Here is a 128,903-nt window from a genome sequence, read left to right as displayed (position 1 = left end):
CTGTGTATTGGCATGTACAAGGAAAACAAAAATGTAAATCTAGCTTCAACAAATCAATGAAAAAAGGAATACAAATGAAACAAGTAATTACTAAAAACAAACATAGCAAACAAACAACTCCTTAAGGTTAAACGATATTTTCTTATAGGTGTAACTGATTCAGTCGTTTTCAAAGGGAGAAAACACTTACCCGCAATGACGTTGCATAAATTCCACCATGTCATGGCAAAGTCAATCCAAAATCGAAGTTTTCTCACTTTTACATCCATCTTTTCCATAAGTGAAATCAAATCGAGAGAGAAACGAGAGAGCTTATATTTCGTAATGGTACATATTCGGTACCTGGGGAATACTTCCTCTGCCGACCAGCTCAGTCTTTTACTCAAGATAGGTATGGTAACGATCTAATGGATACTAGGTTCGTGATAACGCACCTGTTTAAACGACCAATTAAAATAGATGTTGAGAGCAACGCAAATCAATATTTTCTTTAAGTGTTATAGTATAATACATATTTATGAACATGCAGAAGCGGAGATCAGTTTGCAACGTAAATATTCTAATTAGACTAATAATCTAATATAGGTTTTTCGTCTCGGGGGCAAATCTGTGAACCTGTGAAGCAATATGATTGTATGTCTCGTGGTAGTTATGGAAATGAACACATATGTTCCAATATTTCATTTCAAACAATCGATTTTACGAATTACTTCAATAACCTAATACAGAGCCCTGTTGAATTGATTATATTATTTTCAATATTTTCACACTAAATGAGATAAACTGCGTTCTTTTCCCAGCCGATTTCTGACTAGCAAGGAGAAGCTCATTAAGCTAGTATACCTGCATTGTACAGGAGGTGCAGTATGCCTAAATTATCTAAGATGAAGTCGTATGATATACATATCAAGGGTCTGTCAACTGCCTATCAGTATTCTGAATCGATATGTGACTAGCAATCGTACTGAAGATCAGTTATAGCACATTCCGACCAACTTCGGCTATGTCATATTTCATTGGACTCCAGGAACCTTCGCCTGCCGCTTCCTCGCTGTCACTTGGCCTCACGTCTTCCGAATTTGCTGCACCGCCGTTCAATCTAGGCTCAAACTGATATGGAAGTACTTCCATGTGCCTGGGGATTTCTTCGAAGTCTAAGTCTTCCCCGCGAATAATTCCGAAAGCTGATATGCGTTACCTCAATTGTTTTGCTTTTGTTTACACTTTCGGCATGCTGGTTTTGCTAGTCTGACGTCACGAAGTCACGTGAAAAGGTAAATTCATTATAGACCGACAACCGCGCGCATTCCAACGAAACTAAACAAATAAAAAGAAACATTCACGCCGCTGAAAATATTTTTATTTGTTTCATAATGTTTTTATATAACATTTGAAAACAATTAAGTAGAAAGAGCACGTTATAAGATATTGATAAAAGTCCGTTAAAGTCATTTCTAGATCAGGTTCACGAAAGTGATTTTCAGCACTACAGTTACTATATGCCCGTGCTCACAAATACGGACATCCGGATAAGCGGATTCCCATAGGGAAACTCACTTTTTATACTACTTTTTGACATGTCAAAGATCCCATTGAAGTATTTATTGAGGTAACAGTGGGTTAAGTTTTTATTGCTTATCATAGGAATAATCAAGAAACTGCATACGAGTTATAAGGTTAGTGCCAATAGATGATTTTTATATGTATGAGTCATGCTATAATATCATACTTAATGAACTACTAAGCATCACGGTATGACGTCAGTTCCGGTTAAATATACTTGCACCAGACAATCCCTGTTATACAATTGTTTCTCAAAGCTGTACACCAGGCAAGATATATCAAGTGAATTATTGATAACTTCCATTTGTAGCTGACTGAGAACAAAAAATGTTCACGGCCTTCATCTCATGTTTTATACATACATAATATTTCTGCACCATGAAGCATTTGTAATAAACACTATTGACTAATAAGTTAATAAATGAGGTCGATAAGTACACATAATTAATTGGGCGAATGCTGACAATATACAAGAGTCAGGGTGATGGAGAAGTAAAGGTTGTTTATAGTAAATGTAGTATCAACTCTATATCTTCCACCTCTGAGGGCCAGGTGACGTAAAATAGTTTAAGATTTAGCGATACGCTATCTCTCCTGGATAGGAAGAGAACAGTTGTACGCTACGTTATTGTCACTGGCATCAACTCTCGTGGAGAGGAAAGGAGACATTAGACAGGTTATACATCAGGTTGATGTCATTGATATCAGTTTGACTCTCCTGGACAGGAAGGGATATATTAAACAAGTTATACGTAAGGTTGATGTGGTTGACATCAGTGTATCTCTCCTGGACAGGAAAGGAGACATGAAACAAGTTATACGTAAGGTTGATGTGGTTGACATCAGTTTATCTCTCCTGGACAGGAAGGGAGACATTAGACAGGTTATACATCAGGTTGATGTCATTGATATCAGTTTGACTCTCCTGGACAGGAAGGGGTACAATAGACAGGTTATACACCATGTTAATGTTATTGACATCAGTTAACTCTCTCTATTTATATACACATTTTGGTTCTGATACAGAAATATCGACATTATTGAGGTAAGGCAACTTAAACCTTAGTTCACAACCCAGAAGAATTCTGTTTTATTAGTTAACATGACTTGTGATTTTGTGGTAGTCTCCAATTTTACTTCACCAGCTCATATAGACTTACTTATCTCCATAATTAGGGGAACGATTTTTCTCTGAGATTATATCAGTTCATGCTGACATTGTACCTATGTCTAGCGTGTTGGTGAGCAATGTCTCAAGCGTACTTAAGGACAATTAAAATACCAAGGCAGTAGTCGATATGTAGTAGTCATTGCGCTGTTGTATATGAAATTTCACAAACAAAAATTTTCAATCTGCTGTAAACAACACATGTTTGCTTGATTGTCTTGCACCATTTGAAATTGTCATATCTGGATATACTGTATTTACCATACCCTCGCTATAATATACTAAAAGGATAAAGAAACGCAGGGTGAACTTTAAACCAGAAATTAAGTATGATATCGGGCTTCATTCAAAACGAATTTTTGTATACTTATAGATAAATTAAAGCTTAAAATTTTCCAAAGTCTGTATTTTGCATCTGACAATTGGTTTAGAGGTACTAACGATTAAATTTAATGGACCCATAGGATCACGGCCCTTATTCTTCTGGTCATAGAGTTCATGAGAGCGTTAATCCGTCTTATGGGGATGTTGTCCCACTCTTCAATCAGAGCTCTGGTCAACTGCTCTCGAGTAGCAGGGGGTGGCTGGCGCTTTCGAACCTGTCTATCCAACTGGTCCCAAAGATGCTCGATCGGAGACAAATCAGGGCTATATGGCGGCCAATCAAGTGGTTGAATGTTGTTGTTGGCCAGAAAGACTTGGCAAATCCTTGCTACATGGGGCCTAGCATTATCCTGCTGGAGGGTTAGATTATGCTGCTGTAAGAAAGGGATAACATGGGGTCGGAGGATCTCATCTCTATACTTAGCTGCTGTTAAATTGCCATCAATAACAACCAATTGTGATTTTAACCCGTGTGAGATTCCTCCCCACACCATTACTGAACCGCCCCCAAACCTATCCCTCTCTACAACGCAAGCGTCCGTAAAACGTTCGCCACGACGTCGGTAGACACGTTGACGACCGTCAGATCGATAAAGACAGAATCGAGCCTCGTCCGTGAAGAAAACTTGTCTCCACTGCCTCCGTGGAAACCGTCGTGGAGCATGTTGCAGCGACCCAGGCCATACGAAGCCGACGTCGAGCAGGGGTAAGGTGTGGACCTACGTAGGGGCGACGTCCTCTTACACCAACTTCTCGTAATCGATTCCTTACAGTTTTTGAACTTATAGGACGCCCATGATTTCCACGAACATTAAGTGCACTCTCAACGACAGTAAGGCGCCGATTACGCACATGAGAGACGACGATATAGCGATCCTGACGTCGTGACGTTACGCGCGGATGTCCTGACCTAGGTCGATCGGCCAATCGCCCAGTTTCCCGAAGACGTCTTACAGGACGTTCTATGGTGGAAACATTAACACCAAAGTGCCTAGCAACCTGATTTTGCAGCTGTCCTTGCATCAGCATCTGAATGGCCTGACCCCTCTGAACTTCTGTGAGTCCTGCCATTCTTAAAACGAATCAAATTCTCAATTAATTTTAGGGAAGCAGTTGGTCTGTATAAAGACTAACGAAGAGTGACTTGACCAACGCTGCATGAGACCAGAACAACACGGTGCACGAGATTCTTGTTTTTCCCTTCCTCCATTTACCAGAGCTGCACACTGTACCGTGACTAAATTTTCGATACATGACAAGGTGTAATATGACCTCATTACTCAATCCACAAAGTTTCACTTTATTTGGAGAACGCGTTTTCATAATATCGGAATAAATATTACCCCGCGTTTCTTTATCCTTTCAGTATATGTACACCAACGACTTATCGAGCTTATTTGTAAGGTCATTTTATCACTATTACATTCCTTAATGAAGTAATGTGAAACAAAATTCGATTGTTTGAAATGAAATATTGAAATATATGTGTTCCTATTCCATAACTACCACCAAGCATACAATCATATTGCTTCAGAGACGAAAAACTTATATCAGATTATTTGTCTAATTTTTAAAATGCAAAGTGGTCTGCGTTATTCAAAATTTTCACCACAAATAACAATATTGATAATACAGAAAGGTCCGTGTTTCTGTACGTTTAAATATAGTCTATTATTACCAATGGCATGTGCTCTTTCAGATCATCACCATCAAATAGAATATTTTCGTTGCAGAATGATCTCCGCTTCTGCATGTTCTCCCTTTGAAAACGACTGAATCAGTTACACCTATAAGAAAATATCGTTTAACCTTAAGGAGTTGCTTGTTTGCTATGTTTGTTTTTAGTAATTACTTGTTTCATTTGTATTCCTTTTTTCATTGATTTGTTGAAGTTAGATTTACATTTTTGTTTTCCTTGTACATGCCAATACACAGTCTTTGCCTAGAAATCTCTATTGTTGTGAATGTTAAGATTGTGCCATCATGACGGTTGCGATTTTCATAGCAGTTTTAAAATATTCTTTATAAAGGATTATCAATGCCAAAACGCCCTTTCAGTAATTGGAAAAAATGCCAATATGACATATGTCCATCCTGTGTGAACCGCTATGCAATGTCTGTAGGTAGAATATGTTTATTAAGTGGAATACAACTTAAATACGACAAATTTCCATTAATATCTTCCTTTATTTCTGATGATGATGAGTGACCATAACTGGTATGTGTTTTTATGATATCAAACACACCATAATAGTTTTATTTTTATTCTGAGCTGGTAACATGCGATAAAAGAGTGGTCTAGGGAACTGCTGTTTGGATATTGATTTATAAGTAGTCTAGAATTATTTCCAAAGCCTATACAGGGCATTTAAAAACTTTTGTATCTTTGGGTGTTTTGGTATAGATAAAACAACAGATTTGACTATCTGATCAGTTGAGAATATCCATTGAACCAAGCGACTTGGCGTTCTCCGATTCTTAAAAGAGCAATGAATGCATAAATTTTAAAAGTTAAAGTTGCCGCTTTTTAAAATCTCATTATGGTTCAACTCGAGAGACCTCTTATATTCTTAAACACGATACTCATATTCTATCATACCGTTAGAGTATATATTTTTATCTCACATTGCCCGGAGGGCAGAGTGAGCTTGTGGCATACCGTGGCGTAATGGATATTGCCAAAATTCGGAATGATGCATTTTAGGAGAACTGGAATCAATTGCCTATAATAGTTGTTCTGGAGCCTTGGGATCGCGTGGAACTTTGTCTAATAATGGAAATAGATCAGTTTCCTTTAAATCGTAATCCTCCTGTAACAATCATTTGATTCATTTTCCAAATTCGGTCTGAAGCATATTTAGCTGAGTGAAATAAATTTTGTTTAAACCTTGGACCTAGGCTCCCTGGTGCAGGCCTAACAGGGGAAATAGAGCTAATTCTATGACATTTTACTCTTCTTGTAAGAATGATTGAATTTTGCCCAATTTTGTTTAAAGTATTCTCAGATAAAGGAAAATCGCCTTTTTATCTACGGTAGCTCTCGGATCACTGAGGCAGGAGGGGCAGGGTCCTACAGGGGAAATTGAACAATTTTTTTTAAAAAAATAAAAACTATTTGTCCTTTTTTTCCCATTTCTATAACATAAACAAGAAGTCGAATGTTTTGGTGTTAAAGTATGATTGGTTTCGATTTTATCTCAAAACATTTTGAAACATGGAGTCATTTCACACAAAAACGTAATTAAAAAAAACCAAACCAAATTTCCATCGCTGCTGCCATCAACTATATGAAACACACCAATAAGATGTGTTTCTTATGACTATGAAAGCTAAATAATCCATGTTCTGTTAGGTATTATGGTCAATGATAGATTCGGTGAGTACTCGGTGAGGATGAAATCAATTCAGATGATGATATACCTTTGAACATTAAACACTAACGCTGGATATGTATCTATCACTTCGGATCACAGTTGATACACACACATCCGAAACGAGTACAGCGGCTGACGGAGCCGCATCACTGGACCGTTAACACCGACATAGAGCAGAGAAAATCATAGCCATGAACGGGATGTGTTTTTAACGACTAAATTGTATCTATATATAGTGAAAATATGGTAAATTCTCCATGTCCAGAAAACATAAAAACTTCAAAAACCGGAAAACACGATGAGCTGTAAAACATAAGCGCTTTCAAATCTTCTTCAGATGTTTTACATTGTGTACATAGATAAAATTCTGACGTCATGAACAATGCCGTTTAATAGTGACGTCATATTTATATGGGAGATAATAAATGTACAATGAGATAAGTCTAGGTTAAGCTATTTAGTTTGTGATTAGATGTTTTGATGAAATATTTTTTCTTCTCTTTTCTAACAATATGACTCTTTGACCAAACTTTATAAAATGGAAATATAAGAAAGTTCTTCTTTCCCCATATGTCCAAATGTTTGCTTAATTTAATCTGGCGATACTGTGGTACATTTATATGTTGTTTATGTACACGGACTCGAGCTTGTAATTTATTACTAGTTTCTCCGATGTAAAATTCCTTGCAGCCTGGGCATGTTATCACATAAATAACATTTTTTGTATAACATGTCATATCACAAGTTACGGTGAACTCTTTTGTTCCAAAACTATATGATTTTCCTTCCATCATGTAATCGCCTGTACCACTGCGTGGATTTTTACACTTTGTGATTTTAAATTCCTATTGTTCATCTGTGTGCCAAGATTTATATAATCCCGCTGAAATATTTTAAACTAAATTATAAAATTCTGAGCAATCCTGAACAACACTGTTTAAATGTCATCAACTACAAGTAAAAATGTAGTTAGGCCTTCCCAATCTAATTTGCAAACAATTAACTATCTATTTTTGCTTGAAAAATAACTCCAATAATGCTCTTTCTAACGGCGACAGCATAAAACTTGTTTGTTAAGCATATTTTTACTGACGTTTTCGGTGTCTCCGCAAATTTGTTGGCAATACATCTTTAAACATATATATATATATATACTATACATAAAATATTATATATATAGAGATATATTTAAATGATTAATGAATCATACACAACTATGATATCATCACCAAATCAAGGCAGTTATGACAAAGTAAATATAAATTTATATAGATTTATTGAATATACACGTATACTGAAAAACAGAGAATTAGTAAAGTAGTTATCAATCTGCGATGTCACTTGATACGTAGCGATTAAATCTGCAGCGCCATGATACTGTTATCCCCCTCTGTGGCCCAGTTCATGAAGCACAAGGTTTCAAAATTATTCGTTTTTCTATCGAGATTCATCTTTTGTCATGTATATAAAAATTCCTTGTATCCATAGAAAATGTGCAGTTATGGCATTTGAATGATGTCGATACATAGAACGACACTGAATGTGAAACTATTGATGAAACACATTCCTGAATATTTTACAAGACACAAGTGTATAATACTTTTATACAAAATTTTTGTTCGTAAGACCAGGTAAATGTTAAGTTGAGGAACTTCAACCTAGATGGGTCGGCAATCAAACGTTGATTTTATACACTCTTATGAAGTTTGGGAATCCATTAAAAACAAGAAAGGTCTGTACCCGTATCATTATTTGTAAGTATAACTGAATGTAAATAGAATAAAAATTATGAGGAAGTTTTTTGGTCGCCATAGTGATCTGATTGAGAACTACTCTATTTCTGTGTGTGACATGAAGGTGGACGTATTTGAAGCTCGTTAGGTTGGTTATTGGTTCCGTTGATATATACCTTTTTCTCATTTGAGAACGTGACATTATTTGCTTGGATTGATGACGGCTTACACAATAGGTGTCGTCACTGTAGCAGAAGACGCTTACTCTTTCAGAACATCTGGTATTATTATCCTTGTACTAGTTTTATTGAATTTGAGTTTGAAGTATGATAATGTTGCCAAGTTGATATTTTCTTGATGTTCAATGAATCCTGATTTTCCAGTTTTTTCTTTGTTAATATTGAATAGTGAACGGGTATAGATTCCGCCATCATTGAGCCTTGTTATTTCTATTTGCAGGAAGTACAAAAATGACAATCAAGGATCAAATAATTAGATATCTTGTGTGTCGGAACAATCACAAAGGTGTTATGTAAATCTTGATGTATTATTTCAACACCAGGATCCTGGAGAACAAACTTGAGTTTATCTTTCAAGCTGCCTATTCTTTTAAGAATGATATACTGTTTATATTTTTTCATCAACGCTCGGTTTACATTTACACATCATCATCATCAGTTTACACTTAAACATCATCATCAACTTGCTTACATGTAAACACCATCATCATCATCTTCATCATCATCATCATCATCATCATCATCATCATCATCGTCATCATCATCAGTTTACATGTACACACTATTCAGGGGATTAGTTGCAGGGAACAGTTTATTTGTATTTCATTTTGAACGGTTCTGTTTGAGATATACAAGTGTAGCAGTTTGGTTATGAAAATACATCCTTACATGCATATATATTTATAAACTACATAACAATTACATTGATAGTAAAGAGATAAAAATTGTTTAAATTTCTGACATGTGATTGTCATTGTTACCACCTCAACACATGCTACTAATTTCAACCTGACGCTACAGCTACAAATATATAGCAGAAATGGTTTTCTGAAGACCTGTTTTAAAATCAACAACATCGTCATGGCAACAAACTACTTACATTTCAGCAAATTTCAACTCGGAAATCCTCCATAACATGACCACGTGTAAACACTATGAACATTTCACTTCCTCTAAAGCTAGCTTTTGGTGTGTAGACGTAGTTTCGAGACTGCTCTTATAGTAATATCCAACACAATGGAAAAATATTATTCTGATAAAAATACGAAGCCCCGCAGTGTCCACTTCAACATGACATGAACAATTTTAGCAAGGATTTATTTTTTCAAATTTTAATTTAACCTTTATAATGGTATAATCTAATGAACAAATATATCACCCCTGGCCACACCGAAAAACTGTACTGCTACCAAGAGTGTTTACTATGTCTATATATTGGTACATTATCACATTCATCAGCATATTCATCAACTGGCATATATACACATTATTACCATTACCATCATTTATACATAAACATACTCCTCTCTCTCTCTCTCTCTCTCTCTCTCTCTCTCTCTCTCTCTCACACACACACACACACACACACACACACACCATAACAAATACATAAACACACAAATGAATACCAAATAGCGAAATATAGGGAAACAGAGAGTGTAGACTAGAAATGAAAAGCAAAGTTGCATGTGCAAGTTATATTGAACCAAAGGTCCACGGTGATAAGTAATAACGTAAGTCTTAAATAACGCAATAGTTTAAATATGTAATACCATTTAACTGAATTTATCAGAACATATGGAGTTAAGATCTTAGCCGTTCTCTTTTTTATGTAAGACTTAATCATGATCAAAATTTCATTGTGTAAGCGATAACTTGTAAGATTCTCATTATTTACAAATATTTACACAAATCCGTCAATTTTGTCACAAGTGTTTTGTTGGGGTCAATACCATCTAGCTACGGAAGAAATGGTATGGTGAGCGTTTTGTTGATCTGAAAAAAGGTCAGGAGGCAAAATCCACATATTACCAATCTATCATCGAAAGTAACCTAAACAATCCTAGTAAATTATGAAAATTCGTAAGGGATCTTGTCCCAAAGCATGACTATTACTCAGGGATCTATATTGGGACCTCTTTTATTTTTAACTTTTATAAATGATCTTCCCTTAGAAATACAGTGTAAAACTGATATGTACGTTGATGACACAACTCTATCAGCTTCTGATTCTTCTATTTTAAATGTCAAAAAATAATTACAATGTGACCTAAATGCAGTCGAAAACTGGTGTACAGAAAATAGAATGATTATTAGTGCTGACAAAACAAACTGTATGGTTATAACCACTAAGCGGAAACATAGTAGAAATGATTATATCTTAGATCTGTCTTTAAACAATACAGAGCATGACCAGGTACAGTCTGCTAAAATACTGGATGTAAAAATTGATAAGTGTTTATGCTGGGAAGATCATGTCAAATATGTATTAGGAAAAATGTGTGTGTGTCTGTTGAGAAGAATTAAGGGAATACCTGCTAAGGAACGCTAGAATCAAATATTTTAATGTATGCGTTTTCCCCCACTTCCTGTATTGTTCAATAGTCTGGAGCGTAGGTTTAAAAGAAATTGTCACAAACGCTTTACAAAGCTCAAAAGCAGGCAGCAAGAGTGATTTTAGATGTACCATATGACACTCCATCTGCTGATTTGTCTTGTGTTTAAAACTGGTTGTCATTAGCTGATTTTTATCGTTACAGGATAGGTTCAATGGTATACAAATATGTTCATCATCTTGTTCCTGAATATTTATGTAGTTTGTTTGACTAAAAGTCTGATATTCATACCAGATGTACAAGATCAAGCCATAGCAATATTTTACATATTCCTAAACATCGTACCAAGTTTTATGGGAATAATTTTGTAGTTGCAGGAAGCCAACTCTGAAACAATATGCCTAATTAGGTAAGGACAGCAACACGTTTTACTTTCTTTAAACGTTCCCTCAGTAATCACCTCATGGAGCATGGATGAACAGATTTCATAATAAAATTGTATAAAGAACTTTTTAAAGTGTATTCAATATTTTAGCATATTATTATCCTACTGTCTTACCTATCAAATTTTAACCCATAATTAACTGTTTATCATCCAGAGTATGTCTTGTGTCAACATTGCAAACACACATTATTATATTTATGCCAATCTAAATTGTTATCTGTGATATCTTGCTTTCTTACTACAGGTTCACTATGTATATACCATATGTAACTTTTAACTAGCACATATATAATGTATTTTACTAACAAGAGGACCATATAGAAGATTAACCATTGGCTAAATATGTAATTCCCAGAAAATAAAGTTTATTGTTATTATCTAAACGACAGCAAATCGACACTTACCGCACGTCGCGTTCATGAAGCCCACGTATATAGCATAGTGTTATACCGTTTCCACTCGCTTTCTTCATGTGTTTGTATTGTACTTTACTAATCATAATCTCACTATAATATGTATACCAATGAATTACAGTTTATTTGTAAGTTTGTTGTCACCTTTACATCCCTTGATGAAGTCATGTTCCATAAAAATATCGATAGTTTGAAATGAAATATTGAAATATATTTGTATCTTTCCATCACTACTTAGAGGAATAGAATCAGGTTACTTCATGGGATCATCGGCGGATATTTCCCCCGAGAAGAAAACTCTATATCAGAATATTAATCCTTAAAATTCTGATTAATCTGCGTTCATGCTTGTTCATTGAGAATAGCTATACTATAACAATTATAAAAAAAAATATTTATTTGCGTAGATTTCATCATTTATTTTACGTGCATCGTTTAAATAGGTGCGTTATCACGAACCTAGTATCCATTAGATCGTTACCATACCTATCTTGAGTAAAAGACTGAGCTGGCCGGTAGAGGTAGTATTCCCCAGATACCGAATATGTACCATTACGAAATATAAGACCACGTTTGACACGATTTGATTTCACTTATGGAAAAGATGGATGTAAAGGTGAGAAAACTTCGATTTTGGATTGACTTTGCGATGACATGGTGGAATTTATGTCACGTCATTGCGGGTAAGTGTTTTCTCCCTTTGAATAACGACTGAATCAGTTACAGCTATAAGAAATTATCGTTCAACCTTAAGGCGTTTTCCAGTTTGTTATGTTTATTTTAGTAATTACTTGTTTCATCTGTTTTCCTTTCTTCATTGTTTTGTTGAAACTAGATTTACATTTTTATTTTTCCGTTTACATGCCAATACACAGTCTTTGTCTGGAAATTTCTATTTTTGTAAATGTTAAGATTGTGATATGACGGTTTTAATTGATATAAATGACTTATACTAATTTATCTACAGTAAATGTTTGCTAAACCCTTTCGTCCGTCTAATGTGCGCATGACTAGTTATCTTATATGTTCCTATATTTATCCTACATACAGTTATAGATAAATTGCAGATTCTCCATATCAAGAAATGCAATTCAAATTCCTTCTGATCAGATCCTATATTTGTTTCATGTTACTCTTTACAGTATATATTTTTTTGTACATCCAATATTTTTTTCTGTTACACTGGACATGCAACTGTTAACATACAACACAAACACAACAGCAAAAATGACATTTGATGAAAAAAGGTTCAAGGAACGAACGTTACACTGCTTGAGATATCTTACAATGGAACAATGTTTTCCGGCACAATAAAACGCCAGCGCTTGCTTTGGGAATTATATTTTCTTGTATTTTCTCTTTGCTCTGTTCTAGACCAGACAGTCTGTTCGGAATACCTTGTGTCAGGACTCTATGGCTTGGATGATTCGGCTTTAGATGCATCATCTTTAAAGCCTTCAAGTTTCGGCGGTATTCTCAGTCCACAAAATGCCAGGCTTTATACTAATGGAAAGCACTGCTTGGTATTCGAAAAACGAGGATACTTGACAGTATATACAGGTATGTTTTTTTATGTGAAAAGGCCAAGCCTGAAAAGGCATTGCATTTACCAGCTTAGTACACATGTATTCGTAATTACTACAACAGCGGTATCGGACTGAAATAACTCATAGGTATCTGTAACAATATGAGGAAACAAAAAAAGAAAGCTGATGTCATGTAGCGAATAGGCTCGAGAAACATAGGACCAGGTATCGCCAAAAGTAAAAGACTTCTTTATCGGTATGACGTCATAATTAAGTAATGATAGGTTAACAACAACATAATAATCATACATAAAGACTTTGATTAGGGTATTATATTAGGATTGTTGAATATTATGAATAAGTTTTTAAGGTATTTTCATAATGACTATAGTTTCAAAGGTATTAATACGAAGATTTATATACTTGGCAAACTATTGAAAAATAAATATTTGTATCAAAGGGTAAAAATATTTTAGATATGAACACCGGAGAGAAGCTTAACAAAAACAACACAATTCTGACCCACTTTTTATCAGTATCATTCATGTGTGTCGTGCATGATTTCAGAAAAGGTTCATAACCCTCTAAAACAAAGTGAAAGGCCCACTGACGCTGAAAATTCAATGGATTCAGCGACGTTATGAATAATGAGTGTGTTATCGATTGGCCGCAATAATTGCACGAAATTGGTTTGGCATGTTGCGAATCAGGAACCGTATAGTTGTTTGTGGAATCCATGAAAATTTATGACGAATATCAACAGCAAGCTCTTGTATGTTGACATGAAGTCGTGGACGATCGTTAATGCGTTGCTGTAACATGTCCCACATTTGCCAGATCAGTTAAGGTCGGATGGAGATTAGGCCAGTCCATAAGCGCGATATATGTCGTCGATCACAAACACACACGTTCATGTGATAAATAGTTAGTTCCTAACATCATGTCATCCACATGACCACTTCGGCATTGATTTGAGTTACATTGAGGGAAACCACTAGCTCCACCTCCCTCATAGGAGACTGGTCTTTTGATGATGTAGGTGGGGGAGTCGGAGAACTTGACCGACTTGGAAATTTTCCATTAGGTTCAGGGAGCATGAAACGAAATCTCCCTGTTTATGGAACTCTGATCTTTCAGATACAGTGGTATGGACGGTGATATCCGCTACCTACATGTATACGTGACATGACTTTCTTAACTATTTCGCTACTTGTTGAAGTGCTTTTTATTGTTTCTTTTTCATTATGACAATATAAAACTGAATGGGTGTCGGACTCGAGATTCAAACAACGCTCAGTGGTTAGCTACCGATGCATACACTCCTTTGAAGCACTCTACTGATTCATACTGACTTCGTTCACTTTATACATGAACCGTCCGTGTTGAATTTGACGGTAACCAAGAGACGTATATTTACCTTAAAGTTGAAAAAAGAGCTACAGGGCTATACAATCTAAATCATTGTCCCGTAACTGTATGATTAAAAGTTCAAAACAACCTAACCTTTTATTGATATAAGTGGATTTTTTCCACTTGGAATTTCGACCTGGTGTGATATTTATCAACAAGGTATCGTCTGAGCTAATGATAAATTACTTTGATGATAATGGATAATTTCATGAACTGAAGAAATTGGCTGAAATACTACTTACAGATCAGGAAGTTGTGTTATGTTAGTGGATTAAATGAATTTTGTATTGGAGAAACTCGCTGTTTGAATATTGGGAAAACAGCAACGATATCGTGCATAATTCAGTGCATGTGTTTGCAAGGTTGAAAGACAACTGCAGTGTTTGGCATTACTATAAACTATGGCTATAAATTCAAAAGACAGTGAAGTTGCTGACGTTCATCAATTCTCTAAAAGCTATAAGGTTTAATCATTTAACTTAACAATATTACTGCTGCTAAGATGAAATAGTTTACGATTGCAAGAATTAGCGTTATATCCCAACCACCTCATGACTACCGCAGTCCTCTAACATTGTTACATGGATATCATAGAAGATATTGAAAACTACTTAAACCCCGACATCTCTTCACCATTATTACATGAAAATAACATTTGCAATTTAATACATAAAAGTGGAATAGTTTGTTAAAAGGTAAGATCGATTCTCAGTAATGCACATACCTGATTTTTGTACATTTGTGGTGATTTATGAAGAATTATGTTCAATCATATATAGCTTACCTTTGTTGAAAAAAAATGGCGTCATTTCGGCAGAAAATGTTGTGGATGTTGTATGCATTAAGGAGAACATACTACATTTTTTCTGGATGATGTCAAAGTTGAAGAAACGACATTCCTTTCCATGTGGCATAGTTTACCACACGCTGGAAGATTTTTTGACTGTGTCTCAAGCAAAACATGCTGTTCATATTCTATAGGTGGTAAAATTTGCACTCTGTTGAATTCTGAGTATCGCTCTGGAATAAAGGACTATAATTTTAAAATAAACAAGTTAATTTCTTCTGCATGGATATTAAAGGGAAAGATAATAGAATAATTGACAATATTACTTTATTTTCACATATAAGAGATTTAAACCTGTTGCCATCTGATAATGACAGATTTATATACTTAAAAAAATATCCTAATATTTTTTGAGAAAGTTATTGAAATCGCAATTTATATATAAAAAAAGTATTTAATTTCTTTTCAGTTTTCAAGTTACAAAGGTCCAAAGGATGAGTTTTTCGTGTTGGTGGTACGTTATCATATACAAATCATGTATATAGGTGCTTCCCTGTCCTGTATTGTGAAAGGAAAAAAAATTAATAGCGATGTTTTTACATACCTGTTTCTTCAACATTGTAGCAACCGCTAAGGTCAAATCGAAGATAAATGTGTCGATGTATGCTTTGGGGTAAGATTCGAATGTACCGCGCAGTGATGTTTGGAACAAGGGTTGATTTCACCAAGGTATTGCTATCATAGTTTCCGGTAAATATCTACCGTTTTACATGAAAACAAAAATAGTAAACTAAAATACTGATATATGTACCCGACGCAGAACACATGCTTATAGAATGTAATATGATGTTTGATAATATTCCAACAAATCAAGAATGTACTCCTACGGTTTATTTGAACAAATACATTTTAGAAAGGTTACTGCAGTGTAGCCGTCAGAATATGTGTAACAGGAAAAAAATATGTTTTATTTTTAAGAATATATTTCCGTCTTTTATTGTATGGTATTAAAATTTTAAGGAGCAGATATTGTTAAAATGTTATTTTTTCATTTGATTCAATATGCTCGATACAGTATAGATTTTGCCAAAAAGAGTGGTTATCTTATTTTTTTGACATTTTCACTCCTTCTCAAGATCAAGAAACAAGCTGAAATATTTATTTTGTGTGATAAGATTCTAGAAAAGTCGGAGTTTGAAATTTGCGTGGTGATAAATCAAATAAAATCTATTTGACAACTACACAATACCTTAGCAAACAGAAAGCGTTGAAATTAACCGGATCAAGTCATCAAAACGAAGTCCATAAGCGAAATTTCTTTAAAACGTCATTTAAATCGCCCCTTTTCAGTTTACAAGTACACTGATTGATACAAACAATACACAAAGTGTATGCGAACACGAAAGTGTAACATATTATGTAGGAATTAATTGCATATCGATATATGTCAAACATGTAATCCTTCAAATACATTTCGAAAAAGAAACAGAATACCGAATTCATCAAGCGAATTTTAAAAAAATGATATATCATGAGCCTTACCTATATAGACATATCAAATTATTTGTGAAGTTAAATATTAAATCGACACGAATATAAGATTTTGTTAAATAGATACATAAAAATCTTCTTAAAAACAAACGAAAATTCTCAAATTAATTATACTAAAAGACAAATTTATTTCGACCCAAACGGTACGTATTCATCAAGACCTAACTTGTTTATGACGTCACATCGATGTTATTAGACACATGTTTTGCTTGGACATATGACATAACATAACAGGCCAGTTATGTGATTAAATCAATTTGGTCATCATTTTGTAGATTACGACTTATTCAAAACAAGCGTTTTATAACCTAGAATAGGACATTTTCCATAACTGCAAACTAAAGCTAATGTGCATAAGTAGTATTTATATGAAGTTATATTAAATTAAAGTAATTGCAAATTATATCCTGGGTGCTGAAATAAGCTAAGGTGAACAAAATGTATCATGATAAAGCAACTCAATCATCAAGGACAAACTTACCTATGATTGTTATATAGTATATAAGAAAATACTTATATTTCATGATATTTGGTATCAATCTGTGAAAAAAATATACTCTTAACACTAATCCCTTGTGTTCACTGCTGAAGTCAAGCGTACCTTCGATTGGTTGTTTTGTGAAGTCGCTAAAGTCCATGAGTTGCCATTCATGCTGTACCAAACGATATATGTCTTGACCCAATACCACATGTCTCCTCGGCCCAGTAATATCACAGTGTTAAACACTGTCTCTCTCGGAAAACGAACCTAAAACATGCCGATATATCAGTCATTACTTATTGATTGCTGCTTGGCTATTCAAGATTGGTTTGAAGAATTTAATTGGAAAGTATGCCTTTAAAACTTCTATGGGGAATGCTTGTTTTCTCTTTCATTGATGAAATGTTATTTGTGAAATATATCTCTACTTTGACCAATCGGAATACCGTGTTTTCATTTCTGTATTGGACAGCTGATATCCCCCACATTATCAGATCCTAGACAAAATAATAGTGAAAACCGGGGAAAATTACCTCCCCTGGTTGTAACTACTGACAAAGTGAAATGGACAACGCAAGATCAAGCGTGTTTGTTTAGATTTTATTTTTTATTACAATTAGTCGTAGGTAGTTCGGAACAAACCTTGCGCTGCTCAAACGTTTTTTGTAGGGTTAGCATTAGGGTCTTCCAGCTGTTATCAGAAATAGGCATGGATATATAGCAGGGTTGGCTACCAGGACGTGCTGTTGCAGGCATTAAAATAGTGCCTGAAATCAACTAACACTGATGATGTGGCAAACCCAGGAACTGTGACATGGACAACGATCACTAATATCAATATGATATCAATATGTGTACACTCAGAGTTTTTTACACCACGTTTGTATTTATTGGATAACACGACTATTGCTACTAAGGTATAGAAATCAACAACTTTATCACACTGTGAGGAAGTTGGTAACTGTTTTCGATCCTTGCTACAAGCCATGCCGAGGGACGGCAGGTATGTGAGGGAACAAAATACACATGTTTCAACATTATCAGGTGCTGAACATAAGGCTAGTAAATCAGGATTTAAATATGAATCAGACCCTTGTGATTCACAGGAGAGTGTCAACTCAGGAGTCAGTCGGTTAAGAACCTGAAGCACAGGGGTAAAGTTTCCAGGTTGGTAATTTAGCTCCAGGCACTATTCTACTCGTGGATAGGGACACACCCTAAGATACTAGGTACAACCAGGCCTACATCCACTCACAGACCACAATCTGTTATCAGATGATAAGAATACATGGGGCCCAGGTACATATACAAGAGGTGATCAAACCTAGATTATCCACTCTGCTAGCGTGCATTAACTCTCTGTAGATTGAACCCTGCCTTCCATGCCCAATAGGGGTATAGGCGTTATAGACCGAGAATGAATGTTGACTATCATAAGTCCAAGATTGATATAGGCGTTGAAAGTGGGTGTTGACTATCATGGTTCGCGACACAGTTTTAAGGTTCATGTCGTTCATGTGACCTATATCAAACTTTTAGAGGCAAACGGATACAAGTCCCTCAAATAGTAACCCTCATACGATTTCTCAACTTAGGGGGAGGGGAGTAGTTACGTAATGTAGGAGTAGTGACAGCCCTGACATTGGACGGATTGGTGATCATCGTTGTCACAGACGCAGATATGGCCATATAGTCAGGGAAGGGAAGATGGAACCAATGTGCCCTCAAGTTTGGGTGTATATTTTAGGAAAACGCATGGTACTTTGTTTACTGTTAAGTTGGTGATGTGATCCTTTCGAATATTGAAACAGAAAATAAAAGAGATTTAGTAATAAAGATGTCCCTGTAGTGACCCGCCGAGAAATCTAATGTGATCAACAGTAAGTATTTTAAGGCATCGGTAGCTAACCACTGAAATCTTTGAATCTCGAGTCCGACACCCAGTCAGTTAAAAAGAATTTTTAAAAAACCACTTCAACAAGTAGCGAAATAGTTAAGAAAGTCACGTATACATGCAGGTACCGGATATCACCGTCCATAGTTACTACCACTATATCTGAAAGAGCAGAGTTCCATAACACATGGATAGTATTAGTATATAACTTTTCGTATTGATACCTTTTAATCTATAGTCATAATGAAAATACCTTCAAAACTTATTTATACTATTCAATACTCCTAATATCATACCCTAATCAAAGTTTTTTATACATGGTCATTATGTTGTTGTTAACCCATCATTACTTAAACATGACGTCATACCGATAGATAAGTCTTTTACTTTTGGCGATACCTGGTCATTTGTTTCTCGAGCCTTTTCGCTACATGACACCTACTTTTTGTTTTCTCATTTTGTTACAGATACCTAATGAGTTATTTCATTCCGATACCGCTGTTGTAGTAATTATGAATACATGTGTAATAAGCTGGTAAATATCATCATATCAAAAGCGATACCTGTATATACGGTCGAGAATCCCCGTGTTTCGCACACCAAGCAGAGAGGCTGCCATTATTATAAAGCCTGGCATTTTGTGGACTGTGAACACTGCCGTACTCTGACATCCTTGAAGATGATGCATCTAAAGCCGAATCATCCAAGCCATAGAGTCCTGACACAAGGTATTCTGAGCAGACTGTCTGGTCTAGAACAAAGCAAAGAGAAAATAGGAAAATATAATGCCCAATGCAAGCGCAGGCGTTTTATTGTGGCGGAAAACATTGTTCCATTATAAGATATCTCAAGAAGTGTAACATTCGTTCCTTGAACATTTTTTTCATCAAATGTCAGTTTTTCTGTTGTATTTGTGTTGTATGTTGACAGTTGCATGTCCAGTATAATAGAAAAAAATATTGGATGTACAAAATAAAACATATTGTAAAGAGTAACATGAAAAATATAGGATCTGATCAGAAGGAATTTGAATTGCATTTCTTCATATGAAGAATCTGAAATTTATTTATAAATGTATGTAGGATAAATATAGGAACATATAAGATAACTCGTCCTGCTCACATTAGACAGACGAAATGGTTTAGCAAACATTTACTGTAGATAAATTAGTATAAGTCATTTATATCAATTAAAACCGTCATATCACAATCTTATCATTGACAACAATAGAGATTTCTAGACAAAGACTGTGTTTTGGCATGTAAGCGGAAAATAAAAATGTAAATCTAGTTTAAAAAAAAAATGAAAAAAGGAAAACAGATGAAACAAATAATACTAAAAACAAGCATAACAACCTGGAAAACGCCTTAAACGATATTTTCTTATAGTTGTAACTGATTCAGTCATCATTCAAAGGGAGAAAAGGACCTACCCGCGATAACGTGACATAAATTCCACCATGTCAACGCAAAGTCAATCCTAAATCTCACTTTTACATCCATATTTTCCATAAGTGAAATCAAATTGTGTTAAACCTGGTCTTATATTTTGTAATAATAATATAGTAATATCCCGACCAGCTCAGTCGATTACTCAAGATAAGTAGGACAAAGATATAATGGATACCAGGTTTGTGATAACTCATTTGTTTTTAATAAAGCACGTAAATAACTGATGACAGCTACGCAAATAAATAATTTCTTTAATTGTTATAGTATAACTAATTTATATGACCAAGCATCAACGCAGATCATTCAGCATTTTAAAGATTAATATTCTGATATAGAGTTTTCGTCTCGGGGGAAATATCCGCCGATTATCCCATGAAGTAGTATGATTCTATTCCTCTCAGTGGTGATGGGAAGATACATATATATTTCAATATTTCATTTCAAATTATCGATTTTTTTATGGAACATGACTTCATCAAGGGATGTAAAGGTGACAACAAACTTATAAATAAACTATAATTCATTGGTATACATATTATAGTGAGATTATGATTAGTACAGTACAATATTAACACACGAAGAAGGCGAGAGGAGACGGTATAACACTATGCTATATACGTGAGCTTCATGAACGCGGCGTGCGGTAAGCGTCGTTTAACTGTCGTTTAGATAATAACAATAAACTTTATTTTCTGGGAATTACATATTTAGCCAACGGTTAATCTTCTATGTGCTCCTCTTGTTAGTAAAATACATTATATATGTGTTAGTTAAAAATTACATATTGTGTATACACAGTAAACATGAAGAAGAAAAGCAAGATATCACAGATAACAATTTGGATTGGAATATCACAGGATGCATCAATATCATACATAATATTAAATCAATTAAAACAGCTCTAGACTTATACATATATATAATAGTGTAGCAAAGAAAAATAAAAATGACATAAGAAAATACTAATAATATAAAAACGTGTGTTTACAATGTTAACACAAGAAATGCTCTGGATGATAAACAGTTAATTATGGGTTAAACATTTTATAGGTAAGACAATAGGATAATAATCTGCTAAAATATTGAACACACTTAAAACGGTTCTTTAGATATTTTTATTATGAAATCTGTTCATCTATGCTCCATGAGGTGATTGCTGAAGGAACGTTTAAAGGAGGCAAAACGTGTTGTCGTCCTTAACTCATTCGGCAAATTGTTCCAGAGTTGGCTTCCTGCAACTACAAAATTACTCCCATAAAACTTTATACGATGTGTAGGAATATGTAAAATATTGCTATGGCTTGTACATCTGGTATGAATATCAGACTTTAAATTAAACAAACTACATAGATATTCTGGAACAAGATGATGGACACATTTGTATACCATTGAACCAATCCTGTAACGATAAAAATCAGCTAAAGGCAGCCAGTTTAAAACACAAGACAAATCAGCAGATGGAGTGTCACATGGTATATCTAAAATCACCCTTGCTGCCTGTTTTTGAGCTTTGTAAAGCTTTTGTGACCGATTTTTTTTAAACATCCGCTCCAGACTGTTGAACAATACAGGAAGTGGGGGAAAACGTATACATTAAACTAGTTGATTCTAGCGTTCCTTGGAAGGTATTTCCTAATTCTTCTCAACAGACACACACCTTGATTTATTTTTCTTAATACATAATCGACATGATCGTCCCATAAACACTTATCAATTTTTTCACCCAGTATTTTAGCAGACTGTACCTGGTAAAGCTCTGTATTGTTTACAGACAGATCTGAGATATAATCACTTCTACTATGTTTCTGCTTAATGGTCATAACCATACAGTTTTTTTTGTCAGCATTAATAATCATTCTATTTTCAGTACACCAGATTTCGACTGCATTTAGGTCACATTGTAATAATGTTTGGACATTTAAAATAGAAAGAAGAACCTAATAGAGTTGGGTCATCAGCGTTCATATCAGTTTCATACTGTTTTTTTTAAGGGAAGATCATTTATAAAAGTTAAAAATAAAAGAGGTCTCAATATAGATCCCTGAATAATAGTAATGCTTTGGGGCAATTCACCTGAAATACTTACTCTTTTGTAGTTTATTCGTGAGATAGGATTTAAACCAGCTCACCACTAAATCATTGCACTGGTAGAGTTTCTTTTGGATTAAAACTGATCTACGAAGTCAAACGCTTTTCTTAAGTCTAAAAATTCAACACATTTATATTACCTTGATCTACTTCCTGTGTCCACGAGTTAACAATATTCAATAAGGCAGTTGCACAGGAGTGATCTTTTCTAAAAACAGATTGAGGGGACACCGACAGGTTATTTGCACATAGATATTTGTAAAATTCACAATGTACATGCCTCTCAAGAATCTTAGATAATGCATTTAAGACAGATATGGGTCTAAAATTGGACACATCTGATTTAGATCCACTTTTATGAATTGGTAAAACGTTTTGCAAGTTTCCAATCACTAGGGAACTTACAGAGGCCTAGAAACATGGTCATATCATAATTTACGTACTTTTAAATTAATTCCATCCAGATCAACGGATTTATGCTCGTCAAGACCTCTAAGAAAGTTTTGGACAAATTTATCGGTAATTAAGTGGGATAGAAAGTTTTTCTTTCACAAACTCAGTAAGTTTTACAAAGTTTGACGAAACTTTAGACAGGTATTCTGTTAATTTACTAGCAATAGTAGATAAATAATGGTTAAAAGTTTCAGCTTTTTCTCATTTGTAAAATGTTTCTTAATTTCCGTTTAGGACCATGCAAGGTGTTGAAATATTTTTTTTGTGGAGCAGGATCCCTTACAAATTTCCATAGTTTACTAGGATTGCCTAGGTTACTTTCGGTGACCGATTGGTAATATATAGAGTTTGCCTCCTGAATCATAGATGTAACCCTGTTACGTTGAACACGGTAGTTTGCTATGTCAAGAGCGTCCTTTAAACCGTATACCTTGGGTTATTTCATCAGACATCCATTCGGGTTCGGTAGATGATGGGGTTGGATTGATAATTTCATGTGAAGCACGACAACTAAGCAAACATGTGTCATTTACAATGTGAAAAACTTTTGTTAAATTTCATACACGATAGAATCCTGGCTACTACATACTGGCTACTGCCTTGGGCATTTTAATTGGTCTTAAGGACGCTTGAGACATTGCTCACCAACACGCTAGACATAGGTAAAATGTCAGCATGAACTGACTTCATCTTAGAGAAAAATCGTTTCCCTAATTATGGATATAAGTAAGTCTATATGAGCCGGTGAAGTAAAATTAGAGACTACCATAAAAAGCACAAGTCATGTTAACTAATAAAACAGAGTTCCTCCTTGGTTTTTAACAAATGTTTAATTGCCTTACCTCAATAATGTCGATATTTCTGTATCAGAACCAAAATGTGTATATAAAGAGAGAGTTAACTGATGTCAATAACATTAACATGGTGTATAACCTGTCTATTGTCTCACTTCCTATACAAGAGATTTGATGCCAGTGACAATAACGTAGTGTACAACTTTCTCTCCCTATCCAGGAGAGACAGCTTATCACTAAATATTAAACCATTTTACGTTACCTGGCCCTCAGGGGTGGAAGATATAGAGTTAATACTACATTTTTATTAACAACCTCTACTTCTCCTTCATCCTGACTCTTGTACATTGTCACCATTCGCCTAATTAATCATGTGTATCTATCGACCTCATTTGTAAATTATTGATCAATAGTGTTTATTACAAATGCTTTATGGTGCAGAAACATTATATATGTATAAAACGTACCAATAGATTTTTTTATATGTATGGGTCATGCTATAATATACTAAATTATGGCCGATGAAGGCCGTGAACTTGGTTCTCAGTCAGTTACAAAATGAAGTTATCAATAATTCACTTGATATATCTTGCCTGTTGTTCAGCTTTGAGCAACAATTGTAACAGGGGTTGTCTGGTGCAAGTATATTTAACCGGAACTGACGTCATACTGTGATACTTAGTAGTTAATTTAGTATATTATAGCATGACCCATACATATAAAAATCATCTATTGGAACTAACCTTATAACTCGTATGCAGTTTCTTGATTATACCCATGATAGGCAATAAAAACTTAATCCACTCAATAAATACTTCAATGGGATCTTTGACATGTCAGAAAGTAGTATAAAAAGTGAGTTTCCTATAAGAATCCGCTTATCCGGATGTCCGTATTTGTCAGCACGGACATGAAGTAACTGTAGGGCTGAAAATCACATTCATGATTCTGATCTAGAAATGACTTTAAAGGATTTTTATCAATATAACATATCACATAAACGTGCTCTTTCTACTTAATTGTGTTCAAATTTTATATAAAACATTATGAAACTAATAAAAATATTTTCAGTGGAGTGAATGTGAATCCGCATTCCGGAATTGTAAACAAAAGCGAAACAATTGAGGTAAAGCATATCAGCTTTCGAAATGATTCGCGTGGACGACTTAGACCTCGAAGAAATCCCTAGGCACATGGATGTACTTCTGTATCAGTTTGAGCCTAGATTGAACGGCGGTGCAGCAAATTCGGAAGACGTGAGACCATGTGACCGCGAGGAAGCGACAGGCGATGGTTCCTGGAGTCCAATGGAAGATGACATAGCCGAAGCTGGTCGTCTCCAAAAAACAAACTGGTAAGAATGAGCTATAACTGATCTTCCGTACGACTGCTCGTCACTTATCAATTTAGAATATTGATAGGAAGTTGACAGACCCTAGACATGTAAACTATACGACTTCATCTTAGATACATTAGGCATACTGCACCTGCTGAACAAAGCAGGTAAACTAGCTTAATGAGCTTGCCCTTGCTAGTCAGAAATCGGCGGGGAAAAGAACGTAGTTGATCTCATATAGTGTGAAAATATTGAAAATAATTGGATGAATTCAACAGGGCTCTGTATTAGGTTACTGACGTTTGTTTGTTGGAGAGGTACCGTTTGAGACGTGAACCCTGAAGTTTAAGCTTATAAGAATTTGGTTATACTTCTCTGTCAAGTTTTTCTTTATAAATTACGATCTGTTACAAAGCTAGTTTTGTGTGAATGTGAAGAATGCGATCTGATGAAGTCTGAAGAGTGTTTGTGCTGTGTTGAATTCGGTATTATCCATTAAACAAATGAGAATTCATGCCTGGAGTGCATTGCGCAGCATCAGACAATCATAGACAGCTGCCTAAACAGGAACGTCCTGGAAGTTAGCTTGTATGAATTTGTACAGCATGATGGACCGCTGGATAACAATCAACCAATTCATGAGTGAGTTTTATATTGATATGTTGTAGATCACATGACTATTTCAGTTCATTTAGTAAACAAGTTAAAAATTTTAAATTGCACATCTGACTTTGTTTTTTAGAAAGTTTGTTGAAAATTTGAACAACATTTGAAACATACATACCACAATAATCTCTTTTGAAAGGTTTTAACATAATGTAATTCGTTTTTGTATAGACATGTGCATTGTAAAACAATGGTAACAGAACTATAGAACAAGAAAAACTAGTACAATGTTATTGCTATTGCCTATTTATTTTCAGGGATTAGCGTCACAAAGCATACAGTAGGTTTGTTTTCTGCATATGGCAACGTCTAAGTCGGGAAAATAGAACAATTATTTAAGCTTGCGTTATGATTGAAATAAGACATACTTTGCCTTCGGAGCAATACACAGGATTTAAATATGCCAAACCAAAATAAGGCCATATCTAAAACAAAACAAAAATAAACAGCAATGATTCTGCTTTCCTCCTATGATGTCTTCTTTACTTCTTGATCAATATAATGATATGTCAAGTTTCACCTGACAAGGCATCTTACTCTCTCATAGTTTAAAGTAATCTCTGTGTTGGATAGGGAAAGATCAATCTGTCTTTATTGGGGTAGATAAGACATATGAAAAACACTGGGATGAGCCTAAGTAATTGGATGATGTCATCACTTCTTGTAGTGTAAACACGCCACCAATCAATGGTGTCAATTTCATGGCATTTTCGTGGACCATATAGGAGAGATCCTCTAAAGCATGGGAGAAAAATATCACCCCTGTATTTTGAATACAAGGATATCTCAACTCCTTGAGTAATTTTCTAGCTCTATAAACTTTAAAAAAAAAATAACACCTCGAGTTGAGATATCCCAGTCTACAAAACATAGGGGTGAAATTACATTGAAATATCCTTTTATTAGTGTCGAATATTAAATTAACTCTTTGACAACTGGAAGATCTAAATTTTTGGGTTCAAAACAGACAACTGAATTTGATGATTAACGTTACCACAATGTAGAGATGGAAGGAAACTACTCCTATATGTCTAAGCAAAATGATGACATGTCGAAATCAACTGTGATGCCATGGCTCCATTATTTTGGACGTTAGCAATAGTTGACCGACGCTGTAAAATCCATGTTATTTTGTCAACATTTTGAAAAGAACTAGTCACTACTGGAGGTTTATATCCAAGGAAGGTGTTGTCTTCCCTAATGGCTTCCTGGTAGCATGGAAACAGTGGTCTCATTTCCATCAATGGCTGCCTCAGAAGATCAATACAATCTGAAAGGGAAAAAAACTGATTGTAAAGACTTATCTTTCCTTCATTTTTGTCAAAACATTACAAGTATAACAGTGTGCTGGTAAAATATTCTCCACATAGAAAAATATGTATTTTGTTGAAAATCGGGATGCATTTTCTCTTTACCATAGGTGACAGCTGTTCTGTTTGGTTTCACTACAACCGTTTCTCCCTTTTTCCCTTTGGGATAGCTTACTCCCCAGTAAAGCTGTCCATCCAGAGTAGTTGCCTGGTGTCGCTTCCCATTTTCATTGAGATGAAGTGCAGCAATACCGAGTCTATAACAATGAAGTAGAGAATCTAAACAACAACGAAATACATTCTAAAGGCTTTCATATACTTGTTCTTGATAGTTTTTATTATAAGGATCCAATAATTTCCAAAGAGTATACCACACAAAGGCTTAAAAAAAATTGCTAAAAGTAGATTAGGTATCAAATCAATTTTGAGAATTACCAAATGTTAACGAGAAAAAATACTGCCGTGTGACACTTCTTGAGTATTTTTCCTAACTTTACCTGACCACCTTAGCGGGGTAATAGAAGTGAGTGCTTTTTGGTGCAAAGCTGTCGACTACGCTGTGAAATACCTCCAGTCCATAGGTCTGATGCACTGGAGAAAGCTTTAGTATGTAACGTAGAAGAAATTTGCTTTCCACCACCTCTCGGAGCATTTTGTGTGGTCTAGAACCTGGTCATATGATAAAAGACAGGAAATAATACATTACAAATTCAAGCCTTCAATTTTCACTTAACCTTGTTTATATTCGAGATAATTTTGGTAGCATTCATCTGCAAAAAAAAAAGAAAGATTTAATTTTAGAGGTTAATAAAATTGAATGATAAATTAATAATAGGTTAACTTTCTATATTAGTTATAGTCAAAAATGATTATCGAAGACAACAACTATCATAACAATGATATATAATTGTAAACTAACCATCTCCGAAAAATAATACTAAAACAATACCTTCTTTCAACCACATTCTCTCTTCTGTGATAGGTCCATGATGACAGGCAACATATTTCCAGTCTTAGTCATGGTGGTTGGTCACATGTTTCGAGACAGATTTCCAGAGCCCAAGTTTCATATCAACATTGTATCCACAGAAAGCAGACACCCAGTAGCAATGGATAACATCGCTTTTTATCCAAGGGCGGATACTCTCACAATCTTTTTTTCGCTGCTGTCTCCAACGTTTTTGATGCACCTGATAATTTAAGAAAATGTAAAATCAATAATGTAAACCATTGAATTGTAGAATTGTAATCCAGAAACATTTTAGGTTTCCCACTAATACAAAAAGGAAGAAAAACCAAATAGAGATTGAGAGATAAAGATATAAATAGTCTAGTGCTCATGAAGAAAGATACTGCTTGGTAATAACTTTATACCTTCAGCAACATGCCAGACATTAAAGTAGAGGCTGATTTCAGGCCATGTGGTTAGCATATACCACTTCACCATCTGATGCCGGTCAGTAACAAGATCTTGTTCCTGGATGTTAGACTGATGAAGAAAGGTTAGGCCCACTTTTAGTCCTTCCTTCTCCATATCCATGTGGGGTAATCCCTTCACTTCATTACTCTGTTGACATATAAATAAAAACATATAGTCACTTCTACATATTCTGTAGTATTTTACAACATATTGGATTATAAATTTCTATATTCTGTGTACTTTATTTTGATATAATTTAATATAACTTAACATCCTATTAACAGCCTAATCATTTAATGTCATAAAGTGACTGTATACAATTTAAAATCAACAACAAATTAGACTGAATTTCTAAATTCTGATACGATTTGAAATAAGAATTTGATTTTTTACAGCTAACAATAACAAGGTCAATATATCATCCTAAACTATTACAGTTTTTAAACTTGACAAATAAGATTTTAACTCCATACCTGTAATAACTGTACATCCAGTATCTTCTTGATCTCCTTGTCCATCAGTGTGTAAGAACCATATTTGGCACTGTAACCTGGCGAGTCACATCCTGCATCAACACTAACGGAGAGAGTTCTTCCTTGAAAATTCTCCAGGAGTTCCTGCTGACTAAACTCCCAGGATCGAATAGCAGCTGGCACAATGTATGCTGGTTGTAAACGAGCATATGTTTAAGCAGACATCATTTGAAGATTCATATGTTTGAACAATTTTAAAGTCTTTGAAATATTATTTCCACTATAAAGAATAGCCCCTGCAACGATGAGATTTGATACTGGCATACCACGATGAGTTTTCCGATTTTCAAACATTTCTGCGTGTCCATATACACATTTCATTATAGCTGAAATAAGAGTCCCTTATAAATTTAATTAAAGTCTCACTTTTTACAGATAAAAGTTTGTGTAACTGTGTTTCTGATACCAAGAACTGTCTCTCATCTTCAGGATCAACATCATTTCTGATAACAACTGCCTCCCCAGTCTCGCCATCTTCATATAAATCACTTTCATCACAAACCATCTTATCAAAATCTTCAGGATCAAAATCTGGGTCATCATCTGGTGGTTCACTAACTTGGTCTTGAGAGGTTCTCATGGGCTGAAAATCAAGTGGATTACCATCACACTCTGAGATATCATCGTCAGTAGTACCATGAGTTGTCTCTTGTAGGACTTGCTTTATTACCCGTAAAAAATCATCAAAACAATACAGATATTATCAATAAACAATAGAAATCAAATTTTACAAAACAGAACTTCCCACAATATATTTGTATTTCAAAGAATAAGGCTTTATTTGTTTTAATCTTTTATTCTAATTATTTTGAGGGGTAGGGAGGGGGGGTACCAGTACTCTGCAGGATTATGATAACACATTATATATACATATAGAATTGCATTATAACCAACAACTTAACTTACGCTTGGTATTGAATATGACATAATGGGCATTTCAATGACACTGAATGATTATCTATAAATAGCAGGGACGTATAACAACTCGTGTGCACTGGCCCAGTACTAGTTGACCTAATGTATAACTCGTTACACTGTAAAATGTAATTGCATCATGGTTTTATTTATCATAATCAATAAGCTTCATTTTAATATCTTAGTTTTTAATTGATAGCAACTAAATGGGAAATACCACAATGTGTGAAATGTGTTCAGGGGAGTCGTATAAATGTAATACCTACATTTAATATCACTTGTACTGAAACTGTTACAGTCATATATTTTGACACACCTGCCGCCAGCCTCCTGAATCGGATGTACAGATATCAACGTGTCTGAATCTATGAGCTGGTAATTAAACTACTGTAATCTTAAACGTAATCTTCCAACCTCCTCAACACCGAGAGAGCGGTTGATTATTACGTAATAGGTAAACTATACGAGACCGTGACACAATCGCAGGGTTATGCATGTTTACAAACAGTCGATGATTTTTAATTATTACAAAAAAGTGTTTGACTATTACAACTTTAAAGCAATAATTACCTTAATATTACCGGTAAATCACAAAACTTCCAGATACATGCATTCTGTTAAGGCTAAGCTCTCTTATCTCAGCCCTCTGACGTTTAACAAACGCCCCTCGACATGGAGCGTTGACAGGTGATCTCGACCTATTTAAGTCGGAATTGCAATTGTACGTCAGGTCTACAGTAGTGAATCCACGATTTTCGTCGTCCATCGTTTGGAAAGACGAAAAAACTTATTGCAGCCGAATGTGGCACAATACGTCATCATGCTGCTCTCGGAAAAGTCATTTAATTGCTAATGATTGAGTTATCGCTCAACAATTTATATCTTATTAACGATAAAAACAACTCTATTAACCAGCGGTTGATTGATTAGTCTGTCCTGCTAGTCTGACGTTAATAATTTTAGAGCCTCCTTTTCGATCAACATATATGATAAATGTCATTTCGTGAAAAAATCGTTTTTATAACATTTTATTTTTAAAAATAATTCACCGAAACTTATATGACAATTACATCAGAAATAACATATAGTAATACTATAAAAAATACATGACTTTTTGTAAAATTTGATAGTCCTTTTTATTCGCAAATGACAAGCTATCTGAGACCAGAACTCTTCAAGACTTCGATATTGGTGACCAAGAAAGAAATAAGAAGCAGGCAGATAGTATAGGAAATGATGCAATGAGGGAAACATATCTCTTCTGGTTCCTTCAATGTCCCTTTAGCAGAAGACCTTTTCATTTTGTCGTCTCCTACAAACACACAGTAGAGAGCAACAGACCATATTCCTGTGCTTTGATATCTTCAGAAAGATGGTCTTCAATTGAAAACGAATGCCAATAATTAGTAGCCACTTCCAATATGGAGCAATATAATGTTGGTAAAAATAATAAATATATATGTATTCGTAAAAAATAAAAGAGACGGTGAAGAGACTATCAAATTACATTAAAACAGAGAATATCAACTTGTAAACAACAGTAAATCAACAGGAGTTAGGGGGATATCACCACTGCTGAAGCTTCACACTATTGATAATTTTGATGATATTTATTGAATCGTGATGTTTAACTTATCTTGTTCTAGTTAGATTGTCATTAAGTTGATATATTGGTTAATTTACATTGGCAAATAAACAACTTACAATACACATCAGTAAATTATAGGAAGTCTTATGTTACAATGCACGAAAATAATCTTAAAATTATTTCTCTTTTTCATTAATAAAGTTGAACACCTTCAAAATGACTGTGCTGTTTGACTGTAACTTCTTCATTGCTCTAATTCATGCAAAACAAAAATTCAAATAAATACACTGCACGTGATAAACGTATTGTTTATTGATGCATTAAGACAAATAACGGTGTTCAAGTGTGACTTAATTAGTAATTAGAGCACTTAATTACCGTGATCTACTTTTCAACAATGGCATATTTTTTGGTCATTTTTTCTAATGAAGGTTTTGAAATATATCATCAAATGACATTTAAGAGAAGAAAAACTAACAAAATATTTTCGTTTTATAATTATTGCAATAATTATTAATTTGATCCCCCACTCGTCCCCCCTATAACGACTGAATAGCCTTGAGCTGACCATAGATTAATGTCATGTCATTACCGCCTGACCTCAAGTTTTTAATAGACAAAAAATAAAAAGTATTCATCATGGCCACTAGAAGGCCAAAACTGGCACTCCTCCTTGTTCGAAGAAATGAGGATAAATATTAGCAACTGTATAAAAATATTTTTTTTTTTTTTACATTTTTACACTGTGTATAATGTCAACAATTCTAGATTTATATATTGTGTTTTATATTCATCTATTGCAACATAAATGTGTTAAATGTGTTTATTAATGATTAACTAAACAAACAGTGAAATAAGTAGAAATAAACAACCATTGTTCAGCTTAAATAAACCAGACATCTAAACAAGATTATGCTCTCTGTAGCCCTGGAACCATCCACAATACTCCAGGGGTTACACTCACTATCTCCCTCTACACACCTGAAACCATCCACAATACTCCAGGGGTTACACTCACTATTGCTCTCTGTACCCCTGGAACCATCCACAATACTCCAGGGGTTACACTCACTATTGCTCTCTGTACCCCTGGAACTATCCACAATACTCCAGGGGTTACACTCGCTTTCTACCTCTACACCCATGGAACCATCCACAATACTCCAGGGGTTACACTCGCTATCTCCCTCTACACCCCTGGAACCATCCACAATACTCCAGGGGTTACACTCGCTATCTCCCTCTACACCCCTGGAACCATCCACAATACTCCAGGGATTACACTCACTATTGCTATCTGTAGCCCTGGAACCATCCACAATACTCCAGGGGTTACACTCACTGTTGCTCTCTGTACCCCTGGAACCATCCACAATACTCCAGGGGTTACACTCACTATCTCCCTCTACACCCCTGGAACCATCCACAATACTCCAGGGGTTACACTCGCTATCTCCCTCTACACCCCTGGAACCATCCACAATACTCCTGGGGTTACACTCGCTATCTCCCTCTACACCCCTGGAACCATCCACAATACTCCAGGGATTACACTCACTATTGCTATCTGTACCCCTGGAACCATTCACAATACTCCAGGGGTTACACTCACTATTGCTCTCTGCACCCCTGGAATCCTCCAATAAAATCTATGCTCCAGAGGTTACAATACCTATCACTCTCTACAACCCTGGGACCATCCTCGATACTCTAGGGGTTACACTCACTATCACTCTCTACAACCCTGGGACCATCCACAATACTCCAGGGGTTACACTCACTATCACTCTCTACAACCTTGGGACCATCCTCGATACTCCAGGGGTTACACTACCTATCACTCTCTACACCCCTAGAACCATCCTATAAACTCAATACTCCCCAACAACCATCATCAGGTCTTCAGGTGTTATGCTCACCATCACTCTCTGTACCCCTAAGTTCATCCATGATACTTCAGGAGTTATTCTCATTATCGTTGGCTACACCCTTGCAATCCTCCTTGATACTTCACGGGTTATGCTTACTATTACTCTCTACACCTGTTGAACCACCCTTGATAATACAATGGTTACACTCAGTATTGCTCTTTACATCTCTTGAACATTTCACAGCAAAATTGAAGTTCCATGTGTGACACCTTGTGGATAGGATTAAATTAAATTGATCCTTTGATGCAGGGTACAAATATATGTTGTACTGGTTTTGATGTTGTGTGTCACTCCTTTGTATTCTTCAATCAGTGTTTGATTGGTCAGTTCTGTTTAATTTTTGTCCAATCAAATAACTTTGCTTAGGACTCTAATGCTCTAGGGGTGCAGAGAGTGAAATTAATGGTAACTTCTAGAGCATCAAGGATGAGTGACACAATGAACAAAATCTGGACCATTACAAACACACAAAATATTAAATTGTATCAAAGGATTTAAAAATATCTAAGTACGGAAATATATATCACAGAATGCTTGTAATAAGAAGCTTAATATATGGCAGTATGCATAGTAGTAGAATGCAAAGGAGTTTTTTTTCCAAAACATTATTGGTTAAAGAATATTAGAAATGTATCTTCCTTCAACATTGTGTAAATGTAGGTACTATAATGAAGATATATATGACAAAACATGGAGCATCAAAGGTTTAAGTGCAAGACTGATAAGAATAATATTAAAAATATATAAAAGATAAAAGGCTTTTTTTTAAATGTTTAAACAGAATCATACATCCATACATAGATCCATACATAATAGAAATTTCCTGTCTGTCAGACTTTTCTTGTTTAATCTTGGAATTCCCTTTCTTTCTGAAGGAGGGAAATGATATATAATTATAGGTCAGCAACATGTCCTTTGTTGACGCTCAAAAAAGTTGTAATCAATTAGAAAGCTAGCACCTAGTAACAGAATTTTATCCTGAAGATGGATGTCTCTCTCCAAATCTGTAAACACAAAAAGTTTGATTACAGGTATTTTGATATGATGCCCATTATCATTAACTTGACAAAGTAATGGAGAGTTCTTCAAATAAAACAAGAGTAACAACAATTTCCAAAGTATCAAATGAACATTCCGCACAAGCTAAGATTTCATAAGTTGCTTTTAAAGATAATCCTTTATTAACACTGTGTACGAAAATTCTACACCTCAAATTTACCATTTACGCAAACAAACAATATTCAATTTGCACAAATTCCTTATAGACCTAGTTAGATAAAATTCCAAACGTTCAGGTACCCTGATTGCAGCAAAACATGTTTGCTTAGTAATAAGTAAATATTTGTGAACATTATAAAATTAGCAGAAAATAAACCTAATGATGTATCAAATTGTAATCACTGTAGGGAAAGCTTTACTGACATACTTATCATTTACCCAATACGCCACATAAAATCTGAGATCCAGTGACCTTTTAGTTCCAGAAGGAGAGATATTCTAATGCTAATAATAGTTTTATAAGTCATTAGAGTTGTTAAAAGGTACAGAACATCCATTTTTTTTAAGCTGACACAGTATATCCCTTTATCAAGTTTATACATATTAGTTGTATCAATCAAGCCTAAAAAAATATTTCCAGACATGACTTACAAGATGTACAAACTCTAAAATACTGATAGTAAATAACAGATTCACCATATGGTATTATCAAGCTCACTAGGAAAGAATCCATTACTTGTAATAGAGAAATATTATTGCCAGAAGCATAATTACATTACTGTATGTTTTGAAGACCTATATGCCATCCCTAGACAGGATAATTTGACACTACATGACCAATTTCAGTTTTTTCCCTTTACAAATCTATTTTAAGAAGTATATTTTTCATTATCAAAGATTCTGGATAAATTAAAGTCCAGAGTGCTAACATGATAACTCACAGTGAAGAATGTAGTTGTTCTCAGTGCCACAACAGTCTTTCTTGTTACCACGACACGCTTTACTTATCTCCGCAACTGGTTCCTCACCAAATCGACCACCGAATATCTGTTAGAAAATAACAGGTATTAACAGAGCAAGATGAAATAAGATTATGAATTACTCACAATTTGCTTTATTACATATAATCATGCATCTCTTATGTTTATTTTGCATAGATGACATTGACCTTTGACCTACAGACATTGACATTTTGACTTGCTATATGTACAGGTGATCCTCTGCTTCCATATGTTTACACATAAACTGAGTTTCTGTACATCAGAATGGACATGTGCAAAATTTTGTAAACAAAACACTCTATATTATGGATAAATGTGAATATGACTTGTTATCTGTACCTCATGTGTCTAACCTAGAGATAAATGCCTTAGATAGGATATATACTCAACAAAAAAAGAAATGTTTCCTTGGCGAACACCTGTAAATGAGTGAAAACAAAATGACGTTTGTGCAATATTATTAAATGGTAATGTTTTACATTACAAAATCCAAGGGGGTTACCAAAATCATTCAAGCGTGAAAGTCTGTATTAGCAAAATAGCTGCACGAGGGTTTCTGCAACTAACTTGTATCTTCACTTGAATTTCATAAACATCCAAATTGACAACTGTTCCTTAGATCCTTAGGACTTAGAAATCACTGAATCTTGCTATCTATCAACTTTATCATTATGCCCCAGCTGTCACAAGTACAGAGAGAAAGGGCTGTAGGCATGATCCAGGCTGGGGAGTCTCGCCGTCGAGTTGCACGGCATTTTGGTTGCAGTGTTAAGACAATTTGCCAGTTGGTAAGTCATTTAAACCATTGATACACTTGCAAAATCGATTCGTAACTGCAGTAGAGACTACAAGGACATTGTTTGGGCATCGTGTGTCTCCCTAAACAGTCTGCAACAGGTTGAGGGCCTACCAATTGAAAGCGCGGCATCCCTACACTGGACCCAATTTGTTGCAACATCACCGTAATAATCGGCGTAACTGGACCCGTGTTCACCGTTGTTGGGCCTTACATTAATGTTTTCAGACGAGTCCAGGTCTTGTCTGTAACACAGTGACGGAAGACGCAGAGCGTGGAGGCAACGAGGGGAGCGTTTTGCAAATTGCTGTTTACTTCGCAAACGGTGGTCATACCCGTTACTAATGGTGTTACCTTTGAAATTGACCCCAACGTCATTTACAGTCGAATAAAATCAACTGAACGCAAAGATTTATAATGAACCATGACTGCAGTTTTATCAGAATTGATCAATTACTTTATTCGTACATGATTGGTAAGGATTTATGAAGGGGTTAATTAATTAATCACAGAATAAAGTAGTGTTACCTTTCTTTTTTTGTTTAGTGTATACTTTGATGTACCCTTATATATTCAGAAAATAAATAACCCATATCCCACAATAATCCATAAGTCATTTTAAAATTTACATCAACTTGGACAGAATCACACATTTTGTGATAAAACAGCACAAAATGATCAAAGATGTGCAAAAGCTAATTATGGCCAGTTTTCCTATCAAATACACATTATGCATGCATAGTATAATGTTGTGCAATCCCACAACAGTAACTAATATACATTGTGTTTTTTATACTGTAATTTAAAGAATATCACTGACATTCAATTGCTGAACTAAACTATCATTACTGTATGTTATTGACAGAGGTAAAAAAAAGAACCGTCTGCTGTATCGATCAAGTGCACAGCTATAGTTGATTGTACAGAACCTTAGAACACATACGTACCTGTACAGAACCTTAGAACACATACTTACCTGTATAGAATCTTAGAACACATATGTACCTGTACAGAACCTTAGAACACATATGTACCTGTACAGAACCTTAGAACACATACATACCTGTACAGAACCTTAGAACACATACTTACCTGTACAGGACCTTAGAACACATACATACCTGTATAGAACCTTAGAACACATACGTACCTGTACAGAATCTTAGAACACATATGTACCTGTACAGAACCTTAGAACACATATGTACCTGTACAGAACCTTAGAACACATACTTACCTGTACAGAACCTTAGAACACATACTTACCTGTACAGAACCTTAGAACACATATGTACCTGTATAGAACCTTAGAACACATACGTACCTGTACAGAACTTAGAACACATATACCTGTACAGAACACATACTTACCTGTACAGAACCTTAGAACACATACATACCTGTACAGAACCTTAGAACACATACATACCTGTATAGAACCTTAGAACACATACTTACCTGTACAGAACCTTAGAACACATATGTACCTGTACAGAACCTTAGAACACATACATACCTGTACAGAACCTTAGAACACATACATACCTGTACAGAACCTTAGAACACATATGTACCTGTACAGAACCTTACAACACATACGTACCTGTACAGAACCTTAGAACACATACTTACCTGTACAGAACCTTAGAACACATATGTACCTGTACAGAACCTTAGAACACATACATACCTGTATAGAACCTTAGAACACATACATACCTGTATAGAACCTTAGAACACATACATACCTGTATAGAACCTTAGAACACATACGTACCTGTACAGAACCTTAGAACACATACATACCTGTATAGAACCTTAGAACACATACATACCTGTATAGAACCTTAGAACACATACATACCTGTATAGAACCTTAGAACACATACATACCTGTATAGACACATCAGCACATAGTTTACATAAACAACAGGAGAATTCTACATTGAAGACAACATTGTCGCCATCATCTAAAATCAGGTATCTTGGACAGCAACAGGCTCGACTGAAAAAATAGAGAAAAGATTTACAAATTAAAACATTTAAGTATCTTGTAGTTTCTTTTTATTCACTTTATAAAAAAAAAAAAAACAAATAATTATGAAGACTTCTAGAATCTTACATAAATCATGTCTGTTGAAAGGATACCCCAACTCCAGGGTGATTGTACAGGTTTGGCTGGTCAGCATGAAACACGTTTGATCATATTTCTTAAATACTTCTAAAATAGTTATACATTATAAGTTGTGAAACATTTTCATCCCACCATCATCTATATCCATGAAATGAACATAGAAAATGATGACTTTACCAATTTGTGATATGGTTAAACAACATAAAATGATGCAATCCTATCATAAGAAAGGTCAAAGTGCATAGCAGCTGTCTTTCTCTTCCCTGTGTGAGGTAAGAGTCATCCTCTCTGTAGCAACGATGGCATCAGTAAGTAAGGATGTAAGAACACAACTGTTTATGTGTTCAATCTCCAAACAGTAATTTGCAATCTTCATTGCAATAAAAACCTGACAGAGTTTGAAGTATCCTAACTTTTATAACAGCTATATTGTACACACAGTAACATAGGAGAAGTAAGACTAGGAACCCCTATATGGATATATGTTCAAGTTAAGGAGTTTGAAAATGTATAATGTCATAATAGCAGATATACTATTTTTAGCAGATATGGAGCTGCATTTTATGTACCTTTGGGAAGTGAAGTAGAAAATTTTGTGCTGATGAAGCCAGGGACGGTGAAACCGGTCGACAAGTACTTTAATTTTAAACATACCCACTTCCTTGGCTGTCGTGATTGATATCCTTACCCAGTAACAAAAATTATCAATCCTTCCAGACTTACACTGTAGTCGAGGCGAACAAAACATTGATCAAGGTTAATAAATCTAAACTATAAAAATGTGGGAAACAGATCCAGTTGCCAAACAAATACATCACAAACATTCGCATTCCAAATGCTCATTTTTTTTTCAAAAATTCTTTCTTATGTAAATAAAACTCACTTACTCTTCTACTATACGTCCAATTGGATTTCCTGGTGGACTCTCGATCGAGAGTTCCTGAACACAGCAACACCACCACCAACAGATTCCACATGGACACCGTAGAGGGCGCTGTAGTTTCATCACATCCTGCATCTCTGCATTACTGAATTTCATAACAAAACCTCGCACTGCTCCCAAACACTGGCGTAAATAACATTCTGAAACTGAATTGTAAAAAAATGTTTTTTTAACATTGAAAATATTGACCATATCCAATACCATTAACTAACCATTAATTCCTGTGTTAAATATCTCACACCATGTACTGGGCCAAGTTATCAAATATTTTACAGTATGGTGTACACTGGTACTAAGGAAAATCAAAGTGGATCACTAGAGTTTGGCATTTTTATATCAGGAGGAATTCTGACAACTGACCTTGACAAAAATATATCACAGCTAGATAGGCAGATCCCTTGGGACTTGATACACTGGTAATTTGAGCACATATTGTTCAAATATCTGTAGTCTGGTTCACAGGATCTTAAAAAAATCCCAAAACCACAGTCCACATATGTGTTATGGTATAATTCATATGTGGATTACAGGTTGGAAATTTGTACCTAGTCCATATGATCTGGTGTAGGGATCATAAGTAACTCAGACTACACTGGCATTGTAAACATTGTATGGTCAAATGTCTACTGTCAGGTGTTAGGAGGCTACACTGGTATTGTAAACATTGTATGCTCAAATGCCTACTGTCAGGTGTTAGGAGGCTACACTGGTATTGTAAACATTGTATGCTCAAATGTCTACTGTCAGGTGTTAGGGTCACTGGTATTGTAAACATTGTATGCTCAAATGTCTACTGTCAGGTGTTAGGAGGCTAGGCTACACTGGTATTGTAAACATTGTATGGTCAAATGTCTACTGTCAGGTGTTAGGAGGCTACACTGGTATTGTAAACATTGTATGGTCAAATGTCTACTGTCAGGTGTTAGGGTCAGAGGAAACTCAGGCTACACTGGTATTGTAAACATTGTATGGTCAAATGTCTACTGTCAGGTGTTAGGAGGCTACACTGGTATTGTAAACATTGTATGGTCAAATGTCTACTGTCAGGTGTTAGGGTCAGAGGAAACATTGTATGGTCAAATGTCTACTGTCTGTTACACTGGTATTGTAAACATTGTATGGTCAAATGTCTACTGTCAGGTGTTAGGAGGCTACACTGGTATTGTAAACATTGTATGCTCAAATGTCTAAACACTGGTATTGTAAAGTATGGTCAAATGTCTACTGTCAGGTGTTAGGAGGCTACACTGGTATTGTAAACATTGTATGCTCAAATGTCTACTGTCAGGTGTTAGGAGGCTACACTGGTATTGTAAACATTGTATGCTCAAATGTCTACTGTCAGGTGTTAGGAGGCTACACTGGTAACTTGTAAACATTGTATGCTCAAATGTCTACTGTCAGGTGTTAGGAGGCTACACTGGTATTGTAAACATTGTATGCTCAAATGTCTACTGTCAGGTGTTAGGGTCAGGCTACACTGGTATTGTAAACATTGTATGCTCAAATGTCTACTGTCAGGTGTTAGGAGGCTACACTGGTATTGTAAACATTGTATGCTCAAATGTCTACTGTCAGGTGTTAGGGTCAGAGGAAACTCAGGCTACACTGGTATTGTAAACATTGTATGGTCAAATGTCTACTGTCAGGTGTTAGGAGGCTACACTGGTATTGTAAACATTGTATGCTCAAATGTCTACTGTCAGGTGTTAGGGTCAGAGGAAACTCAGACGACACTGGTATTGTAAACATTGTATACTCAAATGTCTACTGTCAGGTGTTAGGAGGCTACACTGGTATTGTAAACATTGTATGCTCAAATTTATACTGTCAGGTGTTAGGAGGCTGGTATTGTAAACATTGTATGGTCAAATGTCTACTGTCAGGTGTTAGGGTCAGAGGAAACTCAGGCTACACTGGTATTGTAAACATTGTATGCTCAAATGTCTACTGTCAGGTGTTAGGAGGCTACACTGGTATTGTAAACATTGTATGCTCAAATGTCTACTGTCTCAAATGTCTACTGTCAGGTGTTAGGAGGCTACACTGGTATTGTAAACATTGTATGCTCAAATGTCTACTGTCAGGTGCTAGGGTCAGAGGAAACTCAGACTACACTGGTATTGTAAACATTGTATACTCAAATGTCTACTGTCAGGTGTTAGGAGGCTACACTGGTATTGTAAACATTGTATGCTCAAATGTCTACTGTCAGGTGTTAGGGTCAGAGGATGCTCAAATGTCTACTGTCAGGTGTTAGGAGGCTACACTGGTATTGTAAACATTGTATGCTCAAATGTCTACTGTCAGGTGTTAGGAGGCTACACTGGTATTGTAAACATTGTATGCTCAAATGTCTACTGTCAGGTGTTAGGGTCAGAGGAAACTCAGACTACACTGGTATTGTAAACATTGTATGCTCAAATGTCTACTGTCAGGTGTTAGGAGGCTACACTGGTATTGTAAACATTGTATGCTCAAATGTCTACTGTCAGGTGTTAGGAGGCTACACTGGTATTGTAAACATTGTCAAATGTCTACTGTCAGGTGTTAGGAGGCTACACTCAAATGTCTACTGTCAGGTGTTAGGAGGCTACACACTGGTATTGTAAACATTGTATGCTCAAATGTCTACTGTCAGGTGTTAGGAGGCTACACTGGTATTGTAAACATTGTATGCTCAAATGTCTACTGTCAGGTGTTAGGGTCAGAGGAAACTCAGACTACACTGGTATTGTAAACATTGTATGCTCAAATGTCTACTGTCAGGTGTTAGGAGGCTACACTGGTATTGTAAACATTGTATGCTCAAATGTCTACTGTCAGGTGTTAGGGTCAGAGGAAACTCAGACTACACTGGTATTGTAAACATTGTATGCTCAAATGTCTACTGTCAGGTGTTAGGAGGCTACACTGGTATTGTAAACATTGTATGCTCAAATGTCTACTGTCAGGTGTTAGGGTCAGAGGAAACTCAGGCTACACTGGTATTGTAAACATTGTATGCTCAAATGTCTACTGTCAGGTGTTAGGAGGCTACACTGGTATTGTAAACATTGTATGCTCAAATGTCTACTGTCAGGTGTTAGGAGGCTACACTGGTATTGTAAACATTGTATGCTCAAATGTCTACTGTCAGGTGTTAGGGTCAGGTATTGTAAACATTGTATGAAATGTCTCAGACTGGGAAACTCAGGCTACACTGGTATTGTAAACATTGTATGCTCAAATGTCTACTGTCAGGTGTTAGGAGGCTACACTGGTATTGTAAACATTGTATGCTCAAATGTCTACTGTCAGGTGTTAGGGTCAGAGGAAACTCAGACTACACTGGTATTGTAAACATACTGTAAACATTGTATGCTCAAATGTCTACTGGGTGTTAGGGTAGGAAACTACACACTGGTATTGTAAACATTGTATGCTCAAATGTCTACTGTCAGGTGTTAGGAGGCTACACTGGTATTGTAAACATTGTATGCTCAAATGTCTACTGTCAGGTGTTAGGGTCAGAGGAAACTCAGACAACACTGGTATTGTAAACATTGTATACTCAAATGTCTACTGTCAGGTGTTAGGAGGCTACACTGGTATTGTAAACATTGTATGCTCAAATGTCTACTGTCAGGTGTTAGGAGGCTACACTGGTATTGTAAACATTGTATGGTCAAATGTCTACTGTCAGGTGTTAGGAGGCTACACTGGTATTGTAAACATTGTATGCTCAAATGTCTACTGTCAGGTGTTAGGGTCAGAGGTATTGTAAACATTGTATGCAAATGTCTACTGTCAGGTGTTACACTGGTATTGTAAACATTGTATGCTCAAATGTCTACTGTCAGGTGTTAGGTATTGTAAACAGGCTACTACACTGGTATTGTAAACATTGTATGCTCAAATGTCTACTGTCAGGTGTTAGGAGGCTACACTGTATGCTCAAATGTCTACAGGTGTTAGGAGGCTACACTGGTATTGTAAACATTGTATGCTCAAATGTCTACTGTCAGGTGTTAGGAGGCTACACTGGTATTGTAAACATTGTATGCTCAAATGTCTACTGTCAGGTGTTAGGGTCAGAGGAAACTCAGCTACACTGGTATTGTAAACATTGGTATTGTAAACATTGTATGCTCAAATGTCTACTGTCAGGTGTTAGGAGGCTACTGTCACTGGTATTGTAAACATTGTATGCTCAAATGTCTACTGTCAGGTGTTAGGGTCAGAGGAAACTCAGGCTACACTGGTATTGTAAACATTGTATGCTCAAATGTCTACTGTCAGGTGTTAGGAGGCTACACTGGTATTGTAAACATTGTATGCTCAAATGTCTACTGTCAGGTGCTAGGGTCAACAGTATGGAAATGTCTACAGACTACACTGGTATTGTACATTGTATGGTCAAATGTCTGGTATTGTAAACATTGTATGCTCAAATGTCTACTGTCAGGTGTTAGGAGGCTATTGTATGCTCAAATGTCTACTGTCAGGTGTTAGGGTAGGTGTTACACTGGTATTGTAAACATTGTATGCTCAAATGTCTACTGTCAGGTGTTAGGGTCACAGGCTACACTGGTATTGTAAACATTGTATGCTCAAATGTCTACTGTCAGGTGTTAGGAGGCTACACTGGTATTGTAAACATTGTATGCTCAAATGTCTACTGTCAGGTGTTAGGAGGCTACACTGGTATTGTAAACATTGTATGCTCAAATGTCTACTGTCAGGTGTTAGGAGGCTACACTGGTATTGTAAACATTGTATGGTCAAATGTCTACTGTCAGGTGTTACACTGGTATTGTAAACATTGTATGGTCAAATGTCTACTGTCAGGTGTTAGGAGGCTACACTGGTATTGTAAACATTGTATGCTCAAATGTCTACTGTCAGGTGTTAGGAGGCTACACTGGTATTGTAAACATTGTATGCAAATGTCAAATGTCTACTGTCAGGTGTTAGGAGGCTACACTGGTATTGTAAACATTGTATGCTCAAATGTCTACTGTCAGGTGTTAGGAGGCTACACTGGTATTGTAAACATTGTATGGTCAAATGTCTACTGTCAGGTGCTAGGGTCAGAGGAAACTCAGACTACACTGGTATTGTAAACATTGTATGCTCAAATGTCTACTGTCAGGTGTTAGGAGGCTACACTGGTATTGTAAACATTGTATGCTCAAATGTCTACTGTCAGGTGTTAGGGTCAGAGGAAACTCAGGCTACACTGGTATTGTAAACATTGTATGCTCAAATGTCTACTGTCAGGTGTTAGGAGGCTACACTGGTATTGTAAACATTGTATGCTCAAATGTCTACTGTCAGGTGTTAGGAGGCTACACTGGTATTGTAAACATTGTATGCTCAAATGTCTACTGTCAGGTGTTAGGAGGCTACACTGGTATTGTAAACATTGTATGGTCAAATGTCTACTGTCAGGTGTTAGGGTCAGAGGAAACTCAGACTACACTGGTATTGTAAACATTGTATGGTCAAATGTCTACTGTCAGGTGTTAGGAGGCTACACTGGTATTGTAAACATTGTATGGTCAAATGTCTACTGTCAGGTGTTAGGGTCAGAGGAAACTCAGGCTACACTGTTATTGTAAACATTGTATGGTCAAATGTCTACTGTCAGGTGTTAGGGTCAGAGGAAACTCAGACTCAGAAACTATACCATTAGATAGTGCTTACTTTCCCTGTTTTCAAATGTCCATCTACCTGTCAAATATCTTACAACTTGTATTGGGCCAAGTAAATTAATATGTTCATAGTCTGGCATTTTGGTAAAAAGAAGGACATTTATTTGTCCAATGCCAATGTCTATTAATGTAATGCTGGAAAATGAAAACAACACCAAGCAATTTTCAGTCAATATGTCTATAGTCTAGTTCTGGCCTCAAGTATGAAATTCAGGGCCATAGTAAATATCTGTACATAAAATGCTTTCCTTGTGAAGGCAACAATTTTCTTTTCAAACTTTGCTGATGAAAATTACACATACAAAAACCTCAATGAATCACCAAATTCAGTCTTGCTTTTTTTAATGATTTATATGTACTTCTGTGTGACAGTTTATCAGCAACAGATATTTAGACTTTTTTGGTCTTTTTCAATAATCCAATGAAGCATCATGTAAGTGTGCCAGTATTGAAATTCCAGTACAGTTTAGTTACCCTCTTGTGCATAAAGAAAATGGTCTTCATCCTCCTCTGATGTGTACAGGCTGTATCTACATGGACGCTGCCAACAAAGGACAGCTGAAAAACATATTTTGTAAAGTTATTAATGAAGCAAATTGTGATTAAAATATTTCAGTCGAAGAAATAAAAAAATACAAGATCCTTTATGATCTCTCAATATTGTTACTTATGATGTCAATGTTGGTAATCCCACATGTACATGTAACATATATTTAAAGGACAACATGAGTGTGTATGCTAAAATAGTTCTAATAAAAGAACAATTCATCTTTTAGAGACATGTTAATTTTTAAATTTGTAATTAACTGATAAACTACAAGTATGTTAATATAGTTTACACGTTTATTACACAAAAAAAACTTTATACATCTTCCTAACAATGTACCTTCTGCTACATCCAAACGCTGTTTAATAAAGACATTTTTGGCGTTGATCAGCTCTTTCAGACCTTGTGGAAATTCATCTTGTGTATCCTTAACTTCTTTTTCATGACCTTCATGCAATATTTGACCCTGTGGATTATCATGGTTGGGTTGTCCTGTGACTGTTTCCATGGTTACCAATAGAGCTGTAGACCATTAGTATGTAGAGTTGAAGTTTATTTTATACTGAGTAATTTAGTATCCATCTGTAAACAAACACTTGGTATGTTAAGAATTCGCTCATTTCCAACACATTGGTACACAATCAAGTCACTATTTATCAACCATCAAACTTGCATACACTGTGTATTTGCCTTCTTGTTCTTATTGACTAGATTACACTGATCACGATTATAATCTGTGTCAAACAGTGAACTCCACAGGTGAGGCATTCTAAAAATAGAATTATTTTTATTCATCCATGCATGCATTGTCACGTTGGTGTCAATAGATTATGAAGTGAATGGAATTGGCCACATATGTTGCCTTAAGCTATCACATTATGTATATAGTTCAGCGTAAAGGAATCAAACAACAGTTTTTAATAGATTGAAAAGTAACCCTTATATCAGTAATAATCTCGTATTTGAGGGATATATGTATATTTAGTTACTGCTCTGGCGAATCAGTTAGTTATTCAAATGCAATCTAGGGTCATTCTGAAATAGAGACAAATAATGTTAGTTTAAAAATCATAACAAAAAAGGGTGTCATCTTTCTAACATCACCCAATAGCCAATGTGACAATGTATATAGTAAAATAAAAAAATTTACATTTCTGTTATCTAATTTTACATTAAAATGACACTTTATACCAATTTGGTTCTCCATTAACCATTGACGAGTGTAACCAATGGCGGCCTTTCTTGCAAATGTCATAGGTGAGCATGAATTAATCTGTGTTCTATCAATAACCACACTATAGGCCGTTAATTATCAATGGAGGTGATAATGTTCGTGATTTCTACAACTTCGTTCACAACTGTTTGTGTAAAAATGTGCCCACATACAGTGTTCCTCTTCACCACACTCAACATTATATTGTTGTGGTTAAACGTTCATTTTCCGGTTAGTTTACACTAGCTCTTTAATTATATAAAATATCTTGATTTTCCCAAAACTTATCCAGTTTGTTTTTAAAAGTGTTTATATTTGGAGTAGATACAATGTCTTCTGTAAGATTGTTCCATGTTTTCCAAGTTCTTACAGCAAAACTATTTCCTCTTCTGTTGGTCCTGTGATGTTGGAGAATGAGCGTCAACCATTACTCAAAACGGTAACTTTTCTTCAAATGCAGGACTATTGCCCCATATGAGGGTTGTGCTCAACAAACCTGTCAAATGTTTTACGCCAAGATGTGTTTGCGAATGTTACATCGGCAAATGAAAATTAATAGATTGGTCATTTGTCGGTAGTGTAAAGGAAGTTTACGCTCATTTTAAGCTTGAGTTTCAGTATTTTCTCTTGAATCTAAGACAGACTGGTAAATAGTATAGTTTTGCATGACCTGATGCATGGGACTGACCAAACTGTCGAACCGCCTGCCTAATTAACGTACCCAATTAAGAATGTTCCCAGTGTCCCAGGGAAGCAATCAGTGGAAATACACTACATTAACCTTCCTAAAACTATCGGACATGTCGACGGCATGAAGTCATTATCGTCTTCATCGATACATCAATAATCATATTCGCCTAAAATCACTCCAACGATACGCTCCACAACAAACCGGAAATAAACACATAGCAATCACGTAATCATAAATGCAGCCAAGTACAACTTGTGAAAATCCGGCGCGACGAAATATCCAAAATATCATCAAAACTGACAAAAGTGACACTGACCGGATACCACTTACCAAAAACTCGTAAGATAAACGGCACCAAATGTGATGGATAGCACTGAAATTTACAACATTTGTGTTGAGTTTACACCGTTTTCATATCGGATATGGCTGTGTAGCGCTTATCTCCCCTACATCGAGATACAGAAACATTAGTTCCGTAATTCTCAAAGTAATTGCTTATGTCAATATTCAAATCTTAAAAAAAAACAAGAACCATCTGACTAAAATTGTTGTTATATGTCATGCACAAAGTGCATTTTATGTATCTCTTTATTTGATCCATAACTATTTTTTTCAGTATGAGACGATTTTTGAAACAGATATATAGTTTTTCATGTTTGTTGGTGAATATGATTTATTATTGAAAAAAACACAGTGAGATCAATTGAACTTTATAACATGGACGAGTCTAGTGTAGATGGCTATTTGTTTTTTTCCCTCGTCTAACATTTGCTCACGTGCCACTATCGTTTGTAAAATGGCACAAAGCCTAGATTGCCCAAAAGTAAAAACAAGTCAGTGGACTTAAGCCCATGTTTTCTCCCAATAAACTGCCCGAGTCTGATAAATGGACATGGTTATTAAGGCTGTAGCCTTGTGGAAGCCTGCCCATCCTAATCGTTTGATTACTCCAGGAAGAAGTGGACTTAATCGTGAGTTTCGTAACCCAGAGAAATATCTTTTATCACTGTGTTAATTACATTTATCCAAAAGTCACTCATCCTCTTTACATCCAGAAAACTTATAGAATTGACCTGATTATTATTCTAGAATATATCCCGTCATTAGCATTTAACAATGAAATATCACCTGCATCTCCCATTATGCTTAAAAAACCCGAACACATGTCAATTATATCTGTCATACATGCATATATATTTTTTAGATGTAAGCGATGTATTCCGTGTAGGTATCTGTCTGTCACCCATGACCTGTCAATGTGGTGAGGGAATACAATGTTTATCATTATTTTTTTTTCCTCTGCTCGATTTGTTAATTCGCGAATAGCATCCTACAATGATCTTGTGAATACTCCGTCGGTCCTTCATCTAAATATCCCCCTCCCCCTCTCCAGTCCTTTTTTCTCCCCCTTGTACTTGCTATTTTTCCCCTTTCCGGTATTGCGTACCAATATTTTTTTTATCTATTGTTAAGACGATATCTGTAGTAGAATCGCATATCACACAATCGGGCATAGTAAATTGTAAAAAAAAATGTCCAATACATTTGATTATTTCTTTAATAAGTGTATTTCAATTATTACATTGGAATGTAGTTACCGGTACAGTGGACACGAATATAAATTATTTGAGGCGACTCTTTACAAAACAGACAAATATTTCACATGTGTGGATGTTTGAAGGACTCAGTGAGGGCTTGTATGTGTGTTAGTGTGTATGTGTGTGGGTGTGGTGGTGGTGGTGATGGTGTGTGTGTGTGTGTGTGTGTAGGGTGTGTGTGGTGGTGGTGGTGGTGTGAACAATGTTATCTTTTAAGACACCCATTTCTCTAATTGGAAAACTTCATTTTTTAACTATCATCAGCTCGCGCACTTGTGTCAAATAGCTGTCAAGCACTTTTGACGGAAAAACACGAAACGTTTCCGCTTGGAAGTCACAACGACGTGGGCGTTGATTGTATATTTTGAATGAGCAATTATTTTCTATTTTTGACACGATTGGCAGATTAACTAAACATTTAAATGTAGAACTTGAACCATAAAGAGAAGACTGTAATTTTTTACACAATGGTGATCAGTATGGCGTCTTGTTATGTTATTCTCGTATATGAAACATGTGTAAGATGTGAGTCACGATTTGAATGTATCAAACGAAATGTGTTTTTTCTTTGTTTCTATTAAATAATAAATAATATTAATGAGTTTTTAATCGTATAAAAAGAGTTGTTACGATCGGAGTGCGCATGCTCGAGGACGAGGACCGCAGAAGCTCAAGAGTGTTCCTTTCCTAACTCATTCATTCATTCATTTTATTGACTTTACCTTACAGTACACACACGCACCTACACACATATATATATATTTGAAAATGATAAAAATCAACACAATAAATGTATTCCGCTAAAGTTTTCAGGCCTAACGGCTATCTTCAGGCGATTCGTTTATCATAATATCTTGGTAACGCCCGTTTTATTCTTTTCAAATATTTTATCGATACACAACGCACCTAAAAATTACACATATATATATGTGTGTGTGTGTGTGTGTGTGTGTGTGTGTGTGTGTGTGTGTGTGTGTGTGTGTGTGTGTGTGTGTGTGTGTGTGTGTGTGTGTGTGTGTGTGTGTGTGTGTGTGTGTGTGTGTGTGTGAGGGTGTGTGTGCGTGTGTGTGTGTACAATACTTAATACTTAAGTTTTAACAATTAAAATATATGACAACTTATAGTATATACTGAAAACATTGATAACGCACAAATCTGACATAATTTACAGGATTTTCCAAGCAGGCTTACATGATTAAGGTCTTGCACGTTTGATCACATTCCTCTATAGGAGTTTGGATTCTTACTCAACTGTGGCAAAATTAGGCAGATTAGCAGTGTTCAATACACGTAGTTTTAACCTATAACTTTTTCTGATAAACAGTCAGATCTGCTCTGTGGTGTCAGATATAACACAGAAATGGACGCCATCGTCAATTTGTTAATGGTTTCTGTGCCCATTATGATTATTTAGATAATACTTCTTCTTTCACATTCCAATCTTCTATATGTGTGTATTATCATAATTTTTCGTCTCGATAATCCAAATTTTTAGCCAATTAAATCTGTTAAGTCCCATGAATCGTGGTATTTCGATTCACTTGTCTTAGCTAATCACCTTCATTTTATTTCGTTACTAATTGTTTTTAAACTCCGACCAAGCATAATTTCGCCCGTCATCATTTCCTAGATCCTTACAGTTTTCTTTATTTCTACCCTCCACCTACAACTACAACGTACATCGCACCTCTAATCACAACTGTTGGATTGGATATTTTTGTAAAGATGATGATGATGATGATGATGATGATGATGCATGTTACACATTCTTATGTATGTATATTACATACCCCCCCCTACATAAAAAAAAACACACACACACATTCCAACTTTCAATTTTAGTATGATATGTTCAGTGCTGTGTTTTTTAATGAATGACATTTGAATTAAAATTAGATGAGTGAAAAACTCTTTATCACGAATTTATATATTTTGATATTGAAATAAAAAGGATGAGTATAAACGTTTTGTATATTGTTTTACTGTGCTTTTTTATTTCAATATTGCTGTTAAAGGGAGAATATTTATATTTTGGTGAAATATTTGTCCAATGCATTTTAGTAAAAAATTTATAAGAGAATATCATAAATTCACCCTTATATACATATATCATGTAAACTATACTGATTTTTATGAAAGAGACTATACTTTTAGGGCAATTAAAATCCATTGTTTTGAAACACACACCAGTTCCTTCTAGCCCACATTTTTTACCTGTAAAAATAGAATGTGGGCTGAGTGGGAATACAGGACGGGAGAAGTCGTTGAGACAGAAAACCTGTCAATCAGTCAATCAATCACTAATGACACACGTCGCCAGAACACTGACATTCGTCGGTGAGACGATACCCGAACACGGTAGGAGTCAAGGAGACGGAAAACCTGTCAATCAGTCAATCAACCACTAATAACACACGTCGCCAGAACACTGACATTCATCGGTGAGACGATACCCGAACACGGTAGGAGTCAAGGAGACGGAAAACCTGTCAATCAGTCAATCAACCACTAATAACACACGTCGCCAGAACACTGACATTCGTCGGTGAGACGATACCCGGACACGGTAGGAGTCAAGGAGACGGAAAACCTGTCAATCAGTCAATCAACCACTAATAACACACGTCGCCAGAACACTGACATTCGTCGGTGAGACGATACACAGACACGGTAGGAGTCAACCAACCAACATCACATCTTTGATCTAATTTATCATAGTTCTAGACACTCGTCCTTTTGTATCACATTTTGAAAAAAAAAATCGACAAAATTTTGAATAATTCTGTACCTAGACAAGGGACGACGCCTCTCAGCTATCATATTCCAGCCGTATACTTTGACCTACTTTTTTAAGTAGTACACGTGACTTGTTCTACAATTTTAATATGAATTCTTTTGTTCTACATATATAAAAGAGAAAACGGTTAAGCATTTAGGAGTTTAGGTAAATGGGTGAGAGATATATAAATATATCTTACTTACGTCACGGGTTATTAAAAATCCAAGGTTAACTACCTCCTTAAGGTCATTACCATGATACGATACACTGTGAAAAGGTTATATATCTAACCATTATCACACAGAGATAATTATTTTAATGCATTCTGAGTGACGGGCAGGCTATATTTAGTAAACAGTAAATAATCATGTTTCTAAATTGCTTACACAGTTTTTTTTCTCATATACCTGTATATTGTAGAAGGATTAATACCAATGCTTTGTTATCATATAGGTCATGTTTAAAACAATGCTTACTACATCTCAGGTATACGTCATATTTACAAAATGATGATAATAAATAATCTGCGCACATGGTATGTTGCATCGATATCTTGTACTAAGAGTTTTCATCCAAAATAAACTTTTCTTATAAAGTATAAAATGACACAGACATTACTGAATTTACCACACACACATATATATATATATTTGTTTGTCATGTTAAGTCATTAATTTTCTCTCTCTCTCTCTCTCTCTCTCTCTCTCTCTCTCTCTCTATATATATATATATATATATTCCACATACATTATGCTAACGAGGCATGCATATTGATGTTACAAAAACCCTTGAAGACCGGCGGTTGTTGATGACTTCTATAAATGTGAACCCCTGTGTAGACCGGCGGTTGTTGGTGAGATGTAAACCCTGTATAGACCGATGGTTATTGGTGAGATGTGAACCCCTGTATAGACCGATGGTTGTTGGTGAGATGTGAACCCCTGTATAGACAGATGGTTGTTGGTGAGATGTGAACCCTGTATATATATCGATAGTTGTTGGTGGGTTGTGAAATCCTGTATAGACCGGCGGTTGTTGGTGAGATGTGAACCCCTGTATAGACATATGGTTGTTGGTGAGATGTGAACCCTGTATAGACCGGCGGTTGTTGGTGAGATGTGAACCCCTGTATAGACAGATGGTTGTTGGTGAGATGTGAACCCAGTATAGACCGGCGGTTGTTGGTGAAATATGAACCCCTGTATAGACCGGCGGTTGTTGGTGAGATGTGAACCCTGTATAGACCGATGGTTGTTGGTGAGATGTGAACCCTGTATAGACCGATGGTTGTTGGTGAGATGTGAACCCTGTATAAACCGATGGTTGTTGGTGAGATGTGAACGCTGTATAGACCGATGGTTGTTGGTGAGATGTGAACCCTTGTATAGACCGATGGTTGTTGGTGAGATGTGAACCCTGTATAGACCGATGGTTGTTTTTGAGATGTGAACATCTGTATAGACCGATGGTTGTCGGTGAGATGTGAACCCCTGTATAGACCGGCGGTTGTTGGTGAGATGTGAACCTCTGTAAAGACCGATGGTTGTTGGTGAGATGTGAACCCTGTATAGACCGATGGTTGTTGGTGAGATGTGAACCCTGTATAGACCGATGGTTGTTGGTGAGATGTGAACGCTGTATAGACCGATGGTTGTTGGTGAGATGTGAACCCTGTATAGACCGATGGTTGTTGGTGAGATGTGAACGCTGTATAGACCGATGGTTGTTGGTGAGATGTGAACCCTGTATAGACCGATGGTTGTACGTGAAATATGAACCGCTGTATAGACCGATGGTTGTTGGTGAGATGTGAACCCTTGTATAGACAGATGGTTGTTGGTGAGATGTGAACCCTTGTGTAGACCGATGGTTGTTGGTGAGATGTGAACCCTGTATAGACCGATGGTTGTTGGTGAGATGTGACCCTTGTATAGACCGGCGGTTGTTGGTGAGATGTGACTCTTGTATAGACCGATGGTTGTTGGTGAGATACTACCCTTGTATAGACCGATGGTTGTTGGTGAGATGTGAACCCTTGTGTAGACCGATAGTTGTTGGTGAGATGTGACCCTTGTATAGACCGATGGTTGTTGGCGAGATGTGACCCTTGTATAGACCGATGGTTGTTGGCGAGATGTGACCCTTGTATAGACCGATGGTTGTTGGCGAGATGTGACCCTTGTATAGACCGATGGTTGTTGGCGAGATGTGACCCTTGTATAGACCGATGGTTGTTGGTGACTTCTGATAAGAAAAGAAAAGCTTTAAACAAAATTGTTGTATTTTTTTTTCTGCGATGATTTTCGACTGCAGGCGATATCATCATTAACAAAATACCTTGATACACTGAAAAGGTGTTACATAACAGTGTACTGTAAACATTATTAGGACCAGTTCGTCTCCTCGTTTGTATAATTATTTATTTTTGTAATAACCCGTACCTATTTAATCAATTAATTTCTTAGTTCAATACATATTCTATACAAGTATTCATAAAACCTCTGTCAGGCGTCAATTAACACACCATTCTCCTTCCGAATGACCAAGTTGTTTGTTTAAGGTACACACGATAACATCTAATTTAGTTTTCCCGGTCTGTAATACAACATGAGAAACACACTTGTAGGTATACAGATTATAGACGCCCAATGAATAGGGGACGGAAATAATTCATTGGCTGTCACAAGGGTAGAGCGAGCCGAGGCACAACTAAATACTTCATTTAAACATAAGTATTCGTACTAATTTAAGAGTAGAGAAGACAGCTTTCCTTAAATCAATATGTAGATAAGTTATTTTTGAAAGAAAATTTATAACATTCTGAAAAAATCGACTAACATATGTATCATACATCAAACATTTTATGTGACCTCTGACCTCTAGATCACGATGCGTTGTATTATGATTTCATGCAAAAATACATTGTTCTGGTTGAAAAGAATTTCAATAACGTCACCATATTGAAACTTTCCGTTGTTCCAAAACTCTCACTAACTGTCAAGTTCTTTTTGTTGGTGAATTCTAAAGGCTATTGACTTTGGTCATTGAAAGACGTTTAATTCAGTCACGATTTTTTTTAAAATAAGTACAATTTGTACCAGTAATACCAGATACCGACATAGTATTGATCTTACTCAAAGAATGGCTTTTAATCAAATATAACCACCAGTACCGCCGTTTCCGTGGTATACTTCTGAAGCAAATGTTTTAACTTAAAAATAATTTCAAATAAACTGGGCAATTAATGAACGTTTTGTTTTCGGTCCAAATTTTCTCGATCTATTGACGAAAAGTTTTATTAACAATAGCAAACATCGATGTGAAATACCTAATTTGATTTCTTTTTAATGGTAGCGCCGTTTAGAGTATACAAATGTGCCCGACGTTCTTCACCAAAAGTATATGATTTATGAAAACTACGATATCTATTGAAATATGAGGTTAGTGTTTCTCTCAATCTAATTTTTTACTTTTCTTTCGATGTTTTTTTATTTTGCTGAGTCGGCACATATGTTTCAAAATTCAGGATTATATCATTACTGCTTTTGTACCGACTGGTTATAATATTACTCGAATCCTACGTTGTCACGCCAATGGCATAATCGTTGGAGAACATGAATATAAGGCTTAGAAATACAGGGTATTAAATAGACGGGTGGGGGTGGGGGAGTGGGGGTATTACTTAACGATATATAGAGCAGTTTTCGGTGTCCACTTATTTTGAGTGGTTACAGCAGTCCTTCTTACGGAATCACACACAACTTTCAGTCACCAAAGAAACGGTAACGAAGTCACGTGCATATCGCGCTGCTCGAACGTAATTGGGTCGATCATAAGCTCCCTGTCCAACATTGTTCTACTCCCCAATAAAGACTTGACTATGTAATTCAAGATAAATTAGATCTATATTTAAAGCACATTTGTGAATAATCTGTGTAACAGACACTTTATAATGTCATGATGTGGAGTGGATAAATGACATTTATCATTGATAATTGACAAATTAGCGAAATATACTTTTAACGAGAGATAATTACAATATTCATTAATGAAATGCATACTTCAATTATATATTTTCCACACATTTTTTTGTAACACGATATATGAGGTTTTCATGATTTCGATCCAAATATTAGCTAATTCAGGTATTAAGGGAAACGCTTCACGAGAGATGAAATCCCTTTTAGACATAATCTCATTTCTATAAAAACGTCAATCATTTATACATACTGTGCATGCCTAACACGTTAAAAGACTGCAGTGACACAGATTGATATGCTGAAAGATTGTTTTATACTTTTCGAATACCGTACCGACGGTAATTTTCGCGGTTATGATATTTTCGCGTTACATTAACGCGACAGCGAAAATTTAATCCACGAAGTAATGAGACACGAGTGTATTGCATGCTCTTTTATATTCAGATTGCGAATTTTTCATTCGTTCAATCATCCTAAAAAGAAAATTGCGAAAAATTTAACCCGTGAAAATCGCAAACTATAAAGTAAAAATAGACCTTAGTGTATTGGACGATTTAGATATTGTATGCATACAAACACTATATACAACATGTGATGAGTTCTCGTGATTAGAGACACGAAGTAACCAGGCACCTATAAAGATTATTAAGTACATTAAGCTGATGAAAATCCACACTTTGTCACAACGTCAATTATAGCTAAAAAAACACACAAGTGAATAACACCTTAGATAATGTAGAGTCAAATAGTAGATTAAAATGCATCGTACAGATGTTTCTTCCTCTAAGGACACGTCAGTGAAAAGCCTAAGTTTGGAAACATATTAATAAAAATAAAAATTGATCGAGAAAATGACAAAAATTGTATGCGTATGTGCACTAGCCCAATAACTTGTATTTGAATTTTACAATTGTCACTCATTTCATTATTTCAGAAAAACGCCAAGTACATCTTTAGATATTAAATCCTGTCGCTATTTAACTAATTTAATCATAACGTTCTATATTAGGAATTTTAGCTTCAGAGATCTGGTTTGATAATGCTATATCATACCATTAAACACATATATATATATATTTCCTTCTCATTTGTCGCTTTTTTGTGTCTTTCAGAAATTTGAATCATTGACAATTCAATATTTACATATCTTTACTCCTATTGCACGTGCTTTTGTCTTTTGTCATTACTCACGCGATGATATCTATGCACGCCTCTTTGCTATCTAGCCACGCCCCTTCTCGCTTTCTTTCTCATCAGCTATTGGGTTGTAACCTTGTCGAACCGTCTCTAGTCTTTACCTGTTTTACTCATTGACACTCTTCAAACCCTCGGCTCTTTTCATATCCATATTATAACTTAAATTGCCTATTATTTTCTCTTGAAGTGTCTCGTTAATATTTCTCGAGTCCCCTATTATGCTATTTCATTCATGTTTTTCTCTGTCCACCGTTCAGTTATTTCTTTTCTGACGTCCGTTTTCGACCTTAATGCGTTGCACGTTTGGGGTCGTATATAATATCTTATGTCGCACTGTGATGTTTTAAAGACACTTGGACTTTTTTAGAACCAAGAATATCATAGAATGCTGTTTGTCAGTACTGAACACAATACATTAAAGTATCCTGTCTACCTTTGTTGTATTCATATATATTAATGTAGACTTTACAATTTTGATGGTTTTGTCTTTCGTATCTATTTTCCATTTTTTAAATATATTTTCTGCAATATTCATGTCTTTTGATGTTAATAAATATGACTATATACCTCATACGAAGGCAATTAATGTACACTTTCTAAAACCATTGTTTTTTCAGCATTGCACAAATGTAAGTAATATTTCTTGTGAAAGTAAGAACCATAAATAGACGGGAATTGTATGTGGACCTCGGTATGCGTTAAAAGATAAAAGATATCAGGTGTTACACCATACATTTATCTATTTTATTATAACACGGTATTCTCTGTTCCTATGTTTGAATATTTAAATACCACAATATCAGGAACTAGGCCCAACGCTGTTGTAGTTTAACAACATTCAACGTAAATGATAATTTTATTAGGTTTTTTGAAACTGAAAAAAAGAATAGCTTGAATTATAAAAAGTCAGAAATATCCCCGAACTAGAAACAGTTGATTTCATTGTTTCATATGTATCAAAATGTTTAGAATCTAATCCGAGTATTTCGTTTAACGGTTTATTAAGTTGACAATGCTTAATTTGACTACGACTCTATTTTGGGTGTTCAGCTATAATCAAACAGATTGGGCGATGACGTCGGAAGCTTCGGCATTTAAAATATAATAACTTAAAGTCACCCTATGTTATATATCTATTTGGAGTAAGGGTTCGGGGTGTGAAAAAGACGTCTCCGGCAACAATATGGAAGGATATAGATTAATCTTGATTGCATTCATTGTATATTTTACAGGTAAGATTTTTTCCCTTTTTATTGTTGCTGTTTTGTTTTCTTGCTGTGACAGTATATGTATTATCTGATATTGTTTTTCGATGGAGATGTATATTCTTAAACCTATTGTGATGAAACGTATAGCCCAGAAATATTTGTATAAATAAAACATAATTTATGTATTCTATATACACAAGTCATGTAAGATTCATCTCTGAATTTCAATAACAGCCGATATCCGTTTTAATTCGAGCCAAAAAAAGTGATAAAAGAATATGCTTATCTAAAGTATAGATACAAAACTGAATAAGAATTTTAAAAACGAGATTTGAAGTTGTCAAATTTTATGTCGGATAATGAATTGAACTGTATCAAACAAACTATTCCATTCGAGTCTACAAGAGTGATAAACGTACGCTAGGAAGGATAAAGCTTGAGGTTTACATTCAATTAAAAATAATGTATTCTCATAAATGCTTCCCATTTAACATTTTTTTAACATAAGTTGTACATTTTGCCAAAAGTGTAGTGCTTGATTTGACGTTCTGAACATTGTTTTTCATATGAACTCCAATATACGACGGAGTAGTTGATGTCGTGGTTTAGTTTTTAGCGTCAACACTTTCAACGTTTTTTCTGTTCCAATGGTATTTGACTACAACTTTAGAAATTTTTAGTTAGAATTAAACACAATTTGGCATGACTTATCAACACACACACACACACACACACACACACACACACACACACACACACACACACACACACACACACACACACACACACACACACACACAAACACACACACACACACACACACACACACACACACACACACACACACACACACACACACACACACACACACACACACACACACACACACACACACACACACAAATCATTTCAAATACGTGAATGCTGACTGTGTGGATCACTTGAATTTTTGGAAAAAGACATTCGACAGAACATCGTCTAATTATGGATTTAAGCAAGTTTTCAGGATTGATATCTTTCGGTTGCAATGGTGATATCGGTTGTTAAATCAGATGTCCAAACTAGAATTTTGAAATTGTTCTTTGCTCATTGATCAAGAATCATTTTATTGCATTTTAATTGATAAGAAAAGGAAATTGGCTAGATACAAGGTTCGCCTCGAAAACCAAAAGGCCTTGTTATTCAAGAAAACATTCAGAACACTGAGGGAAAATAATGCATATTTCCAAGAACACCTATTCTGAGGCTTGTTGGGATAAGTACAGCGACATACTATGTCTGGTTTCTGAATCACTTTTGTCATCGTGCCTTTCAAAGCATCAAAACCAGAACGAAAGTTAAGTTTTCGAATTTTTTGGCGCCTGAGTGTCATATTTCCTTGTTATATAGAAAACATGAATCACACAGATCCGATTGCTGATTTTCAATAATAGTTTAAAATATTGATGTGATATTCGAAATGATTTAATTAACTGCTTCAAACAAATATTTCGTGCTTTCAGGACTCGTAAATGAAGGTAAAAATCAAACGTGCAAAATGAGAGTTCGAAAAACGTCATTGTTTGAATATAGAAGAAAGTAATACATAAATAACAAAGGAAGGAGAATTGAACCAAACGAATTATCCAATAAATGTAGTAATTACTTATATTGAATTATTAATGAGAAAAATCGACGAGAATGTTATGTACTATCGAGCCAGCACTGCTAGTTATATAGGTATAAAGATGACATGCGTTGTTACGGCAAACCTCGGGAACAAAACGTCGTCAGGTGTGATTGCACAATTGGTACCATAGTTAATAAAATCAATGAATATTTATCTTAAGTAAATAGTGTTCAGAATTATACAAAAACAAAGTCAATAAGTATAAAGGATTAATAATCTTGAGAGAAATGTTTATCGATCACATTTCTACATGTCTCTCCTGCACAGCAGTATATACAAACACTCAACTGTATCGGTGTGATATCATATATTAATATTTCAGGGGAATAAAGATTATTAATACTGCTGTTCTCGTCTATCACTTTATCATAAAACACTTTTGCACGATTCTCAAGTGTTTTATCAGTTACTTATATAAATCACAACTATCGAATTTCTAAGCTGTAACGCAGTGTACAATGATACTGGAAGTTATGTAAAATACGAAAAAGTTCAAAGTTCAAAGAAGATTCATACCAGTAATATGACATTAAATAGTTAATGTCATTTTACACGCGAACAACAATAATGTAAAAATCAGTAACCTGTGGATGATTTTTTTCTCACTTTTCACGTCTTTTCAACACAAAAGGACGGCTTCCATATGTTGATTGCATGTGTTTGTGGAAGGTTGAAGTAAGTTAATGTCAGTCTCCTGGTAAAAGTGCCGAACTGGCACCGAATTTATAATGTTATTACACTGAAATATACAAACAAACAAAAAATGGTGCCCAAATGAATTCCCCACATTACAACAGGAAAACTTTACCGTTATGGGGTGCAATAAGCAGGGATTCGTAAACATAATTTCAACACTAAGTCCTCTTTGCACTTTCTCAACTAAAAGGCAAAAAGTGAGGAATAGACAAAGGAGACATCATAAAAAAGTTGTTTCGAAAGAATAGAAACGATTAGAACACGAATCAAGTCCCTTTATTAAGAACCGTGTAATAGGGTTAGCTGGTACAATTCTTACGTTCTATCTCACACAAAGCAAGTCTCGCCGATAAACATTTTTATGCAAAGTTAAATCTTCTTTAAATTGTTTAAATTGTTTAAATAATCTAAATTTTACGCGTATAATAACATAATTCTATATTTTGCAGCAACATTGTGTAAAAGAGTATGACAGTTAGAAAACCCTTCAAAGTTAATGTACGATATCCTCGCTTGGCAACAATTAGAAGCAATTACGGCACATGCATCCTTAGACAGAATTATCGGCCAGATTTTGACAATTTTCAATACACTCATACCATTGGACACTTGTCGTGAAGTGGTTAATTATATACTACAGGCAAAACTGTTATGTTATGATGAAAGGGCTTATCTATAACTGATAATAGAAATTATCACACCAATGAAACAACTTGATGTAATCGGTACCCACAGATACAGTCGAACTTCGTTATTTCGAAGCTAGCGGAACCGTTGGAAATTCGAGTATTCGAATTAAGTGGGATCGACTGTTTGGTGAAAAATTTGGCCGAAACAGACAGAATACTTCGAAATAAACGGGGTCTTCGAGCTTTAGGAGTTCGAGATAAAGAGATCCGACTGCTGTATACATAATTTATTATAAAGGTAGTATAATGAGTCATTTAAGTCAAGATCTAGAGGATATACCCAACGGATATCAAGAAACATCAAGTCTTCAAAAAATACAATTGAAGGGCAAAGTCATGGCTACCTGTTCTGAAGAATTTAATGGCTTGATCATGAGTTAGGATAATAACTTGTTGATGTATAGGCATTCTCTTATGGCCTAAGTTAATGAAGAGGTTTCTCAATTTTGAATATCGTAGGGTGCATATTTGTGAACAGGGTAGACATATTGATAGATAATGGAAAGGTCGATTTTTGGGGAAGCATTGATATTCAGGTGTTGTTTATTTTTAAGAATAGTCTGGATTTGGAAATTTTCTGTTAAAACACCTTTTGTACATATAATGCTGCGATCACTTACGGCCATGTGACCTCGTATGCAGCTAATACTTGTCTTCAATACCAGTCACCTTGGAAACCAAAATTATTTTTGCTTATCACAGCCTCTGTCATATTCTACTTTTTTTCCCCAAACACCTCACATAAATGTATCTCTGTTTTGCGTTCTCTATCACATTCAAAGTATTATTCAACAGTGAACGGCCTAGTGTGACGTCAGCTGAACAACCGAGTCGTGAAGGCTGTTGAACGTGGTAGCTAACAGCTGCCAAATGTCTCTGACTGTTCACAGGGCGATAGACCCAACAAGCATACAAACCACAGTGTGTGAGTTCACACATAGATGAACTCAGGGCTAAATATTAAATAATCAATATTTCTAAAAATTTGAGTCAAAATTTTTTATTACTAACTACTTCTCAGTTTTCATTTTTATGTCTGTCTGTATATCTTTATATTAATAAATCGGACCAAATAGTTCAGCCTACAGGTAAATATTTCATTTACAGTCCAAATTAATTACTTGGAACATTTTTTTTTTTCAAAATGTTTTGAAGTCATACATTATGATTTTAAAAAATGAAATATAATTAAATCTTAGTACCAACCCTACAATAATTTGCATCATTATAAAACAAAATATGTGAACAAATTCGCGGAAGAAATTAATTACTTGATGATTTTGTGGTATGGTGTTTTCCACAGGTCAAGTTTGCCTCGCCTATCTTATCAAATATAGACCAGTTTTCACTGAGCTGTTCGACCAGTCCTACAACGATGGTCACATTTTATTGTGTATATTCGCCAGTGTGACCGTATAGAGTATCATATTACTGTGTCCATGTTGACCCACAGTGACATGAATCTTTTAACTGATCCTGTATGATGTCTATAATCTGCTGGCATCATGAAGCATGCTACAGCATGCGGATATACACAACCTTGTGGGCCTTCGCTTTATAATTACCATATATATGCTTTTACTATGCCCATGATCAATATCATCAGTGCATTTACAAAATGACATGTGAAATGCTGTCATTTTAATAATTAAGTGAAAACATTCAGTAATTCAACTAAGTTTGCTTAAGGCACAGTCCCTTTAAATAGAATAGAACTCTTATTAAAGTCATACTAGGCCTTCTTATGTAGAAAGGAAGGGCTTGATTAAACTCTTCGTATCCAGGCGAGACTAAATGATTTTCAAGAGACTGGTATTATTTAAACGTTGTTTTTTTTTCTTGATAGAGAGCTTTTGTACTCGGTAAACATGCTGAAATGCGAGATCATTGAAAATGTGTTGGAAATTCCAAATAGAACAAATATACTTCATGTTTTCTGCAGTGTCACCTATCATCTGCATATGAATGAATGACGTCACTGAAACAATCCCAATTTTGTAGAGTATTTTTTTTTATCATTAGTTAGTAGGGAACAAACGTTCATTTACGATTGATTGGTAAATCATTTGAAAGATTAGAATTAAAGCTCGTGTAACACGACAAGGAGAAGGTGTGAGTGTGACTACCTGATCATTTTCCTTAGGATCAGTGTAAAGCTCACTAGCTTTGACGTATGATGTGTAAGTTATGGTACGGAAATGACCAACGTTTTCTTTTGTACTATAACTCTATGTATGTGTACACTAAGGCTGAAAATATTGCGACGAAATGGCAAACAGTTTACAGAAAATAGTAATAATAAAAGATGGTAACAGTATATATTAGTCGGCTTCGCTTGATTTAACACTTGGTCATTGTAAGGTAAACCAAGAAGATATATTGAAATAATGATATGTGCTTCGGTTAAATCTTATCAACATTTCATAACTGAGGATGACGTAAATTCTACCTACGATAATAATAATGTCCGATTTGCTTTGATGATATTGGCACCATTCAGAATAAGGAGAAGGTTTTAGTATATACAATGAATCTATTCACCTTCGGAAGGAAGACAAATATTTGATTATCATTATTTTCTTTTGGTTTTCGTTATCATTACAATATTTCTACTTTTATATCAAAGATAATTTTAACAATATACCTTAACCAACTGACTTTCGCAATGTAGATTGAAAAACCATAGATAATAAACACATCGACGGATACATGACTATATACCTCAAATGTACTTTTCCTCTAAATGTACATTTGTATACAACTGTATTGCGTTTCGTAAAAATATTGTTATTTGCAGTGTTGTTTCCTTAATTTATCCCCTGAAGTTTTCAACACTGAAAGTAACATAATATAAAAATCAGCTTGCATGTTTGGATCAAATTAAGACTTCACCCGTACAGGACGCTACAGAACCGTTTAAATAATTAGGAGTCCTTCACTTTGCTACTGTAGGAGTTACAATTAATTTGGAAGTGAATAGACTGGTTTATTTTTCGTTGTATTTTACCATATTTATTGTTATTAAAGTATCAAAAGATGTTCCAACATATTCATACTAATGTCTTACCGGAAACTTTTATGTCGTGGTCAAATTAACAGCTGTAAATGAGGCTCCCTACGGGGCTCAAACAAAGACCAAACTCAAATAGTGTAACAATGGCTATCCGAATTTTGCAAAAGAAAACTGGTTGTATTGAAATGATGAAAGGAAATAGACGTCCGAGGAATTTGACGTACGTGATTTAGTCGACTGGAATTCTTGTTGAAGGCCTTTATAACAGAAGTTTTTATAACACAACCAGCAGAAGAGTGTGGCGTTTCCATGACTAAAACAATCACCCTATATTTCTTGTAACATAAACCTTCATAAGTTTAGATAATGACGTTTCGATGACTACACGGTTACCTTCATCAGACAAATGACCAGTATGCACCATACTAGCACTGACGTGCATAGTGTACGAGATGGTACGGAATCGACCAATTTTTTCGGCTGCACTATAATCCTATGTACACTAAAGTCTGAACTAGTGTGTCGAGATGGTAAACAGAATGTAGACAAAACAAAATCCGGATGGTAACGATGTACTTTTCCAAAAGATGACTTAGACATCCATAGCAATATAATCATCACGTCAAAGATTACAAATTAGAAATCTTTATGTAAATTACCTATCATTAGGTAAGACGTAAGAGTATCTATATTTGACCTATTATTTTGTATAGTGTAGTTAAGTGACACTATCGGTAACCTTGATAATACGCATGGACAGACCAAGACAATATGTTAACGATCATAATATACTCATAATTTATTCACATTAACACCTTTTCGTATTGTTTTATTCACCTTAATTAGTGATGGCAGAGAAATTCAAACAAAATGCTATGAATTCGATATGAACCATACTAAGGCACATATCAAACATGTACCAACCAACAACTTCTAGTTCAAGTGCCTCTCAGCAGGATGACTTTTTACAATAGACCCTATAGTACCATTCATCATGTGTATTTGCTGGAGACGATCCTGTGGCATTATAGTAAAACACCCTGTAGGTATTGAAATGAGGTAAATTTTAAAAAAACAATTTTGAGGTCTGGTCAACAGCAGTTGTTTGCTTTAGAGTCACCTGGAGAGCAAACAAAATATGGAGAAGCATTAAGGTCAACACTAAGTCAATATTCGTGTTTTATTATTTCTCATGGTTGTGGTCCTCATATTTAATTTGTGTTTGCTTGAACGAGAAAGTATTGGAATGAATTTTACATTTATGGTTCAACATTGAGTTTCGTATTTGATTTGCAGTGTACAGTCATAAGAAAAGACAATATCACATATAACGGTATTCCTAGCGGAGAAACAATTTGATGAACTATGGTATTAACAAATAGTGACGCGTACGTCTACACTACCAACCAGCAATGTCGGTCTGAGATTCCTCGAGCAAATGTCTAATATGGAAAAGCGTTTAGAAACGAGAGCTCAAAAATAATTTTCTTTTCTTTTTGTTGTCTTAGTCTCTAGATTTCTTGTCGATGGTGAGTTATTGAAGTGGAATTTGATCAGCCCATTGTCTGTATGATGTAGGGGAGTTTTTTTTTTCAATTTAGGAACATCAGAGCAATATATGTATAAGTCTAAGTAAATTTCAGACATATTGATGACTTTTTTCTTTAAATTACAAAAAAAAAAATACTTACAATGTCTATTACTTATTTGTATAAACACCAGAACTTTAAATTCAGGACACGACACTTTTCAACATCAGCCGCCGACTTCTTTGACTATGATGATATTAACAGGGACATCTTTCCACTACGATAAGATTGGTGATTTCGATGTATTCATTATTGTGAACTTTCCGTTTAAAGACAGCAACATCCCTGTATCCCGAAATTATGTTGTTTACATGTCGCATTTGATTCTATATCCAAGATCGTGTTTTCAAAATCACAATTTTCATGCTAGATGTCGGCAAATGGTAAACTCACAACACAGGATTTAATATTGTTAAGAATGTTAATGTCGATAGAATTCTATTGATTGAATGAGAGACTGTTCAATAATAGGTGTTTTCACTCTCTTATTCAGCCAGACTCATTCTTGAGAAGATAAAAAAAAATCTGTTGTTTTTTCATTTATTGGTTATCCTCTTGTTTGTATTAAGATGCAGAACGTTACACATATTTTTGCATCAGAAACAACTGGTATTAACCTATAGAGCCTTGTTCTTGGTAAGACTCTGCTAAGTCAATGCTGAAATTAATCAACTACATCTTTTTGTTTGTTTTTTAGTGTCTTGATCACTTATTGAGAAACTTTAAGCGATTTGATCCATGAATTCACGAATATTTCCCACATAAGATGTAATACTTTATTCAAAAGTATATTTTGTTTATGTTTTTTCTGTTTTTTGTTTTTTATTTTGTATTTCTTTTTTATTTTTGTTTTTTTGCATTTTTTCTAATTTCGAATTGTTTACTCAAGGAATCGATTTCATGATTTTGTTATTTTGTCTTAAGGATATTTTTGTGGTTTTTTTTCTATTAATTAAATATGTCTTATTTTTTCAACTCTCAAATATGACCGTGATAATGGAATATTTTATATATATTCCTATAGGTATATTATTCATTGCGCTTGGTTAAACATTTTATAATATTATGTTTTATTAAAAACATAACTATTCTTTATATTTGGTTTGGCACTTTTAAAACACTTTCATTATAATTATACAAATAATCTTTAAATATCCGGACAATGAAATCAAATCACTTTCTTTGGTGCAAAGAATTTTATGAAGAGAATACAAATTCTTAACATTGGTAGGTATTATCGAAACTGATGCGTGTTTGAATTTCTACACGTTTCGTTTAACACAATAGACAGACCAGGACCTTGTCATTATCTGTACAATCTTAATCTCTACGACTCCTTGTTAATGTGAACGGTAGGGGGGTACACTCATTATATTCTAGACCTCAGAATACTTCGTGTCTGTCAGTTGATACAGCTCCCGCCGTATAATAGGTCTTTATAGATCTGAAAGAATAGATATTTAAGTGTATTTATAACAAAGGAAGCCAATTTCGGTGTCGAATTTTTGTCATTTGCCATTTAAAATGACACTCTAAAAAGGTTTAAATACTCTATCCGACATGAACACCGTTCATTTAATTTGTTTTAAGAAAATAATCTGAAACGAACAAATAATGTTTTTTTTTTTTTAAACAAACATTTTTAAAATGTCCACTTCTTCAGTAAATAACCAACACGTGATAAATCTAGATTTAAAGATTAAATAAAATCCATGTCAGAATACAAATGTAATTTGTTTAAAAAAAGATACACTTTTTGAAGAAGAAAAAAAAAAGAAAAAAAAAGGTGAACAAACCATTATCACGAGATCTACATACATCACGTTTAACAGATTCAATCTGATCTTATCAAAATACATTAAGACTTCGTACACATTACAGACATGTAATTGTGTAAGGCATACTGAAAACATGACAGTACTTACATTTAGATACCTGTATATATGTCTCTACTCAAATTTAAATTTATTTGTATAATAAAATATTTGCAATAATTCATATCAACGAGATATATGCATAGGTTTTTTTTCTTTTTTTTTTTAAACTCTGATTGGTCATCTATCTGTAAAAATTCCTTGTAATATTTCGAAGGTATGTAATAATGAATTTTATAGCTTGTCTAACTTTAAATATTGTTAAATTTCATTAAAAGTTGCTATTCATTTGTGGGTCTTTAGTACATTTTTTGGACATTGGAGGTAGTAGACACTACTGGTGGACGTTGTAAGTCACTGAGGTTTACTGTAACCTTCAGATCACGTTTTAGTTAATTCAAATTGTGGCACGACTCATTATATACACAAGTAAACAAGGTTGTTCTAAAATTATCAGACGTAAATGAAATTACGACATTGCACGTGCCAATCTGAAGTTTGACATTTTTTTATCACTTTTGATTTTCACCAGTCGCCTCTTAGGCTTTAAACTGATGGCTTAGCAAAACTAAGAAATTCTCGGAGGATGAAATAGCTGTTTGAGAAAGTATAATTTATTCTTTGGATCTACTGCATTTACCTCTAAATTTGTTTTGAATGATCAATTTATCCGTTTGTCTTCTGCAAGATCTTTAAATACAGCTAGGTTACCGTTGTTATGAAATATACAAACGCTTTGCAAAACAAAGGGAAATTTACGCAATTATTCTGTTGATTGCAGCTCTCTTTTGATTCCTATCTTTTGATAATAAGGACTTTGAGTTAAATAAGGGTGCGTTTGGCTTTATATCCAACACATTCGGCATAAAAAATAATCTTATAATTTATCAAAACATAATCGAAAAAAATAGATGAAAATGTATTTGTTTTGTCAGCGCATTAATTTTAGGATCAGAATACACAGACTAAAGAAAGCGTTATTCATATGAGAATAATCTGACTCTGATTACATAAATTATCTTTATTGTTAGGTAGACTTGTGTAAGGTATCATCTGTAGATGTAGGGTATTGATATCAATCTGTCAAGGATACACTGGAATTAAAGGTACACATTATATACACGTACTGTTACACTTTCTCTTTGAAATACTGCTTTAATTGTATCATGTTCACCTCACATATTCACCCCTCTTTTAAGGTTAAGGGCGTCACGAGTAGAAATCACGATGTTGTACGCATTACAAGATTATACTATTGAAATTATATCGGGGTCACCATAAAACTGGTCCTTACATTCTTTAAAGGAAACAAACGTTATATTCCCAGGCCTTGATACTTTTTGGCTCCAGTCTCCTCGGAATAAAAGCTGGTCGTCTTGTTCATTACTCGCCTAACATGTTTACGTTAATGATATGTGTTAGCGATAGAGTGTCCCACCTTCAAGAGTTGTATAACCTACAAAGAAACGTCTATTTGCTTTTGACACACTATTGAAACAATATCTGATTACCAAATACAAAATCATTCTTTATGAAAAGGCTATAGCGACCACTTCTAAATATATATATTTTTTTTTTTATTTTTTATTCGAATCTCATTCGGGCTATGTGATTCGGCACTATTTGCCTACCTTCCCTATCTCCCTTGTGGGAAATGATGAAATATTTATCTTATATAAATATAAGAAAAAATCTTTCCGTTTGCTTTTCATAAGAACACCAATACATTCATATTGCTATTTGAAATGCATGGCAGCAATCTTTGTATATATCAAGGCCTCAGTGTATGTTTGTAGTATCATGTGTTTTTTCTTGTTTTTTTTTCGATAGGTCTATTTTTCTTGATCTACTTATCAAAACAACAAAATTAATCTAAACTCGAATTCAATAACATAAGGGAATATATGAACAAAAGAACAAATTACAAAGACCCACAAAAAGGTCACTAGAAGTATAAGACCAGGTGTTCCGCAAGAGTAAGCCTCTTCTGCTTCATCGACGACACCCGCTATGTAAATCTTTGACAGTCGATATAAGCAATGGCACGTTCCCCAAAAGAGAACATGGTATACGATGAAACGAACCGCAAGACTCAAACAAAGTAACGAGCATCAAATGCAAGGAAGGAGAAAACTGGTTTCTGAAAATTGTTTTTCCATTATTTATTGTAATAATCATTTCTTGCCTCGATTTTGTCCTCTTAAGAATCAGAGAAATATGTAAAACCGTTGCTTAATTACTACCTTAGACAATAGATAGATCCTCAAACTAGTTCAAAACTTTTTTTTCAGTCTGGACTGAAATAATATGAACAGCAAATACGTGTACAATTACGATTAGATCCCCGAATAACCTTAACTTCATTAAAGCGTGAATTGAAACAGACATCAGAAATCTGTTTCGGTACATAATTAATATGAGTAGATGTCCACAAATACATATTAAGAATGACTGATGATGAAGTATGTAGGACATGGCCAATAAAGTTTTCTGATAAGGAATTAATAAAACTTATCTGGGTATGGGGGAGAAAGTAATCATCAAAGTGGATAGTCAACTTGACGAATGGAATTGTTCGTCAACAATTAGTCCTCCATGTCTTTCCAGTTAACAAGATAAGCATAAAACGAGTTCAAGTGTTTAATTTTTTTCAAAATTCTAGCTCCGCGAGAGCGTTGTACGTGTGTAATACCTACAGATATGTAATGGGTGGTATGCCTTTGATAACAGGGTATGAATAGGATACAATATTTTACCGTTACTAAGATACTAAGTGCTAAAGTTGGGTATTGTAATAATACACGTGGTTAGCTTGTATGACCGAATATCGAATTAACTTAGAATAACAGCTGCTTATAATTCCTCAACACAACTATATCACCACAACAAGTTCGATATTATATTTTCAAATCATTTTGATGTTTTTTAATGTGCTTCATTTGTTACACATTATTGGATGAAATGGTCCATTGTCCAGCAGACAATACCGATAAACTAGGGTTCTGCTGGCATTTTTGTCATGGCGTCACTTAAAATCTCCCTGTGTGTACCTTTAACCCATAACATTCTGTTTGCTGACATGTGTTATATTACCATTTTGTCCTGTGACTGTCCACCGCGGAGTTCATTGTTTATCTTACCGTTGTCTATATTTCCTTTCAACGAAACCTATCTAAGTGACATTACTTTTAAGTTTCTGACCTATGAACAGCAAGCTATTTTTTGTAATTACATGTATGTAGTGTATATTTACCTTAATTGTCCCAGATATAAATGAATAGTAATACACTGCCTTCGTCAATTTGAACTCAAATATCAAAAAGGTCAACAGTATTCTATTTTTGTTTACAAAACAACAAAAGAAATTCCAAGATGTCAAATGAATTCAGATTCGATAAAACTAGAGTAAAATAAAAACGAAAGGAAAAATTTACACGGTGACTCGAACAGAAAAGTACACAGAGAATAATTCAACGTGTTCCGAAAGAATAAGCGAGAGTAATACAAGGTGTTCCGAAATAATAAGCGAGAATTATACAAGGTGTTCCGAAAGAATAAGCGAGAATTATACAACGTGTTCCGAAAGAAAAAGCGAGAGTAATACAAGGTGTTCCGGAAGAATAAGCGAGAATTATACAAGGTGTTCCGAAAGAATAAGCGAGAATTATACAACGTGTTCCGAAAGAATAAGCGAGAGTAATACAAGGTGTTCCGAAAGAATAAGCGAGAATTATACAACGTGTTCCGAAAGAAAAAGCGAGAGTAATACAAGGTGTTCCGAAAGAATAAGCGAGAATTATACAACGTGTTCCGAAAGAAAAAGCGAGAGTAATACAAGGTGTTCCGAAAGAATAAGCGTGAATCGTCAATCCAGATAAATAATGTTACTTTGCCAAACTAGTGTAAGATGAACAGCATTGGAACCAGCGGGCAAACTAACGAGCACCAAACACGTCCAACTTGATATCGCACAAAGTTATAGTGTATATCTGAAAGAGGTCATTATGACGACCGCGAAACTGAAACAAATCATTCAAATCATGTTTATCATCAAAGGTACACTTGTTTTCGTGGAGGAGATATGATAAAGAAAAAAGGTCATGGAATGTAGGCAGAGAAACGGGTCATACGTTCTGTGACTTCTTTAAAATGTACATCGTTTTTGGTCTCTTGGCAGAGAACTTATACTGTTGGCAGAGATTTCTGTGCACTGGAAGTGCACTTTTTGAAAATACGATTGCTTAAAATGCAGGAAGTTAAAGTTGTTGAAATTTTGTAGGATACCACTCACTAATGTGACGTGGACACTGATAAAAAATGGAGATCTTACATTGATCCATTCAGGAAATATTAACAAATGTATTCACTGTTTCTATATAACAAATCTTCCTGGGAGGGAAGTGTTGATAGTAACAATCCCCACAACGAAATCAACACGTGACTGGAAATACTTCGGATTTTTTTAATCTTTTTTTTCATATCGCTTAAAAATAAAACTCCGTTTACGTCATATCCCGACAAAATAGAATATTTAAATAATTTGTAAGTAATCAGTATTGTTTGACGAATACCTTGTCGAAAGGTCACTTACTGATATTCATTCCCCTATTTTACACACATTTATGTGTGTGGCATGTTCGTGTGTATTAGATATGATTTAGGAATTCCTTACGTTGTTTAATATGACCGCCGGTAGAATTTAGTTGTTGTAGGTGGATAAACATCGGCACAGCTATCATCGGTTTGTATTACTGGACTGAAAATACTTCATCTGAATGACTTAATCTTTTTTTGTTTCAAGTTAAAACTTTCCCGACTTAATCCGACGAAACAAATGTTGAAGAGTTTGAAAGCATCGCTCCACTAGCCGCCAATACATAACAGGTCAAGAGGTCAGCAACAAGTGTCATTAGTTAAATCGTTGTAAAAAATGGCGTCACTTACAATCAGTGCTGCTGTAAAGAGAATTGTGTAGGACCAGTTGTCTGTGAAATGTTCCGGTCCTATGTAATTTTAACTTAGGTTTTTTTTTATTGATTTACGTTACAATAATGTGTTTACTTCACAAAATTAGTTTTTTTTTCCGCTGATACTAAAACGTGGCGTTTTTAATGATTAATAATTATTTAATGATCAAGTAATTGCCAACTTCAAGTCCGTTGGCATTTGCATGCATTTGATACCGAGAGATTTTTTTTCTAAAAATAAACAAGGAGAAATTAAGATCGCATTTGCAAGAAAAAAAACCCGTATTTTTCAAATCTAAACGTCAGTTCAAATACATGCAATTTAAATCAACTAAAATTCGAAAAGAAACCGTGAAATTGTAACCATACAAACCACTGTGGAAACAATGTCAATAGTTACATGTATATTATGAATGGGTGGCGCAGAGATGGCGCGTTCGTCTATCACATAGGCGTCCGGGGTTCGATTACCGGAAAGAACGTTAGAAGGCATGGTGTATCCTACGCGACTTCATGGGTTTTTCTCCGGGTATGCTGTTTTCCCCTCACAGTAAAACCATCGCGCTCTTCAGTTCGGGCTAACAAGACTGATAAATATAAGCTGGAAAATCTGGTTTCGCATGATATAACATATTTACATCGGTAAAGCAGGAATATGCTTCGGGTAATTGATATCATATCATAGTATGCTAGAATGGTTTGAAAATTGTTCGCCCCTGTTTTATTTTTACCCTATTAGCTCATGAACATTGAGAACGTATCTGTAATCCTTAGAGGGCGAAATAAATATTTGGCGAATTCGTACATCACTTTTTGGAACAATAGCGAAAATAATCTGAGACGAAATTATCCCGTTTTGAAGCATATGTGCCTTTAATACTGAAGTAGTGTCAATGGATTGCCTCCTAAAGCTATGCCGACTAGATATTGTTTAAAATATTGTCGTGCAGCGTTTACTGATGAATGAATAGCTTTCATGTTATATGATATATCAATTTACCTTGTAGTTGTTGACGATTCATGTCTATTTACCCTACCCTGACATCGGAATCAACAACTTGTGTCCTACTTTCTGAATTATCGTGTCGAGTTAACCAGCCTGTTGCTTTATTTAGATAACTAACAAATACTCTATTATACCTTCCCCAATGTAAATGTCAAGGGTAGCATTTTTTTTTTCTTTACTTAACCTAATTTGACCACAAATGGATGTCTGATTTTATTATAACTAGATTAAACTCAATCCATGTCAATACCGTGCCCCCAGAGTGATCACAACTTTACTATTGAAGAGAAGGTCGCGAATTGTACAGATTGAGTAGTTTAATATTTCACATTTAATGAGTAAAATTAAGTTGAGCAAATACTTAGACTCTGTAATGTTGAAATATCCTCATTAAACCTGCAATTAATATATATTTTTGGTACTTTATAAAAATGAGCTATGCATATTTTAAAGAATTAAAATTTTGCGATGTGGATGTAAAATTTAATACACAGATTTCGCATTATTTCACGGGTTCAATTTTCGTGATCGTTTTAATGTACGGCGATAATAGCGAAATGACCACCCCGCGAAAATAAACGACAACTAGATAATCTAAACATAGTCTATAAGTGAACTGGTCTGTAGCGAACGTATTCATATCAAAATGCATTTCAGTGCAAACTATATCATAACTTACATACATATCAAATTAGCTATAAAATTTTATTTTAACTTTCCCATTTAGGTAATTTGATTTGAAAAAAAAACCGCCTGAAATTCATAAAATACAAGAATTTATTACAATATCTTTACCGTATTCCGTCGATGAAGGAATGATTTTACACACTAACAGCGTGCCGAATAACCACATAACAAAGACCGTACACAAAGAGGGAAGATAACACCACATCAGACAAGAAAGCTATCGTTTCCTGCAACATTAACAAATTGTATAACCATTTGACATTATATGATATGTTTGCTCCCATCCTGTTGGTAATTATTAAACTCGTCGTGTTCTGTTTCCAAGTTTGCCAGCCAGGCGTTCGCTTTGATGAAATATCCTTAAATTTGTCTCATGCATCTCATTAAATCAAAATTCATGCAATATCCTACATATGTATACATAAATGCGGGGGAAAATGCAACATAAAGGAGCGTTTATACGTAATCCTTATACCACACTAAGTCCAACCGTAACCCCATACCCCCACCCACCCCCACCCCACCCCACTCCCACAGTACATGATAATCTACACTCATATAAATCACATAGCGTTAGAGGGGATTTATATCATATCTGATAAGTAAACGTTTATCAGATATTTCGATTTTTCAGTAGTAAGTTTAACATTTTTTTCAAATGTCAGCTGAATATCCTGCTTTAGTCATTCCATCAGAAATTGTGTTGTTCTAAAGACAAGCTCGGGCTCAAAGCGGGATGATGTTTCAGCATTGAGCTGTTACCAAATGGCAGTATACAGTCGATATGAATATAATTTAGGTGACAGACAAATAGAATGTCGCCCGTCAGGTAGTATTATACAGCAATATATCAATTGTAATTCAAGATTTCAAAAACTTTATATAAAAAGTAAAGTTATATAACAGTTTATTTGTGTGCTCCGCTAGATACAACTAGGTGTTTATTTGCACTAAAAGTCTTCATTATTTAACTCAATCAGACACAACGTCTATCGTAACCAAGACAACCTAATCTTTCCTTGGCGGAATTATCACCCCACATGATCCTTGAGATCCTGGCCAAAACTGGCGCCATTCCTTTGAGAAATAATTTGACTTTTTGTCGATGACAACAGAGACAAATGCCTTTAAATGTAAAATAAAAAGGATGTTCATAAATCATAGAACATCCATTCACATTTTATTACCATGTGAAATAGCATACCGCATCATATGATTACATACTTTGATATGTTATTATTCGCCGTAATAATAGCTTTAAATACCTCTATAAAATAGAGCTTACTCAAAGTCATTAAACTATGAACTCTTCTGCACTGGAGATAAAATTAACATATCTCTTTCAGGCCTTGACTTATCATTAAAGTAGCCGACAAGTGCAGGGTCTTTGTGCACGGATAAATCAATGTACAGATGTTTACATATATAGTCACGACCATACAAAGACATGGTATCGGTATTATCGTTGGAATCAGTTAAAGATATAAACAACACCCCGTATTGTCCTCAAAACAAAAAACAATGAAAACCCACCACGTAATTGATGTTATTTCCCCTAGATTCTTGAACAGAAGAAATAATACCCTGACACGATCTTTTCGTTTCAATTTGGTAACAATGTTCAGTAATCATATATTTCATTCAAAGTACATACCAAAATGTAACTTATAAACGTTGTAACAGAATATTTGTTCATTTAGTTCAATGAGATCTACGCTAGTGACAAAACAAATGAATAGAGGTCTTTCTGATAACTGGGTTATCGCCCCTTGTGTTTCAATTCTTTGCCGCAGTGAGGTGCACGTGGAGCTCAGTTGAAATGTAACAATATATCCTTGCCGAACTTGTCCGATAATATTTTGCTAATGTTACTAATTCCACAAAAGTATCGTGTTTGTCCCCAAGCAGCTGTTAGATAGTATTGTCATTAATGGAATGTTGTAAGTGTTAACGATGTCAAATTAACTACAATCTGTAGACATTGTAATCGCAAATGTTGTTAGATGCATTCATCAAGGACGTATTGACCTACCAGCCATTGTATACCGAGACAGTCTTTAAAAGCATTACAACACCACAATGATATAATAGACTGGACACAATCCTTACAACCATAAGTACTAACTTAACACCAATGTCATTGAAAACTACCAGACTTGTCATTAAGAAATTCCTATTGGCGGAATTTAATCTCGGTACCAAAATGTACCACCACGGGAATCAGCACTCAATGCTTACCTATTGCTAATTACCAATAGAGAATCAGTTGTAATTTTACAAAGTACAACTAATAATGGACAGTTATGACGTCATTTATATTTGTTCGAACAAATTAGTTCTTAGCGTTAATGCAGTATAATGTAGATCTATTGCTCGTCCGATACACGTGACGGGTATCGCCAGAAAAGGAAAAAAGAAGTACTGTTCCACAATAGTTTGTCTTATTTTCATTTCTACTGGAATCATTGTCATGTTAATCATTCTTTTGTACAAAGTTTGCCATAACTTTACTGAATTCGAGTTTGGGTTATACTTATGTTCAAATGTTGGTATCTGCTTGGTCTATTTCATCTGTCATGGTGTCATCACGTGACGATGTTGCCTGGTTTTAATAGATATTTATGAAGTAATGTTTTCACTATCAGTATCATATTATGTTTATAGCTACAGTTCAGCAATGAAACCACAATGAAAGCAAACTGGCACAAATCTCTGTACTATTGTCTTCCCAATACGTCTGGTGAATTTATACAATGATATCGATTTCATAGCAGAAATTATACAACTAGTGGTCAATCTCCATCGTTTGACATGTGTAATCACACTTTAATTTTGTGAAATCATAAATAGCAAAGCATGTAATGAACATAATGTCATTCCAGGCTTCATAACAACATTATGAAATTATTTTTGGAGAGAGACCAAATTTTGTTGTAACATTCAAAATTTTCCCTATCTGTACGTTTTGATATGATATGTCAAGCCCTATCTGTACGTTTTGATATGATATTCCAAGCCCTATCTGTACGTTTTGATATGATATGTCAAGTCCTATCTGTACGTTTTGATATGATATTCCAAGCCCTATCTGTACGTTTTGATATGATATGTCAAGTCCTATCTGTACGTTTTGATATGATATTCCAGGCCCTATCTGTACGTTTTGATATGATATGTCAAGTCCTATCTGTACGTTTTGATATGATATTCCAAGCCCTATCTGTACGTTTTGATATGATATTCCAAGCCCTATCTGTACGTTTTGATATGATATGTCAAGCCCTATCTGTACGTTTTGATATGATATTCCAAGCCCTATCTGTACGTTTTGATATGATATTCCAAGCCCTATCTGTACGTTTTGATATGATATTCCAAGCCTTATCTGTACGTTTTGATATGATATGTCAAGCCCTATCTGTACGTTTTGATATGATATTCCAAGCCCTATCTGTACGTTTTGATATGATATGTCAAGTCCTATCTGTACGTTTTGATATGATATTCCAAGCCCTATCTGTACGTTTTTATATGATATTCCAAGTCCTATCTGTACGTTTTGATATGATATTCCAAGCCCTATCTGTACGTTTTGATATGATATTCCAAGCCCTATCTGTACGTTTTGATATGATATTCCAAGCCCTATCTGTACGTTTTGATATGATATTCCAAGCCCTATCTGTACGTTTTGATATGATATGTCAAGCCCTATCTGTACGTTTTGATATGATATGTCAAGTCCTATCTGTACGTTTTGATATGATATTCCAAGCCCTATCTGTACGTTTTGATATGATATGTCAAGCCCTATCTGTACGTTTTGATATGATATTCCAAGCCCTATCTGTACGTTTTGATATGATATGTCAAGCCCTATCTGTACGTTTTGATATGATATGTCAAGCCCTATCTGTACGTTTTGATATGATATGTCAAGCCCTATCTGTACGTTTTGATATGATATTCCAAGCCCTATCTGTACGTTTTGATATGATATTCCAAGCCCTATCTGTACGTTTTGATATGATATTCCAAGCCTTATCTGTACGTTTTAATATGATATTCCAAGCCCTATCTGTACGTTTTGATATGATATTCCAAGCCCTATCTGTACGTTTTGATATGATATTCCAAGCCCTATCTGTACGTTTTGATATGATATTCCAAGCCCTATCTGTACGTTTTGATATGATATTCCAAGCCCTATCTGTACGTTTTGATATGATATTCCAAGCCCTATCTGTACGTTTTGATATGATATTCCAAGCCCTATCTGTACGTTTTGATATGATATTCCAAGCCCTATCTGTACGTTTTGATATGATATGTCAAGTCCTATCTGTACGTTTTGATATGATATGTCAAGCCCTATCTGTACGTTTTAATATGATATTCCAAGCCCTGTCTGTTTTGATAGAGTATATAAGATTTTATCTGTATGCGTCGATATGACATATATGTGATTGGGTATTGAATACCTGTATTTTTTATCCCCAAACATGAACGACCTGTACTCGCTCTAAAGCCTTGTCCAAATAAATACCTTTCAAGAACGATTAGAATTAGGAAGATAGTACGTAGTATTTGCAATTAAAACGTTCCTTAATTTGTTATTTTGGTAACAGATTTATTGTGCGACATGAAGCTGGACTTGTTTGATGTTCGTTAGTTTGCCTGTTGGTTCCGTTGTGTGATATGAAGCTGGACTTGTTTGATGTTCGTTAGTTTGCCTGTTGGTTCCGTTGTGTGATATGAAGCTGGACTTGTTTGATGTTCGTTAGTGTGCCTGTTGGTTCCGTTGTGTGATATGAAGCTGGACTTGTTTGATGTTCGTTAGTTTGCCTGTTGGTTCCGTTGTGTGATATGAAGCTGGACTTGTTTGATGTTCGTTAGTTTGCCTGTTGGTTCCGTTGTTTTATATCTTGTTCTCATTGACATGGCATACTTGGATTAATCAAGGTTTACATGACGGATGTAGTCTATGAAGCAGAAGACGTATACTCTCCCGGAACACCGGGTCTTATTCTCCATGTACTTCCTTCATTCATAGTTTGCCCTAGTTTTACGGAGTTTGAATTGTAATTATGTTACCATGTTGGTATTTTCTTGATGTTTTATGAAATACTGAAAAAAGGTATAGAAAAGCTGTCATAATCGTTTCTATGTTCAGAATTTTAATTTTTCCATTTACAGGAGCCGTGATATCAGGTATATCAGCACAAAGTACGGATTCCAATTTGCCGACGCTTGACGCTACAGATGAGCCTCTGCCTACGCCAACCCAAGATCCAGGGGGAACAACAAAAACACCAAACACTACTGTAACGAATGCCACGCCCATTTCATCTGATTTGCCATCTGGATCGGCAATCACATTAGAAAGTTCAACTAGTGACAATGTTCCACCAGTGTCAGAGTCGTCAGATTCCTGGGCGTTCAAGACAGGTTCAACTGATGAAAATACCAAATCACCTGTTTCCGATTCGTCAGATTCCTGGGCGTTCAAGACAGGTTCAACTGATGAAAATACCAAACCACCAGTATCAGATTCGTCGGATTCCTGGGCGTTCAAGACAGGTTCAACAGATGGTTATACCAAATCACCTGTTTCCGATTCGTCAGATTCCTGGGCGTTCAAGACAGGTTCAACTGATGAAAATACAAAACCACCAGTATCAGATTCGTCGGATTCCTGGGCGTTCAAAACAGGTTCAACAGATGGTTATACCAAATCACCTGTTTCCGATTCGTCAGATTCCTGGGCGTTCAAGACAGGTTCAACTGATGAAAATACCAAACCACCAGTTTCAGATTCGTCTGATTCCTGGGCGTTCAAGACAGGTTCAACAGATGGTTATACCAAATCACCTGTTTCCGATTCGTCAGATTCCTGGGCGTTCAAGACAGGTTCAACTGATGAAAATACCAAACCACCAGTATCAGATTCGTCGGATTCCTGGGATTTTAAGATAGGTTCAACAGATGGTTATACCAAACCACCAGTTTCCGATTCATCAGATTCCTGGGCGTTCAAGACAGGTTCAACTGATGAAAATACCAAACCACCAGTTTTCGATTCGTCGGATTCCTGGACGTTCAAGACAGGTTCAACAGATGGTAATACCAAACCACCAGTATCAGATTCGTCGGATTCCTGGGCGTTCAAGACAGGTTCAACTGATGAAAATACCAAACCACCAGTTTCAGATTCGTCGGATTCCTGGGCGTTCAAGACAGGTTCAACTGATGAAAATACCAAACCACCAGTATCAGATTCGTCAGATTCCTGGGCGTTCAAAACAGGTTCAACAGATGGTTATACCAAATCACCTGTTTCCGATTCGTCAGATTCCTGGGCGTTCAAGACAGGTTCAACTGATGAAAATACAAAACCACCAGTATCAGATTCGTCGGATTCCTGGGCGTTCAAGACAGGTTCAACAGATGGTTATACCAAATCACCTGTTTCCGATTCGTCAGATTCCTGGGCGTTCAAGACAGGTTCAACTGATGAAAATACAAAACCACCAGTATCAGATTCGTCGGATTCCTGGGCGTTCAAAACAGGTTCAACAGATGGTTATACCAAATCACCTGTTTCCGATTCGTCAGATTCCTGGGCGTTCAAGACAGGTTCAACTGATGAAAATACCAAACCACCAGTATCAGATTCGTCGGATTCCTGGGCGTTCAAGACAGGTTCAACAGATGGTTATACCAAATCACCTGTTTCCGATTCGTCAGATTCCTGGGCGTTCAAGACAGGTTCAACTGATGAAAATACCAAACCACCAGTATCAGATTCGTCGGATTCCTGGGCGTTCAAGACAGGTTCAACAGATGGTTATACCAAATCACCTGTTTCCGATTCGTCAGATTCCTGGGCGTTCAAGACAGGTTCAACTGATGAAAATACCAAACCACCGGTGTCGGATTCATCAGATTCCTGGGCGTTCAAGACAGGTTCAACAGATGGTAATACCAAACCACCAGTGTCGGATTCATCAGATTCCTGGGCGTTCAAGACAGGTTCAACTGATGAAAATACCAAACCACCAGTGTCGGATTCGTCAGATTCCTGGGCGTTCAAGACAGGTTCAACTGATGAAAATACAAAACCACCAGTATCAGATTCGTCGGATTCCTGGGATTTTAAGACAGTTTCAACAGATTCGTCGGATTCCTGGGGGTTCAAGACAGGTTCAACAGATGGTTATACCAAATCACCTGTTTCCGATTCGTCAGATTCCTGGGCGTTCAAGACAGGTTCAACTGATGAAAATACAAAACCACCAGTATCAGATTCGTCGGATTCCTGGGCGTTCAAAACAGGTTCAACAGATGGTTATACCAAACCACCAGTTTCCGATTCGTCAGATTCCTGGGCGTTCAAGACAGGTTCAACTGATGAAAATACCAAACCACCAGTATCAGATTCGTCGGATTCCTGGGCGTTCAAGACAGGTTCAACAGATGGTTATACCAAACCACCAGTTTCCGATTCGTCGGATTCCTGGGGGTTCAAGACAGGTTCAACAGATGGTTATACCAAACCACCAGTGTCGGATTCGTCGGATTCCTGGGATTTTAAGACAGGTTCAACAGATGGTTATACCAAATCACATGTTTCCGATTCGTCAGATTCCTGGGCGTTCAAGACAGGTTCAACTGATGGTTATACCAAACCACCAGTGTCGGATTCGTCGGATTCCTGGGATTTTAAGACAGGTTCAACAGATGGTTATACCAAATCACATGTTTCCGATTCGTCGGATTCCTGGGCGTTCAAGACAGGTTCAACTGATGAAAATACCAAACCACCAGTTTTCGATTCGTCGGATTCCTGGATGTTCAAGACAGGTTCAACTGATGAAAATACCAAACCACCAGTTTCCGAATCGTCGGATTCCTGGGCGTTCAAGACAGGTTCAACTGATGAAAATACCAAACCACCTGTTTCCGATTCGTCAGATTCCTGGGCGTTCAAGACAGGTTCAACAGATGGTTATACGAAATCACCTGTTTCCGATTCGTCAGATTCCTGGGCGTTCAAGACAGGTTCAACTGATGAAAATACCAAACCACCAGTATCAGATTCGTCGGATTCCTGGGCGTTCAAGACAGGTTCAACAGATGGTTATACCAAATCACCTGTTTCCGATTCGTCAGATTCCTGGGCGTTCAAGACAGGTTCAACTGATGAAAATACCAAACCACCAGTATCAGATTCGTCGGATTCCTGGGCGTTCAAGACAGGTTCAACAGATGGTTTTACCAAATCACCTGTTTCCGTTTCGTCAGATTCCTGGGCGTTCAAGAGAGGTTCAACTGATGAAAATACCAAACCACCGGTGTCGGATTCATCAGATTCCTGGGCGTTCAAGACAGGTTCAACAGATGAATATACCAAACCACCAGTTTCCGATTCATCAGATTCCTGGGCGTTCAAGACAGGTTCAACAGATGGTTATACCAAACCACCAGTTTCCGATTCGTCAGATTCCTGGGCGTTCAAGACAGGTTCAACTGATGAAAATACAAAACTACCAGTATCAGATTCGTCGGATTCCTGGGCGTTCAAGACAGGTTCAACAGATGAATATACCAAACCACCAGTTTCCGATTCGTCAGATTCCTGGGCGTTCAAGACAGGTTCAACAGATGGTTATACCAAATCACCTGTTTCCGATTCGTCAGATTCCTGGGCGTTCAAGACAGGTTCAACTGATGAAAATACAAAACCACCAGTATCAGATTCGTCGGATTCCTGGGCGTTCAAAACAGGTTCAACAGATGGTTATACCAAATCACCTGTTTCCGATTCGTCAGATTCCTGGGCGTTCAAGACAGGTTCAACTGATGAAAATACAAAACCACCAGTATCAGATTCGTCGGATTCCTGGGCGTTCAAAACAGGTTCAACAGATGGTTATACCAAATCACCTGTTTCCGTTTCGTCAGATTCCTGGGCGTTCAAGAGAGGTTCAACTGATGGAAATACAAAACCACCAGTGTCGGATTCGTCAGATTCCTGGGCGTTCAAGACAGGTTCAACAGATGGTTATACCAAATCACCTGTTTCCGTTTCGTCAGATTCCTGGGCGTTCAAGACAGGTTCAACTGATGGAAATACAAAACCACCTGTATCAGATTCGTCGGATTCCTGGGCGTTCAAGACAGGTTCAACTGATGAAAATACCAAACCACCAGTCTCCGATTCGTCAGATTCCTGGGCGTTCAAGACAGATTCAACAGATGAATATACCAAACCACCAGTGTCGGATTCGTCAGATACCTGGGATTTTAAGACAGGTTCAACAGATGGTTATACCAAATCACCTGTTTCCGATTCGTCAGATTCCTGGGCGTTCAAGACAGGTTCAACAGATGAATATACCAAACCACCAGTGTCGGATTCGTCAGATACCTGGGATTTTAAGACAGGTTCAACAGATGGTTATACCAAATCACCTGTTTCCGATTCGTCAGATTCCTGGGCGTTCAAGACAGGTTCAACTGATGAAAATACAAAACCACCAGTATCAGATTCGTCGGATTCCTGGGCGTTCAAGACAGGTTCAACTGATGAAAATACCAAACCACCAGTCTCCGATTCGTCGGATTCCTGGACGTTCAAGACAGATTCAACAGATGAATATACCAAACCACCAGTGTCGGATTCGTCAGATACCTGGGATTTTAAGACAGGTTCAACAGATGGTTATACCAAATCACCTGTTTCCGATTCGTCAGATTCCTGGGCGTTCAAGACAGGTTCAACTGATGAAAATACCAAACCACCAGTTTCCGATTCGTCAGATTCCTGGGCGTTCAAAACAGGTTCAACAGATGGTTATACCAAACCACCAGTGTCGGATTCGTCAGATTCCTGGACGTTCAAGACAGGTTCAACTGATGAAAATACTAAACCACCAGTGTCAGATTCATCACATCCTACTGTATCATCTGATAGTTATTCTGTTGAAACGATATCTGCAGAAATGTCTACAGATGTCTGGACCTCTGATGACATATCGACCTCCGTGACACCGGATTTCAGTGTTTCATCAACAATCAAAGTATCAAGTTCAAGTTCAACTTTAGATGACGAAGTATTTCCATCACAAAACACGTATGACACATCAGAGCCAACTGTAGCTTCATTTTCTACACCAGAATCAGAATTTCCGACTTCAGACTCTTCAGATCACACATCAGTATTTACGTTTCAAACATCTGATGCAGTATCTGATATACAAGATTCAACTCCTTCAACATCATTCACAACATCCGAAGTATCAGAACCAATAACTCAGACAACGGGAGCCACAAATGAAACTTCAGAAGCACCAATTTCAACATCAGAAGCAATACATCCGACATCAGAAGTGACAAATCCAACTGCAGAATCAACAACGTCAGAGGCAGCTCAGTCAACTTTTGAAGGGAGTATTCCAACTGTAGAATCGATAGATTTAACATCGGTAGTAATATCGTCTTCGTCAGAGACACCCACTACATCGACGTTAGAAATATCGTCTTCGTCAGAGACACCCACTACATCGACATTAGGAATGTCGTCTTCAACATCGACAGGGATAGATTCTGTACCACCAAGTACAACTCAAACAACTACAACATCTGCATCATCATCTGAAGAAACTACAACTTCGGCAACTGAAACACCAACAGCGTCAACTTCAACAACTGCAACACCATCAACTTCAACAACTGCAACACCAACAACTTCAACTTCAACAAATGCAACACCGTCAATTTCAACAACTGCAGAACCAACAACTACAACTTCAATATCTGAAACACTAACGACTACAACTTCAGCAACTGCTACACCAACGACAACAACTTCAACAATTGCAACACCAACAACATCAACTTCATCAACTGCAACACCATCAACTTCAACAATTGCAACAACAACGACTACAACTTCATCAATTGCAACACCATCAACTTCAACAACTGTAACACCATCAACTTCAACAACTGCAACACCATCAACATCAGCTTCATCAACTGCATCAACATCAACTTCAACAATTGCAACAACAACGACTACAACTTCATCAACTGCAACACCATCAACTTCAACAACTGTAACACCATCGACTTCAACAACTGCAACACCAACAACTTCAACTTCATCAACTCCAACACCAACAACATCAGCTTCATCAACTGCATCAACATCAACTTCAACAATTGCAACAACAACGACTACAACTTCATCAACTGCAACACCATCAACTTCAACTTCAACAACTGCAACACAAACAACTTCAACTTCAACAACAGAAACAACATCGACTACAACTTCATCAACTGCATCGCCAACAACACCAACAACATCAACTTCATCAACTGCAACACCATCGACTACAACTTCAACAACTGCAACACCATCGACTACAACTTCAACAACTGCAACATCATCAACTTCAACTTCAACAACTGCAACACCGACAACGTCAGTAACATCAGCAACATCCACGGTACAGTCATTAGAAGATGTTGAGGCAGGCTTTGAAAATGGCGGAAGCCGCACGATGACAGACAGTGTTGTAATGTTAGCGTTATGTATAGTTTGTATTGTGATAAGCAGCCTTTCAAAATTATGTTAACAAAATCAGCTTTACTTTTGATAAGTCATGGTAAAATACAAGTGTAACTTAAGGAGGATAACTTCTTTTTGTTGGACATAAATATACTTTAAACGTGTCTTTTTCCATACTACTTTTTCAAATTATCACACTAAATATATCCGATCTTGAGACTTAATATAAATTATTGGATTAATTCATATACCCGCATTTTAAGCGATGTACGTCACTTGGATAAAGTTAACAAAGTTAAATTATTTACCAGTGTAGTTAAATACTGACGTTTGCATATCCCTTTTATTTCGTGATATAAATTTTCGAAAGTTGCTCTAAATGAAACATGAACAGCATGTACTGATTAAAAAGGGATGTAGCCTACATCTGTCTTTACTTTTATCGCGTAAAAAATAGTTTTAAAGTCATTCGTGTAACGCTGGTAAATAGTAGCCGTAATACATCACTCGGCTAGAGAGGTCTTCTATTCGGCTTGATTGATTTTGCGTAGGACTTCAGACGTAAACTGGAGATTCTGGGTGCGAATCCAATCGGAGGTATTGCTATAAGTAATTGCCTTTGTTTCATAAGGGAATTGCTTTGGCGAAATAATGTAACTGCTTTTAAATTTAGATTTTCCTCACTGTAAATAAAAGCAAACAGGTTCATTTCTATCTCATTTGATGATATCCTACTCGTATTGACAAAGAGGCATTCCTCTGCAAATATCCAATGTTCATATGTTTTATTGACAATTCTACCACTGTGTGGTGGATGACAATTTATATGATGATATCAGATGTCTTAAGTGTCTGTTAAAGATCTACGTGAGGAAGAAATGGTTGATTACACATATTGACGTTTCGTGTAATATAACCTTGCAAAACAAAACCGACAATAATCTACATTAATCTCAATCGGAAAGATGAATGATATATGTTATCTCGTTTTTATTTACCAAACAGAAGAATCTCTGACTAAAATATAGGGGGATATGATATCGAACCTGAGCAAATTTCTCGAGTAATCAATGAAAGTGAATCCATAAGAAACAGACCCCTAACACGATTATAAAGATCTATAAATACACATTGTCATGTACTGTATATACATTCTAAAATCGTCTGAAACCACCATCTCGTAAATACCTATGAATGTGTACATGTTTTGCAATTACCTGTCGTGTTTGTTTATATTTACACCTGTTTTAATTGTATTCCGACCTTGATATACATGTTAGATATATGTACACATTCTGCTTCACGTTTACTCTACGCCTTTGCATGTGTTTGTCCCCACATTTATGTATTATAAATGCTAATGTACACGTGTCGTTTAGGAATTACTCCTTAACTATCAGTATGTTGTGTTTAAATGTCCCGAAACTATGCTCTTCATTCCACCTAACCTCATTCTGTTATAACGTTATATATCGACTAGTTTGTTTAAGTGTATTAAGTTCACCATTGTCTCGGTTGCAACATTTACGTCTGTAATCATTTTCTGTTGCTCGTTTTCTCAACGCCTTTGCATGTGTTGTACCCACATTTATGTATTATAGATGATAACGTACACGTGTCGTTTATATATTACTCCTTAACTATCACTTAGCGCGTTTGTATGCCTACTTAACAAACACGTGTTTCAATGTTTAAAAAGAAAAAAATCAACACAAAGAGTTTTTTTTTTTCAATTGCTTGTCACTTAGTATTTATATTCAATCATTTCATGGTTAAGATGTGTTTGTGGACATAATTACAACTGTGTTTAAATGTCCTGAAACTATGCTCAGCCGTCCATCTAACCTCATTCTGTTGTAACGTTGACCTCGGCATTATCAGATATTAGATGTGCTATACACACCATGCTATATCTCAATTTCTGGTTTCTTTGATTTCAGTCATATTCATACCCCTCTTTGTGATATTTTCGTTAAAAACAGATTTTTTTTCTTTTTAAATCGGAAATTTGGTATACCAACTAAATACTGGCAATAGCCAGGCCAATGCTACCAGAAGGACTGTAAATATCTATATTATAAATTTTACCTCTTATATTAGAACTTTCAAAAAGGGGCCGCAGTAGTTCTGTCGATAACACATTAACCTACTCTACTTCAGGTGAATATTAAAACGACATTGTTCGATGCTCCTTAGAGCGGCTTGTGTTAAACAGGAAGGCGAGGGAACAGACCATCTGTGCCGCCTTGGTTTCGTCTTTGACCTAGACACTTTTTGCACATTTTGTACTGATAGGTCGAGTGTTTGTTGCATAGAAGCATGTAGTCTTTAAATACATAAGAACTAGTTTGTTTAAGTGTATTATGTTCACCATTGTCTCTGTTACAACATTTACGTATGCAATTTTTTTTTCTGTTTCTCATTTTCCATCTTGGTGTGGCATAATATTCTGAATATAAGGTAGCATGGATGAAATAAGTGTTAAATGTTACGACAATCCATCATGATTTGTATATCTAATGTTACTTATGTTCCATTGCAAACCAAAATGTCCTGTGTTATAGGTGTTGTTTGATCAAGCATTGATAGCTTGTGTTAATGTTTATGTTGTGTGTGTCTTGAAGTATAGTTCTACCGCCCATTACTTGAGTGGAATCGGTTTTCTTTATGTCAATATGTCCCTATGTCAAGGTTGATATTTTCTTGAATTGATGTTTATTGTCTTTATGCATATTTACATATTGATATTTTTTCTATTTTTATCATTGTGTGTTTTTTCCTCAATTAATCAACAAACGTATATACAAAGTTCGGCTTTATCAGATATTTATAAACAAACAATGTTCCAGTCTAGCAGGAATTCGTTTATTGTTTAGAACTTTTTTGACAAAATTAAATGCTCTATGTATTTTTGTTTCGTATATTTTGATAAACAAGTTTACTCAACATTGCATTTTTTTGTACTACAGTATTACGAAGTGTATCATACGACTGACATCTTGTATGGTTTTATATAATTGTTAATTGATGAATGAGTTCTCCAAGCGTCCGTAATTGCATTATTTAGTGTAGGAAAAGAATCAGCTCTCCAATTAAACAATTTATCTTTAATTGTACATTTCAACCTTACACCACATGAATGTTTGCTTTGTTTGATAAATAACATGTAAACGGAGTTTTGTCATATCTAAAAGTGTTATCAGCATAATATTTATGCTACAGATAAAAGAAGAAATTGTAAAATATTTTCTTTTTATATCAGTAATCAAGCTCGATCAACACATCCTGTTTGTATTTTATGTTTAAACTAGATCAACCCTTATGTTAGTATATTTTGATAGTCAAAGTGTCGAGTACCTGTTAGCGGGAAAAGTCTAAACTTAAACACACAAAACGGTTTTTTTTTTTCGGAAATAAATCAGGAGTGTGTTTTTATTGTATAAGAATCTCAAAGAATAACCAGAAAGTAGAAACTACATTTCAATATAATCTCACTTTTTTGAATACCTGATCATATGCTTATAAGCCATGTAGTTTATTTATCATTGCACTTCATTATCTTAAATCTCATCACATAACTGCTGTGTTAGATAAACCTTTGTGAAATTTCTACGCATGGGTAAAATTACCTATCGTGACGTCAGGTTTTGATCATGAAATGACGTCACACATTCACAGATAACACTGCAGCGTAGAAAAAGGAGTTAATAGTTATAGCGGCAGAATGAGATAATTTCGATGAAAAATTGTTCATGGTTTAGAAATGATTTAAACTTTGTTCCAATTTTATTTGTTATTAAAGAAACTAACTCTAAATATAGCTTTAAAAATAGTTTATACCCGTTTCCGGAATCAAATACCAAATCAAAACACTGATAAAATACTACATATTTGTAGATGCTATAAATTGTACATATTGTATAGAACAAAACTTACCGTAGTGTCGTATCTATATCTTTATATACAGTATATATATAACCTGCAATCCGAAGGGAAAACTGTGATGTATATATTCTATAGAGGCCAAGCGATGCTGAGCAGTGAACATGTAGCACAAATCGAGAACGCTATGACGCTTCGCATGTCTTCCGTTTTATCTATTTTTGATGTAATTATTTCAAATCAACTCTGTGTGGATTTCATTATTATGTATCGTCTTTCTTTCCTATTTTTATTATTATTTTTTGTTTTATCTATTATTCTGGTTAGGTAAGAAACCCTACATTCTTGTGCAGACTTAAATTAAGCTGTGCAACTCCAGAACGCAAATCTCCTTTTTTCTATGAATACTAGTAAATAACCTTTGTTTTAACTTCGCTATCGTATATTGTCTCCATTTTTCAGTACTATTATTTCAATAAATATGATTATTTTTCTGGTTAGGTAATCTATCCTACATTCATGTGTTGACCTTTTCAGTATCTATTGTATTGATTGGTTCCTTTTTGTCAATATTTACACTGCTGCAAACACTTTTTACACCTACCAAAGATATAAGTATGTAGGTAATATATATATTTACCATGATTCAGTTCTATTTTATTTGTGCAATGATGACTGTACTTGTTGTGAATTATCTCCGTCCAACATATTTGAGCTGTGATGTTTGTTATCATTCACAATTTGTTAACAGGACTTTACAAAATCTCATTGTAAATCTTTGTATTTTTACAGCTTTATATTTTGTTCAGAATTTATATTATATATATATTTTAAATCTTTTAAAAGTGAAACAAGATTTTATTATTGATTTTTAAACCGGTCGTAAATGTATTTTTGTTAGTGAATTAAATCCATGGGAGGTAACCCTAAAATGCAAACTTATCTACAATTTGGCTTATGTAATTCAGCATTGGGCGTTATTTTATATACGATGTTGTTACAATATATTTTTACTTGTTCAATTTATAGAAATATATTTTAGACTTTAATCTGTTTTAGTAGCACAAATGTAACTGTCGAAATGTCAAAACAACGTACAGTTGGTTTATTTATGTCTAAAATACGTTCTAGAATATATTACAACAACGAAAGATCGTTTCTATATTTCCTGAGATCTACATCTAATCTTCAGAAGCTCTATCATTTTGTTTATTTTTTTATTCAGATCTGGGTGATTTTTGGATTATACTATATCTTCCTTTAAGTTTTTAGAAAATCCTTTTGCAGAGAAAATATTCATAATTATTTGTAGTTATATAGTGGTTTTTTTAAATATACTTCCTTTCTTTGTGTCTTCTTTCTTGCTTTCTTTCAATAATCTAACTCTAGAGATGAAAAACTTATTTAGGCAGATCCTCATCTGAAACACACTTTAGTAACATATAAACATCTAGAAATGTTGACCTTTTTATAATTTTACTTTTTTTTGATAAGCATGTAAAGTGATATACATGTTATTTCAAAGCACGTGTTATTTCTGTATACAGTTATTTTATTTACATAAATGTACCTAAATTTGTGACACAATTTGCAGGCAAATGTGTAACGATCTAGTGCACCTATATATAAGTCTCCAATCTGTAACAGCCGACGTCATTGGAGTATATTTTTAATTTTCTGATTCCGTCTTCCGTCGCTGTTTTTTTTTTTTTTTTTTATTTCTCTGCCTACCAGAGACCTAATGCGAAGTGCAATTTTTTTGTTTATGTGCAGCGGAAGTGCAATCTTGTTGACACGATTGCTTATAAGATAAGAAAAAAAGCAGCTGTTGAAATTTATTTAGAAACCAAAACCTAAGATGAAGCGATCAGTGATAAAATTTGAAGATTGAATATTGATCCGTTTTGGAGATATTATTTTTTGGCAAATTTATTCTATGTTTAACAAATTTATCTCACTGGCGGATGCATCATTGGAACAGCAAACTTTATAACGAGAATTATAATTAGATGAATGTGTTTCATGCTGTACGTAGAATAAATTTGTAACAATTTTATTGCTTAAAGCATAAAGTGTTAAGTTATTAAAATTAAGAAGTAAGTAAAATCATTCGCAAAAATTTATACTGTACATTATATGTACTGAGAATTAATTGTAGCTTTCAACGAATCGTTGAATATATATATAACATGAAGAGAAATGGAGTACTTGTCGTTGGCTTGTTCTAGTTGTGTTACTGTAAAGAAATAACCTCAACAGTTGTTTATATGTTAACTATGTAATGTGTTAAGTTTGTTCTTTCCGTCGTTCGAAATAAAGATTCTTCGAAAAAGTATCTTTTTTGCCTTGATTATTTCATTTTTCTGTTTCTTTTTGTTGAAACGGACAATAGATCGTAATATAGACACGTTGGTCTGTCTGCTCGTCCGCACTTTGCTATACATACATGCTGATATGAACACATGACAAGATCTATAAATATATATAAACTTATACTTATCGTGTTTTATTCGAAACTGGCACCGCCATTGCCGGATTACGCCCTGACAAATATATTGTTGCTGTATTCGGCAGTGACCAAAAGCAACTGTATTTTATGCACGTGCTGTAATTCGACAACATTACTCTCTGAATTTACTGAAATATTACGTTTATAGATATGAATAGTAGTTGAAATAAGTGATTTTTTCATGTTGTATTTAAAATTTTAAAAATCATTATCAAATCAGATGAAGTTTGGAACTATAGTTCCGTGCGGAGCAATTAAGCATAATGTTAACGCAAGATAACACGGATTAAACAATAAAATTGTTTAAGTTGCAATGGGTCTGATTTTCAATCATTTTTGCAAAATATATAGATACATGACCAGTGACATAAAATATACGCTATATATTGGCTAGGGACAAAAAGGCAAAGTTGGCAAACCACTGACCATGTATTCTCTATATGCGTATTTTCTGATGTTAACATTTGTGTAAATAAACATAATTTCTATCTTCCAGGTCTATATCATCCAAGTGATATATTAAGATTGATGTATATACGTGTTTAACTAAATCTGCTACGCATCTTTACACGGGGATAGTGCTCTTCACACATAAGAAATATTACAAACTTGGGAAATAATGAACCCAAAAGACCGATCCTTGGTTTTAATAGACAATCGGACACAGTGTTCGTAGATACACTCTCGAATAATTGTCAAATTTACTTGTCTGATAGGAAAACACCTTATAATCTTAATTCTGTTCTTCCGGGATGATAACCAAACTTTAGCGATTAATAGATTTACTACACATTTACTTTAATGTCTTAGCTCTCGAGATGATATATTTTATTTTTGATATATTCAATTTATTTTCATGTGGCTTATGATACGAATAATGCTTGGGAATGGACTGCAGATATGTGTGTACCACACCAGACAAATATAAACATTCCTTATCTTTTTTTTTTCAAACAATGACAAGAGCGTGTTAGAGTGCTGTGAAAAAGATCTTGAAGTTAAACAAATAGATAAGAACAATTACCAATACGTACATTTTTTTCGGTTATTTCAAAAGTATTTCTTTGTATGGCATGAAGCCAGCATATTTGATGCTCGTTAGTTTGCCTGTTGGTTCCGTTCTTGTATACATTGCTTTTATTTGAGAACGTGACATTACTTACTTGGATTGACCAAGGTTTACATGACGGTTGTCCTCGATGACGCTTACCCTTTCGAAACACCCGGTCTTATTCTCATTGAACTATTTTCAGGAATCTCCGTGTAAATCTTTTTTGTTCATATTTTGCCTTAGTGTTATGGAATTTTGAATTCAGAATATGTGGCCATATTGGTATGCAAGGTATGCATTGTAACAAATGTCTTTATCGTTGACATCATGATGTTAACGACGTAGCAGCAGTTAGAACTAATGTCAACGGTGAGACGAAGTTAAATTTATCAAATATGAAATCTCATATTTCGCCATTATATTATGAAATAATAGGCTAAAAAATGTACAATACTTTCCTATAACACAAATCTCTGTGTTTAACAGTCGTGACGATTTAATTGTGTTTTCTATCCGAGCGTCTATGGATTCGTCTCAGTTGAGAAAGTTTCGTCCTGTTAGTTCCAACAGTTATCATCAGAACAATGTTATATAACTCTGCAAGTTTTTTGTTGGTGTCTATGTAAACCTATACCATTATCAAAGGGCGAACACAGCATTTCCATGCCTTTATGTAGCACATGTCAGAATATCACTGTAACTAAATACAACTACTTAAGTGTTGCATCGGTTTTTATTTTGGATAGACTTCGAGACGAGTATCCCAAACCAGGTATTTACGAGTGCAACAAATGCACAGTATTCTGATACATGCTCCAGTTCGGTAAGTGGGAACATGGACTGTGGATTGCTAATAATGTTTAATTCATGTCATCGCCCACACCTCGATAAATTATGCGCTCTAAAACATCGCGTACGACAGGAAGTAGAATGTACTGGATGACACGCCAGAGTGTAACTCTATTTCACACATTTGTTAGCTCTGATTTACATGTAGATAAATCACCGTCTGCCGATGTGACCTTGTATCATTGAGAAACATTTCGATGTTGAAATAAATTCCATCTCAGTTTTCTGTGTTCTGTTTGAAGTGAACATCAATAGCAAGAGAAACAAACACATTTGTCTTCAGTTAAAATAAGTTCATATTATTTTTGAATTATATAAGTTATTTCATTTTAATTACATATTGAAAGCAACAATAAACAAAACAGACATATATAGTTTATAGTTTATAGGCTGCTGTGCGCGGAAGTCAAACATGGAATGTTGTTATCGAGGGAGATTCGCTCAGAAACTGTTTCATTTACCAAATTATATAAACCCAGATTTAAAGACCGTATTAATTTGATGGAAAATCAGCTTGTTCAATCTTTTCTTCAATTGCATCCAAACACTTTAATGTCAATACAATTAATGAAAATATCAAACTCTTAAGTGTTGCGTTCAAAAGCCGTAGATCTTAAAAAAAAGGTGAAGATACTCAACGTTCCAGTTTAGAACTTGTGAATCTCGATTTATCAATATCGTAAGGTTTCCAGTGTGTACTCGATTATGTAATTGTGTTTCCTAAGATAAACATGTTTAACGAGAACATGATTGTGAATACGGGGCCAGACAAACAAGACTCAAGTTATGACGAGCTATTTAAGTAATACTATATTACCTTTAAAGTTTATGCAAAAAAAAAAATTTTTTTTAGAAAAGCGATATCTGCATGTCTGTCAGAGCATAATACAATGCTCTGTGCTAAATAAAGGATTAGTAATACATGTTGATATGAAAATCGAAAGTTGGTTCAATGGCTAGAATATTACACATATGGGTGAATATCGTGGTACACTAATTGCCTTATATATTACATTTCAATGTTCCAGTAGTCTAAAAGAGGCAAGTGCTCACAACTTCAAAAGTGAAGAATATCTAACTCATAAAACAGAATCAGCTACTAAGCACAAAGGAACATGTCAAGGTAAGAAAAACATGAAATGGGCGTTTTTCAACCATACAGTGATATTGATCTTATTTCTTTCTTTTTATTTGTGGTTAAATATATCGGTTGAAAAATTGCTCGCGTAATTATGATTTGTTATAAGGTTGTGTGTATAGTATAGTTTTTATATCTATATAGAAGATATTTATATATCTATATAGAGGATATCTTTATATCTATATAGCGGATATTTTTATATCTATATAGAGGATAGTTTTATATCTATATAGCGGATATTTTTATAGGATATTTTTATATCTATATAGAGGATATCTTTATATCTATATAGCGGCTATTTATATATGTATATAGAGGATATTTTTATATCTATATAGCGGATATTTTTATATCTATATAGCGGATATTTATATATCTATATAGCGGATATCTTTATATCTATATAGAAGATATTTATATATCTATATAGAGGATATCTTTATATCTATATAGCGGATATTTATATATCTATATAGAGGATATTTTTATATCTATATAGAGGATATCTTTATATCTATATAGCGGATATTTATATATCTATATAGAGGATATTTTTATATCTATATAGAGGATATCTTTATAGCTATATAGCGGATATTTATATATCTATATAGAGGATACTTTTATATCTATATAGAGGATATTTATATATCTATATAGCGGATATTTTTATATCTATATAGAGGATATTTATATATCTATATAGCGGATATTTTTATATATAGGATATTTTTATATCTATATATTTAGGATATTTTTATATCTATATAGCGGATATTTTTATATCTATATAGAATATATTTATATGTCTATATAGAGGATATCTTTATATCTATATAGCGGATATTTATATATCTATATAGAGGATATTTTTATATCTATATAGCGGATATTTTTATATCTATATAGAGGATATTTTATATCTATATAGAAGATATTTATATATCTATATAGCGGATATCTTTATATCTCTATAGCGGATATGTATATATCTGTATAGAGGATATTTTTATATCTATATAGAGGATATTTATATATCTATATAGCGGATATCTTTATATCTATATAGAAGATATTTATATATCTATATAGAGGATATCTTTATATCTATATAGCGGATATTTATATATCTATATAGAGGATATTTTTATATCTATATAGAGGATATTTTTATATCTATATAGCGGATATTTATATATCTATACAGCATATATTTCTATATCTATATAGCGGATATTTTTATATCTATATAGCGGATATTTTTTTATCTATATAGAGGATATTTTTATATCTATATAGAGGATATTTGATAGTGTCTTCGGTAATTGAAAATGTATTTGTCTAATATCTTATTATTTTAGATACAAAAAATATATGAGACACTTGCGAAATATATTTTATTACTAAATGCACAATTGTGTATTCTCTTTATGACTTTTCCACAAACAAAATAGACAAATTACTGGCGTGTGTAGACCAATTATAAAAATAGGATGCTGCCTTTGCTTACTAATTATAACAGTATTCGACAAAATGTAATCCATCATTTGAAATATATAAATACAAAAATAAAATTAAATGTAAATTAATTTTCATCTTCACATAGAAAATGTTGCTTATTCATGTCCGTAAGAGACAAAAGTTGTTTTAAAACGTTTAAAGAGAGTTTAATATATGGCAAGTTACCACGCTGCTGAAAATATAGCGGCAACCTTCAGTTGTTTCTTTTGATGACACGAATTCCCTTGAAATGTCAAATGTGTTTGTTCCACATTCAAGACATGCGGTTTGAGCTTTGATTTGGTCTCCGATTAGATAATTTGCGTTTCATTTTACTGACTGATGAAAATGAACGTTTACCATGGAATTGAAGGTCGTGTCACAAGTAAACAACCCATTTAGATGTCTGGTTTTGTGTTTTGGTACCGGCTTTTATGATTTGTCAATCTTATTTGATGATTTATGTTCTCTCTTTTCATTGGTGTAGGAACGCAAAAGTTTGTTTTTTTCACTAGTGAAAGATAATACTTTGATCAAAAATGTTATCAATAATGTTTAACGTTTGCTTTTTTTTCATACGTATATGAAATTGTAGTTTATCATGCAATCGATTGTGTTTATCTGGTACTAATAAAATACGTCATATGGTGTTTTCCATTAGCTGCGACAGTTTGTAATTAATTCTTATGTAATATTATGGAAATTAACGTTACGTCATGACTTAAACTGAATGTTACGAAATCGTTAAAACCACTTAAACCAAAGAAAATATCAATTGTATGAAACAATCAACATGCTAACAGAACGTTAATCCAAACATAAATATATTAAAACTTGGTCTACAGTTACATTGCCAATAGGCCATCAACGAACACCAAACTCGTCCAAATGTCAATCGGTTAAGGATAAAGAACAATTTTAATCAAGATCCTTATGACAGCCCTACAATTTCCATCAACCTGGAACACTCAAAACCTTGTGTTGTGAGTCATCGTCATAGACACAGTCAAGGTTGTCACGAAAACAAGGTATGGAATCGAAGCTATAACACAAGCTGAAATATGTAAGATTTTGTCCAGATGTCTTTAAAAACAAAAACCTTTTTCATAAGATTTCGGTTTCTGATGACGAGTAAGAATACTATTTTGGCTGTCCCCGGATTTGAATCTGTTGAGGTCTTTAATGGGTGTTGAATGTTAATCTTTATTTTTTGTTTCAGATATATCATTTGTGTTAATTGTAATACAAGCATTTATCATTCATAATGGCAGCAAATAGTCGATATTAATACAATTTAGTTATATTGCCGTCGTCCTTTGGCTATTTACCTGTATACCATCTGACGAATATTCATTGCTTAGCTGTAGCTATTGTGCTGATCACAAACGTATCATAGGAAGGGAAATAGGGTCATCTTTCTCACCTATATATGGCGTCGTGTCCCTGGTTTACGTTTCGCAATATAAATGTTACATACGAAAAACTTCCAACGAATTCAATTTGACCAGTATAACACATTCTTGTATTTCTAAACGATCTATACTACACGAGTACGGCCCTAGTATACCTTTTAGTGAACACATAACATAGATTTGTCCTTCACTGTTTATAGAACCAAATCCAAAATAACGCTAAATAACACTAATATATTCGTCAACTTTCTTCCCACGCGGAAAACCTTGCCAAAACACCAAATTGCAATCATTTATCTCGTACTCCGTTTTGGCTTATTAGACCTGTTTCAAGGTGACTCATTTAAACCACGTGATGTCTTGAATGTAATAAGAGAGATATACAGAGACATGTTGCTGCATATCACAACAGTATCGACAACGAATCTTACATCTAAAAAGAATTATGATCTATATCCGGTACATATGTTAACATCTGCATGCTATGTTGTTCTTTTCATTTTGTGTTTCGTTTATAGTTATTTTCCGACTATGAAGATGATCACAAAGATCAGTGAGGAAGTAGATGATATGTACAACGCCCATTGCCACGCTGGTTCTCTCAGTCGACCTGCAATCATCGATAGTCTAAGTAGGAAATAATCATAGAGGATGTATTCATTAAGTAAAATAGATTTAAACTTTATTTATCTTAAAGGCTCGAAATAACTTTCACATGTTTAACATTTTACTATAACACTTCATGACTTGAATGGAAGCGATCAAGAGGTTTAAAATGTGAGAGGAGGTCATAGTACCTCTGTGGAATCAATTTGGTTTGCCAGGTGATCAGATGTTTTTTTTTCACGAATTAGAGTTCATTTGGTATGTGAAGGTCTTGTTTGATATAATGTCATTTTATCACTCATTATGTAAGGTGCACTCCCCTGACAACACCTACTTTGCTGCAGACCATGTAAACATTTCTCGTATGTAAGTGAAAAAAGTTTCGCTCGATGAGTTTTTCTCACTTTCAAACGGAGATTTTAAATTTCTTTCTGTTACTACTTTTCGAAATAATTGAAGTTTTGTTGTTATTTTGAATGCAAAGATGGTTGATTATTTACTGTATATGTAGTCATTAGATAAACTCGTAGTTTTTATTGCAGGAAAAACATTGCAGTCTAAATCAGTATTCGAGGCAGAACAACCAGTATGTGTAGCAGATTTCGGAACTGCAGATGGGCGTGCATCTCTTTCTCTAATGAAAGAAATAATTGGTAAATATGTCAATTATCTTCATATCACAAACAGCAATATATTTGCACAATAATTATGAACAGAATAATAAATTATGAAAATGACACAGGAAATTACTTAAACATAACATTTGTTTTCCAGAAATTATAAAACAAGACTGTGGGCAAGAACAAACAATAGTGGTGTGCTTTAACGATCAACCTACGAACGACTTCTGTCGGCTGAGTCAGGTTATCCAAGGTTGTATATATATATATATATATGTGTGTGTGTGTGTGTGTGTGTGTGTGTGTATGTGTATGTGTGTGTGTGTGTTTAGTGTGTGTGGGTGTGTGTGTGTGTGTGTGTGTGTGAACTATATGAACTATGTTTAACCTACAAAATAGTTTGGATTAAATACATGTCGTTTTCTTTGTGATACCATTTAGTTCTTAGAGGCAAATTCTGTCATAGTATATTTATTGTGCTTTACATGTAGCCAACAAGCGGTGCATTACGTCAGAGTCATTTCAACAAATCATTTTGATATCTGGATTAATGCATTTTCCTTTTCTTAGTTAACTTAACTGGTGTTTCTTTCTTTCCAATCGATTTTGAGGGCACTTTTAACTCTGTTCGGTATTTGTATATATACTCAACAAAAAAAGAAAGGTTAACATGTTTCCTTGTATTGGCGAATATCTGTAAATGAGTGAAAACAAAATGACGTTTGTGCAATATTCGAAAATGGTAATGTTTTACATTACAAAATCCAAGGGGGTTACCAAAATCATTCAAGCGTGAAAGTCTGTATTAGCGAAAGAGCTGCACGAGGTTTTCTGCGACTAACTTGTATCTTCGCTTGAATTTCATAAACATTCAAATTGACAACTGTTCCTTAGATCCTTAGGAATTAGAAATCACCGAATCTTGCTATCTATCAACTTTATCATTATGCCCCGGCTGTCACAAGTACAGAGAGAAAGGGCTGTAGGCATGATCCAGGCTGGGGAGTCTCGCCGTCGAGTTGCACGGCATTTTGGTTGCAGTGTTAAGACAATTTGCCAGTTGGTAAGTTGTTTAAACCAAACTGGGTCAACATCCAATCGTCCCCGAAGTGGCCGACCCCGTAAAACGACCGCCAGGGATGACCGTCGTATACGATTGATACACTTGCGCAATCGATTCGTAACCGCAGTAGAGACTACAAGGACATTGTTTGGGCGTCGTGTGTCTCCCCAAACAGTCCGCAACAGGTTGAGGGCCTACCAATTGAAAGCGCGGCGTCCCTACACTGGACCCAATTTGTTGCGACGTCACCGTAATAATCGGCGTAACTGGACCCGTGTTCACCGTCGTTGGGCCTTACGACAATGGAACAATGTTCTGTTTTCAGATGAGTACAGGTTTTGTCTGTAACACGGTGACGGAAGACGCAGAGTGTGGAGGCGACGAGGGGAGCGTTTTGCGAACTGCTGCGTCGCAGAACGGGACCGCTTTGTCGGCGGAAGTGTAATGGTTTGGGGTGGTATTTGTGGGGGGACTCGTACCAGGCTTGTTGTGTTAAATGGCAATTTAACCAGCATTCGATATCTGGACGAAATTTTAAGACCAGTGGTTCTGCCATTCTTAAGACGCCATGGCGTTGGCGCCATTTTTCAACAGGATAACGCACCAGCGCACACCAGTCGCATCAGCAGAACTTTCTTGCAGCAGAATAACGTACAGGTGTTAGATTGGCCATCTAAATCACCTGATTTGTCACCGATTGAGCATGTCTGGGACGTTCTTGGGCGACGCTTGAGAGAACGTCAAAATCAGCCGTCTTGCAGGAGCTGGCACAAGCCTTGATCGCTGAATGGAACAACATCTCTCCTCGAATTATTCGCCGGTTTACGAGTTCCATGCGACGACGCTGCAATGCTGTTTACTTCGCAAACGGTGGCCATACCAGTTACTAAAGTTGGTACCTTTGAAATTGACTCCAACGTCCTTTACAGTCGAATAAAATCAACTGAACGCGAAGTTTTATAATGAACCATGACTGCAGTTTTATCAGAATTGATCAATTACTTTACTCGTACATGATTGGTAAGGATTTATGAAGGGGTTAATCAATTAATCACAGAATAAAGTAGTGTTACCTTTTTTTTTTTTTTTTTTTTTGTTTAGTATATATATAGCTTAATGAATCACCTCCTTAGAAATCTAAACTTGAAATGACTGAATGTGACTTGAATCATATAAGGAGCTTTTTCAGTAACTATCTTTAATGGGTAAACTGAACTGAAGAATGTTGAAACTGTCAAGTCAAAGATGAATTACGGAATAAGGATTTTCTTTATCAGGTACTTCATTTCAGATTTGGACTTTTTTTTAATTTCCGCACTCGCCATCTACGTTTAACGTTTAACTAAAGAATCCTGTACCGACAATACAGCTCTATAACGCAATTCACTTCATTCCGTTACTCTACTGTATCGAATGCTAAAATTGGATTAATGCTGCTGCTTACGCACGTATTTTGGTACAATCACATATTGTCGCAATATCAATTTTAACTTATCACTGTATTTTTTCGAAATACAGAAATCTCAGTTTACAGTCATATTTAAACGCAATAATTAGTTCGAAAAGTGCGAATATAAGATAAGTGCTAAAGTATGCTCGTTCACAGTACTCATTTATTTGTCTTTGGTGCAATTCATATTTTTAAATGAGTGTATTATTATAACCATCAGATGGTTTTACCTTGGGGTATCTTTTCATTATTTCCTATTTAAGGAGGCTTCGAACAAGGGTTGAGGTTACCTGCCTACAGTAACATATATCCAGTGATGATACCGAGGACAATGTATGAGCAATGTCTTCCCGACAATTCTGTGGACCTGGCTATTTCTAGTGTAGCTACACATTACTTATCTAAACGGTACGTATTTGTGATAAAAGTATGACATTTATAATCCCATTTTGTAGGGTAGGAAAAGGGAGGAGGGGTTGGAGGTCGAAATAGCTATACCAAAGGCCCAGTGTGGCCATGTACATTTCAACACCATGTTAAATACCTTGACCTGGAATGAATGGATTGTAAATACTAACTAGTTTCCATTAAAACAATCATGGAGGGCATGGTCGATGAAGCTGAAGACGCTTTTTATCACCTTTTTGTGTTGGGTTAGTGTTAAAATTCCTACAATTTATTACCTGAAATTTACAAGGACTTACCGACGTGGCTATATCAACACCTTTCTTTTTTTTCCTTATTCCGTCACTAAAGCATTCGAAGTCGGAAGTATTTTTCACATTATAAAATGAAAATGTCAATACATGATTTACTGTTAGGCGACTTCTTGTATCAACAGTTAAGGAAATCATCTTCAAATCGCATAACAAATCTTCTCTTATAAAAACGATGTCAATTACAAGTGTTTTGCTTTGTTATCTTATTTTAAGTCAGGGCATATGAAAAGGCGAAAAACAAAAACAAAAATGTAATTCCTGGTTGTGCAATCTTTCTATTCAAACTAATGATAAAAACGTACACTTTTACAAATAAAATCTTTGTTAAAAAAATCGCAAGTTTTTACATATTACAGAATATGCTACATCAAACAAGGTGCCAGCATTGCTTATGCCGATGAAAATGAAGAACGTTTGATGAAAGAACAAGGAAAGGCTGACTGGAGGGCGTTTGTGATATCTAGGGGAAAGGAACTTAAACCTGGTAAGTGTCATTTATATACAAGAACATTTAATTTCGATTGATTTCTGGGTTTGGAATATTCATATGCAATTAACGAACTCTTATAATTGTCAAATATTGTAATCGATCGAATTATTCAAAATAGGGAGTATTCCACCTCCCTTTTCTATGCAGCTCCTTAGATACTAACGAGCGGATATGCAATGTAATATATTTTTGACGGTATCGTATTGACTTATAGACAGGTAATGATATGGAGCATTTCACTTGTACATTTAATTGTAAAGTCGGTTGAATTTGTAAACAATGACCAATCAACGGGGGTTACCTCCCTTCGTTCATCAGCTACAACGTCATAACACTTAGTACTAAATGCATGTATTTTACTATATCACATGAGGGTTGATATTTACCATTTACTACAATGCACGTACATTTCTTTTTAAATTTTCTTCCTAATTTTAATCGCTGCCTTGAAACATGAAAGCATCCCTTACTGCAAATATTCAAACAATAATTAAGTCTAAGATTATTTTTTTATCTATAGTACCTCTTAAGAGAATATACAAACGACACACTTAAAGAGTAATGTTTAGTTCAGAGTAATAAAAAATAAGTCAGTCACCCCTAATTTTCAATATTTCTGGATCTTAGCATCACTGATGAGACGATTAAAGATAATTTAACAAATACTTAAGGTTATCATAATTCATTTAAATGAAATATATTTTTATATTCATACCGCAATATTGATGTTTTCAATTTCATTCCCAGATATTGATTTTTTCATGTTTATACCCGGATACTGATATTTTAGGGGGATTTCTGATAACTATGAACATATCAGCAGACACCAAGAATGAGAAGCCTTTTTCGGAATTATACGGAATCAAACACTTGGCAAGTTTTGTGACAGATATGGCAAGAGACGGAATCATCACACAGGTTCGCAGTGTTTGTAATAAACATATTATACTTCGTACAACGTGCAGTATGTTAACAATTTTACCAAATTCCATGATACAAATAAAAAATACTGTAATTATAATATTTTAGTTTTTAATACATATAAATGTATATTTATGAATTCAACCTATAGCAGAATACAAGGCCTACTTTATCTACATTAGACTTAAAGTAAGATTATATTAGCTGTGTATCATTTAACTAAAACCTAAAAGGCGAAACAATATTTAAATTATTATGTTTTAAGATGAATTCAACACATGTCGAACATCAAAGGCAAAATGTTTAATGAAGCGTGAGCTATCACTGAGTAGATGTTTCTCCTTAAATGATATAGAAAAGGGTTATGTAAAGATAAAGTGAAGTTAGGATTTCTAATTAATTTGCTACATTTACTATTAATATAGCACTAATAATAATTTTGTATCATGGTAAGAAGAATGCTAATAAAACAAACTATGTACTTATAAATGTATTATGTGATGGTGAGCGAGTAGAGTATGTGTGTGTCTGAGTGTTTGTGTGTTTGTGTTTGTGTGTAAGTGAGTGTGTGTGTGTGTGTGTGTTTGTGTGTAAGTGAGTGTGTGTGTGTGTGTGTGTGTGTGTGTGTGTGTGTGTGTGTGTGTGTGTGTGTGTGTGTGTGTGTGTGTGTGTGTGTGTGTGTGTGTGTGTGTGTGTGTGTGTGTGTGTGTGTGTGTGTGTGAGTGTGTGTGTGTGTGTGTGTGTGTGTGTGTGTGTGTGTGTGTGTGTGTGTGTGTGTGTGTGTGTGTGTGTGTGTGTGTGTGTGTGTGTGTGTGTGTGTGTGTGTGTGTGTGTGTGTGTGTGTGTGTAAGTTAGTGAGTGGGCGTATGTGTGTGTGGGCATATGTTAAGGATATTTGGGTCTGTGTGACAGTTTTTTTTTTCTTGCGTGTATTTATATATATTATCCATATATGTAAAATTTTCGAAAATAAAAGATAAATTAGAAAAAATAAATAAAAAGTTTTGTATCAACACGAATTTGAAATCCAGGAAATTAAATTTTGTTGATCACTTTCCCTGATAATTACTATTTCAGCTTGTATCTCGGTCTTGCAAATATGGCTATTTTGGTGCAAAAATAAACTGCAGCGACCCTCGCCATCGTTATCATGAAAAACACCTTATTAAAATCCCTCTCTATCGGAAGAAAACATTCTGTGACAATAGATACTTTATAGTTATTGCATAATGGGTTAAAGTCAGTTTTATAGATTTGAATTTTAGCCTGTTTCTATGCAGTTTAAAGTTTATTTAATCAGATGAAAATTTGCATCTTCATGTGTATTTTTCTTTATATGCCAGTATCATATCATGAATACGACATGGAAATGAATTTCCGGTTATATATATTCTGATATTTTTCTCTGGAAAATACATCCTTCAAGCGTGTTTTTCATTTATATACACACGAATAGTTTATCAATCCATTCATATTCGCAGGAGGAATACCTTGCTACAAATTTATGTACCCAGGAAATAAGAACAGATGCCGATTTTATGGAGCCTTTCACTAGTTGCCTGACTGAGATACAAGATCTTGGACTAGAGCTTGTATCAATAAAACCATTTAAACACTTTTTGCAACACCAAACCTTTGACATCGTTCAGAAAGGTACATCATCTTCATACATCATTATTCTAGCCTACAGTTGTTTCCACACGTGTAACCATTCAGACATGAAATCAAACGTCCATTCATCTAACATACCTGTCCTGGCTGTTTAGTAACCAAATTGTTTGAAAACATTGTGACAATTGAACATGCACATGATTTAGTCAAGGTTAATGTGAAGATTAAATTATGTTCTAGTTGTAACAAATGCACCCCAATACATATTACTGGAGCGGGTAACAAACACCTTATATCTGGTTAAACTTACCTTATAAAATGTTCAAATGTAATTCATAGATCATAAAAACCGTAATTGTAACAGGAAACTAGACAAATGCTGAACTGTTCATAAGGAACGCTACGATTATCATCACATATTGCCTAAACCACCCAGTGTTTCACAACCGGTTTTGTATGGACATCACGGTAAGACACATTTTTAGAAATCGCCTGGAAATATTGCTTTCTATTCTATCGCGTCCAGTCTCACCAATCAAGTTGTTTTGAAAAGCGCTTTAAATATAACAAAAGACAGTCAAACTTTTTAGAGATATAGTTAAACTAACTCTGACTTGTGATTAAAGAATGCGTGACAAACAGTCCGAAATTTAAAATGTACAATTGTATGACACAAATGGTAGTTGTAGTAATGTTAGGGTATTCGTTTGTTCATTAACATAATCGTAACATAGATGTCAATCAATCTACAATTTATGTCCATTATTTGGAGGGATAATTCATAACAAATTTATTTCTAACGTATTTGATGTCTTCCAGATGATAAAGTTAAGCTTGAATACTCCCGGCAAATAGTGGCTTTTGCCTATCCCTGGATGTATCACGTGATTTACGAAGGCTTGTCTGATAATCGGACAGAGGAAGACAAACAGACAATCACCGACCAATACTTCAGCAGAATACAGAAATACGCATTTGATCATTCGGACTTCAGACCCTTCCTAAATCTCACGGAAGTGATCATAAAGAAAACACATAGAAATTAAAAGGATGACCAGACGGGCAGCCGGCAGAAAAAAAATAAATACTTCTGACTTTAATCACAATTCAAAGACATTGTCTATAACGAGAAACGACTGATGTTAAACAATAAATTGATATGTTATTCTCAGGTCAGTATGCACTTTCGTCAATAAACATTTGTAGTGAGATTTTAAACCCCCACTACATTGGCACTATGCATCATCATTAATGTTGCTTTTCAGTATTTTGATTTTGAAAATAAAACATTTGTTATCAATACCTTAATTTCATCATGTCCTACCTAGCAAAGATCTCATTGATAGTGATAAGGTAAATGCATATCGCACCCATATCACAGTGATTTTAGGGTTCACATTCAGTAAGCGTTATGTCATATGACAGGAATTTGGAGTACCATTAACATTGCCATAGAATCTCGAAAAATGTAATCTCTGACATTTATGTGATACCAAATATAGTTCTCATGATTTGCTTTTTAAAGATCCATTAAACCCAGCGATTTGCATGAAAATGTAGTATTTTGATGACCTATATTTGAAATTATTCATGTCGACACTAGAATTCAGATTGCTGGAATTTATTCTGTCTACTTGTGACACAAACGTTTCCCTTTCCATATAGGCTACAGTGTTGTACTTTTAAAAACATAGGCACCAATGCTAATGTCATTCAATATGAACAGAGCTCTTGTGTTCGTCGTACACGCGTCTATGGCAACGGCCCTAGTTACAATTAAGAAGATGTATGTATAATAGAAATATACTGTAAGTGTAACTATACAACAACAATACTGCTGTAAAATTCATTAACTTACTCTCTGGTTACCCGCTACTATCAATAAATCTTAAATGCATCTACAGAGACGAAAGGCTAGGCTCTCGGGTAGAACATGACAACACTTAACGTGTTGGTGATGATGAAATTTAAACAGATACCACACACCTGCATTTATGTGAAAATCTTGTATAATGTAAGCTGTGTAATTTACACTTTAATGACGAAAATAAGATTTGGGATATGATTGTGTGCCTCTTGGCAACCCATTCATCAACATTGCTGCATACTAAATATCGTGACGTCACCGATATAGGAATTTGTTACAATGTATATTTGCAGGAATACGTTAATCAGTGAAGCTTCAGGAAGCAAGATTAACATACTGAAGCACAATAGTGGCTATTACAAAGTGCTACATTATCAAAACTGTATTTACCCCTGTGATGTTTGATAAGATGATAATGATTTAAACATGCAGCAGTTTGAATAAGACTAATTATACTTCCAGAACATTTGATAATGTTTGAAGCTCTCACATTTTTATATTTATTTATTATAATTATTCTTAAATATGTTTCAATTTGTTGAAGAAAAAACATCCTGTAAGTTTCATGCTTTCGGTACAATCGTGATCATTTGAAGCATAAAATCAGTTAATTGTATCTATGTTTACTAACAATATGTTACAAACAATAAATAAAATATGGCCTATCCAGGGTGGTATATAACATCAGTATTCATTTAGTTTTTATTTTCCTTTTGATATGATTTTAAATGGTGCTAAATATATTTAAGAATTAAAGCGTACTAAGCTATATAATTGATTTGATTTGTTTGTTTTCATTTCTGTAGATTGCTAATACAATAACAGGGAGCCTGACCGTTTCATTTAGGCTGTAAACTAGAATGGTGCATATACTAGACATTTAGAGATAGACTTATTGTTTGGTAACATGGCAGTTCGGATGATCGAAAAACGACTAGCTCGCAATATCGTCAATATTTACATATTGATTTTTATTTCTGCCATTTCCATACGTCCCCTTTTCTCTTAAATGTAACAGTTTATCCGTTCTTAAAACATTTTTGCGACAGGATAATTATGATACACCATTCACATCCATCCATATATCTGTAATTTACTTTGGCATCTCACCACCAATCGATCAATGTTAAATAGAATACATTCACTTACTAATAAACAAAGATTTTCCAATAGACTGACAAGTGGATGACACCTCTCAAGGCAAGTTAAAAATCCAGCGAACAAATAATGATAAATTCATCAACGTCATACATCTGTGTCGTCCTTCAGGTATCTTTCATTGATACTAAAAATAGACTACACCTGACGCTTAAGATTCTTACGGTGAAATAAGTTGTGATGGGTGCTTTGATGTGAGGAATAGCACGTGTCCTGTTTAGTATATATAGAGTAGACAATGAAATAAAATGCATGATGACGCAGCACCTTGTGGTAATCTGTTTATACATGTTTAACGGACTTACCTCCTTCCAAAAAACATACACAATATGGAAGTTCTAACATGTCTACATAGTCATAATCTAAACTCAAATTCAATAAAAATATGGCAAATTATGAACTACTATAAGAAAATTCCCAGAGACTTTTTCTCGTTCCATTTAACGTTCTAACGTCTGTATGTTGAAGTTATCTATTTTTTCTATTAAAAGGTTCTATTAACGGGGATAGCACCTTTCAGTTACAAATAGAATAAGATGCAGCGGAACCAAACAATGAATCATCTGAAAGAAGTTGCTAAGGTATAGTTATACCCGAATGAAATTACGAAAAACATTCAAGTAAAAAAATGAACTATCAATATAATTTGGTTTGTAGGATTGTAGAAAACAATTTCACAATACAACTAACTTGTCCTTCCAGGATATAGGGCAGTGGTGAAACATAGGAGGCGATTGCGGAAAAAATTGTCGTTTTTCGTCCAAAACAGCGTGTTGAAAAGCGAAACCGAAATTCGATAAATTTTTCAGCGTTCAATATTGTAAAATTTTAAGAAGTCCAGAGGAAGACATTTCTGTGATCAAAACTTATCGCGCAGGCTAGAATTTACCTCTAGGACCACCAGCTGAATCTCCATCTTCAATTTTCAAAGTTTAAATGCTGTTTCCAGTAAGAAATTTCACTGACCATAATTACATATACATGTGACTTTCAAACAAACTTCAAATCAAACGTGGTGGGTTATATCGACGTTTTCATGTTAATACCAATTTTTCGTTCCAGTGCTACCCTATAAGACTTATGTGTAAAACATGAGGCCAAGGGCCAAGGAGCTTTCCGGACCTTATTTTACATATATGATTTTTTTTGTTATGTCATTGACCAAAACTGGTTGGCCTACTTCTTAAACTTTTGTATCCTCTGTAACACTAAATATATCACAACAATACAGCAGCTCTCGTTAAAGATAACATGGTGATCAATATGCACGTATAAACCTTTAAATCTCACATTTTGTGCTCAGAGTTATGCTAAATCTTTGACTCTGTACTTAAGACGCACTCAGACAGAAAACTGTTTGGTATTTGTAGAGTTAATGGATATTTAAATATATAGATCAGATTATAGATATATAGGTATATAGATGTCATTGTCCTCATGACTCTTCCTTCTATTATTGTGTATAATTATGAAAAAAATTAGAAAAAGTATCTCCTCTCCTTCCACACACATATAGCTTACTATCCCTAAGTCCCCAATAGTTTAAGTGTCCGATAATTATATAAACAGTTTGGAAAGCAATGAAATGCCATGGGTACATCTTGGTGAAACCGGGTATATCAGCGATTAACTGCTTTTGACTTAGTGCTCAGGTAATGATAGTATCATTGTCATTACTTGTTCTGCTATATTATTCTTGACTGCAAACGATATTGTAGGCAAACAGTTTAGGAAAATTATCAAAAAAATATTTTCAATTTTAAGTTGTAATCAGCAATCGATTAATCATTTTACACATATACATATATTGTTCACTTTGAATAAAAATAATCGTTCTCCTCATTAAAGATCAGCAATCAGATGAATTAAAACAGGCTACAAGAACGTTAGTACAATAAATTTATCTTAATGCTGTAACATTTATTACATTTAACGTTCCAAATGTGATGAATAACTTAAGGTTAATACATTGTTTTATTTATACTTAATCGATCTGTAAAATGCCCAGACTTCGCTGACTTATTTCTTTAAAATGAGTTTATTGACGTACTAATCGGAACAAGACATTGAGTCTTTCACTTCCAATCTACCTCTTTAAGTGATTTAATTAATTCATTGACGAGGAATTTATGATATACCCTATAGAACTTGAAATCAAGGGGACGGCAGACTTTCTACATCGACCTGAAACAAAATAAAAAGGACAGGTTTCAGCGAAGTTCTGTGATTGGAGTGATGACTAACATATACATTTTGTACAGTTTGCATTTCTAGATAGCAAACATCCTGTTCTTCAACGCTTCGCTATTAACGATATATTTCGACAGATCAACTTTCAACACAAAAAGATCAGGTTTATAGAGATTATTAGAATGTTTTATGGTCGTCAAAATCATATCCATTGGAGATATGGTATTTCCTTGTACGGTTTGATTTAAACGTTGTTGATGCTCGTAAGCATGCCTGGTAGTAAATTATGTTAACCCTGTTCTCATATAGGAATGTCACTTAAGGATTTAGGTAACTCATAGCCGCAAGTAGGACATTTGATAGCAAATGAATTCCAATGAATTTGAGGTTTTTATGTGCTTTGTTATCTGTAGTTGAAGCTATGAAATAAAAAATGTTGCTTTATATAATGTGCTTATGAACTTGTTAATGGTGCCAATGTTTCTCAAGTACAACTTTGGAAATTCTTGGGTAGGGTTTCATTTAGTTTCACTTGAGCTATCATCAGTATAAACTGAGCAGTAAAAGGGAATCATTATTCTCACTTTTGTTCTTGGCGTCTTGTTGGTGGCTTACGTTTCTCCACATAATTCAAATTGTAATAATTGTCAACGGCAAAAAAAAACAGTAGAAATGATATTAGTAATAATAATGAAAATATGGTATCTTTATAAAAGGACCTGACCCTAGTATATTTCAAAAGTCGATATAATGGCTAATCATGCTTCGGTATAACAATCCTTTAGATTGCCTATCAATGAAAAGGATACGGACCTCCCTCGTTTACATAAGATGTCCAAACTCCACAAGCATTCATGTAAACAACGTTGAATTGCTGGCTCGTCTAGCTGTTCAACCACGCCTTTATCAAAACTACTAACCACCATTCTAAGTACTATCAAATCTGAGTTAGCGTCTTATGGTGATACTGTTTACTCAAGAAGTGGAATTAATAGTATGTGAACTCCAAAGAGCTTTTGACAAATCTTCAACTCTTCTTCTAAACATTTCTTCTTTAAAACATTTTCTTTTTCCACTTTGTTTCACAATATCCCATTCGTAACTTAAGGAGCGACTTCGTTATCTTCTTATGATAACTCTCTTCTCTAATAAATGGCGGGAAAATATATGGTTGTGAAATATACTGACGCGTACTTCGTACAAAATACGTCCAAATCAATAAAGAAATAAATGATGACGAAATCATAAGAAATTAATCGAGTTTCTGGTTGACAATATCTTCGTCGAGACTATGGCATACCTAACTATATGGGACCTAACTGCGCCCCTCTGTTGGCTGATTTGAAGTGTTTATCAAAACAGGCCACAAAGACCTTGCAAAATCGTTTGCTATCACTTTCAGATATCTTGTCTTTAGATAGCAATACTTGTATTGACAACGCACATCGTCTATACTCAATAGAGGGATAAATCAAAGCCACGACAAACGCTTCTACGTCAGCTGCTTATTTCGATCGTTTCCTACAGTGAAACAAACATGGACAGCATGCCTTCTGTATGATAAGGGTGATAATTTCAATTTCCCTATGACGAATTATCCATTTCTGCACAGCTATATCCCAGCATTCCCAGCCTAAATTGTTCACATGTCACAGTTTATTCAATATTTAATTGTTTGTTATTGTTCCCACGATTTTCGTGCATGATATCGTCATCTGACAGACAAAACTCGTAACACAAGGTTTCAAAGATGCAGGTTGATGAAATTATGTGGACGTTTTGCCGCCACAGTGCCTTGATTGACAAATATTATTTTTCTTTGTGTGATATGAAGCTGGAAGTGTTTGATGCTCGTTTGTTTGTCTGTTGCTCTGTTGTGGTATTCCTTTTATTATTACTTGAGTACATGACATTAAATGCTTGGATTGACCAAGGTTTACATGGCGGGTATCGTCGATGAAGCAGAAGAGGGTTACTCTTCCGGAACACCTGGTCTTATTCTCCTTCTGGAGTATCCGTGTAAATCGCACATTTGTTCATAATTTGCCGTAGTTTAAAAGAATTTGAGTTTGAATTATGATTGTATTGATTTGTTGGTATTTTCTTGATTTATTTTATTTTAAGATTACAAAAATACATATACAGTTATGACTCAGGAGACTTTGTTAATCATATTCTGGTTTTTGAATTGTTATATTCCGATTATGTTTCGTAATGTCACTTTTGTTTTGCTTATTCACCGTGATGATACCGATAAATCTGTATTTATGTAGTGTCAGAATTTTTCATCATATCATACCTTTTTATAATTTCATATTCCAGGTGGTAATGAACAAGGGTTAGGACTAACTGCCTCTAATAATGTATATCCATTTACGATACCCAGGTCCATGTATGATCAACGTCTTCCCGACAATTTCCTCGATATTACTATTTCTAGTGTAGCTACACATGACTGTTAGGTGAGTATTTGTAATAGAAGTATGTCAACACTTATATCCACCTTAATATTTTACATTTTTATAACGTAGTGGAGAGGGTGAAACAGTTTTGTCCGTGGCCCTGGGTTTTGCAACAGTCTGTGGAAAGTAAAACATGACTGTGCGAGGTTATCAGTGCCATGTGTGGTCTTCATTTGTAAATAATGAATACTTAGACACTACTTATTTAAACTGATAAATTGGCTTGGTCGTCGCTGATAAAGACGCTTACCCTCCCGGAAATTAAGTTTCTAATAACTTAATGTCTGTTTCAATTGTTCTACAACATATCCTATTTCATTTTGTATCTTTTCTTCCATGTTCAATTTTAGTGGCTTAAGCGAAGAGATAATATATTTTCAAATCCTTCTTTACAACTGTGTATTTCTGAATTGAAGGTTTTGCTTCATCAAACAGGGTTCCAGCATTGCTAACTCTGGTGAAAGTGAACAACGCTTGATGAAAGAACAAGGAAAGGCTGACTGTAGGGTGTTTCTGATATCTAGGGGAAGGGAACTTAAACCTGGTATGTGACAGGAATATTTATATTGAAGTGTCATTGATATACAACAAAATTTAATTTTGCTGTGGTTTCATATGAATTACTGCATGGTACAGAAGATACTCATATAGTTGACGAACTTTCATTTTTTTCTAATATTTTCTAATATTTAAAACTATAAAACTTAGGGGCTAGTTCCCTTCTCTGTTTTAAGTAGCTACGTTCGTTTTTAGAGTTTTAATTTTCGAGCTATGTAATTCACTTTTAAGGTTACGTTAAATTAAATCATGAATATGCAGGAATGGCACTATTCACTTGTAGATGCGTTTGTAAAATCTTTAAAATTTGTAAACAAGAATTTTTACAGTTGCCAGTCAACAGGAGTTACCTCCCTTCGCTCAGCAGCCTCAACTTAAATACATGTAGTAGAAAATGTCTTTATTCTACTTAACTTACCTTTTAAGACGGAAAGTTGCATTATTATGTTGTTATTGTTTTATACGTTAAAGCCATAATATGAATTAGACTTCCCTGTACCACTGTTTCGGCTTTCTAGAGTTCGTAAGTGATAATAAGGGCCTAATTTATACCTAGGATACGATTGTTGAGAGCAATCAAAATTGTTTGAACGAAAATATCAAAACCTACACTGAATCATCATTATAATGATTTCCAAAGAATGTACATAAATACATATATGATACTTTGAAGAATCTAACAACATTTTGCAGAAATAATTACACTGTACTTCGTAAACATAATTCAATTGGATGATAATATTTTTTTTCTTCCAATATCTGTATACATATACGACAATACTAGGTAGTTTAATCACAGTTTAATTACATTATCACTTATTTGTTTTTCAGGTCACGTTTTTATTAATTTTAATAGTGGCACCATTCACAAAATAAACAAATATTTGACCTTACATTTGACATTCTTTTTAATTCACTGATACATGAAAACCACGAAATTTACTCGCTTTTTGGCCTTGCACCTCATCACCTAGATTTTGTCATTTCGCCCCTTTTATTTCTCTCAGTTTCCTCACAAATTTAACAATTGAAGTACTTCTCATACCTCGATACCTAGAAGGACATAACGACTGTATGCAGGAGTTTCCTTCACCATTTGGCTCTACTGTGTCTAATTCTAAGTTCGTTTGAATGGTTGTTATTAACTTGTGCAGGTTTTTTGCTTCTACTTTTTTCCTAGATCTTTGAAATGATAGGTATCTGTTGATATGTGCAAGTAATACACTTTCGAATTGATTTAACACATAAACATAGTAAATATTTGCATATATTGATGCTTTCATGTTCATACCCAGACATTGATGCTTTTATATCCATACCTAGATACTGATGTTTTTATATCCATACCCAGACATCGATGCTTTTATATCCATACCTAGATACTGATGTTTTTATATCCATACCCAGACATTGATGTTTTCATATCCATACCTAGATATTGATATTTTTATATCCATACCCAGACATTGATGTTTTCATATCCATACCCAGATATTGATGTTTTCATATCCATACCAAGACATTGATGTTGTATATCCATACCAAGACATTGATGTTGTATATCCATACCCAGACATTGATGTTGTATATCCAAACCCAGACATTGATGTTTTTATATCCATACCCAGACATTGATGTTTTCATATCCATACCCAGATATTGATGTTTTTATATCCATACCCAGATATTGATGTTTTTATATCCATACCCAGACATTGATGTTTTCATATGCATACCCAGTCATTTATGTTGTATATCCATACCCAGACATTGATGTTTTCATATGCATACCCAGTCATTTATGTTGTATATCCATACCCAGACATTGATGTTTTCATATCCATACCCAGACATTGATGTTTTCATATGCATACCCAGTCATTTATGTTGTATATCCATACCCAGACATTGATGTTTTCATATCCATACCCAGACATTGATGTTTTCATATGCATACCCAGTCATTTATGTTGTATATCCATACCCAGACATTGATGTTTTCATATCCATACCCAGATATTGATGTTTTTATATCCATACCCAGATATTGATGTTGTATATCCAAACCCAGACATTGATGTTTTCATATCCATACCCAGACATTGATGTTTTCATATCCATACCCAGATATTGATGTTTTTATATCCATACCCAGATATTGATGTTTTCATATCCATACCCAGATACTGATGTTTTTATATCCATACCCAGATATTGATGTTGTATATCCAAACCCAGACATTGATGTTTTTATATCCATACCCAGACATTGATGTTTTCATATCCATACCCAGATATTGATGTTTTTATATCCATACCCAGATATTGATGTTTTTATATCCATACCCAGACATTGATGTTTTTATATCCATACCCAGATATTGATGTTTTTATATCCATACCCAGATATTGATGTTTTCATATCCACACCCAGATATTGATGTTGTATATCCATACCCAGACATTGATGTTTTCATATCCATACCCCGCTATTGATGTTGTATATCCATACCCAGATATTGATGTTGTATATCCAAACCCAGACATTGATGTTTTCATATCCATACCCCGATATTGATGTTGTATATCCATACCCAGATATTGATGTTGTATATCCATACCCAGATATTGATGTTTTTATATCCATACCCAGATATTGATGTTTTCATATCCACACCCAGATATTAATGTTGTATATCCATACCCAGATATTGATGTTTTTATATCCATACCCAGATATTGATGTTTTCATATCCATACCCCGATATTGATGTTGTATATCCATACCCAGATATTGATGTTTATATATCCATACCCCGATATTGATGTTGTATATCCATACCCAGATATTGATGTTTTAATATCTATACCCCGATATTGATGTTGTATATCCATACCCAGATATTGATGTTTTTATATCTATACCCAGACATTGATGTTTTCATATCATCCATACCCAGATATTGATGTTTATATATCCATACCCCGATATTGATGTTGTATATCCATACCCAGATATTGATGTTTTAATATCTATACCCCGATATTGATGTTGTATATCCATACCCAGATATTAATGTTTTTATATCTATACCCAGACATTGATGTTTTCATATCATCCATACCCAGATATTGATGTTTTTATATCTATACCCAGACATTGATGTTTAGGGTGTTTCTAATTACGACGAATGTATCAGTAGACGACAAAGACGAGAAGCCGATGTCTGAACTCTACGGAATCAACAGATAACAGATATGACAAGAGAGGGCATCATAACAGAGGTCCGTAATTCTTCATCTGTAACCTTCGCAAAATGTGTTGTATCTAAAATACAATGACCTTCCATGATACAAAAGATAGTTTTTCCTATTTTCTGAAACAGACTATATACTTTCGCCCTAGTTTCGCATTTGCCAGATTCTTCATTTCGTCAATACAGTGAAAAATGGTTTAAATTCATAATGATTCATGATGGCTTTAGAGTGAATTTAACACATGTCGAAAATAATTCTTTCGTTGTAATAGCAAGCATATCACTTTGATTAAAGGAAACTATAAATTATAATTATATTTATCATATTAACTATTTATGAAGCGCTTATCAGAAGTCAGGCGTACAAGTACATAAATAGTTGTATGTTGATAGTAATATTCAAATTAGAAAAAAATACCGGGAAATCAAATATGTCCCTAACACAATAATGAGTAAAAATGTATGTATTAAGACATGTACATTGTATTAAATATATTTCAAAGTAGTTTAAACGTATTTATAGAAGTCTGCTACGTTTAATTATATGCAGATGTCAACGTGACTGTCGTCTTCATTAAGCCGGGATTGCACTATTTAAGGTTGACAGTGTGTTTCAAGTCAATTTTTTTTTAACATTAATCTCTTTTTTTTATTTGTCGCTATTTGGCACATATTGGGATATTCATAGATCACTCTTATGTTTAAATAATGATAATAAATTATAATCATGGAGGTGTTTCCCATTTATAGACGAACGATATCAATAAATCCATTCGAACATTTTATGAAACATCCAGTTTTTGGTATTGTGAACAAAGGTGTGATAGTTTTACATCTCGTTAATCTGTCATTCAATGTTACCATTTCAACTGATGTTAAGTCGAACGTTCGTTATTTTACTATAGCCTAGTTTGTCCTCTAAATCTCCACCTATTAAGGAATTTTCATACAATTTCTGGCATTTGAAGATACCATAGAATTAACAACACTTTATTCCCTACTTACTCTCCTAATCTATACCACTTGAATCAGACATCATCACTGAATCTTAAACAATAGGTTGTTAGATGGAGGCAACAGTTATTGTTTCGAGATCCATGGCACAGTTGAAACGAGGAAGAGAAACAGACCATTATTGACCAATACTTCAGCAGAATACAAAAATATGCATTTGATCATTCGGAATTCATATCCTTCTTGAATTTCACGGAAGTTATCATAAAGAAAGTACCTATACATTAAATGGGGGACAGAAAGGGGGCTCCGACAGGAAAAGAGAGGATAGATGTGTCTGACTTTAATCATGATCAAAACACATTGCCTACACCCAACAACGATTGATGTTAAACAATGCACTGCTTTGTAATACTCGGATTAAATCATTATTTCCAGGGCTTTTACTCACTAATTAACAGGGTTACAATAGTGGGGAATACTACAGTAGTGATAATAACAGAGCGTTAATCTATTCATATCTGTATTTATCCTTGTCAAGTTTGGTTTGAGAAGATGATATATAAAAGATGACAAATATGTCTAGCTCTCATAGTGATATAGTGATTCTTTATGAAAAGAGATATTTGTTCTGCAATTTCTTACCGTATCACAGTTTATGGTCCAACGTGAAACAGCATGTAAATTTTGAAAATTGAGGATGGAGACTCAACTTACCTGCGCGGTAAGATTTCATTAAGAAAATGTCTTCGCCTTGAGTTCTTTTGAAATTATGCAATATTGAACGTTGCAAAAATTATCTAATTTCGGTTTCGCTTTTCAACACGAAAAAATCGACAAATTTGTATTTTCCTTAATCTTCTCCTGTGTGGCACCACTACCCTAAATCCTAGACAGACAAGTAAGTTGTATCGTGAAATTGTTTTCTACAATCCTACTTGTCAACGTGAGAGATTGTACAATTTTTTTTGTGCGGATGTTATAAGTATGAGTATGTATTTCATATACTCTCTAGATGAAATTTTAACTATTATTGTTCTGATATCAGAGAAAATTATGGAATACATGCACGTGAAGTCACTTCCCTAAGGATGAGAACCAATGAACGACAGGTAGACATATATATATCGTCTTAAAGATGATATATATTTAGATAAACGCATATCTCAATATCGAAACAAAACATCATACCGACCACATAGAAAATGTATACTTTCTAATGTAAACAAAATTTACTACCATCATAGATCAGTCAGTTACCATTACAAAATGTACAATGTGAAGAATACTGGATCTCATAGACACGCATTCCATACTAATCCACGCTACACCAATAAGGCAGTCCCGTGGGGTACAATTCATAGCAACGAGATGCATCACATTAGTTCATGATCAATTTAATCCACACACAGACATATAAAGCTTTTTATTTCTACTTTGATATATTATCGATTGAATGTTTTATCGACAGAATATAACATTGATATGGTAATTGTGTGTTGATCTATCGCCTCCAATACCCAGAGGTATACTAGGGAAGTGTGTTTCTAGTCTCACGTGTTTCTCTGATTCGGGATCTCTATCGTTAGACAAATTTGATACTCGACAATTAGACTACTTTAATCGGCGGAAGAGACTTGATAAGCTGGTCAGTTACACGGGAGTATATAAATCAAGTTTGGCAATTATTCAGGAACTAATCACGTGACCTGTAAGGATGAAATATACAAATGTCTATTTCATGTGGAGTCAATGATGTGTTTTGGGATATCAATGGAAACTAATGAGGAATCTGAGGCATCTCTGTAAAAAAAAAAGGTAAGAAGCAATTTAGCAAGCATTCATGAGAATTATATATACTATATCTAATTAAATGGTTATTGAAACGTCCTATGTTAGAACTCTTCAACACTGACCATGTGGGGTAGTATGGTGTCATGTGATCATGGCATGCCATGTAATAGTGTTGGTTTTTCATTACATAGCTACAAAATACAACAAGTGTATTCAATGTTAAATAATATCGATATATTTGCCTTGTACCTGGTCAACTTAATGTGTTGTAAATTTTCTCCTGGTTAATCGATTTCAAGGTCCCTTGAAAAAAACACATTGATTTAGGTTGACGCCAACTTTAAAGATGGTGTCCATTTTAACACTTAATCATCCCTATCATGTTGAATCTGTTATTTGAATTTAACCTTATGAACCTTATAGTTTTTAGGTCACCGTAATTAACTAGCCATACGTAGATTCATCAAATGACAGATTATCTCCTGGATACTGGTCTGTTATTGACATTATTTGTAGTAGGTGTTAGTTTCGTCAATGCTCTCCTCGTAGATTCTCTAATTAATATATATCCTAGTTTAAAAATATATAATATAATATTCTCCATGGCGACTAAACCATCTTTAGATCGATGGGCAAAACGCGAAATCATAACGTTTTCCTTATTATCGTTTTGTTTGACAAAATACAATTCTTTTACAAAGTTTTGATAAATTCTTTTCACAATCTACCTTAAAGACAGCGCGAAAATATACCAATACTTTCATCTCTCCAATAACTTGGGTAATTTGAAGATGTTTTCGTCATACATCGAGGGCGCGTTTATGGTTCAAACATACTGAAACGTCATAACCATCCACACACAGCATCATGACGTCATATCCGGCTATATCAAACGGACAATAGACAAACCAGTCGCTATCGCTTCCTTGAAGGTGAGCGTCATTTCGTGATTAATTCAGATCTGTTCTTAATATTCCCTTTCCACCGCACATAAAGAGCATTGTACTTTTCTTAACTTGTGTAGTTCGAAATTCCCGAATACTAGCTGACATTTAATCTTTACAAATTGTACTAAAATGCCAGACTTTCGCAACAGTTCATATTATAGCGATCGCTCCTACTTTGCAATGACTTGTAAGACAGAACGTAATGCCTTTCAAGCGTTAGAAGAACCACGATTAAGAGATGTCTTAAAACGATAGTCACGACAGTTATCGAATTACTACAGCGTCGTAAAGGTCAAAACGATACTTTTAAATCTTGCTTTTAAATTCATCTCCTTTAATCTTTAAAAAAAAAACATTCACTACAATTCTTCGAAAGTATTGGTTATGTGAACAATAACTGTAAAGGTTACGGGGATCAACGCGGGTATATATACCATAAACAACATCAAACAATACAACAATGCAAATTAAGTCATTACGAGTGAACATCATATAGAGTACAGTTTCAAATATAGCAAAAAAACCTCCCGATACGTGAACAGAAAAATGACATTCGATGAAACTAGACACGGCGTAAACCAAAGAACTTTGTCAAGGTAAGCATATTTGGTATCATCGACGACAGCATCCATGGAAATTCGGATCATGAGGAATAGGTATTCTAACTAGTGACGACAAGGGCCAAGAGACGTCACATCGTGATTATTAGCGGAGCTGTATGTAGAATAACATAGTTTACTGGTATAGTTATTTTCTTAGGCATAATAAGAATAGATTTATATATAGTATAACTAAGTTACCATCTATACAAACAGTAATGCTTACGAATCGACTAATAAACACAAATTCTGAACAAACACATGTGATGATCAGCCTTAACAAATACGATGAAGTTGAAAACTGTTTTATGATTGCTGCATTCCATTTAGTGCGGTTAGAAGCAGTGTCGTAAGCTCATTAACCCATTCTAAGGAATTAAATATTTGTGAAAGCATAAAGAAAAGTCAGCTCAACCAACTTAACCAAAGGTCACAGAGATGTTATCTTACGTCCTGTTTCGGGGTCAGTTTTCCTGACGGTTAGATAAGCATATGAATATTTTGATGGTATATTATGGTAATACTGCCGCAAATTATTATCGTTGATTGGAAACATATCGTGTTGCATCTCGAATGAATTTAGAATAAAAGTAAAACAATATATATAACTTGCACAAATTAGACTAAAAACGAAAGAAAATTACCAGAAATGCTTTAGATATTCGCGATCACTACGAAAACGTCGAGACTGTTCCCAATCACCGAGACAAGGATAAAGATATTCTCAATACCAAGACCATTCTCAATTACCAACGCAACACTGACGATAATGTCAGTCACCGACACATCACTGAGGATAATGTCAACCACCAACATAACACTGATGTCAAACATCAACACAACACAGAGGGTAATGTCAATCACCAACACATCAATGAGGATAATGTCAAACATCAACACAACACAGAGGGTAATGTCAATCACCAACACAACACTAAGGATAATGTCAAACATCAACACAACACAGAGGGTAATGTCAATCATTAACACAACACAGAGGGTTATGTCAATCACTAACACAACACAGAGGGTAATGTCAATCACTAAAAGAACACTGAGGATAATGACATCCACCAACATAACACTAAGGATAATGTCAATCACCAACACAACACTGAGGATAATGTCATCCACCAACACACCACTGAGGATAATGTCAATCACCAACACAACACTGAGGATAATGTCAACCACCAACACAACACTGAGGATAATGTCAATCACCAACACAACACTGAGGATAATGTCAATCTCCAGCACAACACTGAGGATAATGTAATCCACCAACACAACACTGAGGATAATGTCAAACACCAACACAACACTGAGGATAATGTCAACCACCAACACAACACTGAGGATAATGTCAATCACCAACACAACACTGAGGATAATGTCAATCACCAGCACAACACTGAGGATAATGTCATCCACCAACACAACACTGAGGATAATGTCAAACACCAACACAACACTGAGGATAATGTCAAACACCGACACAACACTGAGGATAATGTCAATCACCAGCACAACACTGAGGATAATGTCAATCTCCAGCACAACACTGATGATAATGTCAATCACCAACACAACACTGAGGATAATGTCAATCACCAACAACACTGAGGATAATGTCAATCACCAACACAACACAGAGGGTAATGTCAAACACCAACACAACACTGAGGATAATGTCAAACACCGACACAACACTGAGGATAATGTCAAACACCGACACAACACTGAGGATAATGTCAATCAGACAACACAACACTGAGGATAATGTCAAACATCAACACACCACAGAGGTAAATGTCAATCACCAACACAACACTGAGGATAATGACATCCACCAACATAACACTGAGGATAATGACATCCACCAACACAGCACTGAGGATAATGTCAACCACAAACACAACACTGAGGATAATGTCAAATACCGACACAACACTGAGGATAATGTCAATCACCAACACAACACTTAGGATAATGTCAATCACCAACACAACACTGAGGATAATGTCAATCTCCAGCACAACACTGAGGATAATGTCAATCACCAACACAACACTGAGGATAATGTCAACCACCAACACAACACTAAGGATAATGTCAATCACCAACACAACACTGAGGATAATGTCAATCTCCAGCACAACACTGAGGATAATGTCATCCACCAACACAACACTGAGGATAATGTCAAACACCAACACAACACTGAGGATAATGTCAAACACCGACACAACACTGAGGATAATGTCAATCACCAACACAACACTGAGGATAATGTCAATCTCCAGCACAACACTGAAGATAATGTCAATCACCAACACAACACTGAGGATAATGTCAAACACCAACACAACACTGAGGATAATGTCAAACACCGACACAACACTAATGTCAAACACCGACACAACACTGAGGATAATGTCAATCAGACAACACAACACTGAGGATAATGTCAAACATCAACACAACACAGAGGTTAATGTCAATCACCAACACAACACTGAGGATAATGACATCCACCAACATAACACTGAGGATAATGACATCCACCAACACAGCACTGAGGATAATGTCAACCACCAACACAACACTGAGGATAATGTCAAATACCGACACAACACTGAGGATAATGTCAATCACCAACACAACATTTAGGATAATGTCAATCACCAACACAACACTGAGGATAATGTCAATCTCCAGCACAACACTGAGGATAATGTCAATCACCAACACAACACTGAGGATAATGTCAATCACCAACACAACACTGAGGATAATGTCAACCACCAACACAACACTGAAGATAATGTCAATCACCAACACAACACTGAGGATAATGTCAACCACCAACACAACACTGAGGATAATGTCAATCACCAACACAACACTGAGGATAATGTCAACCACCAACACAACACTGAGGATAATGTCAATAACTAACACAACACTGAGGATAATGTCAGTCACCAACACAACACTGAGGATAATGTCAGTCACCAACACAACACTGAGGATAATGTCATCCATCAACACAACACTAAGGATAATGTCGATCACAAAGACAAACTGGTGTTGTGAAGGATATCATCTTGTTGGGTTATCAGTAAAGCAGAGCATTGTACGTTACGTACTACGACAACGCCTACAGTGTCCTTACCATTTAGACACGACCACGACACGACAACAAGGCAAACTTGTGACTCGTCTATTTATGTAGATAACATTCTGGGGTATTGAGGGTATATATATATATCAAAATGAAAATGAAGAATACGAAATGTTTATATTTATAAAGTGAAATATAGGAGAGGCAAGATTACTGTTGCTACACAACATCGTATTAAACAGAATCCATCGGGAAAATGATCGGGGGAATAAGTATGATTGTACATGACGGATAATAAATCTCGCAGACACGCTGAAGTCTCGTTGACACGTGTAGACGATATCAAATCAAGGTTTCAGACTACAATATTTCATTTCCACGCACCACCTCGACGTTTGCAATCCTGTGACATTATCATCGAACTTCGTCCTGACATTATGTCATTTCCATTTATCACGTATGTTATTGTAATCAGCATCATTAAAAAATGATAATAAGGAATTTTCAGCGTTGTAACACACGTTTCATCACTGAGTTAAAATAAATTGTACCAGAAAAATTAATCTCAAGTTCGAAAAAGAACAAACGAAAAAAAAGATAAAACGAGACAGACAAACAGAAAGAGAGAGAGAGAGAGAGAGAGAGAGAGAGAGAGAGAGAGAGAGAGAGAGAGAGAGAGAGAGAGAGAGAGAGAGAGAGAGTCACACACACACACACACACACACACACACACACACACACACACACACACACACACACACACACACCGTCACACACACACAAAGGGAAAGGAAAACAAAGATTAAACTGACCAGAAAAAAAACAACATGTCACTACCCTTATGACTTGTAACAGCTACCTGCCATAACAATAAACTCTGTATTCAATTATTTCTCTAATGTAATTTATCCAGATTGTTTTCATTAATAATTGTTTCGGAGAAATGATAACAGTAATACTGGTTTACTAAATCAGCTGCATGATACAAAAATGTATCTATAAAATAGAAGCAATGTTCAACATCAAGATATAGAATTGTCTCCCTTTCTTCAGTGCCCTTTAACACGTAGGTTTCAGAATATACGATTTATCTTCCTTAATGACCCTCGTCATAATAATGTTTTGGACTAATTTTTTTAAAAAACGCGTGCTAATGTCGCATTATTTTCTTTTGATGTTAATTCATTAACGTACATTCTAAAAATTAAACTTTTATATGTTTGTTTAATAGTCTTTACAAATACACTGAGATCTGAAAATCTAAAGAAGCGTTTTTGAGAGAAAGAGTTTTTTTTTTCATTTTTGTTCAAGCTTTTCAAAATCTGCCAAGTACATGTAGGGAAAAAATGATTCAATCTTGAATCGGCACACCGCCAAAAGTGACAGGTTCGTGCGAAGTTGGAGCCGCTGTCAAAATCAAAGATTAATGTGCCTGATAGTCGAGTGTTAAAGTTCATTGGCAGTTCATGGATTCGAAAGTTCCTTGTAATATATAGTTTTGATATGGACTTTAACATTGCAGACGCCTATTGAAATCTGATTGTTGGCACTGTTTCGGAAAAAGTAACTTTTCTGGTATGAAAAACATTTCAACATATCATTCGATTGTTTTCATCCTATCTAGTTTGTGTTTCCTTTCCTCCAACTTCCGGTTGTCTGGTTGTCAATTGGTCACGCAGTGTTTCTATCATAAATTCTTAAATAATATGAAGTTATGGTATGCACATGTATACTGATGTGACGAACTGGTAAAATTTTATTTCTATTAACATAAATAAGTGCTAGAATCATCAAACAAGAGTATTTAAATCCTAAAGAACATGTCGGTTTAACCTGTTTGGTGTGACCTTGTGGTTGCGACGTCCTTCTCTATCACTTTGACAGGAAGTCAATGCTTCAGTGGCTGCGTGGTGCGTGTGCCCTGTCCTTCATCATCTTTCTTCCTAATTCGTCACGTTTTCCGGTACAGACTAAAGCTTCTCAAAACAAGACAACTTCAGCAAATGATTCACCACTATATATGTATATAGTTCTTTCCCAATTATTGCCGAAACTTAAACTAAAACTTCAAAGTTCAACATCTACATAAGACGCGTGTTCTGAGATATAATCAGAGATAGAATGACGGTTTAACTAAAACGGACGTGCAGACAGACGTAACAAATGAAAGTGTCTTAGAGTCAGCTAATATTGCCCAGTAAAAAACGAACACTGCTTAACACCATCAGTCATCATGATGTGTTCTGACTAAGTTATTCGTGGTGTCGCTTTATGCAAGGATTCGTCACAAGCTAGACAGTTAAATGAAGTCCAAGGTCTTACGGATGTACGGGAAGACTGACACCCCCACAAAAGTGTAAAGGGACCATTTACTCTCTGATCAATGGTGAGTACATCGGTTTTTTCGAGTTATTTTCAAATATTTAATTTTGTTCTTGGGCGGCCTTGATATCAGCTGAATTTACACTACATGTGTTAGCTGTTTGATTTGCGAAAATGGCAAGTTTTTTTTATATACCGGCAATACTAAAGCTAGACACATTTGAGCAAGATTTCAGTATTTCCGTTTCCCGTGTGGTTTAATAAGCTTTGTATTTTGCACAAATGGCATTAAATGATGTGATTAAAGTTGCCTTTCCCACCGTCAGTTCTTTGTCTCATTAGGCTAGTATTGTCTGCCTGAGAACGACATCTTTTTCAAGTGCTACTCTTTAAGACTCATTGTTGTTCAAAAGCGAAATCCTGGCGAATAAGAGACAAACTACGACAGAAGATACCACTAGTCTATTTTTGGCTGATCGTTCTTAAAAATCGCCAAGTGTCAGCATTTCTGTGGTCATCATGTTATACACTTATGCCGGCCTGGATGTTGCGTCATTACAAAAACAAGATGTCTGAAGACGTATTTGGACTATTTTTTTATTATTTCGAGAAAGTTTGAATTCAACTGAAAGATTTACTTGATTACCGATTTGTTTGAAAAACAAAACAATAGTTTTAAGAATATAACTTAATTAGCACATCTAAAAGAAAAATAAAAAAAGACGGACTTACTACTAAATACGGATTTAATGTTAGTGTCTTGTTTTCTATCACATGCAGTTTACCAGTTCTTTAAGAGTCTCTATTGACTGGTTCCATTTCACTGACAAGTATCACACTAATTGATCTCCTCCTCCGGAGCTTTAATTTGATGTATATTGTAACAATGTTCTTGTTAATTAGCGTAGTTAAAATCCCAGCTAATTACTTTGATGTGAGTTCAGTAATTGACGAGCCATCTTCAAAACAATAAATTCACACAATCTAGCTGATTAAATCTTAAACTAGATTTCATGATCGTCATCAATTTTAATGAAAGTCTGTCCATGTTACGTTAAATGTCGATAATTGTCTCTACATAGAAGACGAAATGCAACATATGTGTTTAGTTTATAAAGAAACTGCAGACAAAACCATCTCAAGTTTATTACCCAATCTCTATCTACTGTCTCTGTTGAAGATTTCAACTTTTATGTCAAACCGTGTTAATTGAATTAACAGTTTAGATGAGAATTCATCTCAAAAATCCGTCCTCAGACCATGAGTCTTGTACAAAGTGTATCTACTTTCTCTTGATCTTGACGTTGTCAAGTGACCCTCAAACATTGTTACGTCACTGCATTATGTAATCGATATTTAATCAACAACGCGAATACAGACTTGTCAATAGATTCTTAATACAAATCTGAATTCGATGAAATTACGTCAAAATATTAACAATAGAAAATTTACTCCTGAAAAAGGACGCGGAGAATAAGACCCGAGCATGTTTTAGACAATAAAGA

General features: G+C 35.0%; 3 protein-coding genes and 1 pseudogene across 4 annotated transcripts; 2 read left to right on the top strand and 2 right to left on the bottom strand.

Annotated features, from left to right (window-relative positions):
* Positions 1-26,937: 26,937 nt before the first annotated feature.
* On the bottom strand, positions 26,938-30,831 carry LOC132553570 (uncharacterized; annotated as a pseudogene).
* A 1,776-nt stretch (positions 30,832-32,607) lies between these two features.
* Positions 32,608-47,990, bottom strand: LOC132553567 (phospholipid scramblase 1-like). 2 transcript variants are annotated; one of them, XM_060217823.1, is made up of 7 exons: positions 47,097-47,990; positions 46,245-46,487; positions 45,833-45,916; positions 39,607-39,808; positions 38,479-38,590; positions 35,730-35,835; positions 32,608-34,793 (listed from the first exon to the last, which is right to left on the bottom strand). In XM_060217823.1, the coding sequence occupies exons 2-7, from the start codon at positions 46,411-46,413 to the stop codon at positions 34,690-34,692; spliced, it is 777 nt and encodes a 258-aa protein (XP_060073806.1). In that variant the 5' UTR covers positions 46,414-46,487; positions 47,097-47,990; the 3' UTR covers positions 32,608-34,689. The 2 variants fall into 2 exon arrangements, with proteins under 2 accessions (XP_060073806.1, XP_060073805.1); XM_060217822.1 differs by having other exon boundaries at positions 47,840-47,990.
* Positions 47,991-48,701: 711 nt separating this feature from the next.
* LOC132553565 (dentin sialophosphoprotein-like) lies at positions 48,702-86,406 on the top strand. Its single transcript, XM_060217820.1, has 2 exons — positions 48,702-48,780; positions 79,958-86,406. The coding sequence occupies exons 1-2, from the start codon at positions 48,702-48,704 to the stop codon at positions 86,404-86,406; spliced, it is 6,528 nt and encodes a 2,175-aa protein (XP_060073803.1).
* A 12,742-nt stretch (positions 86,407-99,148) lies between these two features.
* Positions 99,149-107,209, top strand: LOC132553564 (uncharacterized). Its single transcript, XM_060217819.1, has 8 exons — positions 99,149-99,314; positions 99,832-99,942; positions 100,064-100,162; positions 102,689-102,830; positions 103,498-103,625; positions 104,422-104,549; positions 106,034-106,205; positions 106,983-107,209. The coding sequence occupies exons 1-8, from the start codon at positions 99,149-99,151 to the stop codon at positions 107,207-107,209; spliced, it is 1,173 nt and encodes a 390-aa protein (XP_060073802.1).
* Positions 107,210-128,903: the final 21,694 nt, after the last annotated feature.

The sequence above is a fragment of the Ylistrum balloti genome, unplaced genomic scaffold (genome assembly GCF_031769215.1).
Source record: "Ylistrum balloti isolate Yb309-2 unplaced genomic scaffold, AGI_CSIRO_Ybal_v1 Utg370336, whole genome shotgun sequence".
NCBI classification, from domain to species: domain Eukaryota; kingdom Metazoa; phylum Mollusca; class Bivalvia; order Pectinida; family Pectinidae; genus Ylistrum; species Ylistrum balloti.
This window is presented reverse-complemented; position numbering and strand designations above follow the sequence as displayed.

Coding starts and splice junctions, on each gene's coding strand:
- LOC132553565 (XM_060217820.1), top strand. CDS start 48,702: ATGGTTATTAAGGCTGTAGCCTTGTGGAAGCCTGCCCATCCTAATCGT. Junction 48,781..79,957: donor AGGAAGAAGTGGACTTAATC/GTGAGTTTCGTA, acceptor TTCCATTTACAG/GAGCCGTGATATCAGGTATA.
- LOC132553564 (XM_060217819.1), top strand. CDS start 99,149: ATGTTAACATCTGCATGCTATGTTGTTCTTTTCATTTTGTGTTTCGTT. Junction 99,315..99,831: donor TGCAATCATCGATAGTCTAA/GTAGGAAATAAT, acceptor TTTTTATTGCAG/GAAAAACATTGCAGTCTAAA. Junction 106,206..106,982: donor CTTTGACATCGTTCAGAAAG/GTACATCATCTT, acceptor GATGTCTTCCAG/ATGATAAAGTTAAGCTTGAA.
- LOC132553567 (XM_060217823.1), bottom strand. CDS start 46,413: ATGGAAACAGTCACAGGACAACCCAACCATGATAATCCACAGGGTCAA. Junction 45,917..46,244: donor GCGTTTGGATGTAGCAGAAG/GTACATTGTTAG, acceptor TATGTTTTTCAG/CTGTCCTTTGTTGGCAGCGT. Junction 34,794..35,729: donor GAACAACTACATTCTTCACT/GTGAGTTATCAT, acceptor TTGTGTTTACAG/ATTTGGAGAGAGACATCCAT.